The 144179-nt window shown below is 36.3% G+C and overlaps 2 protein-coding genes and 1 long non-coding RNA gene across 5 annotated transcripts; 1 reads left to right on the top strand and 2 right to left on the bottom strand.

Moving 5' to 3' along the window:
- Nucleotides 1-58694: 58694 nt before the first annotated feature.
- Nucleotides 58695-109200, bottom strand: bcl11ab (BCL11 transcription factor A b). Its single transcript, NM_001100951.1, has 3 exons — nucleotides 108872-109200; nucleotides 101310-101645; nucleotides 58695-60634 (listed from the first exon to the last, which is right to left on the bottom strand). Exons 1-3 carry the CDS (start codon nucleotides 108924-108926, stop codon nucleotides 58695-58697), a joined length of 2331 nt encoding a protein of 776 aa, NP_001094421.1. The 5' UTR covers nucleotides 108927-109200.
- On the bottom strand, nucleotides 94550-99155 carry LOC147843349 (uncharacterized). The gene is made up of 3 exons (XR_015493168.1): nucleotides 97185-99155; nucleotides 96708-96809; nucleotides 94550-96199 (listed from the first exon to the last, which is right to left on the bottom strand). It is a non-coding gene; the product is annotated as an uncharacterized LOC147843349 (long non-coding RNA).
- Nucleotides 109201-112332: 3132 nt separating the features above from the next.
- On the top strand, nucleotides 112333-143972 carry cep170ab (centrosomal protein 170Ab). Of its 3 annotated transcripts, none has more exons than XM_087256503.1 (19): nucleotides 112333-112402; nucleotides 117687-117844; nucleotides 119603-119692; nucleotides 119787-119865; nucleotides 120078-120136; nucleotides 122369-122522; nucleotides 122603-122725; nucleotides 124363-124821; nucleotides 127208-127593; nucleotides 127697-127825; nucleotides 127933-128068; nucleotides 128154-129521; nucleotides 129600-129843; nucleotides 131765-131870; nucleotides 132244-132381; nucleotides 132760-132848; nucleotides 133654-133747; nucleotides 136561-136612; nucleotides 140859-143972. In XM_087256503.1, the coding sequence occupies exons 2-19, from the start codon at nucleotides 117740-117742 to the stop codon at nucleotides 141095-141097; spliced, it is 4050 nt and encodes a 1349-aa protein (XP_087112629.1). In that variant the 5' UTR covers nucleotides 112333-112402; nucleotides 117687-117739; the 3' UTR covers nucleotides 141098-143972. The 3 variants fall into 3 exon arrangements, with proteins under 3 accessions (XP_087112629.1, XP_087112628.1, XP_087112627.1); XM_087256502.1 differs by having other exon boundaries at nucleotides 124363-124827; XM_087256501.1 differs by having other exon boundaries at nucleotides 119787-119868; nucleotides 120081-120136; nucleotides 124363-124827.
- The last annotated feature ends 207 nt before the right edge of the window (nucleotides 143973-144179 follow it).

Raw genomic sequence — 144179 nt, 5'->3', positions numbered from 1 at the left:
ATCGTACAATTTCGTACGACTGAATTCATATGAATTAGCCACTAAACTGACGTAAAACGTAAAATACTTATGTTTCCTCATGAGATCAGGCTGGTTAAAACACATATGAACGACTCATTCTTGAAAAAAGGCAAAAGAGCTGTGTGCACATTTGAATAATGTCGGGCTGTAAACGGGTTCAGGCTTTTAAAAAGCTGAAATCAGTATGTACTTGGTCAGGCTCGGACCCTATCAGGCCTAACTTTTATGGCTGGAGTACAGCTCTAATACATCCTTGTATTTTTTTTAAGGTTTACTCTTGATGAAGTCAGACAGTGTGTGTCTAGAGATGGGAACCGACCAGCTCACCTCCATTAAATGTTATTTACTGGTGAACTTCAAATTTGCCGTGGGTCATGTAGTCAGGACCACTGCGTGTCCTCTCACGAGGCTGAACAAAACTAAAGAGAGCATTTTAAAGTTTAATGGCAGCGGTGCCGCCTTTAGCTTCCCCTCTCACAGGACTGAGCCCTTTGTTCTTCCAAACATTCTCCAATCAATAACATGGAGCGGACCCAGACATCTTTATTCCACGGAAGCTTAGAGAGCGCAGAGGCCCCCTTTCTTCCTCTCAGCGTGTTGCAGAGCGGAGCAATGTTTGGGCTTTCTTCTGCTAATCTCATCCCATTCACACGGAGGCTTTATCTGAAGAGTCTGTCAGGCTGCAAAACCTCTGACTCCCATAACACACCTTTCTGTTTGGACTTCAGATTAGGACACCTAAAGTGCACATAAACTCTTTATGATTTATAAATGTGCTGACAAATAAATACAGTTAAAGCCCTGCTGAATTATTAGCCCTCCTGTATATTTTTTCCCAATTTTTGTTTAACAGAAAGAAGATTTTTCCAACACAAGTTTTAATAACACATTTCCATTAACTGAATTCTTTTATCTTAGCCAAGATGACAGTAAATAATATTCGACAAGAATTTTTTCTTTTTCTGGATTGCTTTATAAAACTGTCGGTTGTGTTTAGGGAAGTGGGTGGATGGGTCAATTGGGAAAAAAAAAAGTAGCTCCTGGGACGTATTTGGTGTTCTCCAAAAAAATATATAGCGATACGTTTTCAGAATGAGCCTGGGTTAGTTAATTAGGTATGTTAGGGTAATTAGGTAAAATCACTGTTTAACAGTGGTTTAGTCCGTAGAAAATAGAAATAAATATCTTGCTCAAGAGGACTAAGCAATTTTAATTAAATGTCTTTTAGTCTAGCCAAAATAAAGCAAAGACTTTCTCCAGAAGAAAAAACACTATAGGAAACACTGTGAAAAATTCCTTACTCTGTTAAACTGAGGACAATACTATGGGAGTGTAACATAGCTTGGTTTCGACATGTTCATATGTCAATATATTTAAATGGTAACTTTTCTGTTCTTCTTTTACTGTAAACTACTATTGAAAAAAGATAACCTAAACATGGCATGATCTATACTAACCAGCTTTATTCAAGTCAAATTAAGCTAAATGAAGTTGAATGGATAGTAAATCACCCAAAAATGAAGATTTACTCACTCTCATGTGGTTCTATATGGAGACCCTAAAGCAGGGGTGTCCAAACTCACTCCTGGAGGGTCAGTGTCCTGCAGATTTTAGCTCCAGCTTGCTTCAACACACCTGCAAGGATGTTTCTAGAAAGCCTAGTAAGAGCTTGATTAGCTAGCCCAGGTGTGTCTAATTGGGGTTGGAACTAAACTTTGCAGGACACCGGACCTCCAGGATTCAGTCTGGACATCTCTGCCCTAAAGGGACATTAGCAACAATAAAACATCAAGACGTATTGTGGGAACAGATTTCCAAACTCGGTAACACTTTATTTTGATGGTCCATTTGAGTATTTAGTAGACCGTCTGCTGAATATCTGTTGATACTGCAGCTAAACAGACATTTAACTGACTATAAGAAACTTTGCAAGTACATGTCAACTTACACTAACCCTATCCACAACCTAACAGTCTACTTATCTCATGACAGTTAATTGGCATGTAGATGCAATGTCACTTAAAATTCAACAAATGGACCATCAAAATAACGTGACCTCAAATGTTAAACCAGAGATGCCCAAACTAGGGCCAACGGTGGCGAATTGTTACCTTTAATTTGGCCCTCTGTCCCATCTAAAAAGAGAGAGGAAAAATTAAGAGGATGGTGTTTAGAGACTGTAATTACTAATTAAATGTTTTTGTTTCTATATTTTATTGCTAAGCTGCAAAATAACTAACTGAAATTAAAATTTTCAATTAAAATGTTGTAAATAAATTCTTTTTTTTTTTTTTTAATGCTTGTACGGTCACTCGACGGGCAGAGGACAAATGCAGAGACACCAGTGAGCAAATGAAGGCAAAGCCAGATTCTGCTTGACTAGTGTTTTCAGCATTAAACTCCACTTTTAAAAAGTTATGTTTTTTTATTGTAATAAAATGATGCTTTAAAATGACACTGCTTCAGTTAATACAATTTAAAAGAATGTTTAAAAATAAATTGAAAGCATTAATGAAATAAATTAAAGATTGCAACTTTAACTTTCGGCCCATGGCCCTTTATATGAAAACGTTTGAAACGTTTAAACAAAAGAGATGCAATTTTGAAGAATGTTAGTAAAAACACTATAGTACTCATATAGTACTCACTATAGTACTCATACTCATACTCATTTTCATTTACATTATTAAGAGCATATGTTGTGTTCAACAGAAGAATGTCAGATAAGTTTGGAACAAGTGTAGGGTGAATAATCAATCTTTCCCTTTTAAAAATTCTCTGAATTTTACTGTAGTTATAAAATCATGAATATCAATACAGCAAACAATTATATTCAATTCAGCTTTATTTGTATAGCGCTTTTACAATGTAGATTGTGTCAAAGCAGCTTCACATAAATGGTCATAGTAACTGGAACAGTGTAGTTCAGTTTTTAGTGTTTAAGTTCAGTTTAGTTCAGTTTAGCTCAGTTCAGTGTGATTTAATCATAACATAAACACATCCCAATGTGTAATTCTAGACCATGTTGGTCATTTATTTTGCAGAAGTGGGTTTTCTAATAAAAAAAATCATTGAATCATTTAAAGATTTTAACTACTTGTAAATGTATTGCCATTATCTCTGCGCATACAAACATTCACATTCATATGCAGTTTACCATTTTTACCCAATGCCAAACTCAAACCTCTGGCCTTGATTATGATACACTTATTATTACTTAAGAAAGAAAAGAAAAATCCTTAGATTCAAAGTAAAGGATTTGCAACGGAGATGCTCTCATTGTGGATTCCTCCGGACGGGCTCCCACAGACGGGTCCTCCGTGTCTTTGTGTCTGGGTTGGTGCATGAATAGGGGCTTAGACATGGCCTGAAGCCCTGCACCTTTTCTCTGCATTGATGGGGAATACATTATTCATCTGCTTTAAGACTCATCAGACGGGTGTAAGCTCTGACCATGCCGCGCTCTCTAGGCCACGGACACAATAGGCCCTCCATCTAACCCGTACTCATTCACTCGCTCCCTCACTCATTCACACTCGGCCTTTCTCTATTCGACCCATCACCCAGCCGAGATGAAAGTGGACTTTCCCATTATTGATTATTCGACCGAGCTTTCCTGGCATGGCATTATTGGCGGGTGAGCTCGTGGTTAATGAGATTTTAGTCGAAGGTTTGGCATGGGCTAATTGTTTTGAATGTGGTCGCACTTTTTTGAGAGCTTCGCGTCGTGTGTGATTACATGAGAACAATAATTAATGAATGCTTTTGTTAAACTGCTGATGCACAGATGTCACTGCATAAACGGCTACAAGTGAACATGAAATCAAAAATTAACCCCTGTTACTTTAATCAATGTTCCAGGTCTTGTGTAGTTTTTATTCTTCTATATGTTATACTGTTCAAATATGTAAAGGAATTTTAATGGTTCAATGTTTTAGCTTTTGTTTATGGATCACTAGTGACTATGTTTACATGCACATCAGTAATTGAATTATTTGCCTTAATCTGATTAAGACAATAATATGATTAAGGTGTTTATTTTAATGTGGATGCTGGACAAGGGAGTGCAGATCCAAATGCAGGGTTTATTAGCAGGATGGTCAGGCAAGCAATGGTCAACACAGGGGCAAACAGGTGTATACAGGAAATCCAGAGTTGTGGTCGATAATACAGGCAGATGGTCAAAAAGGCAGGCAGCTGGCAACGTAAGCAAAAACTAACAAGGCTAGGGTCAAAAATACAGCAGGACAAGGCAAGGAAACCATCTCATAATGTTACTAAATAGATAATCAATACTTAGCCACAATGTGTGTTTGTACCTCGCTTAAATGATCTAAGATGATTTGGCAGATCCTGGATCTTTAAATCTTGATAACTGATCTCTGGCTAATTTGGTTCTTCAAACAAGTTCGTGAATCAGATTAGAATGTCTGGATAAACTGATCTGAGATCGCTGCGTGTGTTGTGAAGGACAGATCTATCGATCTTCGAAATCATGATCAGCCCTGCAACGATTGGCTGACGGCACAGCAGCATAATGACATCATCTGATTAACATTCAATTATCCATATGAGCAAAATTACATCAAATTAGCAGTAAACGGTTTGTTGAATATGACACGCAATAACCTTCCACATTTGTTGTGAGCTGCAGGCTTTACACTTTTATTTGTCAAGTGTATTCATCATGTATTTCAATGCAAATCAGTGTATTTAGTTCTACATTTAGAAAAGATTTTCTTTATAATAGTAGCCGTTTTTTTAATCGGTGTAAAGAATAACTGGTTGTTTACAAAAGCATTTTGATATTGGTAAAGGCGTCTGCAACTTTTGTGAAGCATCAAATCACTGGAATATTAACCATCAAAACATGTTTATGACTGCATAAAAGTATTATTGCTTAAAAAGAAAAAAAAAAGTCACATATTTTGCATTTCTATTATACACAATTTGTACTAAAGCGATCCAAAAAGTACATATCAATAAGTTTTCTCTTTCCACCACCAGGTGGCAGTCTTTGTACTTTCATTTCAAGGGTGCAGATTGCATAGGTTTCATTAATATGTATACCTTTATTTATATTATTAATAACTATAACTAGTAATATATATATATATATATATATATATATATATATATATATATATATATATATATATATATATATATATTATAGTTAACATTTTTTTACCATTTTCCCAAGTGTAACTAGTACTGTAAGAATATATCAGAATTCGGAACATACTTTCTGTATTATCTTTGCTCGAACTGAGCCGATCTAATCCTGTTTATATGAATTGAACCTGCTCTTGATCAGGTTTGACCTAGCAAAACTGTTGCTATGACAACAACTCTCGGATTAGCTTTGAAGAACGAAACGATCCTGGATTGTGTCAAATCGTCAATAACCAAATCCAGCTAACTTAGTAATCCACGTACGAAGAACAGACCCCTAGTAATCAGTCTTAGAGTAGCTTTAGCTGTGTCTGTTTGCAACCATGGAGATCTAGGCCAGGTGTGTGAGCGGTGCATGACTGGATCTTGTAGTCCATTTAAATGGCGGATTTGTAGTTCTATGCAATACCTTGTTTACACCCACGATTTGCAAAGGCTTGATAGCTGGTGATCATGACATTTGTAGTAGTTGCTGTTTGAATGTTTCTTTCATGATTACATCAATTAATGTCATTGCATCATCACACCATCCACGTTTCCTCCGAAGTTTTATGTCATTTCTAGTCTTTAATTTAATTGTGTCGATTTTAACTGCAGGTTGACACTTTCACTTTCACTCAGGAACATTTCCTGAGCCCACACTTGTGATAGTAATGTTGCAGTCTCAAGCTGTTTCCATCCAAAAATGCTCATTAAATGTATGCACAAAACTGGATTATCATATAAAAGACGTGTGCAAATAAAGCAGCGTTTCCATTCAACATGTCAAAGAGAACTAAATTGATACTTGATTAATTGGCACTAAATATCAACAGTAAAAACAGAATTTGCTGTGGTAGGAGAAGCTGCGTGAACCTTTTCTTTATTTAAAAAATTACTTGCACCTTGGAAGACAATGTGGACATGCAATGAACGCGTGGTGGTATTTGAAGAGGTGATACACTAAGCACAGATACTCACTAACACAGAAACGGTGATGGCATTTTAGAATGACCAAAGCAACATGTCAGATGTTTTAGTGTGCTCCGCCCGCTGATTTATCCATTCACACACATTTTTTTTATCATTACATGATCTCTAATAACAAAATCACATGACAATGCACATACTGGAATTTGTTTGGTAAAAGTGTTTCCATATTAGTTTATATGCATCTTTCCTTATGTAATAAAAAGTTAATCCAACTCATTTATGTGTAAGTTTTTTTTTAGGTGATTTTTAAAATTGATGCACATCTTGGCATTTCCATTGACTTTGTGCATATCTACAAAGCACATAAAAATAGGTGGATGGAAACATCGCTACTAGGAAAGTAACGATTCACAATGAGTTGAAAACCGATTAAAATATGTGATGATTCAAACCGGCCGAAATATTAATCGAATCACGATACATTTGAACAGAAGGCAGGGCTGTGTTTACAGGCACAAACTCTTTACCTGCACATCAGTGATGAGCAAGTGGGGTAGCAGAGTAAAATGAGAGCAGTGAGACACGCCAGACAAAACACAAACTGTGAGCAAATAGTGCAAAAAGCGGTTTACTTATGCTATAGTAGAACAACAAATATGATGCACAAACTTTCAGCATAATCAGCTTTTTTTTATGCCAGTGGCCAGTCCCCTGGATCAGACAGGGCTTTTGATCACCTCTGTACACACTGCTCTCTAGTGTAGGAAAGGCTTTCCTCTCCACGCCAGCCATTTCAGTCCTCAGTGAAAGTTTTTTCATCAGTACGGGACAATGTAAAAGGCCAAAAAGACCACAGCTTATGCCAGAAAATGCTGATATTTCTTTTAAATGAACAGCATAGTCACAATTTTAGTTTGTTCATATTAATGAGCATTCTTTGTTTATTTATTTATTGAAATATAAATACAATTTCGCAAAAAAAAAAAATATATTAAATAAAAAACAAATAAATAAAAATTGCAATGTATACAAAGAAAATGAAAGGGCTTGTCACCTTAAATTGGTTTCTAATAATTTTGTAATAGAGAAAACGTGACTGGATCATGAACTGAGATTAGTATTGTGAATTATATCGAATTGAGAGTGAGATGAATCATTAATTGCTTGATAGATTAATAGCTAACAGTTTCTGAGGCATATTAAAAGACATTATGCTAGAAACTCCGACACTTGATTTTTAATTACTTTTTGTTTTTCAATATTTTTGCAAAGCTTTTTTGAGAAACTGGAGACACTCTTACAAAAGCACATGAATTATCAAACTCAATAATACCAGCAAAATAACAGAATTGAACTCGGGGGTATAAATACACAAGACACGATAAAACTGAATACATACAGGGGTGTGACACAGGTGAAACTAATAAAACTAAGAAATAGCGGAAAACTGAACAAAGGAATCACATGACATTAACACAAGCACATGGCAAATCACATGACACGAATACATGGAAAACAATCCAAAGAAAACACTAGAATCGGGACAACAGTCAGCGTCAACAAAGATCCCACATTTATTTCTACCGACTGTCAGTGATGATCAGCAGAAAAATGAGACCTCTTCAATATCTCTGTAATTTAAAAAGACAGCATTGAGATTCAGTGCAAACTTAGTTTCTGTGGTTTGCAAATTGAGTTTTTCGCCTAAATATCCTGCTTGAATTTTTTCCTCCTGGAGAATCTCACAAAGGATTCAGAAGAGACCACTGCAATGGTTCATAAAAACCAGAGTCTGCAACTTGTCTTTGTCTATTTAAGAAGGCTTAGCAGACACATACAAGACATCCAAGTTAATACCTTAATTCTAACTTAGAATTACAACCAAATATCCTTTGCTTGATAAGCTTTAAAAAAAAAATACATGAGCAATTTACAGTTGAAGTCAGATGTATCCTGAGCCGATTCTGGGACGGTCATGGAGGATAAAGTAAAATTTAACCACACTGAACTGAACTAAACTGAACTTCAACTCTGAAAAGTGGACTGAGACACTTTCATTTTACTAGAACTTCTATGTTAAGCTGCTTTGACACAACCTACATGGTAAAAGCGCTAAAGAAATTCTAGCCAAAATAAAAAAATCAAGAGTTTCTCCAGAAGAAAAAAAACTTTAGGAAATACTGTGAACAATTCACAGGAAGGCTAATTATTGACTAATTATTGACTTTTATACATTTTTATTGCGTTTATACAACAGTTCAACAGCACAATCGTGTATATAAATAAGAAAATCAAACACAGAGAGCCTAAATCTCCTTTTTATTAGGAACTACTTTTATCTGCCATTCATTTACATCTGCAGCTGATGTCAAAACAGCAGAAGCCGTTAATAATTCACCAACTTCACTTAGAGCTAGTGTTTGAATGATTCGCTGTCTAAAGTGATGACAAAACTGCAGATTTTTTTCAATTTAAGATTATAAGGCTGAACGTGACATGAAATGCCATCCATCTACAGAGATATCTTCTTACAGTGTTACAGTCTATAGTATTTCTCTGTTGCAATCGGGATATCACAATAATTAACCCTGAAAAAAGCAGACTGCTGTTGTGTTTGCGATAAGGAAAAACGCTTAACATGTGTGGACTTTGCTTATTTCAATCTGCCAACACAACACACATTCCTGATATGCGTGAAAATCGGTATAAATACAGCACTACGATATACAAAAAGAGACATTATAACCATCATCTAACTAGATCAAACCGTCTTTGATCTACACTATGACCGTCGACGAGATCTTTCCGAAGTTGTAAATATTTCAAAATAGGCAATATTCTTGTAAATAAACGGCATAGTCGCAATCTAAACATCTACATTCTTGACTAAAAAAGCCTCAAAAGTATATTTTGCTGTCTAACAACAGTAATATTTGTCAAACTGTAGTGTCTGTTTGTTGCTGGCTGTATGTGGGCGGAGTAATACACAAAGGGTAAAGAGGCTGTATGGATGCTGATATTACCTAAATTTAACATGACTATCAACCAATCAGATTCGAGAACCAGACAGAACTGTTGTATACACACACACACACACACACACACACACTTTTGTAAGCAGATACTTCAATATGCAAAAACATTAACACATATTTTGATGGTGGATCTACAGTATGCATTAGACATTGTATTGTAAATATAAATTATGGTGCTTGCCTTTTTACTTTGCTTTTTTGGCAATGGGATTCAGTAAATTGGCAATGAAGATGCTGCTCGTGGCTGTAAGTGGTTTTTGGCGATGTGAAGAATGAAACAGGTCTCTGTATCTCAGGTCAGAGGAGTTTCTGGATTACTTAATGGTGTTGTGATTACTTATTGTGCTGGGCTGTTAGGAAATAGAAGCTCTGCCTCCGTAAAAGCTTTCCAGGTGTCATTATGGCGCTCTGATTGAATACAGTGGATAGATGTTTGGGACCTTGTTGGGACACTGTATGTTTCATGCTGTGCACTTTATATTGTCAAGGGAAACAGCCCAAGCTAATCCAAAAGACTTAACCCTGCTGTAACTGGTGGCTGCCTACATGCCTCTTCTACCACAAGTTCCACCAAAAATCTCTTTTACCACAACATTTGATGTTAAAAACTTTAGTGACATTTAGACTTTGGCCATTTTTATTGGACTTAGACTTTTGGAAAAAAATTTCTTCTAAAATGAGCATTTTTCTCAGTCTTCTTTGTTTATTTTCAGTTATTTTACATTAAAAATACAATGACAATAACCTATTCTTTGCTTTCATGTTGTTGACGCTAAATTCAGACCCTACCATCCCAATGTCTCAGCAGAATTTGAGGCTCATCATATCAGGCATTGTTTTTCAATCTTCTATTGTCCAATTTTCTTGAGTCTGCAAATTGTAGCCTCAGTTTCCTGCTCTTAGCTGACAGGAGTGGCACCCAGTGTGGTAGTTTGCTGCTGTAGCCCATACGCCCCAAGGTTCAACTTGTGCGTTCAGAGATGCTCTTCTGCAGACCTCGGTTGTAACGATTGCTTATTTAAGTTACTGTTGCCTTTCCATCAGCTGAAACCAGTTTGGCCATTCTCCTCTGACCTCAGGCATCAACAAGACATCTGCGCCCACAAAACAGCCACTCACTGGATAATTTCTCTTTATCGGACCATTCTCTGTAAACCCTAGAGATGGTTGTGCGTGAAAATCCCAGTAGATCAGCAGTTTCTGAAATACTCAGACCAGCCAGTCTGGCACCAACAACCATGCCACATTCACTTAAATCACCCTTCTTACCCGTTCTGATGCTCAGTTTGAACTGCAGATGATCGTCTTCCCATGTCTACATGCCTAAATGCATTGAGTTGCTGCCATGTTATTGGCTGATTAGAAATTTGCATTAAAGAGCAGTTGGACAGTTGTACCTAATACTCTGTGTATATACATAGTTCACAAGACAAAAAAAATAAAAATAAAAAAAAAATCTACAAAAGTTGGTGAACCCTTGGTTCATGACTATAATCCACACTCATCTGTTGGTTTGTGATGGTTGTGCATGTTAAACTGACTGCTGTTCTTAAGATAAATCCTGCACATCTTTCATTTTCTTCAGTTTTCCAGAATCATTAACAGTTTTGAAACATTTCCATGTTTCCAGATCCATAATTTTAGACTGAGGAAAATTGAGGGACTCAAAAAAAAAACTATTAAAAAAGGTTTAAATGATTAGTGATGCTATGGAAATAACACAAAGTTTTAATAGCCGGGGTGAAAACTTTAAAAACATGAAGAATTCCATTTGTTTTTATTATTTGTAAAAAAAATAAAAATAAAAAATCCTGGAATACACACAATTCCTTTATGTTGTCCCAACACAATTCAATTAAGTTAACTTAATCGATAAAAAAAAAATATTTACTTAAATTACAATTAAGTTGTCCCTAAAAAAGTTTTGAATTGTGTTGCATCAACTTATTTTAAATAAGTAGTTTAAACAAGCAACAAAAGTAATCATCACAGTTCATCTTGATCTTCAAATGACTAAAGTTTTCAAATTCTAAATGCCTTATTTTTACTGTAATTGCAACTGTTTTATTATCAAATTTTCAACCCAATAGTTTTTTCCCCTTATTTTCGATTTTCTTGGTTGTTTGAGTGAGTGAAACCATTTACAGACTAACTTAACCACCAAACAAACAAATCTAACTGACACTAAATGTGCAAAAAAATTAAATGACCAAAAACCAGTTTGGCATCTTGCTTCAAAGTAAGCATAACTTTCCTCCTCAATTAAGCAAACAAGTAACAAAGATAGTAAAGCTTTCTGGCTAAATGTGATTTGAATTTCGATTGCGCAATTGATTCTTGCCCTCACACTGTTTTCTCCCTTTATTAGAGCTCTGGATCAAAGGCTCTCATTAGCGTTAGCCGCTCGCAGCACTGTTAGCCTCCCAGGATTGCAACAAAGGTCTTTTTTTCAGGCCCAGGTTGTGCAGAAGAAAGAGTCGGTGATTTCTGAGCTAAGTTCACATCAAACACTCGAGGGTCCGGGTGGAGAGATGAAAGAATCTGCTGCAACCTGGAAGATCAGCACAATGTGCCAAACTGCCAGTTACGGCACACCCAAGGCAGACTCAACTGTCTCTGCAGAAAAACAGTTACAGAGGCTGAAGTTTGAGACTCTCATCTATATTGTAAAGCATATTATGCAGAGCCTTACGGATTCAACTTTGACAAAATTCTCGTATCTAATCGTAGAGGTGTAATTACATGCGTGGAATGTTACAGATTATGGCTTGTTTTGCATAAATAAATCAAAAGTAGAGCTGCACAATTAACCAGATTGTGATATTTCAACATAACCTCACTCTGAAAACGTAACACTATATACATTCCTGGAGATTGCGAATTATGTAGCCAGTATGCTTGCATTTTGTGTTTAAGTTGAACACTATGGGGCGGTATGAAGGTATTCCTTTTTGCACTAGCAGCTGACCACTTACCTCCCTGTGGATGGCTTTCCTGCTGTTACCAGTTTGTCACGTAGCTCGCCATGTATGTTGGCGGACATGAGATGTGGAGAGGAGTTGACCACGACGACAGGGTTCAAGTCCAATAAAGAATGGTTCCAGAAAGAAAAACAGAAGCCAAAAAATAAAATAAACAAGTAAATAACAGGGTGAGAATGTGGTCAAATCTGAAAACGTGGTAAAAACCAAGCAGGGGCTTTTCTTTTTCTGCTTTGGTAAACACTGTCGGTTAGATTTAGGGAACTTGGTGGGCGCTGGTCAATCTGTGATTTGAAAACACTATTGGTTGGGCTTAGGCAAGGAAGAGGATGGGCCAGTGGATCGGACAGTCAGTCAGTCGACCGCAGCCTCTGGTAGATTTACGTGGGAACAGCAGGCCCGAAAGTCACTCACGAGAGAAATTTGAGATCTGAAAAAGCAAACACAGTGGCCTCTGGTGGATTCGCTAAAACAAAAACTGCAAAAAAAATTTTATCTCCTGGGACGTATTTGGCGTTCTCCAGAAATGTATATAGTGTATTTTATTTTACTTGAATATGCATTAAATAAGAAACAATGCAGTTTGGTTTACTACACACAATCTGACACATACATGATGTTAATAGTATTCTGCCATCTTATTTTATGCACTGAAAAAAAAATTAACAGTTATGAATTGCATTATGGGACTATGATTTCTGCTCTGATGAATTTTAATGTTAAAAATATAACTCTTTGCAGTTGCAAACTGACTTTTGTTGGTATTTTTTTAGTTTTAAATAATATACATATATTGTCTTAGAAAGTAAGTAGGTAAAAAAATCTGAAAAATAACTGGCAATATATGCAATCCAGTTTCAGTATGGATACGTACTGTGTATGTTTCTGGAGAGCATCAAATACGTTCCAGGAGCTAGCTTTTTTTGCTGTTTTAGTTTTCGCGAATCCACCAGAGGCCGCTGTGTATGCTTTTTCAGATCTAAAATTTAAAATAAAATAAATTAATTAACTAAAAACAAACTTACTACAGGCTGCTTTCAATCTGACTAACTAAATAACTTTCTGACCGATTCATTGACCCACCCTCCTCCCCTAAACCCAAACGACAGTTTTAAAAAGCAATCCAGAAAAAGAAAAGCCCTCACCTGATTTTTACCACATTTTCAAATATTACCATGTTCTCACCCTGTTATTTACTTGTTTATTAAATAGTTTGGCTTCTGTTTTTGTCTAAATCATTTTCTGGAACCGTTCTTTGCCAGATTCAAACTCTCTGTCGTCATGATCAGCTCTTTGCGTCTCAGGTCTACGGATGTACATGGCGAGCTACTGAACCAACTGGTTACAGCCGGAAATCTGTCCATATGGAGGTAAGCGGTCAGCTGGTAAGCGCGAAAAGGAACGCAATCATACCGCCCCTTAGCATTTTTTTTTAATGACGAAATGCAGCCATACATACTTCTGGCTATATAATTCACGATCCCCAAAAATGTATACAGGGCTACATTTTCAGAATGAGCCTATGTTGAATTTATTTCCAAGCTTGTGTACAGTAATTCACACTTTAACATTTACACATAAACACTAATACAGGCTGTATATCACATTTAACTTAAAAATGTCAATAAAGTTCAACATTATTAATCTAAAAAATTGTTGGAGGACAGATCAAGGTCCCACAATGGAATTTAAAGGTGTGAAAAACATGAACTAGGATAAACTCTAGTAGTTATCCTTTTTTTTACATGCATGAACTTTATTTTCAGAGCTGATCTATACACACATCAAAACTCACAGAGGCTTCAGGACAACCCTTCAAAATAAAAGTCCAGATTTATTTTAGTTTACTGCTAAATTTGTGGAAAATGTATTAAACTTTATTTCATTTTCTAACAATTCTTCATCGTTATTGCTTAAATGTTGTATAAGTCAATTAAGTGGACATTCTATTTAATTACTAAAATGTATTCATCAGTCCATAAAAATTGCAAACACTAAAAAATCTCAATTTTAAAACAAAAAATTTTCCCAGTACTTGGTTGCGGCTGGAAGAGCATCCCCTGCTTGAAACATATGCTGTAATGGTTGGTGGTTTATTCCACTGTGGGGACTCCTGATAAATAAAGGGACTAAGCCGAAGGAAAATGTATGAATGAATAAAATAGAACAAAAAACAAAAAAACATTCCTAATTAAGGACAAATAAATGTAATTTGAGGGCAAAAAGAGATTTCATAGGTCCCATCATTTGATTTATTGCATCAAGCAGACAAAATATGATCCATCTGAAAAAAAGTATAACCCAGAAATGAACGCGCCACCGATTAAACACTTACCTCTGCTCTGCGACTCAGCCATTTGCTCTCCTTATGAATTATTGAGAGACAGCAGCTTTTGATGAGCTCCAGTAGATTTTCATAGTGTTAATAAGGCTTTTTCCTCAGCGGTGCCTGCGAGCGTGCTTAGATTAATGCCACCTCAACCTGCTATTGAATCCATTTGGAGGTGGAGCGACTAATTTGATTTGATACCGTTTTAATAAAGTTTTTCAGTGATTTGAGAGATTGTTTCAGGCTATCTATGTAATTTTACAGTTATTACAGCCACTTATAGGGGAGCTTTGATAGCAGCATTTGGCCCTGCAGTGTTCTGAATACATTACCCGACTGACAGAATGAGAGACAATCATGGCCAAAGACACTCGGCAGATGCTACATTTTGCAAATTACACATGCTAATGGAAGCGGTTGTTTTTGTGTGCTTCTTCCTGTGTGTGACATGTTTCTGAGGGAAACAGGATGCTGCACCATGAAATGGATGCTTTTACTTATTGTGGGGGTAATATATTTTACTCAGTAATATCCTGATTTTATCTGTAAAAACGAGGAGTAAAAGTCAATTGTCCTTGCAATATTTGAAATTATTCCATTGCTCTGCTTACACAATTTGTTAATTTTGTTGACAAAATGGTAACATTTTTAAAAGGTACTTTTTTTCTTAATCAGTGAGAGGGCCAATGAAATAAAGTATAAGCAACAGGTTAACATTGAATCAGAAAGAGGTAAGCCTGAAAAGAAACATCTGATATACAGCTGGAAAAATAAGTATTGAACACATCATGTTTTTTTCCTGGGAATAATATTTCTAAAGGAGCCGTTGACATGGAATTTAACCAGCTTTTGGTAAAACCCAAACAATACAATCATTATAATAAATGTTCTGTGGGTCTCGTCTATCAAATCTAAGCTTTATTTTGTATTTTCCATCGGATTGAAGTCAGGAGATTGGTTGGGCCATTCCTGCAGCTTTATTTTCTTTCTTTGAAACAATTTTAAAGTTTCTTTGGCTGTGTTTTGGATCATTGTCCTGCTGAAATGTCCACCCTGGTTTCATCTTCATCATCTTGGTGATGTAGACGTTGGACTGAAGCAGCTGATATTCATTTACAACGAGAAAGGGCAGAGGGGTGCTGAAGAACTAGTGAGAAATTTCAGCTGCTGTCTAAGCTTTCACTGCCTTTCTACACCTTTCTTACTTCATGTGTTCAATACTTTTTCCCTGCATCATTGTATTTTATTATACGTAACCTAATTTGTAAAATAATTAGTTTTGTTTTCTTTGCACATATGAATTTGTTTGGTTATTACCAACATTCGGTGAAGATTTGAAGTCAACAGCACCTTTAGAAATTTGTTTTCTGAGAAAAATTGTGACGTGTTCAATACATATTTCCCCCACTGTATGGGAAATGTTTCATATTGAAAATGTTTAGCAACTAATGTAGGGAGTCTTCCCCCTAATTCCACCATTGTAATATTAATATAAGCTTTAATGTATGCGTTTCAGGTTCCTATCTGAAAGTAACAAGACAATAAACATCTTGCATTTCCAAAAGCTAATCTTTTCAATTTTATTCTTTATACTATACTAAATTATACTATACTGCACACTCAGAGATAAAGGTACGCAAGCTTTCGCTGCGGTGGTACCTTGTTAAAAGGTACAAATTTATACCCAAAAGGTCCATATTAATACCTCACGGATACATATTAGTAACTAAAAAGTACAAAGTGTTCCTCTTAAAATTTGTAGGTACTAATATATACTTTTGAAGTACCAATATGGACCCTTCAAGTACAAATGTGTACCTTTTGAAAAGGTACCACCCCAGTGACAGCTCGTGTACCTTTATTTCTGAGTGTATACTATACTATACTATACTATACTATACTATATACAAAAACATATATATGATATAAAAAATGATCTAGTGCTTAACTTTTACTTTTATTTACTTAGAAGATGTTTTTTTTTTTTCATTTTTACAAATGAGGATAAATAAAGCACTTCAAATCATCAGAGAGTAGCAGTATATACAGTCAAGCTTGGAATTATTCATCCCACAGGGGTGGGATTAATTTCGAGCTTGACTGTAAATGCTATAACAAGTTTTTTGGTGACTCGTTGTAGTGTTCTGCTGGATTTTAATACATTCATTTATTTAATTATTTTTGTTATTTATGTATTTATTTATTTTTGTTATTTATTTATTAATTAATTCATCTTTGTTATTTATTAATTCATTAATTCATTTATTTATTTGTCGTTAATTTAATTTAATTTAATTTAATTTAATTTAATTTAATTTATTTTATTTTATTTTATTTTATTTTATTTTATTTTATTTTATTTTTATATATAACAAAATGTTATATCATCATTGCTTTTTCAGTGCTTTTCAGACATATTATGACCTAATAATGCTTCTACCAAATAGCACATGATTGGTAAACCTTGTACTAGCAATGTAAGTGTTGTGAAATGTGCAAGAAGTTGTATTTTATCACATGACCTTAACATGCATAAACACATATTTACAACGAGTTCTGGTTAGAATATTCTGTAGAGGAAAATGCTTTTGCGATCTAAAACACATGTTGTTTGCAACCATTTTAATACCAGTTAGATATTTTCTGAGAAAAAAATGTTGCCAAGCACGGTTTCATTTATTTTATTATTATTATTATTATTATTATTATTATTATTATTATTATTAGGTGAATTAATAAAAAGTAAGTGCTAGATACAAAACTGGTCTTTTTGTTTGTTATAGTGGCTAAAGAGCTATTTAACATTATTATTTTTAAGCAACCCTGAACAAGAATCGATTAATTTTTCATAATAAAGCCACAGACAGATATGCATTATGCAAATAGGGTGCATTTTGATGGTATTGACTTTAACTCATCTTGTGTTTTTTTGCTATTTTGTTTTTAAAACGTGAACCAATCTCCATCTTAATTTTTATATTAATATGTGTGACTGCATTATTTAGCGAGTTGCTAATTAGGCTCAGCAGTAATTAGCAAGACATTAACATTTGTGGAGCTGTGAAGCGCTGAGCTGAGCTTTTGCCGTCAGTTTGTGTGTGTGTGTGTGTGTGTGTGTGTGTGTGTTTTTTCAGCGAGAATCTGGACATCACAGGGTCATGAAGCCCAATGCAGTTGAACAAACCCCAAATCCCTGCAGGCACATTAATAGCGTTAGCTTCCTCTCCAAAGCAAGCCTGCGTTACCTATTAATATAGTCAACACCATGACATTTTTACATTGCAGATTGAAGCTATGCTTTCCGTGTCTTAGAATGCATTATAAAGACATTTATAATTGAAGAAAAAGGTCAATTCAAAAACACAGGTATTCAAAATTATGCCAATACAAGGGATAGTTCACCGAAACTGTTTTACTCAGCCTCAAGTGGTTAAAAACCTTTATGAGTTTCTTTCTTCTGCTGAATAGAAAGGAATATTAAAAAAAAATGCCATAGACTTCCATAGTAGGAGAAACAAATACTATGGTAATCAGAGGTTACTGTTTTAAGTTAATTGACATTGATTCGATTTCATTCAATCAATTAGCATTTTAATGTGTTTTTTATGTCATTTTGGCATCAAGGTGCCTGCTGGGTTTGCAAATGAAAGATTTGAGAATTGCAAAACCAAAAGCCAAATTTGCTTTGAGTATTTCTTTGTTGTTGTGTAAACACACTGTAAAAATGTCTGCGATTTCAATGGTCAAAACTGTCAAAAGGCTATGGTAAAATCCATAATCGGTTTACATGTACGCCACGTTGTGTTGCCAAAACAAGTGGAAGAAGAAGAATTGCTTGGAGACACGGGTCTTCAGTGTTGCGTTTTTAAATGTGCTGCAACAAAGTTTTTGTTTCCATTTCCCGCTATGAGAGCGCAGCTGGACTCACGTGTGGATATTATTAGAGATGAGTTATTAAAACTATTATGTTGAGAAATGTGTTGAAGAAATCATCTCTGCGTTAAACAGAAATTGGGAAAAAAACTAAACGGGGGCTGATAATTCTGACTTCAACTGTATATATATTGAAATATATTTTTATTTTATTTGTTTAATTTATTTTTGTAGCGGGTGCTGTGCCCCAGTAGAGCTTTATGTCTAGCACTGCCCCTGGTTGGGTGAATTACATTGAGCATCTTTTGTATATGCTTCTTCCCTTCTCTTTGTCAGAAAAGGTTGCTTGTGATGAGCATCTGTTCCTCTATCTACTTTTAAAAATTGGTGTAGGTCAAATAGAAATATCTTTTACATTCCTACCTTATTCTTGGTGGTAAAATTCTGGTAACCACTACTGCATGGCTTCAGAAGACTTGAAATATTTAATTTCCAAGTTAAATTCAGCCAGTGTTTCTCAACCATGTTCCTGGAGGACCATCAGCTTTACATATTTGCATAGTCTCCTTAAACAAACACACCTGATTCAGAAAGACCTGTAATGGGTGTGAAAGACAAAGGAGACATTCAAAACATGTAGTGTTGGTGGTCCTCCAGAAACGTGGTTGAGAAACACTGATTTAAGCTACAACCCCAAATTGGGATAGTAAAAAAAAAAAAATGTTGGAAATGCAAAGTAAAAAAGAAAAAAGTGATTTCTAAATTTACTTTGACTTGTATTTCATTGCAGACAATACAACTTTATTGTATGTGTTCCTCATGATTTGTATAGTTTTTTCCCAAAATAAACGCGTATTTAAATTTTGGTTCTTGCAACATATTTAAAAAAAAAAGGTAGAAAAGTAAAGCATTTACCACTTTGTAATGTTGTCACTCCTTTTTACAACACTTTTAGGGACTGAAGACACCAAGTGATGAAGTGTTTGGAGTGTAATTTTGTTCTATTCTTCCTAAAATCTTAAGGTGGGCAACCGTACGGGCTCTTCATTGTTGCATTTTGTGCTTCAAAATGCACCACACATTCTCTATTGGAGATCAGGTCTGCAGGCAGGCCAGTCAAGTACCTGTATCATCTTCCTTCAAAGCCAGGACTTTGTTCAAATATTCATGGATGTCCCTGAAAAAAAAGTCAGAAAAGAGTCAATTGAAGGTAAAAATGTTTAGATTAATGATATATATATATATATATATATATATATATATATATATATATATATATATATATATATATATATATATATATATATATAATTATTATTATTATTTTTATGGTCATTATTGTTGTTATTATTAGTATATTGTACATATTGTGCTCCAAAATTTTTATTACTTTTTAGCATTAATGCTGCCATCATGGAAGTACAAGTTACCTTTGCCAAGTGCACTGACACAACTTGTTGCTGGTAACAGTCTGGACGATCCTTCTCGTCGTTGCTCCAAAACACACAGCATACATTACTCCAAAAATAAAATGAATACATATCCTAGATGCCTCTGAGCCCAGAGAAGTCGACGGCGCTTCTGGACACTGTTAACATAGGGCTTCCTTTTGGCAGAGTACACATTTAACTGGCTTTTGTTGCTACGTATTGTTGTACTTGACAAAAGTTTGCCAACCTATCTGACATCAAAGCAGTTTACATACACTGACGGATACAAAGTTTAGTGTATGTATTTAAAACTTTGAACCGAATATTTCAGATGAATAAAACATTTCTTATAATACAGTATAAAAAATAGTTCTTTTGTTTTAGTGGTCAAAAGAACATCAATTTGTGGATGTCAAATGGACGTTAAGGTTATGACATTCAATCGATTTACATTTCTGACTTGTTTTTGATGTCGTTTTGACATCAGGGTGCCCACTACTTCCACATTTGGTTCACTACATCTACATTTGGAACCACTGATGGCAATATTCATTCATTCATTCATTCATTTTCTTTTCGTCTTAAACCTTTTATTAATCCGTGGTTACCACGGCAGAATGAACCGCCAACTAATCCAGCATATGTTTTACGCAGCGGATGCCCTTCCAGCTGCGGCTCATCTTTGGGAAACTGATGGCTATAAAGATCCTTTATTTTTTAATAGTGTGTTTTTAATGGTGCTATAATGAATAACGACCCATAGTTTGGATGAGCAATCTTTTTTTTTTTAAATGAACTAACTCCTAAAAACAAACACCCTGAGAATTGAATGTGTGTAAAAAGAAATCGCATTTGCAATTGATTACAGTTACACTGCCATCCATATTCATTACACATTTCACACATTAGTTCAAAAAGAGGCATTTCCACGCATTAGTCTTGTTTACATTTCTGAGCGTTTGCGTGCATGAAATGAAGCCGCTTTCTAACCCGCGGACTCTCGCTTTGTTTTCTTATTGCGGGTTTGAGGTCAAGAGTCACAATGTAGAACAATTATTGAGGTCACAGTTCATCGCTTTACAAGAGCTGAGTGAAAACAGAGGTCTTTCAACTCGCACAACGCGGGGAATAATTATTCGAGCTGCTGTTTTAGCAGAAGCCGATACTCAGTGAAACGTTCTCTCAATTTACAATCTGGAAGAGGGACTCAAATGAGGGAGCGCATACATTTCACAGCATCTCTATCGATTAATTATGGAAATAGGTATGCCTTGCTTTACTTCTGCTGGATGTGGAGCAGAAGCCTGGCGTGTCAAAGAGTCAAAGGTTTGCTGGGGAGTCAAGCAGGTCCGCTGAGATGTCCCTCCAAGTTCACTTTTCCTCAAGGCATGAATCAATGACCAGATGAGCTTTCACTTTGATTATTAGATCTTCCGCAGGAGCAGTTAAATTTACGGACAATATTCAGACGTTTCAACGTTTCGCATTGGATTTTCGGCCTTGGGTGACCTATGGCGCCGTATATATGAGTATTACGTCATATCGCATGTATCTGCGCTAAACTGAAGTAGTTCAAACTCTTCACGCGTGTCCCTAGTGTGTAAAATGCTAATTTGTGAGTACATGCTAATGCTGCTTCAATTAATTGCGATAGATAAAGCAATTTAGGAAGCCCTAAGGAGTCACAAAATGAGCCATATTACTCTTCATCGTTCCTCGCACCTCTGTCCTTAAAGATTTGCCTTCTCTTTGTTTTCAGATCTCCCATATTACAGCAGTGTGTTGAAAATGAATGTAAATTATGCAAATGCGACCTGTGTGTTAACGTTAGCATTTTACAACTAAATGAATAACTATAAAATATGTATTATTTGGTCCATCTCTGCACAATTACAGATGAAACACTGTAAAACTGGCGCATGAAGAATATTGACTAAGAAATTGCTAGTACGTTTCAGAAACCTAAATAAAGTGAAAAATATATATGCACTCACCGGCCACTCTATTAGGTACACCTTACTAGTACCCGGTAGGACCCCGTTTTTCCTTCAGAACTGCCTTAATCTGAGATTTTGGTTCATATTGACATGATAGCATCACACAGTTGCTGCAGATTTGTCAGCTGCACATCCATAGAGTGAATCTCCAGTTCCACCACATCCCAAAGATGCTTTATTAGATTGAGCTCTGGTGATTGTGGAGGCCATTTTATCTTAATATCAATCCTTTTGCCCTAATTTTGTACACTCAAATGGCTTTTGCTGCTTGTTCAAACTGCTTATTTAAATTCAATTAAAACAACACAATTCTTGTTTTTGGCGGGAACAACTTAATTTGTTTTACGTTCAAACCACTTAAATTTGTACAAAACAGTAAGTTAAGGTTTGTATTTGACGATATGAAGGAATCGTGTTGAAACCAGCAATTATTACAGTGTATCATGAGCGACTGGCAACTGAAAAAACGTCAATAAGAGAAAATGTCAGCATTGTAATTTTAAACTGTAAGTTGTAACTTTAGTAAATTTGACATGAGATGCAAAACATAATTTTATAAAATATACAGTTAGTATAGTCTTCTGTAGACATATTTTTATTGCAACATTTCATTTTACATGAATAAAAGATCTGAAAAAACCTCAAGCCTTGTTATTTATGCTCTTTAGCATTGCTGATTTATTGTTTTAGTTTTTTTTTTACTATTAATAGAATTGTTTTGTTTTTTATATATTTGACATTTTGTTGTGTGTTTTATAATAATTAGTTTTATTTTATTTTATTGTTGTTTTAGGATATAAAAGCAGGCTTTTTTAATCATTAATGGAATTAAAAAATACTTTTATATGCTAAATGGAAAAAAATATTAGCCATTTTGTTTTGTGTTTGATCATATTGCTTTTATTTTATTTTATTTTATTTTAATTTATAGTTGTTTTAGCACAAAGTTAAGCTTTTTTATTATTAATGGGACTTTAATAAAAATACTTTAATATTTTAAATTTTTTAAATATTTGACATTTTGTTGTGTTTAATTTAATTTATTCTTGTTTTAGCACATAACGTTAAGCTTTTGGAATTATTCATGGACTTGTTTAAAATACTTTTATATTTTAAATGTAAAAAATATTGGCATTTTATTGCCAATAAATGTTTTATAATTGCCAATAAATGTGTTTTATCATATTGCTTTAATTTAATTTTTTTTACATTTTATTTAATTTTTTATTATTTTCTTTTCTTTTTCTCTTTTTTTTAACTTTATTTTATTTTATAGTTTTTTTATTATTAATGATTTTTAAATTACTTTCATATTTTAATAAAAATGAGATTTTATCATATTTAATTTAATTTATTTACAGTTGTTCTAGCACATAAAGTTAAGCTTTTTTATTATTAATGGGATTTTGAAAAATACTTTTATATTTTACATTTTTAAATATTTGGCATTTTATTGTGCGTTTAATTTAATTTAGCTTATTGTTGTTTTAGCACATAATGTTAAGATTTTTTAATTATTAATATTTTTTTAATACTTTTATATTTTAAATGTAATTTTTTTGGCATTTATTTTGTGTGTTTTATTATATTGCTTTAATTTGATTTAATGCTGTTTGTTTTGTTTGTAAATTTGTTTTGTTTTCTTTTACTTTATTTTAGGTTCATTTTATAGTTGTTTTAGCCCATAAAGTTAAGTTTTTTATTATTAATGATTTTTAAAATAATTTAATATTTTAAATAAAAACAATTACATTTTGTTGTGTGTTTTATCAAATAAAATTAAATTAAGTTAAACCAAACTAAATTATGATAAATTAAATTAAAATAAAATAAATTTTGTTTAATTTAATTTAAGCACATACAAGTTAAACAATGACAATTTTTTTCTTTCCAAATATACGAAGAAAACTGTAAATTTTATTTTGTAAATAAAATATAAATTGTAATTGTACATATAAATATGAATTTTATTTCATTCAGTTAATTTTTTATTAAACCAAAATAGCACTACTCAGAACTGCAAAGTGAATTATAGACAAACAGGTCTTAAAGAGTATATTTCACTGTGTCTTCTGTTTGTTTTCCCTAAGAGATTCACTAGAGATGCTGCTTCGTCTGCAGTCCACGCTCTTTCCTTGAGCCGCTACTGGATACAAACTTTATGCACGAGGGAGCGCAGGGTTGATGGGGTATTAGGGTCATGTCAGCCCTGGATTATGGGGGGATTTTGCCTTTATAAACATTCTCTACCTCTAATTTAACTGCACCTTTTGGGATCTTATAGACACAGAGAAATGTAAGAAACAGATGTGTGTTTTGCAAGAGTATGAGAACGAAGGATCACAGCACCTGAATCTCATCAGCTGGAGGAAACATAAAGCTGTCAGAGCCATTTTAATTATTTTGATATAGGTCAGGTTTGGTTCTTTAATATTGTAATGTAATAAGACCTTTTCGGCTTAGACTGCTTGAATGAACATGTTTAGAAATGCAGTTTATATTACTTTTAAAGCCAACACCAACTCGAAAATGATCTTCTCTGCTCCATCAAAAAAAAAAAAAAAAAAAAAAAAAACACGGCACAAGCACAAAGCATTATTCATGAAATGTTGTATTTCTATGAATGTTTCAGATGTTTTAGTTTATTGTTTTTAAACATTCAGTAAAGTATTAAAAGTGCAGCTCAATGCAAAATGGTATATTGTTCTCTTAATATTTGACATTAAAGACATTAAATTGTATTTTTATTTATTTACAATTTATTTATTTATTTATTTATTTATTTAATGTTTTAATTAATTTAATTTATTTAAATTGGTTTATTTTATATATTTATTTATTTATTATTCAATTTTACTACTTATTTAATTATTTTTATTTATTTATTTACTTATTTATTTATTTTACTTTTCTTTTATTATTTATTTATTTATTTATTTATTTTTATGTGTTTATTTAATTTAATTTACTTTTACTTTTACTTTTATTTTTATTTTATGTTATTTTATTTTTAATTTTTTATTATTTATTTTTTATTTTAATTTAATTACTTTTTTTACTTTATTTTACATTATTTTTTTCAATTGTTTGTATTTCATCTTTATTTATTTATGCATTTTTATTTTATTTATTTTTATTGAACTATTATTTATTCTTTTATCTGTTTTTATTTATTTTTTATTTATTTGTGTTACGAATAAAGCTATAACATATCATCAAAAAAACATAGATTAATTAGATTTTGCCTGTATATGATTTTGTTCTGTTAAAGTGCAGGTATAGGGATTGACTCATTTGTTATTTTTTATTTTATGAACCACCTTAAGCTAAAAAAAACTACAAGAAATAATACTATAAAAAGTATATAAATAAACAGAATACAAATAAACTATTGAAAAATATATATAAGTAAGAAAAAAGAAAAAATGAAAAAAAGAAAATCACAATAAACTACAATGAAAATATACTTTTTTTTATTTTGAAACTATAACTAATAACAACAACTATTACATTAAATTAAATGTAACAATGAAAAGGAAAACTGAATAGTATTTGTAGCAACTTACTCCTGAAATCTTTATTTATTTGACCAAAAACAAGCACCAACAAATGACACTTAAAGAACAGGACTTTAATTTCTGCTCCTACAAATTTTGATCATAAAAAATGTAATAAAATGACTTTTATTAGTAAATTTGAAGTAATATAGTGTCTGTGTTGGTCTCATATATATATATATATATATATATATATATATATATATATATATATATATATATATATATAATTTCTAAGGTGTTTTCCAGTGTTGGGTTGCGGCTGGATGGGCATCCGCTGCGTGAAACATAAGCTGGATAAGTTGGCGGTTCATTCCACTGTGGCGACCCCTGATTAATAAAGGGACTAAGCCGAAAAGAAAATAAATGAATGAATATTTATCTTAAGTTTCAGCTTGAGCCTCTATTCATAGACATTATGTGAATATAAATTTCGGACGAACTAATTGTGAACTCCTTTCAATCATTTTTTCCACTATGTGTTTGGCAATGAGGCAAGACTTCATCTGTCTGAAATGAGAGTGATGCTGGAGGCTTTCTGTCCAATAAAAGAGCAGGAAGAACACAGAGCATAGCAATTGACAGCTCTGCAAAGGAACTTAGGGGCGACTCCTTTGAGCTCTCAGCCAGAACTGGGTCAGAGTTCAAAAGGATCCGCTCTCTGCTGGATCATTAGCAGCAACATCCAGAAAAACGGCCAGGGCTTCTTCCACTCCTTCCGCTCAACCCTGCGCTTCGGAGCACGAGTGAGATTGAAGGGAAAGGAGCAGAAATTAATAAGGTCTGATGTACCAAGAGTTAGATGTGTTAGATTTTTGCCTGACTGTACTTTGCCGTGTTTATTTGAACTTCGCTATTGGTGCATGTTTCTTTCATGCTACAAGAAACAGTCGGAGATCATTGTTTTAATAGCACATGTTTAACACTGCCTCGCAAATGTTTAGGGAGCAACAGTTTGGAAGGAGATCACGGACTTTTTGATGAGAAGAAGAGGATATTGCACAGAATAACAGGATTTTTTATGCGAACATTTGGGAACATATGCTCCGTTTGAGCATGTGCAAAAACACAGACATCTATGCGCAATAGAAAGTTCCAAGGGACTTACTAGACTATCCAAGGAGCATGTGCAGGACAAAATATTTGAAGTGCCGTGGGGGGGGGGGGGGGTGGGGGGGGGGTGTTTGTTGATGGTTTTTGTCACGGGGGCACTTTAGATCATTTTGGAAGGGCACTTTCTATCTTTCTAAGGCCACATTCGTACCTGTCAACCCTCCCGTTTTTCCTAGGATTCTCCCATATTTTAGAGTTCTATTCCGCTATCATCCCGTAAAGGTTGCCCTATTTCTCCCTTTTTTCAATCTTTCTGTCAAGGGTGGCAATAAACATTAATGAGCCGATCGTTGCTCTAGCAACCCATACTGCCGATCCACCAGGGGACGCCCTTTGCTCTTTAATGTGAGTCTGTTCTGTGCTTTCATTTTATTTAGACATAAACACTTTGAAAATGGTGAGATTCCCTCTCCTTTTCTTTACAGGTGCCGTCACCGTCAAATAGACGCTGTTTACCTAACGGATTCTGAACACGCGATTTGAAGCGGAACGAAAGTCTGTGGTTTGGCTGCGTGTTTGAACAGACATATACACATAATTAATAATAATAACATCTAAAGATGTCGATCTTGTTTTTTTTTTTTTTTTTTAAACACAACTAATTTTGTTCTAAATGAGCACAAACAGTTAAGAAAGCTTTCATTATAACGTTTGATGTGTGCATTTTTAAAGTGACACCTCTGTTTTTTAATGTAATCAAATAAAAAATCCAATTTAACAAAATTCATTGGTTGCTTTTTAATCAGAACATGTAAGTTATCCAGTGAAGAAAAGATAAATGAGATTTGATGACTTGATTTTATTTCTTTATAAGAGCTATTCTTTTAATTAGCTGAACTGTTTGTTAATTTATTTGCCATGAATGTCACAACAATTTTAGCTTACCCAATTCACCTATGGCACATGTCTTTGGACTGTGGGGGAAACCGCAGCACCCAGCGGAAACTCAGGCGAACACAGGGAGAACATGCAACATGCGCACGCGACGTGTCTGAGGAGAGACGCGGTGGGGAGGGGTGAGAATAGTGCGCGACGATGCCTATTTGAGGACCGGGAGGGAGACGCGAGATTACCGGGAGATCATCACTCGTTTGCGGGCATCCGGAGACTCGCGACCCACTCATAATTCTCTCTTCATATAGCCGTAAGCCTATTACATATCCATAAAACACTGTGATATAACCGCGCTCGGATCGGATCGCTTTCTCACTGCAATCGAACCACTCCAGGGTTCGTTTCAATCAAGCCGAGACCACCTCATTCAAGCGATCTCTGAGCGATTACTTTGGCGCGGAACAGAGCGCGATTGCCCTGTTCACATATGCCAAACGAACCGCGCTACCTGGGCAAACAAGATACGTTCCGAAACAAAAGTGTATGTGTGAAAGCACCCTAAGAGAAACACATTTAGTAAAACAACAGGACTTTCAAACAACATGCCCATTAGTATAAGCTGGTTTGAAATATTCACTTTCACTCATGTAAAATCTCATTTTAAAGCAAGCGATGTGTGTCTATAGTGTGAACGTGAATGTTCTGCAGTCTCCCTGGTGTGTTTGTTTAGCCTGATGGGCTCATCCTCTGGAGGAAGCTGGATCACTTCACAGTCTACACCACCATCAATGATCCATTTAATCTCGTCTCTCACAGCTAAACCAACAGCGTTTTCAATTCAGCAACCATCTCTGAGCAGAGGAGCTTCAAATCATGTAATCCAGTATAGCTGGACTCTTCATCTGACAGATGTGAACTATTAAATGTTTACCGAACTGGGGGCAGGAGGACAGGACCTAAGCCTGCACAATAGTTTTTTCATAATTTAGCATCTAAAACTGTTTAATATGGACTCCTAAATGGCAGGTGAGTGTTTAAAATTGTTAAACAAGTCAGTTTTAAACATGTCATTTATACAAAGTGATGCCAGAAACATAAAAAAGCAGACTAAAAAGGATAAATAAACCACAAATAAAATTCTGTCATCAATTAATCATCATTGACTTGTTCCAAAACTGTTTGTTTTTAAAATCGCAAGAGAAGATATTTTGAAGAATGTTTGCAATGGATAACCATTGACATAACAAATACAGGTCACACTTTATTTTGATGGTCCGTTTGGTGAATTTAAGTTACATTGTATCTACATGCCAACTAATTCTTATTACATTACTGTTAGGTTGGGATTAGAGTTAGGTTAAGTTGACATGTATTTCCAAAGTTTCTTATAGTCAGTTAAATGTCTGCTGAAGAAGCAGTATCAGCAGATATTAAGCAGACATGGTTATTCAAATGGACCATCAAAATAAAGTGTTACCCAAATACAAAGTAAATGGTTACCGGTTTCCAGCATTCTTCAAATGATCTTTTTTTGTGTGTGTCCAACAGAGAAAAGAAACTCAAATTGGTTTGCAACAAGTCAAGAACGAGTGAATTATGGCAGAACTTTCATTTTTAGGTGAACTATCCCTTTAAATAGATCATTTAAATAACATTTTACTTATTTTAATGGAAGTCATCCTGGCCTCTGTCCATCATGGCCTCCTAACCCTCCCTGTATCATAATTAGCTTCATAACTCTGTCTCCTCTCCACCAATCAGCTGGTGTGTGGTGTGCGGTCAGATGCAAAATGGCTGCCGTCACGTCATCCAGGTGGATGCTGCGCACTGGTGGTGGATGAGGAGATTCCCCCATATGTGTAAAGCGCTTTGAGTGCACAAAAAAGTGCTATATAAATGTAAGGAATTATTTTTATTATTATATATGTACATCACATATCCCAAATTCAAAAAAGTGCCACCCAATAGCCTGTCTGAGTATTTGTCAGGGGTGTTTTGTCCTTATGTTCATCAGATCCTGTTTCACAGATATAATATTCTGATATACATGCAATTTTTTTCTAATTGTTTACATTTACAGCCAGAACCAACCTTATTATTTAACTTTGTGTGTATATTTTACAGTTGATATGAAATAGAACTTCCTTGCTATGATGGCAGGCTTTTGGTGTACGCACTTTATGTCTGTTCACCAAGAACAAAATAAAAAAAGTTTTAGGAGTTAAACTGACGAAGCTTTAAATAGATTCTCATGTTTGTTTGTTGATGCTGGAGTATCAGAGACATTAGCTGTAATGACTCCAGCTTCTTCCATTAATATCAACCCAGGCTCATTCTAAAAATGTACTGCTATATTTCTGAAGAGTGGCAAACACGTCCCAGGAGCTATGTTTTTTTTTGCAGTTTTTGGCCGCTGTGTATGCTTTTTGGGATCTCAAATTTCTCTTGCGAGTGCCATTCCAACAGAGGCCGCTGACGACTGACTAACTGACCAATCACCTTACCCACCCTCCTCCATCCTTAAACCCAAACAATAGTGTTTTAAAAAGCACAGATTGACCCATCCACCCACTTCCCTAAACCTAACCGACAGTGTTAAAAAGCAATTCTAAAAAGAAAATCCCTCACCTGATTTTTACCACGTTCTCACCCTGTTATTTACTTGTTTATTTTATTTCTTCTCTTCTGTTTTTGTCATACCCGCTTTCTGGAACTGTTCTTCACCAGACTCGAAACCCGTCGTCGTGGTCAACTTGTCTCTGCATCTCAAGTCCGCCGATGTACATGGCGAGTTACTGGACAAATTGGTAACAGCGGGAAAGCCGTCCATACGTAGGTAAGTGGTCAGCTAGTAGGCATGAAAAAGACAGATGTGTACAGAGGGCTACGTTTTTAGAATAAGCCTATGTTGCGTATTTTACCAGTGATATGAAATAAAACTTCCCTAATATGATGGCAGGCTTTCTTTGTACACACTTTGTTTCTGTTCGCCCAGAAAAAAAGAAAAAACAAAGGGTTTTAGGGTTTAAACTGACAAAGCTTTAAATACATTCTCATGTTTGTTTGTTGTTGCTGGAGTATCAGAGACATTAGCTGTAATGACTCCGCCTTTTTCTGTAAAAATGTGCGTAGAGCAGCAGGTCATTTGCATTTACAGAAACACGTGTAAAATATATTATCTTATATATTATTACTTATAAGGGGTGGCGCGCAGGCGCAGAGGGTATCACTGTCACCTCACAGCTAGAAAGTCGCTGATTTGAGCCTTGGCTGGGTCAGTTGGCATTTCTGTGTGGAGTTTGCATGTACTTTCCATGTCCGAGTGAGTTTCCTCCGGGTGCTCTGGTTTCACCCACAAGTCCAAAAACATGCGCTATAGGTGAATTGGATAAACTAAATTGTCTATAGAGTATGTGTGTGAATGAGAGTGTATGGGTGTTTCCTAGTGATGGATTTAGCTGGAAGGGCATCCGCTGTGTAAAACATATTCTGGATAAGTTGGCGGTTCATTCCGCTGTGGCGACCCCTAATTCATAAAGGGACCAAGTCGAAAAGAAAATGAATAAACTAATGAATTACTATTTATTATATATTAAAAGTATTTCCTGAAGCTTTAAGCCTGGTTTATACTTCTGTGTCAAGTGATCGATGTGACTCACCTTGCATGCAATGCGCGTAGCTGTGCATTCATACTCCTGCGCGCAGTTTTGGTTGCTCTGCAATAACACTTCCGAAACGCTAGTTGGCAGTGAGGTGTTTATGTTCCTCTGGGTCGAGTTTCTTTGCTGGTGTTTTGTTTTTTTCTGAATGCTTCCTTAATGTACAAGTGGTTCAAACTCGTTCATTTTGAGGTGGGAACAGTTGGACGTTCAACAACTTGAACCATGAGGTAAACCAGAGCTTGCACTATGCATCGTTGCGACGTGCAGTTACAGCTGTGCGTCAGCGATGCCGACGGCCACAGCGAAGGCTATGTTTCCAAGCGTAGGCCCCACAGTAGCATACGCTTGCGATTGACGCAGAAGTATAAATCAGCCTTTACAGAAACTTTTTGGGGACACCTTTAACTTTTTTATGCGATTGTTTATTCAAATTAATAATTATTTTATATTGTACATGTAAAAAAAGTACAAAATGTAATGTTTTATTAATAGAGTTTACTAGAAAGAGCATTTTATTTATGTCTCCAAAGCTTAGAAACTGTAGAAAGTGTCATACTGTATAACATCTGTAAATATGACACACATGCACAAGATAAGATAAAGAATGAGAGAAAAAATGACAGATAATTACAAGAGCATACAAAGCCACACACATATAAAACAAGAAGCCACATTATTTGCCTAAGCAGTTCCAGACCACTTCAGAAGTTCAGAGCTTACTAATGCCAGCCTAAAAAAAAAAAGTGTGTGTGGGGGGGCGGCTTTTGAGTCTGAATTCTTTCCAGAAGTGCCTGTCTGGTGTCCTTGGCTGAGATCCAGCACGCTTTGCTCCGGGTCAGTCTGGATTACAGAGGACAATATTAACGTAATCCTGAACATATCAAAGTTGTTTTTGTGTCCATGCATCTATGCAAAGATCTCATCGTAAACAATAATGGAACATCAATGCTAATATATAATTTATCTATACCCCACTGAAAAACCAGTGAACGTATACTTCAGTTCTATATATTGTTTGCAGATTTCCAACATCAGCTCATTCTGAAAACGTAGCCCTATATACATTTCTGGAGATCGCAAATTATGTAGCCAGAAGTACGCATGGCTGCATTTCATCTTTAAAACCAACACTGTTCCTTTTCGCGATTACTAGCTGACCACTTACCAAGATATCCTTAAAACTAGCAGACTGAAAGTAACTTTAACTTTTTTATTTTAATTTCATGGGACATTTAGTATTTTCCCTGAAACCAAACAGGAAATTTAAGGGTGTATGTTGTCATTACGACACAGGACACATTCCATGGCTTAAAAGTACATTCTATAAAGTATCAATGTGAGTAGTGTGAATGGAACTTGTACTACATCTGCCATTTTGTCATGATCATGTGACTTACCCACATCAGTTGCATCACTTCACTCCCATTCATCAATTCTCTCGTGGTGCATCCTAGGATAGCGTAGCATGGATCGGACGCGTACTTCACAATTTCGTCGGAAGTAGTAGGTCATTCGGGTACTTCTCCCATACTGTGTTTCGAATTCTACAGTATAAAAAAAAAAATCTGTAATTTTATGGTTTATTTCCGGCAGTTGGGGTGCCGGAAAAAACTGTAAAATTACGGCCTTTAATTAAGGAAATTTACAGTAAAACAACGGACATTTAATTACAGAAATCTACTCAAATTAAAATTTCTGTAATTCATTCTCTGGAATTTTACAGTAAATTATTGTAATTTAAAGGCTGTTATCTTATGGTTTTTTCCAGCATCACAGTTGCTGGAAATAAACCGTAAAATTATGGATTTTTTTGAAAGTATACATACTCCTCGGCTCACATAGTGTTTTTAGCATACTATTTAGTACGGAAGTATGCGATTTTGGATGCAGCCCAGGTCTCTAGTTAAAATAGCTTGTTTTGTCTTGACTTGAGCACTCTTCGAAACATTAGGGATAATAGAAGTATGTGTCAGCAAAATATGTTACACTGTTCTACTGTTTTTTTGCTAATTTAATGAAAAAAAATTGTCTTAAATAAATAGTATGATAAAACTAAATAAAACACCTTTTTAATGACATTTTATAACTGTTATTTCTATCTCTGACCTGCCTGAAAATTTACGTTTGATAAGATTCTTCTCTCGAAGACATCTACATGCTAATATGAAGTCACAGTCTCAGCGACATCTGCTGATAGATGGAATTTTGCCATAAATTGGTGATTTCTGTTTTTTTTTTATTTTTTATATTTATCAGCTTAAATTACTATTGTGCACTGTTCTCTCATCCCGGGAGGCGGTGAGCCCGGGTGCGAGGTCCCTTTCATCGCTGTTTGCAGCTTTAATTGGCTATTATAATTAATTATTAGTTGCCACACCCATTTTAACTATCCGCTTGTTAAGTGTGCTTAAGCAGCTTCCGGGTCCAAACGTTATTTAAAACTCTGTGGGAACACAACAAATGGGGATAATAAACGTTTACAAAGCGATGTAATACTTTCGAAAATAACAATTGCAATATGTATATATATATATATATATATATATATATATATATATATATATATATATATATATATATATATATATATATATATATGTGTGTGTGTGTGTGTGTGTGTGTGTGTGTGTGTGTGTGTGTGTGTGTGTACAGGGATTGACATTAACTTTTTTGATCACCAGCCATTGTGGATAGTAGATTTACAACATTACTAGCCATTCGCCATTTCCACCAGCCACAATTTTGTTGTTTGGAAATATATATTTTACATGCATGAATTTGACTTTGACATGCTAAAATTACTTGATTTAGATGTTGTGTTGTTCACATGCCTCCTCATTTATTTCACTTTTTGTGTGTGTTGTGTATACACTGTGCATGAGCAAATGGGTTGTGTCGCAATGCAATTAGTTTTTATTTCACATGACTTTTTTAGGGCTCAAAATTAAGAATTCACCAAATTTATCTGACCATACCAAAAAGAAATAATAATTTCTTTGCCACAAATTTTAAATGTGTAAAAACATGCAAAATATAGCTGCACATGTACTTTTTATTCAACAAAACTTTTTTTTATTTTTTTAGTAGACGTTTAAGAAGATCTGTTGTCATGTATCTAAAATATGTACAGTAATCTGTCCTGGCTTAGGGTCCAAGATCAGCAGTGACCACGCACAAATGGGGAGTTAATCTCCTATTAAAGCAACAATATTGTAAAGGATGATAAATAAACTATTTATAGTTTAATTATCATCCTGTACAAATAACATTGCTTTTAATATATTAACAAAAATAACTGTAAGCAAAAGAAGGCAGGTAAAACATACTGTGTGTGATAATAAAAGTATGATCACGTGCACACAGTTAATGTTAGGCCTGTTAGGCGCCACGCAAAAGGTACAAGCAATAATTCCGATTAGAACAATAATGTGGAGAATATTGATCTTGTGTTGAGCCCAAAGAGCCTTTCATCTAAAAAAAAAAAAAAGTGTGTTCCTTTAGTGACATCGCTTTGACTCACACGCTGAAAATGCCAGATGTGAAACAAGAAACTGAGAATTTGATCTTGACACTGTCAATCAATATTGACCGCTCTCCTACGTAAAGTTGCAGTCGGTCTGAAAACCGTTCCAATTGGTCCACCGATTTTATGTTGTTAAATTGAAAAAAAAAGGACTGTGTGTGTTTATATCACCCCAATAAGACAGTCTATACACTATATATACACACATGTCTGTCCAAACAGCTTACAAGTCGATTTTTCACCATAGGTGAATGTAAAGCCCTGTATATGCCTAATATCAGATGGCCATAATTTATTTTTTATAAATTGTTAAAATATTGTTTATTTTCCTTCGGCTTATACCCTTTATTCATCAGGGATCGCCACAGCGGAATGAACCGCCAACTTATCCAGCATACATTTTACACAGAAACGCTAACTGACCCAGTTGAGCTCGAACCATTGACCATCTTGCCTAGCGGCTTGCCTAGCAGTGCTAACCACTGAGCCAAAATTTGTAAAAAAAATGGTGCAGCATGTCCAGAGAATGATGTGTACACCATGATTTTATATAAAATTCACTTTATTGTGTGATATGACTAAAAAGTGGTCATAAAGGAATATTTTCTAAAAACAAATGAGTAGCGCCTTGGACCCGGAAACAGTACTCCATACGTCACCGATCTGTCACGACTTAACAAGCGGATTAGTTCTGGAGCAGATCTTAAATATAATGTGCTTAACTTAATTAAGAAATATCTCTTTCATATTTTGATGCATCTGACCAAACGTTTCCTGCAACTATAGTCTCTCAGTGTGAACCATTGGGTTGCAGACCTGGAGAATCCACACAGAGTTTATGACATTTACATCATGCGATGTGAGCATAAAGCAGAACAACATGTTTTATGTTTTCATAGCGTACCCCATGCGGATCAGCAAAGCCATGGGTTAATAAGGACAGGTGTGCACATGTGTGTGTGTTTTAGAGATCTACAAAGATACATTTTTTCTTTCTCCAGACACATCTGACCTCTGCATCTCCCTGAACAGCTTTACATGCAGACAAATGCTACACTCCAGTCCCAGAGGATTATCTATATATGTGTGTGTGTGTGGCCAAAGGACAGCTTCTTCAGGAAGACCTATCATCTTCTCAACACATACAGTAAAAGCATCTAATATTTCTCATTTCCCAGAAGAGTGTGATGCTGTAAAATAGTCATAAAAGGGAGATTGAATGCTGGACTGCACACACACACACACACACATACAGAGCGCTGCTGATTGCGGCTGTCAGTGGACAAAGGTGTCAACAGCACTATCAATCATTTCCAGGAGTTCTCAGTTGGTTTCTCTGTCTGTCGGCCTTTCTGCTTTCTGGTTATCGTTTTATTACTTGCCATTTATATTTTATCAGTGGTGGTAAACGCTGTCTCTCTTCTTCTTATCTTCCGCTGTGAGCTGAGCTGACCATGGTCTTCTGAGGACAGAGGAGAAGTCAGAAAACAGGAAGAAGCAACCTTAACAACAACTGGGGATTCAGGAAAATCGAACATGTGAATGTATGACAAATATACTGTATACTTTTTTGGGGAGGGGGGTTATGTCTAGAAAACACAAGGCTATAGAGATTGAGCTGTTGGTGAGATTTTACTACTCTTACAAAAGGGAATAGTTGGTAAAAAGTTGGTATATGTATTATATTATTAGCCCTTCTGAGTTATAAGTGCCCAAGTTTTTTTCCCTCAATTTCTATTTAACTTTAAGAGTTTTTCTATTGAGAGATTTTTTTTTTTACATTTCTAAACATAATAATTTTAATAACTCATTTCTAATCACTGATTTCTTTTGTCTTTGCAATGATGACAGTACATAATATTTTAGATACATAGCTATTTTTTCAAGATACTAGTATTTAGCCTAAAGGACACCTATTTTACACCTTTTATAAGATGTTAGATAAGCCTTAAGTTTTTCCAGAATGTGTCTGGTAGGTTTCAGCTTAAAATACCCATCAGGTTATTTATTATAGCCTTCATAATCTGCTTATAAAAGATGATTTTAATCATAGGTGCCATATGAAGTGACATGTAAATGCTTAATTAGGTTAATTCGGCAAATAATGGTAATTTAAATATAAAATAAGGGTTTGTTGTCAAACAACATTGTTAAAAGAGGCTAATAATTTTGACCTTAAAATGTTTTTTAAAAAATCAAAAGTGCTTTATTCTAGCCAAAAAAAAGAACTTCTACAGAAGAAAAAATATTATAGGAAATACCTGTGAAAAATTCCTTGCTCTGTTAAACATCATTTGGGAAATATTTGGAAAAGAAATACCCAAATATATCAAAATTCCTAATTAAAACTGTAATATATGTATTTTAAATGACTTCTATTCACTACTATAACTAATTATTTAGCAACACGGTGTCTTAATGCTTAGTGCTGTCGCCTCTCAGCAAGAAGTTTGCTGGTTTGAGTCCCGGCTGGGCCAGTTGGCATTTCTGTGTTGGCGTGGGTTTCCTCTGGGTGCTCTGATTTCCCCCACAGTCCAAAGACATGCAATTCAGGTGAATTGAATAAACTAAATTAGCGTGTATGTGTATGTGTATGTGCGTGAGTGTGTATGGATGTTTCCCAATACTGGGTTGCAGCTGGAAAGGCATCTGCTGCAAAAAAAAGAAGTTCATTCCAAATAGGTCTCGCTGCAGCCCGGAGACCACGAAGTGGGAGGGATTACACCGCAAGTAGGTTGGGTGACCTCCAAGTTGGAGGGACCTAAACCACAAGTAGGTTGATGTTAATAAAACACATCAGGTTACTGTGAGGTTGGGTTTAGGGTTGAGGTAGGTTTAGACATTTATAAAGCACAATATTGGACTCAGTGTCATGTACAAGATATTGAATAAATAAAACCTCCAGGTTTGTACTGCCCACTTGGACTTCGAGTCTCACCCACTTGGCGCTGGGTCCGATCTCCGTTTATACCCTTTTCATTCATTCCTCAGTGGCAACCCCTGAAGAATAAAGAGACTAAGTCGAAGAAAAATTAATGAATGAAGAATTTTTCGTTTAAAAGGACAATATATATTACAATTAACAGTTAATTGCAGTTAGATAACATAGTATTATTATGCTAAAAATATTTGAACATCTCAATGTGGACATAAACCGCATCCAAATAAAAGTATTTACATTTTTTTCTCCAGACCTTTAAGTGATTTCTGCATGTATTTTTTCATACATCGTTTTTCCATTCTGCAAATTGATTCAATGAAAGAACTATTGACGCACACACACTTAACACATACAACACACACACACAAAAATCAATGACATCCACAATTATTGAATTTGGTCAGTGTAAACCCCCCTGTCTTTTTCTCCTTCCTGCACAGAGTCTTGTGGGTCAAAGAAGCCAGGACGGGACAGAGAAAGCGAGGGGGTGGGACAAAGACCTTGGCCTTGTGGTGTGACCCCGGCATGGGGGCCCCCCGTCTGGGCCTTTGGCTCTGTCTGACACCCCCTCAGATTGTCTGTGAAAGCCGGATCCCTCATTATAATCCGGGTGTCTATGAATGCTGAGGGTGAGGGGCATTGAAGACCTACCAAAACGCGGCCCGGGTATACGACAGCTATTGATCAATGGCTGACACACACATGCTGAAGTCTGAAATGGGTAGGTAAGCATGTGTGTGTGTGTGTGTGTGTGTGTGTGTGTGTGTGTTGGGGGATGGAGATGCTTGATGCGCTCAGACAGTCCGACTCAAAAGGAATTCCAGATCGATTGAGGCTTGTTTCTCTCCTGCTGGGCAATGCGCCTTTCAATATTGTGTGGATTTTAAGAAAAGCCTGGCCTGGGGGGGATGTGATTGGCTGGGTTATCAGTGGGTCAATATTTTATTTCGTGGTAAGGTCAGCATCAGTCTTCTGAAAACAACAAGACGTGAGGACATCTATCCATCCATCTGTCTGTCCGTCCATCCGTCCTTGTTTTTCAATCCATTTCTTCAACTATCCAAACATATTTTTCACACATTCCTATACATTTTCTATCTATCTATCTCTCCATCCATCCATCCGTTCATCCTTCCATCCATCCATTAATTTGTACATCCATCCATCCATCCATCCATCCATCCATCCATCCATCCATCCATCCATCCATCCATCCATCCATCCATCCATCCATCCATCCATCCATCCATCCATCTATCTATCTATCTATCTATCTATCTATCTATCTATCTATCTATCTATCTATCTATCTATCTATCTATCTATCTATCTATCCATCCATTCATTCATCCATCCATTCATCCATCCATCAGTCTATCCGATCTGTCCATTCGTCTATCCATCCATCCATTTTTCCTTTCGTCTATCTATCTATCTGTTGGTTGGTCTGTCCGTCAGTCCATCCATCCGTCAGTCTGTCCATCTATCCATCCATATATCCATCCATCCATTCATCCATCTCTCCATCATCATCCATTCCTCCATCCATCCATATTTTTCCTACATTCAAATACATTTTCATCAATCCATCCATCCTTAAATTTATCTATCTTTTCGAATTTCAGTATTGTAATTATTATTATTATTATTATATATATATATATATATATATATTTTTAATGGGGTTGGTAAGATTCTAATAAAAGCTGCGTTTATTATATCAAACATGCTGTTAAAAGCGTAGCATATTTAACTCCTGAAATACAGTGCTGAATTTTTTTTGTCATGTTTTATCAATATAAGCTTTAGTTTTGAGAATAATCATTCATTCATTCATTTTCTTGTCGGCTTAGTCCCTTTATTAATCCGGGGTCGCCACAGCGGAATGAACCGCCAACTTATCCAGCAAGTTTTTACTCAGAGGATGCCCTTCCAGCTGCAACCCATCTCTGGGAAATTTAAGAATAATAATTTAAATTTAATAAGAATAATTATTATAATTTAAAAAACCTTTAATTAAACATGACTCTGGACCACAACACCGGTCACAAGACTACATTTTGGGAAATTGAGATAAATATATATATATATATATATATATATATATATATATATATATATATATATATATATATATATATATATATATATATATATATATTATCTGAAAGATGAATAAATAAGTGTTCTTATAAGGACAATATATGGCCAAAAAAATTGAAAATCTGGAATCCAAGAGAGTTCAAAAATATACAAAATATTGAGGAAAAAAAGTATTAAAAGTTTTTCTGTTGAATTCCTCAGGGATGCATATTGCAACTCAAAAATTACATTTTGGAAAAATAATGGTGGGAAATTTACAAAATGTCTTCATGGAAGGGAATATGTTCATGATGGATAGCTTTAACTCATGCAATGTGTTTTCAGCTATTCCCTCATATATACCTGTAGAACATAATACCTATACACTATTTATATCATTGCTATTTACATGAAAACAATAGACATTTATACAGTTTAAACTTAAATAGCAAGGTAAATGTGTGTGTGTGTGTGTGTGTGTGTGTGTGTGTGTGTGTGTGCGTAGAAGGCGAAACCCAGGCCACAGCAGGGGAACGGGAAAAGACCTGGTTCATAGTTCACGATCCCTGAGCTTTCACAAACACGCACACACACACACTCGCACACACCCTTCCCCTCTGGCCTCGTCTGGTCAGAAAGGTCAGTGCATGTCTGGGAAAAAGGAATTTTAATAAATTCTCTTTTAAAGGTCACTCTTACGCGGCCACTCTCCACAAACATCCAAGTTCATCAGATGACCACGACACACACAAACACGACACTACTTACATTCAATATGCATTTAAAATAAAAAGCGACAACATTTATAAGAGTGACAACAGGTGAAGCATCTATAACTGATAGATTTATAATTGTACACTTCAATTTGATCATGTTTTCTCTTTAATGTTATTATTTGAAATAAAAGCTGTTTTCTTAACGTGAGATCGCTTCTAGACAGTGAGAGCAGCTTTATAGCAGCTATATGCTTTAAACCTATTGACCCTGTGATTTTGCTGTAGACAGAAGGGGGGTGTTAGCTGGTGTCGGGGGGTTAGGGGGTGGTGGGGTCGTCCAGCTGGGCGTCTTGAACAGTAACCACCAACACATAAACTAAACAACCAATGAACTGTCTGTTTTTGCATTTATATATGTCAAATTAAAGTTGTAAGTTCATTGTGAGATTCTTTTAGTAGTTTATTCATAATGATACTCCATTAAAGTAAATAACACTACTTAATAATAATACTTAAAAAAATTCAAAACAAATTTAGAAGACATCTACTGATTTTTTTTGCAAAAAGTGTGATGAGAACTGCTTCTTTGAATAAAATTCAATTCAAGTCGTTAATAAGGTGTTCTCGGTGGTTGCTAGGTGTTTACCTAAGGCTGATTTATACTTCTGCGTCAAGCACATGCTTATGGTGCAGCACAGCCTTCGTGTGGTTGCATAGCCTTCGCCATGGCTGCGTTTTTTAATTTGCTTGTTTATTTAACAGGGACTATACACTTAAAATTGTTATACAAAGATAACCGATGTTGCGTACATAGGGCATATAGCATAAAGCTTATTTGCAGCCCTCATCCCTGGTTATGCTTTACATTAAAAAAAATAAATAAAATAAACAAACAAGAGAAAAAAAAAATTAAAATCTACCAGTTAAAAGTCTACAATCTTCCCAAAATTAAATCACCTACACCGGTTTATTTTCAAGTAAAAAAACTATCTATTATTATGGATTGTGTTCACAATATTGCGGTTTTGATCAAATGAATGCATTTTTTTATTTTAAAAAAATCCCAGCAAGCATTTTTTGTTTCTAAAAGACGTCTAATAGATGTCTAATAAACGTCTAAATATAGTCGTCTTGGCTAAAACAAAAATAAATTATCAATATAAACTAATAGACGTCTAAGAATAGGCCAAAACTAGACCAGTAATCAAATAAACAGAAATGAACGACTACACATATATAAAATCGGTCTATTTGATGACCAGTCTAGTTGTGGGCTATTCTTAGATATCCATTAGATGTCTATTAAACCCAAAATTGTTTGCTGGGATCTTATATTAGTCATAAAGTAACTGCTAAGCAGAGTTTTATCAATGTATGTGTTTATGTATATTTTCTCAGTATATAAACAAAGCAAACATTGCTTATATTTATAACAATATGACCATATAAGTACATACTTTCAACTTATTTGACTTTCAGTGTCAAATAACAGAGAACAAGCTCCACAGGTCAAACCTAAAGCAGTAAAATATTAATAATAATAATAGCAACAAGATGTTCATTAACAAATAATTAGATTTTTAATAGGTTTTAGTTTTGTTTTGCTAATTTCATTAACAAATCATAAGTATGTAGACAAAAAAGTTCATAACAGTACACATAGGTTAAACGTCTACCATCTTCCCTAAATTAAATCACCTACACTACTTTATATTCAAGTAAAAAACTATCTATTATTATGGATAGTGTTCACAATATTGCGGTTTTGATCAAATGAATGCATTATTTTATTTTTTAAAAATCCCAGCAAGCATTTTTTGTTTCTAAAAGACGTCTAATAGATGTCTAATAAACGTCTAAATATAATCATCTTGGCTAAAACAAAAATAAATTTGGGCTATCAATAAAAATCTAATAGATGTCTAAGAATAGGCCAAAACTAGACCAGTCATCAAATAAATCCATTAACAAATTATGTAATTTTTTTTATGGGTTTCATTTTTGTTTTGCTAAATTTTATTACAAAAATCTTAAGTATAAAGACTGAAAAGTTGACAACAATACACATATGTTAAATATTTACCATCTTCCCTAAATTAAATTGCTTACATACAACTCTTTCTATGAACAAATCATCATATTTGAAGTACAAACCAAAAATTTAAGGGTGTACTTGTTTACAGACTGCTCTGTCCACTCCCATTGTCAGTATAGCCCTGTTAGTGTTTCTCTTTCCCTTTGTTTTATGTCTATTGTCATGTGTCCTCTGCGCGCTAATAAAAGTGTCTCCTTCACAAACACCAGCTGCCACAAAGATGGAACTGTACAAACACACAGACAGAGCTGAAAGCTGCAGACCAATTCATCACCTCAAGTGTCCGTGTGCTTTTGTTGATCCGTCCGCGTGTGGATCTGCATGTTTGCCTAAAAGCGTGTCCTGTGATTTTAGGATTCTCGTTTGTAGTTTTTAAAGCGATGAACCCTTCGCTCAGCCCCTCTTTAAAGAAGCTAAGACAGTTTCATGCTCTCTGCCAACGCTTTCCCCTCCCTGACCGGGATTGTTCCAGATTAGATTAGACATAATATGAATAACCGTAAACCAAAGACCTCTCAGACTGTGAAAGCTATCAAAGGCATATTTTCACTGTCTAATCCTCCTTCTGGCCCCCCTAGCTTTCACCCCCAAACACCCCTTTTTTGTCTATCCAATCAAGCCATTCTCATCCCTCCTGGTGCAGTCTGGGATTATTGGTGCTGTGATGAATTATGCATGAACGCCAGCATCGACTCTCACCCGTTCGCCACAAAGCGTGTGGTTTTCGGGGTGAGGGGGTCACGTCGTAAGAGGGTCAGCCTAAACATCGGTCTCAGGTGGAGTTCAAAACGCGAAAGAGATAAGAAAAAGAGGGTTGAACTTTGGCTCTGTTATTGATAGGGCTGTAAAGCTGGCGCCCTACTGTCTCACCAGAACTGTACACAGACACCCAGGCCAGAGGTCAGCGATAAATGACCCTCTTGTTTTCCGCACGGACAGATATAAGGACCTGCTGCTACTGGATTTGCAGGATCTGCCATCGTAATCTGCCTTCTGGAGGTGCTTTTTTATTCTTTATTGCACCCTATCTGAGATTGTGAAGCAATCAGAAATGCAATTGGTCAAAGATGCTGCTGTTGCTCGAACAATGGTGCATTGTGAAAGAAACACCAAAGCCATTTTTTATTATTAGTTTTATTGGGAACACTTTACAATAACAGTACATGAATAATGATGTATTAATATGTAAACTAAACATTACTTTATTATGCATGAATGATGAGTTAAGGTATGCACTTATCATGAATGAACTTTAACTACAACATGAGTCACATGAGTTCATGTGTAAATAACGACTACCTTAATTACTTGTTAGTACATGATTGTTTTTTAATTAATGTATCGATTACCACATTAGTTTATGCTTAATTTAACCATCATGAACTTGCGATATGTTCATGTATAATTGTTGTGACTTTACTTGGAGGGGCACATCATCATTAACCCATTCTTAACTACTCATGAACTTCTTATGCACATCCAACTAGTGAGTTTACACTGAATAACAATAGAAAGGGTTCTGTCAACATCAACATGAACAGGGGTTCATGAGTAGTTAAGGATAAGTTAATGATGATGTACCCCTCCAAGTAAAGTCATGACAAAACTATACATTAACAGCTCATGAGTTCATGTTGGCTACATTTGGCTTAAACTTAAATGTTAATTAATACATTAATTAACAAACAATCATGTACTAACAAGTAATTAAGGTAGACGTTATTTATAGATGCACTCATGTGACTCATGTTGTAGTTAAAGTTAATTCATGATTAGTGCATACCTTAACTCATCATTAATTCATAATAAAGTAATGTTTAGTTTACATATTTATACATCATTATTTATGTACTGTTATTGTAAAGTGTTACCATTTTATTTAGTCGTGGGCCATTATCGGCGTTTATATGCTGCGTTGACACGAGACTCTTAACAAGCGATAAAATTATATATATATCACTGTTAATCTATTCTCAAAGTTGGGTTGGGAGCTGGGTCTATTCTACGCAAGCTATGATGACTTTCACCTTGATATTTTAACACAGATGTATACCTAACCGAATTGCACTGTAGGGGGCGAGAACGAGTCTTCGAACCTGTGTGTATTCCCAGCACGATCTCACAGCAATTTGTAGCTTTTTGATTTAGTGGCTAATTCGTATGAATTCGTATAATATATTTTGCTCATCACCCAATGATGGTTGGGTTTAGGGGTGGGCTTGGGTGCCACACCTCCTTTTTAAAATCGTACATTTTCACACGACTCAACTGGTATGAATTCATACGAATAAGCCACTAAACTGACAAAACGTAAAATACTTACGTTTCCTTGTGAGATCAGGCTGGTATTCCTACTGTGAAATTACCACATCAAACGTGACGTGCTAACATGGATGCAGTTCACTAGAGTGAATCTGATTAATGTTAGCTCCACATCTATCAGGCACCTGCAGAGTTTATGCTTTCGAGTAAAACATATACAAATAAAATGCACTGGGTGCTTTTTAAAATGAATAACGGTGAATGAAAGTCAAACCCGTGAGCGACTGACAAAAAAGTGCCCTTCTGATTCAAATCAGCAGGATGCCCTTCTGGATCTTTCACTAACTTCGAAGACACTTCTGACTAAGCTTACATGGACATCAGCAATCTAGTTATTTGTCTTAATAGACAATAATATAATTATGGTGTTTACGTGAAGTGCTTTCATGAAAGAGTTTCCTGTAATTTTTAGGTGATTTTAACAACAGTTCGGCAGTTCCACATTCACTCATGAACATTTCATTCATGCCCTCGTGACAAACTGTGGAATTAGATGCAAACAAGGAGTAAGGACTGCTGAGAGTGTTATGGAATTTAATAATGCACCCCCAACTTACGCATTTCATGTGTGTGTGTGTGTGGTCCTTTACTGACAGCCGTGTGTGTGGATCTTGTTGGAAAATATGGTGAAAAGTCCTACATGACAGTAATAGTTTGATTGTGGTGTTTACTTCAACAGTGCCACTAATATCTGTATACTCCACATGTCGTAATTCCATTTCTGTTCAGTTCAGTTATGACTTTACTCGGATTAAGGTGATCAAAAACCGTTGTTTCAAGTTTATGTAGGCCTGCAGCAAAAAAAAAAAAAAAAAAAAAAAACACTGAATAAACAGTTAGTTAACACAAGTACATCTTATTTAACATCATTTATTTTCATCTCTAATTATCATAGTAGAACAGTTTCTCAAACAGTTTGTGATGCATTTTGGAAACAGGAGATGAGCCCCTGGTCTTGTGCGCCACCTGGCTTGAGAAACCCATTCTCAAAGATGTACTTTTAGTAATTATTCGGGTAGCACACATATTCCTTCGGCAGATCTCAAATGAGCAATTTTAATCTAGATTAATCTAGATGAATTCCAAGATTACAGTGAGATTAATCTAGATTAAAAAAATTAATCTGTGCCCACCTATAGTTTTATTACAACAAGAGTGTACAACATTAAGCCAAAAAAACTAAATCTAAAAGGCAACCCAGGCTCATTATTGATACCCCTGTCTACATTTCTGGACAGCGTGAAATACGTCCCAGGAGGTACATTTGTACACTGTAAAACCCAACAGTCAACTTTATCAAATGAAATGAGTGTAGTTAACTCAATTGAATGAAAGTTGATCATACTTATTTGAAACTTATTTCAACTTAAATGGATTAGCTTCACAGTACTCATGTAGATTAGTTTTTGAACTCAAATGGTTTGTAGCAATCGATTTCCTTAATCGATTTGAGTTGCCTTAACTTATTGAGATTACAGGTGGTTTGAGTTCTCTTCATTTATTGGGTTTTACTGTGCTAAAATTGCTTTGTTTACTCAAATGGAGTAAGTTCACAGTGCTCATCAGGATTAGCTTTTAAACTTTTGAGTAGAAGAGAATGAGAAGGAAAAGAGAAAATATAGAGAAGAGAAAGAGGAGGTGAATAAGAAGTAAAGAGAAGAAGAAAGATGAAGAGAAGGATTGGAGAGAAAAAAGAAAAGAAAAGGAAAAGATAAGAGAAGTAAAGAGTAAAAATAATAATGAAGAGAAGGGGAAGGAGAAAGGAAGAGAAAGAGGAGAAGAGAATAAGAAAGAAAAAGTAAAGATGAAGAGAGAGAAGAGGGAGAAGAAAAGGTGAAGGACAAGAGAAGAAGAGAAAGATAAAGAGAAGAAAAGGGGAAGGAAAAGAGAAAGAAAAGGAGAGGAAAGGAAAATGACAAGAAGAAGAGAAGAAAATGAGAAGGAAAAGAGGAGAAATATAAAGAGAAGATAAAGATTATGAGAAGTGGAAGGAGAGGAGAAGAGGGAGAAGAGAAGAAGAGAAAGATAGGAAGAACATAAGAAGGAAAAGAGAAGAGAAAGATGAAGATGGAGAAGAGAAAGAGCAGGTGAAGGAGAAGCGAAGAGCAGAGGAAGAAAAGAAAGAGAAAGGAGAAGAGAAAGAAGAAATTGAGAAAGAAAGGAGATGAGAAAGATTAAGTGAAGGTGAAGAAAAAGATAAAGTGAGGGGGAGGAAGAAAAAAAAAAGAATGACGAAGAGAAGAAAAAGAGAGAAGAAAATAATAAGAAAAAAACGATAAGATAAAGAGAAGAGGGAGAAGAGAAGGTGAAGGAGAAGGAAAAGAAAAGGAGAGAAAAGAAAATGAGAAGAATAATTGAAGAGAAAGATGAAGAGAAGAATTAGAGAAGAGATGGGAAAGAGAAAGAAAAGGAGAAGAGAAGAGAAGAAGAGAAGAAGAGAAGAGAAAGATGATGAGAAGCGGAAGGAGAAGAGACGAGGGAAAAGAGAAAAAGAAGGAAAAGAAAATGAAGGAGAAAAAAGAAGAAAAGAAAATGAAAAGAAGAAAAGAGAAGAAGAGAAAGATGAAGAGAAGTGAAAGGAGAAGAGAACGAGAAGCGAAAGACCAAAGGGAGAAGAAAAAAAGGAGAAGAGAAGAAAATGAGAAAGACAAGGGAGATGAGAAAGAGGTGGAGAAGAAAAGAAGAGAAAGACGAAAAGAGGACAAGATGAGAAGAGAAGCGAAGAGCCGAGGGAGAAAAGAAAGAAAAAGGGAAGCAGAAAAGAAAGATGAAGAGAAGAGGAAGGAGAAGAGAAGAGAAAAAAAGGAGAAGAGAAGAGAAGAGAAGAGAAGAGAAGAGAAGAGAAGAGAAGAGAAGAGAAGAGAAGAGAAGAGAAGAGTAGATGCCGGAGGGGGAAGGGTGTTTTTGGGGCCCTCCTCAGACAGACATGAAGGCCTCCTGGACGTTTCCTTTCTGCTGGACGGCCCCAACAAAGGTGCTCAGTCATGTGAAACTTAATCTTGAGCCCCCCAAAAAGTCACCTTTGACCTTTCTCTGGCTTCACCCAAGGAGAAGGGGCCAGGATCGCAGGCACTGGAGAAAGGTCACGTCCCCCCAGACTCTGCCTGAGCACACGTGTGCGGACATATGTGTGTGTGTGTGTGTGTGAGCTCTTGTTTGTGAAAAAGTGGGAGCGCCTCTTTTACAGAGTACTTTTTTTTTCATCCCAGACAAAACACAGACCCCCGTCTAATCCAGTGGTCCTCAACTTCTGTCTGGGCAAACAAGAAAAGCACCTCGGCCAAGTGATAATTCTGTGTGTTCGGGAGATCTTAAGGGGACGAGACTCCTGGAATCAAAAGGGTAAGCAGCTGCAACCAAGTCCAACCTTAATACTTGAGAAAAACAGATACTGTACACACACACACACACACACACACACACACACACAGGATTAACCTCATAGAGCTCTGGGACGGGGGCTCCCCTGTCATCGATGCAAAGCCCTGTGGAGTATAAACACTGAGGCAAGACAGAACAGAGAGCAGGGCGTTCAAAAGAGTCACACACTGGCTCTGCTCCAAAACAGGTCTCTGTGTCTACTGTCTAAGATGTACATTGACTTCTAAGGGTGTGTTTGTTTCATTTGGGCCCTGGTATTAAGATACTGTACATTTTGGTTGATTGGATCACACACAGATGATAAAAATACTTTAGAGGCTACACCTAGGCTGCGTCTAAAGTCGCTTGCTCCTCGAGTAGGTCCTACATTTGAAATTGAATTTACTATCCGATCGTAAAAGCACGTTCTATATACCATGAATGCGAGTATGAAAGGAACTCGGATGTACTACAACTGCCATTAGTCATTATCACATGACCCACTCATGTCAGTTGCGTTGCTTTACTCCCAATCATGAATTCTCTCGCGTTGCATTATGGGAAATTATAGCAGCCATCGGATCTGCACTTTGAAGTCATCTGGAAACGTTTTGCTTACTGTATTCCGTATACTATAAATTTGGTCATATTATTTGGCTCAGATACTGTTTTTAGCATACTATATAGTATTTTGGACACGGCGGTAGCGTTTTAACCTATACCCTTAGGTACCATTTACACCAATGCATTTTAGTTTTTAAAACTGCTTTTAAAAGGTTCCATGAAGTGATTTGAAATATGCAGTTTTACTGTAATCTCAACCGAAACACGAAGAGAGGGTGGGACATAAAATAGCTCCTCCTCTTTTTTAAAAACAGCCAATAGCGTTTTGTTTTATCACCACTCTACCAGTGGGAGCGATTGAGCTCAGGTGCATCAAACAAAAAGCAATTGAGAATCGTCTTGAAGGGGGCGGGGCTTGTCAGATACCAGAGAGCATTTGATTGCTTATGATTGGATGAGAAACTTTAGCTTGACATGAATGACATGAAGCAAAATCGTTACTCCAAATAGACGGAAGTGACAAACTACAAGCTGAGGTGACATGAAAAAAATTGTTGCTCCATATAGGTGGAAGGGACCAACTACAAGCACAGTGCACAGTTTGACACTGGTTTGGTGCAAACTAGCTTATAGATATCTTGAAGAGGTGGTCCAAAGTATACTTTTAAGGCTTGGTTGTGTTTATAAAATGCAAAGCAACGTGTGCTCAAGCTTCATTAGTAGAAAATCACGTTGTTTTTTCATATAACCTACTTTGATTATAAACAGCTACTCAGCTAAAATGAAAACCACTGTCATATTTCCTCTGAAGACCCGCCCTCAAGAGGCTCTGATTGGTCAGCTAACATAGTGTTCTGTGATTCGCAGATCAGCTCCACATTACCAAGAAGCATCTCTGTTATAACATTACTGCACCTCTGGCCACGCCCCTATACTGCGTGAGGTGTATGTGTGTAACCTGAAGGGTTTATGCATCATTAATCTGGACATATTTTTTGTAGTCCCCAAATTTTGCTTGCTGTAGGCTTTGCTAAGCTAACTCTCTAAAAGCCAATCTCTTCCTTTGCATTGACCTTTGGGCGTCTTAGATTCAGAGATGTTGTTTATGTTCACACAACTACATTAAACATCAACTAAAGATTAAAATATAATATCGCAGTGGACCACTCTTTTAAAAACGAACTGACATCTAAAATACTTTATTTTAATTTCATGGGACCTTTACAAAACAAAAACGATCCACGTCTTCACTGGCGTTCATCTACTTGCATTAATCTACTAGCAACAAGCATTTCTGAAATATATCCGTTCACACTATATCACTGAAGCCTGCCTGACTCCACCATGTTTTTAGATTTTACCACATTTTCATTCATTTTCTTGTCAGCTTAGTCCCTTTATTAATCCGGGGTCACCACAGCGGAATGAACCGCCATCTTATCCAGCAAGTTTTTACGCAGCGGATGCCCTTCCAGCCGCAACCCATCTCTGGGAAACATCCACACACACATTCTCACACACACAAACACACACTACGGCCAATTGAGTCTACCTAATTTACCTGTACCGCATGTCTTTGGACTGTGGGGGAAACCGGAGCACCCGGAGGAAACCCATGCGAAGGCAGGGAGATAATGCAAACTCCACACAGAAACGCCAACTGAGCCGAGGTTCGAACCAGCAACCCAGCAACCGTCTTGCTGTGAGGTGACAGCACTACCTACTGTGCCACTGCCTCGTCCCTTTTACCGCATTTTCACCGTGGTTTTTACTTGTTTTTGTCTTCCCTGCTTTCTGAAACCGTTCTTTGCCAGACTCAAACCCTGTCATCATGGTCAACTCCTCTCTGCGTGTTAAATCCTCCAACATACACAATGAGCGACTGGTCAAACTGGTAACAGTGGAAAAGCCGTCCACACAGAGGTAAGCGGTCAGCTAGTAAAAGCGAAAAGGAACGCCGTCATACTGCCATGTAGTGTTCGTTTTAAAGACGAGTTCCTCTGGCTACATCAGTCTCAAATAAATGTATATATGGCTACGTTTTTAGAATGAGCCTACGTTGCAATGTATACCCATGCAGCTAACAATTTTACGTTCTAAAAACGTTCCCTTAACATCGCCATTAAGTTATATAACATTCTTTTTGGGATGCTTGTAGAATGTCCAGTATTATTACACAATGTATTAACAGTGACGTTTTGATTATAATAACATTGTTCAAAATGTCCAGTCTTATCTTATATTATATTAATGGGTCGGTGGCTCAGTGGTTACACTGTGGCTACAATTCACCTATAGAGCATGTCTTTAGACTGTATGGGAAACCAGAGCATCCGGAGGAATCCCATGCCAACACTGGAAGAACTACATAGAAACGTCTATTTGCTTAGCCGAGACTCGAACCAGCAACCTTCTTGCTGTGAGGTGACAGTGCTAACCACTGAGCCACCCCTAAATCTACAGATTTTGTACGGAATTCTGTGCGTAAAACATCAACCAGCCCTGCTTAAAGTCTACTTGTTTGAAAACTTTGCTTCTCCAGGTTCCTTTATTAGAAAGGTATATTCACAAAAAAGCCATTCTTTTGTGAGGGAAATTGACAGATCTTCCCTGAGAGCCTGAAAATATATTCTTTAGGGAGGGAGAGAGGCAGAGGGCAGAGGTCAGGACCTGCTCTGGGAAAAGTATGCAGGCTATGCGCGCTCTGTTTGGGCCCAGGATCCCTGTGACCCGCCATTGTTCACCCTTTGACATTGAACTTGGAAGAGGGGAGCAAGAGCCGGCTGGACTCTTAAGCCCCGTAAAACACAGACGCACAAACATGCCTCAACCCACAGCGCCCATCCCCAAGTCTTAAGGGCTTTTATCTCAACTGTCAACAGTTTAAAAAGCTGGATCCTTTTCTAAGGCTGGACTTTAATCACCTCTAGGTCAGTAAACATAAAGAGCTGAAGCAAGGGCAGAGCGATAGATAAAGAGACAGGGAGAGAGAGAGATTACTTTGTCACGTCGGTGTCAGTCCACAAAGGAAAAGCAAAGAGTGCAAAAATGAATGAAAAAAAAAAAAAAGCGGCTGTTAAAGTTATAAAACAGACAGCCAAATGACCACACAAAAGCCCGAGACAAAAGATAAAGCTAGCAACTTCCGTCTTTTCGTCTGGTTCTCCAAAGCAAACACACCTGGTGTTAATACTCATGTGTACACATCCACACATATACGCGGGCAGTGGTGGAGGATAAAGAAAACAGAACTCTTTAGCACATAGCTTCACCAAAATGTTAGTTAATTTTTTCAGAATTATCGATATTAAAAACATCAATATTTTTTTCAGTAAATGACCCTTTTCCTGTTTATTTACAGTTAAAAATATTAAACATACAAAATATTTGTTTTATTTTGGTAATAATAATGCTATTTAATACCATACCATATTGTTTCATTCATTTACCTTAAGCTTAGTCCTATTTATTAGAACGCACCACGGTGGAATTAACCACCAACTATTCCGGCATATGTGATACGCAGGTGCCTTTACAGCCGCAACCCAATACTGGGAAACATATTGTTTCAGTCTCATTATATTAATGATCCCAAACCATTATTTTAAACATTATTCAAGAGTTCACACTTAAATAATGCTTGACTATTTTAACAGGTTTGGCATACTGTCCCGGGAGAGAACCCAGAGCTCGGAGATAGAAAAGCCCTTCTCGAGAGCTTCCAAAAAATAGACCACCAACCGCTCCAGTATGTATGTATTAGGTGCTTAGGTGACTTTAACTTGTGTTACATGTCTTTAGACTGTTGGAGGAAACCGGAGTACCCGGGGAAAACCCACACGAATAGGGTGGGAATGTGGTCAAATCTGAAAACGTAGTAAAAATCAGGCTTCCCTGAGGGCTTTTCTTTTTCTGTATGGCTTTTCAAAACACTGTCAGTTGGGTTTAGGAAAGTGGGTGGGCGCTGGTCAATCGGTGCTTTTTACAATACTATTGGTTGGGTTTAGGGAAGGGGGTGGATGGTGGTATCTGTCGGTCATTTGGTCAGTCAGTAAGTCAGTCTGGTGAATTTACAAGATAACAGCAGGCGCAAATGGCACTAGCAAGCAACCTTATGAAGCTGCAGGCCCAAATGTGTCTAGAAAGTGCTGGTCTTGAACGTGCAGTTGCAAGATGTCCTCGCTGCAGTCTGTAACCATGATGTTGTACTGAACCAGGTGGACATTGTATCGCCCACTAAGGTAATGTCCATGCTACTGTGACGGTTGGATTTAGGGTAGGGTGAGGTGTAGGCGATCGTCCATTGTTAAGTGAACCTGCAGTGGCGCTGTCTGAGAAAACGATAGGTCTAAAAAGTGCTGGTGTGAGCGTGCAGGTCTGAACATGCAGTTGGGTCTCCGGGCCTGCAGCTTCACCCTACTCCTCACAGTCGCGAATATAAAAACTGCAACAAAAAAAACATAGCTCCTGGGATGTATTTGCTGCTCTCTAGAAATATATACAGGGGTACATAATAGAATGAGCCTAGGTTCTTCCATGCACGTTATATTAATGCAATCTAGCAGGGTTTTTTCCATCATTACAAGAATGTTCCAAAAACATTCTATTACTAATGTTATGTGTTAACATTTGCACAACTTTTATGGAATGTGACAGAATGTTTCTTGTGTAATACATTTTGAGAAATTGACATTTTTCTTGTTTATTTACAGTTAAAAAATATTAAACATACAACAGTTTTTAGTAATAAAATGCTATTTAAAACGTTTTCATTTTTCAGTCTTGTTATATTAATGTTCTCAAAACATTATTGAAAATGTCATTAGAACATTACATCCACGTTATATGAATGTAAAAGGGTTTTTCCAGCATTACAGGAATGTTCCAAAAACATTATTGTACTCATGTTACGTGCTAACATTTGCACAACTTATAAGGAATGTCACAGAATGTTCTGAGAACGTTCCCTGTGTAGCACATTTTGAAGAAATTGTCGTTTTTCCTGTTTATTTACATTTTTTCAAACAGTTAGTCAGAACGTTTTCATAATGTTTCAGTCTCGTTATTTTCATGTTCCCAGACCTTTAATTAAAACAAACAAAAATTTAAAATGTTGTAGTTGAAGTGCAATTATATAACTACAATATTAATAAATCTGAACAAGTAAAATATTAATGTTAAAAAATATTTAAACATATCTGAAAATATCTCTATATAAAATCCTTAAAAAAGAGTGCAGAATTAAACAAAACAAGTAACAAATGTTTCCTGATAAAATGTGTTGCAATCCTTTTTGTTAGATTTATCATTTTAATTAGTGCTGTCAAACAATTAATTACGATTAATCACATACAAAATAAAAGGTCATATTTACAAAATATATTTGTGCGTAATGTGTATATTTTTGTTTTGACTATTTTGTATAAAATATTTGTTTTATATATATATATATATATATATACACAAATATCATATACAGTAGAAGTCAGAATTATTAGCCCCCCTTGAATCTTCTTTCTTTTTTAAATATTTCCCCAAATGATGTTTAACAGAGCAAGGCAGTTTTCACAGTATCTGTGATAATATTTTTTCAATTGAAGAAAGTCTTATTTGTTTTATTTTAGCTAGAATGAAAGCAGTTTTTAATTTTTAACAAAACATTTTAAGGTCCAAATTAATAGCCCCTTTAAGCTATATATTTTTTTTCGATAGTCTACAGAACAAACCATTGGTATACAATAACTTGTGGCTGGGCCGGTAGCCATTTCTGTGTGGAGTTTGCATGTTCTACCCGTGTTGGCCGAGTGCTCCGGTTTCCCCCACAGGTCCAAAGACATGCGCTATAGGTAAAGGTAAATTGTAGTTACAAAACACCAACAAGGGTGGCTAAAATATCAACGTCAATATAAACAGCCCTGGGGGTAAGTGAGTAAACCTGTATATAGTATGTAAATACAAACCTTTATCTCGAATGCAATTAGTCACATTTAATCACTTGACAGCACTATTCTTAATACAAAACTGTCAATTGAATTTTGTACGGTAACGGTAAATGACCCATTAAGTAAAAATAAATAAATGAAACAAATTAGTTTTGTGTATATCCAAATGTTGTAAAACCATAGTTAGTAAGAAAAGAAAAACAAATAACATTCATTAATTAAAAGTCCAAGTAACAGTTCAGTTTGTGAAATGGGTCATTTTTTTATGCACTGATTCTGGGCAAAAATTCACAGAATTAATTCAGCTTGGATAGACATTTTGAATGAGTTGAGAGTACCACAATTTAATACTAGCAGCTAAAAGCTAAATCTACTTAGCTGAACTATTTAATAAAGACACATGCAAGAAGGAAGCTGAACAAATGGCAGACCGCTCCGATTCTGTGTAAATCTGCAGCAGGTCAGTGGATGTTGTTTACCATGATGAATCTAGACAGTAATGAAACAAACGAGACGAACCGCACAGTTGTATTTCAAAATGCATTTTAAATGTATTTATTGACTCTCGATTCATTGCATATGACATCCATTCTTTCAAAGATGACTGGAATGTTTCAGGTTTGCAGGGGGGAGACAAGGACAGTTGAAAATAAAGAGGGAAACCCACTAACTATGAAACTTTTACTGCATATCCAAAGGCCAGAGATCATAAAACCACCTGTTCCTCATCATCGTGTTATTTCAAAGAGGATTGCGTTAAAAGACCATTGTATAGCCTTTTATCGTCGTCCTAACACTCCTCACATAGCTTTTTTTTGTTTCTCTTTTTCTTATAAACTCAGTTTTCACACATTAAACGATTCACACTATATTATCCTGCCAAGTTAAGGGGAAAACCAAAAAATGGTGGCAGCATGCTGAGCTCGACTACAGTTTTTTTATGTAACTTTAAAGTGAACAAGGAACAGTCTGGAATTCTAGTCTCTATATAAATACTATCTCGACTACTCTTGATGAACAGTTAAATCCAGATCATCTCTACACACTGACATGGCAAACTCAAGTGTGTCACAATAGCTTCTGACAGACCGTAAGCCCTAGAAAATGTCAAATGAACTCCTAATCTCATTATAATGCATCCTGAAGAACTGCCAAAGGAGGAAAAAAAAAGGAAAAATGTACATAACGTTTAGTATTTACATAGTACATTGTAAGTAACCCACCACGAAATGAACATGAGCGGCAGAAAACGAAACGAAAATGGAACACTTTAAATTAATTTCCTGTTAAAAACACCAAAGTATTACGAAAAAAGAAACCCCAACACATTTAATTATTAATGAAAAAGTACAATAAAAAATGGCTGTGTAAGCAGCGGGATTGGAGTATATTCACTGAGATAAACATACACTGTTTCGATTTAAAGTCTAGCTTTTAAATGAACAGTCATTTTTATTTATAAGCTTTTTATATTTATTATAAGCTTCTTTTTTTTCGCTGACCGAGAATTCTAGGCTATCTCTGTTTCACATAATATGCTGACACCTCATCATGTTGTTGGTATGAGAGGAAAATCTCTAGTAAACAGGAAAAACAATTGAACAGTGCAGGTTTTTTTTACTTTGTGCCATTGGAGAGCGGTTTTGTTTTATACTCAACCACCTGCCCGTAGATTAGCAGGACAGATACAGAGCTTTAGGCTGAGTGGCAAGTGCTATTCATAAAATTCACTATGGGATAATGTAGAGAATAAAAAGTCTGAATGTCATCTCGACGGGCACAAAATATGTGAACATGGCTAAGTGCTTCGCTAATAAACGGGGGTATATACAGTACATAGCTTTAGAAACTGAAGAGTGTTGGATAAAGGAATATGTTGTGAAAGTATATCACGAGCAAGTGATCTGTAAAGCAGTGGTCCTCAACCATCGGTCCGTGGATCAAATGGTACCGGGCCGCACAAGAAGTCATTAATTACTTGCGTTTTATTTAATATCTGAGTCTGAACGATCTTTTATTTTGAAAAAATCTTTTATTTTGAAAAATGACTGTATTCTCTCGCTTTCATCTCGGTCACGTAGGCGCCAAAATGTTCCCCCAAGCAGCAAAATGAGTAAGAAACAGACGTCTTAGGAAAGTTTCTTTGCTAAGGGGAAAAGGCCCAGTGAAGGACCCATGAACTGCCAAGAAATGGATCTGCAACCCACTTGTCAACAAATCAGGTGAATCCACCATGTCTGTGCAAGATCAACTGCTGCAGATTGCAAATGACAGCAACCTTTTAGGGGCCGTTCACATATCGCTTTTCTAGAGTTCTAGCTCTGTGCAACTCTCACATGGTCGCCCCCTGAAGCTAAGCAGGGCTGTGCATGATCAGTACCTTGGCGACCACATGGGAAAGCTAAGTTGCTGCCGGAAGTGATGTTAGTGAGGCCAGCAGGGGGCATACAACCACCGGGCAGTGTGGGTCCTAACACCCCTGTATATTGAAAGAGACTCTGTATTGCGCAGTGATGTTAAACTGAGATCCTAAAGTTGTTAAAAATCTTAGGATGTCTTTTGAAAAGTGTAGGGGTTTAACCCCAGCATCCTGGCCAAATTTGCCATCTGGCCTCCTAACAATGCCCATATCATAATTGGCTTCATCACTGTCTCCTCTCCACCAATCAGCTGGTCTGTGGTGTGGAGTATGGCACGATATGGCTGCCGTCGCGTCATCCAGGTGGATGAGGAGATTCCTCCCAATGTGTAAAGCACTTTGAGTGTCCAGATATGTGCCATCTAAATGTAAGTAATTATTATTATTATTATTATTATTATTATTATTATTATTATTATTATAAGTTTGTGTAAGTTCATTATTTTCCAATGGAGGTGCGAGGCTTGCACTTACGCCCTCCAGATGCACACAGTTGAATGAATTCTGGGAGCGCACGGCAAATCTTGTCACGTGATCAGCTGACCGATCAGCTTTAGCTTGTATGGAATATACTCATTTCAGGCAACTAATTATCTCAGACAAGCACAGAACACCCAAACACTGCAGTGCTCTTAGAAAACGGTTGATATTTGCCTGGCAACCTACGAACCACCGCCCCACCTGGTGTGCGGTAAAATTGTCAAGTGTTGACCAGCACACCGTGATAAAATGGTTAGGGACCACTGCTGTAAAGTATTCAGACTTTCATCCAGGAATTTGTAAATGTCCTCATAATGCGTTCCTGCATTGCTCCATCAAACCTGGTCTCGCTAAACTACTTCTATTTCTATAGCCAATCTGAGCTTAGTTCAAAATTTCAAAAAGGATTTTCAATCCAGCTTATTCAGGGATTATTTATTAAAAATGACCCTGTCGAGAAATTAATTTGATTAAAAAAAAATGGACGTATTTACATAATATGCGTTTTTGTCCCATGCACCAAATAGAAATTAATCAGTATAGTCCAATAAGTGGGCTGTCTACTGAGTAAAACACATTTTCAGGGTGACTATATATATATATTTATAAAAACAAAAATCTTCATAAAAAAACCCATAGACCCTAAGTTTAAAGAAAACTTACTAATATACCTGTTTGTTTGATATCAAAACACAAGGTAAAATCTCACAAAGCCAAAAGGCAAACTTAAAGGAACACAACATGTTATGCTAGTAAATGATATACACAAGAACATACACTGGATTCCTGCATTTAGTGAATTCACGATAGGTACTTGATGCAAGAACCTCATTTTGCATTGAACAATATCCCCAGGCTTATGGCAAACGGCAGAAACCACAGATGCTTTAAACACCCAAGGCACTCTTTTTCACAAGCAACAATAAAAATTCAAACGTTTTTAGTATTTTAGTAAAATGTTACCATTCAAACGTTCACTGGTAACCCTAAAGTTTGTCTATATCCCTAACGAACAGTGTAAAACCCCAGTGTGAATGTAGGTAGTCAAAAGATTACAGGCTTAAATGATACAATACGACTAGGTATGATATGTAAAAATTAACCGCTTGCAGCATGAAATGTTCTGTTCGATAAAAGACAGTAACAACAGCAATACCGCTAATCAATCAAGCTAACACATGCCAACCAGTAAGAAAAGGAGTACAAAACATTAAGTTATTGCACATTCGAAAGGGCTCAGAGTCTTGCGTAAATTTCGACAAATTTTCGGCTAGTATCCTCATCTGACGCTGTGCTTTAAATATTGTGTTCTGCGTAAGACATCATCAAATTTACTCCGATTTAATTTCGATGCTCAATGGCCGATCGTTGTGCCATTTTTTCATGTGCTTCTCCAGAGTGCTGTAGACGCTGAAAGGCATGTGGCATATCTCACATTTGTAAACGTCCTTGCCTGTCTGTCCATGCGTCTTCATGTGCCGTGTTAGCTTACTGCTTTGAGCACAGGCGTAGCTACAAAGCTCACATTTATACGGCCTTTCGCCAGTATGGCTGCGGCGATGCACTGTCAAGTTGCTGCAGTTTTTGAAGACCTTGCCACAAAACTCACATGTGTCACTACGGCGGCCATCCTTGGAGCTGGGGCGACCACTGGGAAGGTGGGGTGTACTGGCTCTGCTTCCCGTGCCGCTACGCCCAGAGGCTGTGCCTCCATCCAGCTCCCCAGGAGGAGTGGAGAACCTGAGACTTCCATTCTCCGAGGAGTGCTCTGAAGAGGTGGCGAAAGGTGATTGTCTTGAGTCCCCAAAGTTGAGGATAGGATCCTTGAGCTGGCGCGAAGCGGCATATCCAGCCAGCCATTGTGAGTACACATTTTCTGAATTGGGAATTGTAGGAGTTGGAAGATCAAGGTCTTTTTCCACCTTGATTCGCTTAGTTAGAGGACTGTCAGAACCTGGACTTCCAGCGAGAAGTTTTCTTGAGAGGTCATCATTTGAGTAGGACGCCGACCCATTAACGATGTGTCCGTACCCTTCGTTGACTTGAGAAGACTCTTTTGGGGAACTGTCACCAAATGTCTCGTGAGCTGATCTGTGGTGGTCGCCTCGTTTGTAATGTTTGAGCGCTTCTCGGTAGTCCTGAATTCCCTCCACATTTTTGTTGTGTCGTTGTCTATTGTTCTCGTGATGACGTGCACCTTCTAGGCTCAAGCTAAAGTTTATATCATTCCTTTCACCAGCCTCACTTTCATTCTCCTCCTCCTCCTCTTCTTCTTCTTCATCTTCCTCCTCCTCTTCCTCCTCTTCATCCTCCTCCTCTTCTTCCTCTTCTTCATCTTCCTCTTGTCCATTTTCAGGGATCATGCCATTGTTCTCGATTTTAAACTTTGCAACCACTGATTTAAGAGCATTGGTGGCACTGCTTGGCAAATCACTCGTTCCTGGCTCAGGTGAACTCGCAGTTGAAAGGCCATCGTCTGATTTGGAGGTAGTGGAGGAGGATTTGTGCCGATGGGTCTTCATGTGGCGCTTCAACTTGCTGGCCTGCGTGCAGGCATGGTTGCAAAGGTGGCACTTGTAAGGTTTCTCTCCGGTATGACTACGCCTATGGACAATTAAGTTGCTCTGGAACTTAAAGGACTTCCCACAGAACTCGCAGGATTTTGCTTTTGCAGTTGGCAGGGTGGGTGTTTGCTGTGTAGGTGTTGAACGGGGACCAGAAGGAGAATGAGATGCCCCTGGCTGGAATGGCTGCAGCAGCCTTTGCATAGGGCTGGGCCTGTTGGGCGACATGGGTGGAGAAGAGCCAGCAGAGTTGCCTGCCAGTTCCCGTAGTCGTCTCGAGAAGTCCATAGATGGGGAGTCCAAGGGTACCGAATTAAGACGCAGTACCCTGTCAAAGGCGCTTGGGTGGTGGGGGGCCAAAGCCAGATCGTCTGGGCTCATATGATGCCGAGGTGGGGGACTAAAGAGTGGAGGCGTCCTGGGATATCGACCTTCTCTAGGAACAGAGGAGCCATCTCTGTTGGCTATCCTCATCAGGCTATAAGGACTACTGTCTCCTAGATGGGCTGCATGTATAGGTGGCTGAGAGGCACAGTCACCACCCATGCCTGGAGCAGAGGCCACACGGGGAGTTAATGGGCTTCCAGGTTCGCTTTCCAGGTATATTCGGAAACCATGAGTATTCTGGGCATGCTGTAGCAGGAACCAAGCAGTGCTGAAGGGCTGCTTACAGGTTGTGCAAGTGTAGCTGCTGGGCTCATCTTTTTCTGCAAAACAAAACAAAAGGAGAAGGTCAGTTGTCTATTTAGGAACTAGCAAGTCAGACAAATTTTTCAGCAAATTTATTGCAGGAAAATAACTTGTTTAGGTGCTTGTTCTGTCCTTGCCTCTATATTATTTCTCATGCTGCTAAAACCACACTCAAACTTTGAGCTGTACCTCTACTAACTTTAAATCATAGTTCACCCAAAAGTGAAATTTCTATGGAAGTCGAAGATTAGATGCTTCCAACATTTTTCTAAATGAATTATTTTGTGTTCTACAGGAATAAAAAGAAACTCAGACCGGTTTACAACAAGTGAAGGGTGAGTAAATGATAACATGCATTTCAGTTTTGGTTGAGCTATTGCTCTTTAACAGTTAATAATAAATCAATGTGCTTATAAGTTATTGAAGTTATTTTTCATACAGTTATGTTCTTGCTTTGATATCTTGGCATGGCATGCTAAATCACAAATGCAAATGCTAAATTCAACCTGCTGAAAATGCAAGTAAGGTTGTTCAGTTTCTGCATGAGCATCACTTCATATGTCAACAGCCTCGCCTGTCTCTGAGATATCTGACACAAAGGCCAGAGCGAACAAAAAACCTGTACCCAATCAAAACACTTTTTTTTACTGCATAAGAGATGCAGGGGGGAGGCTGGTAAATTATGGATCATTACAATCTGCAAAAATTACAGTTAATTGCTGCCACCTGTGTAGGGTTTGACCTCCTCAGGAGATTTTCCGTCATAAAAAGGCCACTCTCTTTGCCTGCCTGTTCTCATGCTTATTCCAATAAAATCATATACCATTATGAGTCATACAAAGAGGCCTGTGCTTATATTCGAGGATTTTAAAATGCATGTTTCTATAAGACACAATAAAAAACAAATGTAAAAATAATATTTATCATTGCATTTCAATTTCAGAAATGAAATAAGCTAATATGTTAATTCTAGCTGTTTAATGGCTTCGAAAAGTGTACTGTATACACAAGCAAACACAGACACCACAAACATTTCCTATCTTTTGGAAATTTTGGTGAGGATCCAACCTCACATATTATTATTTTTCAGTTTTTTTGGTTTTGTTGATGTAAAGTGCAACTACATTAGCAGCAGATAACACAAAAAAATAGTAAAATTAAGATACATTTTTGAAAATCCATTGGTGCTCCAAAATACACTGTGAAAAAGAAATACAGGGCATGAAGGTGGTAGAAATTATACTCAAGTTTGAATCAAGCAATCAAACCAAGTGTGAAAACAGCCTAAAATAAGGGAAGTGTTCTCTATAGACGTATAATCATCCTGCGTCGCTGACATTTAAAACACCCACCTCACCAACAGCAGCTATTACTCGGTGGCCTTGTCTGAGAGGACGACTTATTGATTACTTTCAACCTTGTTTCTTTCAGCACATAGCCGACAATCACATTTTCTTTAGCGATATGCTAAAAAGTGGGGGAGGGGGGAGTTATATTGGAGAGCAATTTGCGGGCATATGTCCATCCAGATCGTGAGAAGAGGACAGAAAAGCATCATTGTGTGTCTGATTGGAACACCATCAAAATATCTATGAGGGCAAACCAAACATTTATGGGCATTTCAATTGGTTTGATGTAGGATTGAATAATTCCATTCATACTAAACAACAAGCCTTGATACAGTTCCACTTTTTCGTCACTTTCTGGACAAAAAAGCTATTTGACCAATACCAATTTTTAAGGATAAAGTATTTAGGACATGTTTTATTACTCAACAAGTCTTAAGTGTGAACAATTCCATCTTTAACCTTTTTACTACTGAGGTACATGTGACATTGACTAGGCTATGTTTACACAACAATGGTGTAGTCAAGTCAGTGGCACGACACTGGTGTGTATGTACTCCAGAATTTGCTATGTGTGTATGATGTGTATCTGCTGTTGGTTGTAATATTAAGTAAATCTTTATCACTTTGCGAATAAAGCTTTAGCAACAACATGACAACATACTCTGCCATTGTTGCGTTTTTTTCGCACTTGCTTTAAATCTACACTTCTCTAAATACATTTCATGAATGTGGATGACATGATCATTTTCAATGACTCGTTTTCAGGACACGAAACCAGTGGCGTTTTCCGAATGTATGCATTTCCAGTCCCAATATCGCATGGGTGTGTAAACAAACAGGCAAAAAGAGTTTTTTGTATAGAAATATTACAAGTTTGGATGATAATGTTGTTTAAATGGCTTATAAAATCCATCTGTTTTTGAACAAAACTGCCACAGCAGCAAGTCATTATTATACCAATATATAGTTTCATATCAAGCTCATTTGCAGCTGCAAATCGTAACGTTTTGATTTAGTGGTTAAAGCCGTGGTCACACTGGACCTTTCGCCCCATAAACTTCCTTTCATATGCATGCAAATGCAACAGACCGGAAATGAAAACTTGTATGACAAGTTCGTATTGTTTTGATTTAGTGGCTAAAGCCGTGGTCACATTGGAGTTTTCGCCCCATAGACTTCCATTCATACGCAGGTAAATGCATCAGACCGGAAATGAAAACTCGAATGACAAGTTTTGTAAAGTTTTGATTTAATGGAAATTACCGCAGTCATACTGGATTTTTCCCCCATAGACTAAAATTCATATGCACACAAATTCGTCAGACCAAAAACAAAATGTTTCGCAGTTCGCTGAATTGCAAAATTCAAAACATGACCTCGTTGTACAGAAATGTAAAATATGGACCAATCGCTCACTTTTTTAAATGTCTAATCATCTTGTTTAATCCTTTTCATAGCGTAGTACAGCAGGATTTCCCTTGTTCAAACTCTAGTGTGACTGCGGCAAAATTCGTATTCATTTGTACGATCTCATTCGTACCTTTAAGTACAAGCTGCTCCTCCTCCATTAAAGAATAGGGTGTATGGGTGAGGTTTGAAGATGCACCTTTTTAAAAGTATGTTTACATTATTATTTTACTTTTCTGACAATATGTAAAATAGTTATGTTTCGTCTCCTGACTGATCAGGCAATTTTTTTCAGCTACATATAAAAATACATAGAAATTTGATCTTATTACTCGATTGAATGGCCGTTATCAGTGGTTATCAGCTGATAGATATGGGCCAGCAGGGGCCTTCTGCGCCTACTGGTAGTTATCATCCACTACTAATTCATGGAGAATTTAATAAATAATATAAATAAATCTTGTTAACTTCTGTCTGAAGCCATATGCGATTTATAGCTGATTAACCATGTGAATGGATGATAAGTCTTCTGAGCCTACCATTAGGGAAAGAAGGCCCCTACTGGCCCATATCTATCAGCTGATAACCACTGATAATGCCCATTCATTCATTCATTCATTCATTCATTTTCTTGTTGGCTTAGTCCCTTTATTAATCCGGGGTCGCCACAGCGGAATGAACCGCCAACTCATCCAGCAAGTTTTTACGCAGCGCATGCCCTTCCAGCTGCAACCCATCTCTGGGAAATATCCACACACACACTCACTACGGACAATTTAGACTACCCAACTCACCTGTACTGCATGTCTTTGGACTGTGGAGGAAACCGGAGCACCCAGAGGAAACCCACGTGAAGGCAGGGAGAACATGCAAACTCCACACAGAAATGCCAACTGAGCCGAGGTTCGAACCAGTAACCCAGCGACCTTCTTGCTGTGAGGCGACAGCACAACCTACTGTGCCACTGCCTCGCCCCTAATGCCCATTCAATCATATCTTGTCACGCCTGAACCTAAGACCAACACATGCAAGTCACTACATATGCCCTCGGTCCATTTAACTAAATACACACATGAAACCAAAGACATGAAGTGTGTACTTAAAGGGCCAACATCAGATCGTTTGACACCATAAAAACACATTCAAGGTTTACCACGCACTACGCATAATTCACCAGCAAATAATTACACTTCACTCAAGCATCTGTGCCCCTCACACCTGACCCTAGTTTAATCTAGACATGATTATTCCCATATTCAAGTCAATGTAATGAAAAGCTCCAAATGCCATATGGATACTCCAGGGATGAGGTGAGAAAATCATGCTTGGCTACAACAAAGCAGCTGGTAATATTTTTGCCAGTGCAAGTAAATGTGTTTAATTTCCAGTGTGTTCAATCCCAGCACTGGACACCCTGCCCCCCTGCGCATATTGAAAGTGTCTGAGAGGGTGAGGAGGGTCGCCATCTTGAAACAGGGCCTCTCATAGAGTGCCTAGCAATGGGTCAGCAGTCACCTTATCAACGCACATTAAAGAGGAGGACAGACAAAAAGGAGTGGACCAGACGGAGAGGTGAAGGGGAAGGCGGTTTAAAGCCCACAGACGGGTGGAGGCATCGACTGGGGGAGGTGACCGTCTGAGAAAAAGAAAGATGTGGCCATTGGGGAAGATGAACTGGTCTAGTCTGCACAGGGCAGAGGTGGACGTTTTGTTAGCTCACGAGACCGTCCCGCAGACAGAGCAAACACCGAGGGGGAAACGAGATTCAGACAGTTTGACTCCAGCAAACATCTACAAACAATAATCCAGGTTTTAGGAAAAACTTTGCAGGGTTGTGGCTCCTAAAATCTAATTGGATGAGCCACTTTTAAAGCTGTTTTAATAGTAAACACAACTTTATAACTAATAGCATTTAACAATCCCATGAAATTAAAATCGTTTTCTTTTTTGTTAATATAAGTATTGTTAGTTTTTAAGGTGTCTGAAAGGTAGTGCACTTCAAAACAGAGACAAAATTCAGGTTTAAATGATACAAAACTGATATGAGCATGCAAAGCTTGCAGTTTAACACTTCCGTCTATATGGAGTAACGATTTTTCTTCACGTCATTTGGAGCTACAGTTTCTCCTCAAATCATAACCAATCAAATGCTCTCTAGTATGCAACATGCCCTGCCCCCTTCAAGACACCTCATTTGCTTTTCATTTGATGCACTTGAGCTCAATCTCTCACTGGCAGAGCGGTGATAAACAAAATGCTATTATCTGTTTTTTTTAAAGGGGAGGAGCTACACTATGTCCCACCCATTCCATGTTTTGATGAGATAACGTCAAAAATCGAGTAAAAATGCATATTTCAAAGCATTCTAAATAAACGTTGAGTTATTTATTTAAGCCAATGGTTGAGTTAAAAATATTTGCTGCTTTGTTGGGTTACAACAGTCAACTGATTTAACAGATGCAGAACAGCTGTATTGTTATGGGTGCATAATGTAATGCGTAAAAATTTTCACATTATAACGTTTATTTAAGCTCTAAGTTGTTTTAATGTAAAAAGTTGTACTAAATTAAATCATTTTGTTAAAAGAAGGTTTGGTTCAAATTTTTTTATTTATTTTTTGGCCAAGTTTACATTACCAGTCCATAACCTTTTTCCTCAGGCACAAGTGTAGAGAAAATAGTCATTTGGTCTCATCAGTAATTCATTGAGAGGGTGGTATGGCAAACAGATCTGCAGGTCACTAACGTTAATTTGGCCGAATAACAGCATTTATCACTGGGTGACAAAATGTTGTAATACGCTTGAAAAATTAAGTAAATAATAATTAATAAATACAAATTATTTAATAAAACAATTTTTTTTTTTTTTTTACCACATCGGTGTCCTTCCCTCACTGCAAAGACTAGTGCTTCCAGTTTTTTCTGCAACCATGATGAGTGCACATCCTGAATGCTTAAAAGCCGGTAATTGGCCTATAGTATATATTCTCCTTCCAATAATAATAAAAAAAGGTAATGTCTATGTGTATATGTTCAATGAAGTGTATTAAATGTATGTGTTGTTCTCGGATTAGATTTTATTAGAATAGATTCAACTTTATTTTCATTACACATGTGCAAGTACGAGGCAACGAAATGCAGTTTAGGTCTAACCAGAAGTATAATAGCAGCAAGTTCAGGATATAGGTATAAGTTATAAAGTGCAATTATAGAAAAACTATGGGTAATAATTACAGAGATGTTTTTTGTCTTAACCAAACACCATCAGGATGACCAAAAGTCTGTTCTGTCAATGGCCTAACTGCACATTAAACATTAGATACTTGCTGTTTTCATTGACACTTCATGCTAAGTCTTTACAAAACACTTAATCATGTAACGCATGGTCTTGGTTGGTATTTAGATCAGTTATTAAAAAGAGTTTCCAAAAGTCCATTAACACAGCTGGCCTTTAGCACTGGTAAACAGTCTACAATGAGGCGTCCAGTACAGCGTTAAACTTCATCACAGTGCCAACATTTCCACACTGCTCGACAAAGATTATTTCAAGTCATCCTGTCTCTTTCTTTGCATTCTCCTTATCCATGAGACCACAGACTACAGGCTTAAATGGCCATGTGATAGTCGGGCGTAGTGAGAGGACTCATTCAGAAACCCTCCCTCAGGCAGAGCTCTGGAACTGGGACCAGTACAAAAAGACCAGTGTTCCCAATTCACATTACAGCCACGGGGTCAATATTTAAGGCTTCCCATCTGGCGCATCCAGGGCACAAGTGATGCAGTAAATCAGGCTAGAGTTAAATTGTTGGATATCTGGACTTAAGAGAACTAATGAAGTTATTTATAGTTGAATTTACCCAAATTGAGCCTTGCATTATCAACTTAACAAAAATTTAATTTACTTTATTTATAACCTAAATGCTAATTGACACATTTTTTGTATGGAGACCAATTCATATCAATTGCTTATAAGTACTAATAAACTGAAAAATATAAAAGCTAATAAGTACATATTGATGCCTATATTTGTGTAGTTATTAATAGTAAATAGTAAGTGTTTCCAATTCTAAAGTGTTACTGTTTGATCTGGAACTGAAGTTAGCAGGCATAAATATCATTTAACTACCCTTTTTACTATTACTAAGCAGCAAATTGGGCAAATTGTGTAGTTATTAGTAGTTAATAATGAATGTTTACCATATTTAAAGTGCTACTGGTTAATCTGGAACTGTTAGCAGGCTATGCTATAATTTATAACTACCCTTTTAACTATTAATAAGCAGCAAATTGGGCAAATTGTGTAGTTATTAATACTAAATAGTATGTGTTTCCAATTCTAAAGTGTTACTGGTTGATCTGAAACTGAAATTAGCAGGTTAAGCTATCATTTAACTACCATTTTAACTGTTAATAAGCAGCAAATCAGGCAAATTGTGTAGTTATTAATAGTAAATAATGAGTTTTCCCCATACTAAAGTGTTACTGGTTAATCTGGAACTGATTTTGACAGGCTAAACTATCTTTTAACTATCCTTTTAACTTTTAATAAGCAGCAAATTAGACAAATTGTGTAGTTATTAATAGTTATAATGAGTGTCACCGTACTAAAGTGTTACTGGTTAATCTGGAACTGAAGTTAGCAGGGTAAGCTACCATAACTACCATTTTAACTATTAATAAGCAGCAAATTAGACAAATTGTGTAGTTATTACTAGTAAATAATAAGTGTTCACCCTACTGAAGTGTTACCGGTCGATCTGGTACTGAAGTTAGCAGGCTAAGCTACCATAAATGGCTACATCATGTTAGCATAGCCAACGTTAACATTAGCTACAGGAGATGACATTTTGAAAAAGGAGGGCGGTGAAAGACAAACCAGCTGTTTCACTCAAGCAGACACGGTATTACTATTATTCCAACTTTAACTCAAATATAACGTTGCTAGCACACGCCGAACAACCTTAAACATACATTTACCATCAATAACCTTCTATAAGATGGATGCACTGATCACTTAACTAAGACAGGGCCCAATTCATCAAGCAGGATTCCAGCTCTCTGCTTTGCTGCTTAATTGGATGCATATGTTCTGGTATGCTAGCAGATGGAAGAGTTCTGCTAGCTGCCACTGCTTTAGCATCAGCGAGGAGACGGGTAAAAAATAACCAGTAAATTCTAAAATCAAAGCCTTGTCCCAACTATGTTCCACAGTTTGTTGCTATCCTCGTTTTTTTCAGATAAAAGCAGAGAGATATGAAAAACAATTACATGACGGATTGTAACCAACCTGAACATACTACAAAATATACCTCTTTTAAGCTGGATTTTTAGTATTTTTAATATACATATAAACTTTTTTTTTTTTTTTTGATAAAGCAAGAACAAAAGTGTATCCCTAAATCTAACTTTCATTGGGAGAATAAACAGATCACGGTCACACTTTACAATAAGGTTCATGAGTTAATGTTAATTAATGCATTTACTAAGATGAACAAACAATAAACAATACATCTACTACTGTATTTGTTGATGTTAGTAAACGTTAGTTAATGAAAATACAGTAGTTCATTGTTAGTTCGTGTTAACTCGTGGTGCATTAACTAATGTTAACAAGCATGGACTTGGATGTTAATAATGCATTAGTAAATGTTCAATAATGATTAATAAATGCTATACATGTGTTGTTCATGATTAGTTCACGTTAGTAAATGCATTAACTAATAAACCTTATTGTAAAGTGTTACCCAGATCACACACAATAGTACAAACTATCAAAATTCACATAAATTAAAGTAAAATGGGGCTTTATGAGTTTGAAGACTAGAACATGGTGTCTTAGTTCATATCCAACCTTCATTTTAGTCACTGATAGTATGTCCTTAGACCACTCGCTGAACATCTGATGCATAAAGCACATCAAATGGGAAACATATGAGTATCAAAGTCATCAATGCAGTCTGCAGGATTTCCAGGAGACGCGTGTCTTGTTCTTTAACAGTCCACCATGAAACAGATGCCAATGCACTCAGGTTCCATTTAGACTAGTGTGCTTTTGTTTTAAAATGGTGTTTTAGAATGAAAACACTCCTTGTTGGCATTTTAATTGCGTTTCAGAAATGTCCACACTCACTATACAACCTAAAAAGCCTGATACATGGTCATTTACACTCAATGAGCATGCGTTAGCATCCATATTTCCAATCTACCAGTTGTACAATGGTCATATGTGAAGGACTTGATGAATCAGAGATAAATAGACCAATCAGAGAGTGATTGTGGATAGCCATGCCTCTGCTTATAAAGTTTAGATTTCAGTTCATCTATACTGAAACAGAACTGAAGTGTTCATTCATTTTTTTTTTCAATTTAGTCCCTTATTTTTCAGGGGTCGCCAAAGCAGAATGAACCACCAACTGTTTTATCATATGTTTTTATGCAGTGGGAGCCCTTTCAGCTGCAACCCAGTACTGGGAAACACCCATACACGCATTCTCTCTCACACACACACTCATACACTACGGCCAATTAGTTTACACAATTCACTTTTACCACGTCTATGGATTGTGGCCACCCAGGGGAAACCCACGTGAACACAAAAAAAAAAAAGCCAACTGGCCCAGCCGGCACTCGAACCAGTGACCTTATTGCTGTGAGACAACAATGCTAACCACCAAACTCAAGTATTTCCAGACTAAAACAGGGTCTGTAAATTTTTTAAAATGCTATGTTTTTGTAAATTGAAGATCCTGGAGTAGTGTAAATGCCAGCCATAAACTAAACGTATGCATTTTAAAAGTGAATAAGTTTAGAAATAAATATAATAAAATAAATAATGCATAAATAAAATACATAATTTTATAAGTGTAAATGACACCTCACAGAAGAGGTTGTGATTAAAATTGTGTTAAAACAGACGTTCACACCTGAGAGTTACAGGAACTCAGTCATGAGAACTAGCTACAAGGCAAAAACGCTGCATTTGACAACAACCAAATCTGCAGAATGGAGGCCTTTATAATCGAAGCTGTGTGTTGTGTGTTATAACAGAAGTGGGCTGCAAATATTATTTATGTGTTTACAACAGCAAAATAGAGAAGTAAATTTGATTTGACAACCTTTAGTGCTACATATCATCGACGCTGAGAAAAATAACAAAACACAGGCGACAAAGCACACAGGTAAGTATCTACTGGAGAGGTGGCGATACAGATAGTAAAGGCCCCGGTAACACTTTATTCTCATGGTAGACTGTCTGTTTAATATCTGTTGATACTGCTCCTACAGACATTTAACTGACTATAAGAAACTTTGCATGTCAACTTGCACTAACCCTAACCCCAACCTAACAGTCTACTTATAATCTAATGAGAATAAGTTGGCATGTAGATGCAATGTAACTTACATTCAACAAACGGACCATCAACATAACGTGCGACCAAGGCCCCATCTGATTGGTAAAATACTTGGCACATGAGATTAATTTAATTGATTGCACTTGATTGCACTAGATATGCTATTATCACGTCTAAATATTGTGCAGCACTAGTGGGAGTACTGGACTACAAAAGACTAATATCCAAATAACACTTGAAATTACATGTATTTTAAATCAAAGTCAAGTTAAGGACCCCCTTGAAAATAAGATGGGGGCTATCCCATTTAACAAATTCAAAATTCACAAGTTGATTAGTTTTTTTTCTATGGGTAATCTAATCAACTCCAAGAATGTAGGTTAAAGTTGTCATTAAAAGATTGAGTTGGATGGCAGGAGAATCACATCTGTCACATAGCTCAATCAAAATGACAGCATATTAATTAACCCAGCAACAGGTAAATCACTATTTTAACAACCCACAGCTCACAGGAATTTCAGGCAGAGCTGGAATGTTACCTGTGCGCTCTTGCCAGAAACCTGTCTGGAGCCCCGCAGATCTCAGCTCTTATACAGTACATACTTTCGAAAGACTGTAAGGGGTTAAAGGTCACAGAGAGGGAGCTGTTTTCACCAGGTCTTCTTGCTGATGTATAAACGAATGTCAACAACATTTTTAAACCTCGAAAAGTACAGGGTGAACCAGTTGTCTGCATGAGAAGGGGAGTGTTTTCATCTGCGTGTGTGGTCACGTAGAAGCCCTTCGACAGCCGTGAATGAGCTCAGAAGATGTTAAATCAAATGCACAAAAGCTTCCTTTTTTTTGGCCACAGAGCAAGAGGCACCGAATTTACTGAGGGGGAAATAAGTATTGAGCACGTCACCATTTGGTGGTGGTGCTGCTGACTTGAAAATCTCACTGGATGTTTGCAACAATCAAAGAAATCCATATATGCAAAGAGAACAAAACTAATTAGTTTACAAGTGAAGTTGTGTGTAATAAAACGAAAAGTGTAGAACATATGAAGAAAGGAAGGTGTAGAAAGGCAGTGAAAGCCTGGACAGCAGCTGAAATCTGGAAGTAGTTATTTAGCAACCTTCTATCCTTTGTCATTGTAAATTAATATCCAATGCTTCAGTCCAACATCTACATTAGCAGGATGATAAAGATGAAACCAAGGTAGGGTTGTCACGATATTGGAATTCAATACCAATCGGTGCTGAAATTTTAAAAACGTACATTTCCCGCGAGCATTTGAGCGCTGTTGAAATGACTGTGATTGGTCGTGAAGGTCATCAGTTCACCAAACTCATCGCTGTTTACTGAGTGTAACCACAGAAAAAGGGACAATGAAGCATTTCAAAGTCATGTCGATCAGCTGGTTTGTCTTTAAACTATAACATATGAGCAAACCACAGCCAATCACAGTCTTTTCTGTTGAGCATGTGAACATAATGCCTTATCAGTGCTGTTTAAGAATGTGCTCAACAGCGCTTAAATGTTCATGGGAAATTGACATTTTTAATACTGATTGGTATTGAATTCCAATATCGTGGCAATCCTAAACCAAGGTGGACATTTCAGCAAGACAATGATCCAAAACACAGCCAAGAAAACTCTCAAATGCTTTCAGAGAAAGAAAATTAAGCTGTAGAATGGCCCAGCCAATCACCTGACTTGAATCCAATAGAAACCTAAGCAATGAATGTGACCTTTATTCTCCATAAAGATGCATCTTTAAGTTGCCATCACCAAAAAAGCCTTTTATTCATTCAGTCATTTTCTTTTCGGCTTAATTCCTTAATTAATTTGGGGTCGCCACAGCAGAAGGAACCGCCAACTTATCCAGCATATTTTTGACGCAACAGATGTCCTTCCAGCTGCAACCCATCTCTGAGAAACACCCATACACACTTATTTACACACATACACTGTGGACAATTTAAGTCCCTAAAGCCTTTTATATAAAGTAGTAAATACATTTCAGTTGTTCGGTGCTTTCTCAAATGTCATTCCTTTGTTATTGAACAACTTATATGTCCTTTTTTTGGTTTTGTTTTATTTTAATGCTTGGGTTGTTACCAAAATCTGGTTCAATTCCATGTCAACAGCTCCTTTGGAAATATCATTCAGTACTTGTGTTCAATATTTATTTCCCCCACTGTAGTTTTGAGACACTTGTGCAGTTCACTAAAGTAGAGTGACTGAGTGAAATGTTATAGAAACAACAAGCAAAAGAAAGGGGTACTAAAGGAGAGCTTTGGCCTTCTGGTGACAGCAGGATTTATACACAGGCAGCTGTAGGACAGCACACCATCTCTAGCTACACACTAGAAGAGACCTTAAATTCAGACATTCCAGAGGGGCGCTGGCAAGACCGTACACATACACGGCCCCGCAGAGGTCAAGGGTTACAACTCTGTGAGTGGTGGAGCCAAGCGGAAGAGTATCTGACGGAGAGGCACAACAAATGCTCATCAGCTTGTTGGCTTCTCCAGGAAAACCACAACATAATAGACACTGCACTTGTGTTTGTGTTTGCTTTGAGGTTATTATGCTAAAATATCTCAAAAACCGAGCAGATATACACAATTTAAATATAACTTGTCTTATTCTTGCAAAAAAAAATAAATAAATAGACAAAAAATTGTTAATAATTTATCTTTCACATCAAATCAAAATGCTTTTTTTTGTCCAATCAAATGCTTGACATGCTCAACATTGAGCTACAACAATAATAACAGCAATTTATAATTCACACATATATGTAAATGTTGTACATTTGTCAGGCTTTGTCCTAACTTCCTCTTTCAGTAGAAAATAAGTCAACATAAGTGCCTGTAAAGCCATTCCGTAGTGTAATTAAATTATTTATATGTATATATATATATATATATATATATATATATATATATATATATATATATATATATATATATATATATATATATACATTTATACAATATATACAGAAGGCATTCTTAATTATGTTGGTATTGCCATAGGTTTGTGTGCAAGAACCATGGTAATACCATATTATCTTCCTCCCATTGTTCAAAAACGTGCAACTTAAGTTAATTGACTAATCCAAATTGGCACCATAGACATGCACCTATCTGTTCATTAGCTACAGAGGAGAAGATTTTCCTGAGCTTAAACTCCTCTCTCACCTTGCAAATGGGAGGAAGCCCTGGGGTCGAGGATCTTATGAGCTCAGGGCTCTCTCCCGGGATAACATGCCAAACAAGCTTTAACTCTATAATTTGAACTCTATGTCTGTCTGTCTGTCTGTCTGTCTGTCTATTTATCTATCTATCTCTATATATTATATGAAATCCAAAGGCCTATAGATTATGCTTATTTTACCAAAATAAAATATGATCATGCCTCCTCCTCCATCTTGCTCAACAATGTTCATGTCTGCTGACTGGGCTGGCAAATCCTGAAGCACCTTGACTTTTTTGCTTTTAGGAACTGTGGATGTGGATGTGGAGGCTAAACTATGAAAAGGAGCGCTATCCTGCTGATGAATTTGCCCTCTCCTGTGTTTTATTAAGTAATGGGCAGCACAAATGTCTTGATACCTCAGGCTGAAACTGAATGTAACTCCAAACCATAATTCCAATAGGTCTTCTGCAGTATTTCTATTTGTGATGACTGGGATGCAGTTCAACAGATTATTTATCTGGAAAAAATTATGTTAAATTAAGTTTTTCATATTAATTTGTTGTTGACATATTTTTAGTCATATTAAAACTCCCCTGGAAATTTTCTTGAGCTTTGTTAAGAATCACTCCTTTATGTTTCGCATTTATCTCCAAGCATTATGTCAAAGTATACTACAGTATTAGTATTACCATATGATGCCATCAGTATACTGTTGAACTATTATAAATAGTTTATGATTGAGATGGATTTCAGCACCAGGCGATCTCAAAGTCAGACCCAACAAAACAAAATGAATTGCTAAAACAATTTCTTAAGCACTTGTCAAAATGTGAATCCCCCTTAAACAACTAGATTTCTCATAAACTGACTTGCTTAGCAAAATACTTTACCACATGTGTACTCACAAGAAGACCTCCGCCTCTTCATACATGACAGGAAAATACTGAGGAGTCTCTACACCACAACGAGGGCATCTGTCCTCTCAGTGTGACGGGCCTCTGGGTTTATACGTGTCTTTGTGTGTGTGACAGAGTCTCTGTGTGTGTCTGTCTGCGATAGTTCCCTCTGACAGGCTTGGAGGGCAGGGGTTCACGGAAAAGGGCAAGGGACAGAGGAGATGATCCATTCACATCCAGACCATCAATACATGACAAGAGCAACGAGTGCAGGGGGGGATCAAAGTTTAGATTTGCTTTCTAAATGGACCGGTCCTATTAAACGGCTCATAAAAATGATGACAGGTCGCTAGACTCAATGGTTCATAGCAGGGTTGGGGGAAAGTTACTTTTAAAAGTAATGCCTTACTAATGACTGAGCCATATTGGTATGATCAAGTTCACTCCCTTCTCCATCTTATTGTCCCTTTTTTATTCATTCATTCATTCGTTTTCCTTCGGCTTAGTCCTTTTATTTATCAGGGGTCGCCACAGCAGAATAACCCACCAACTTATCCAGCATATGTTTTACGCAGTGGATGCTTTCCAGCTGCAACCCAGCACTGAAAAACACCTGTGCACTCTCACATTCACACACATGCACTACAGCTAATTTAATTTACCCAATTCAACTATAGCACAGTCTTTAGACTGTGGGGGAAACCTGAGCACCCGGAGGAAACCCACACGAACACGAAGAGAACATGCAAACTCCACACAGAAAAATTAACTGGCCCAGCTGGGACTCAAACCAGCGACCTTTTTTTTATCCAAAAAATTGTAATTATTAATTACTCACCTTCATTTTGTTCTAATCTCTTCTTCGTTTATCTTTGGAACAAAAATGACAATATTTTAGGTTAAATCTGAGACCTCTCTCATCCTCTATTGACAGCAAGAGTCCCCAGACATTTAAAGTATAGAAGAAGAACCAAAAACATTCCATGTGAATCTTAATAACACTTTAGTGCATTAAATTACCTTATTTTGAAAGTGTCTTCTGCATTTGATTAGGGTGAGTGTTTACTACAGGAAATACGATGGTTGTGTGTTTCGCTGCTGACTCTAATCGCAATATATCATTGTAGGAAAGTAGTAAATGCACATTCTGTACTAAATCCGCTCTCTGATGGCCTGATGAGGAAGAGAGGACACTGGCAAAGTTGTTTTTACAGGTTTTTTTTTTTTTTTTTTTTTGCAGAAAAGTGTTCTTGGAATGCAATGTTTCACATGCAAAGTTTTGACAATGTTTTTGGCTCCTTTTCCGAACATCTCAGGACCATTGCTGTCTATGGAGGATGCCAGAGCTGTGGGATTTCATCTAAAATATCTTAATTTATGTTCCAAAGATGAAAGAAAGATCTCTGGGGGTTGAATTAAATGAGCGTGAGTAATTCATAAATGAATTTTCATTTTTGGGTGAACTAATCCTTTAACATGTAATCAATTACTTTACTAGTTACAAGGGCTGTGCAATTAATCGAAATCAAATCGCAATCGCGAGGCTGCGATATGAAATGTACAGTTGAAGTCAGAAGTATTAGCCCCCCCTTTGAATTTTTTTTTCTTTTTTAAATATTTCCCAAATGATGGTTAACAGAACAAAGAAATGTTCACAGTATGTCTGATAATATTTTTTCTTCTGGATAAACTCTTATTTGTTTTATTTCGGCTAGAATAAAAGCAGTTTAAATTTTTTTAAACACCATTTTAAGATCAGAATTATTAGTACTTTTAAGCTATATATTTTTTTCGATAGTCTACAGAACAAACCACCGTTATACAATGACTTTCCTAATTACCCTAACCTGCCTAGTTAACCTTATTAATTTAGTTTAGCCTTTAAATGTCACTTTAAGCTGTATAGAAGTGTCTTGAAAAAGTCTAATCAAATATTTTGTTACTGTTATCATGGCAAAGATAAAAAAATAAATAAATAAAAAATGAGTTATTATAAATGGGTTATTAAAACTATTATGTTCAGAAATGTGTTGAAAAAAAATCTTCTCGCCACTAAACAGAAATTAGGGAAAAAAAAAATAAACAAGGGGGCTAATAAATTTGACTTTAGAACTCTAACGCCTTGAACGAATGTGACTGGTTGTGAAAGTCTTACTAGCCAATTGAGTGAGCACACTTTTGTTCTGCCCAATCACAGTTGTGCAACAGAACTATGCAGAATGCCCAAAATTAAAAAAACAAACAAACAAACAAACAGACAAACAGGAAAGAGCAGATGAGTGGGATAATGGCACTTGCCGCTTCAGAAGCACTAATAGACTAAAAAATATCAAAGAAAAACAGAACATCAGTAATATGGGAATATTTGGATTTCAAAGTCAAATAAAAGTACTGCCAGTGCCACTCAATCTAGTAGCAAGCAACAACAAATACAATTTCAGAGTTGTTTCAGCCATGTTAGTTTGCTGAAAGTTCTGTGTTCTATAATTTTATATTATATTATTTATACAATATTATTTCTGGTTTTTATAATAAGTTACACTCTCTCTAATTTGAGTTCAACTTGTTAACAGAAAGGTAAGGTCATTTTATTTGTGTTCCTGCTTGCTTTAGAAAAAAATTAGTGTTTCATTTCTAAATATTTTTAAATAAATTTGAATAAATTTTGAAGTAAGATAATGTCTTTTCAGCTCCTTTTTTAACTAACACTCACTTCATTTTAGCAGTAAGAAGCTACAGATTATTATTCTGAAGCTTGACAATCAAATTAAATCGCAAGTCAAATCGAAATCGCAATATCTGTCAAAAACAAAATAATGCTATTAGATATTTTCCTCAAATCGCACAGCCCTACGAGTTACTTGAAAAATGTAATCTGATCACATAACTCACACTACTTGTGTAATAATGCATTACCCCCAACACTGGTCACAATTCCACTGTAGTTCAGCAAACCAACATTATATGCACATAAAGTGTAATGATCTATGCACGTCAACGCATTTATACCGTACCGCTAAATGGGATGACAGATTTTCACGGCGATGGAAGCGTGTAACACTGTCCGTCTGGTTTTCACACACAAGCATTGTTTCAACCTTCTCATCAAACCCTCTTTCTTGCTGTAAACATCAGTAGACACGCTTTCACATGCAAACTCAACACGCCACTTAAACTGTCATGGGCCTTTATGTTCAGTCGGTAAGAAGCTGAATGGAAGCTTTGTGACGGTTTCATGCCTGCATTCTACAAGTGCTCAATTTGTTACAGCCGTAATGTCAGCACGGTGTGTTCCTCAAATGCAAGAGAGGCAAACAAACTCCAGAAAGAGGAACAGTGGATAAGAAAAAAAACTGAGACAAGGGACTCTAAGATGAGAGGTATAATGAATGAACGAAAGAAAGAGAGAGACAAAGAGACTCTGAGAAGAGCAGGACAGGCTGATACAGAAAGAAATACATCGATGGACAGATAAGTGCTGAAGCAAATTAACCTCTTTAATTGGAGCTGCGCTCTCTCTGAGCTCAAAGATTGTTTCGGGCCGCTGACAGCTGACGGGGTGAGACGCTACAGGCCCGTGATGGGACATCTGCTCCCTGGCTAGACAGATAGCACTTCTGGACACTGTATTTTGTTTGTCAGGGCTAATGAATGAAGAGAAAGCCAGAATGAAGAGAAAGGGATTAAACCACAGACTAAACATAATTAGACATGTAAAACATGAAAGGAGATATTTTAATGAATGTTCATGCTACTGTTTTTCAGTCAATTTTATGGATTATTTCTTAAATATTTTATATATATATGGAGAGTTTTGTATTACTTAACCGACGTATTCTCATTATCTGCAAATCTGAAGACACATTTTCAATGTTTATAGATAGATAAATGCTAGTTATATATATATATATATATATATATATATATATATATATATATATATATATATATATATATATATATATATTTATATTAGGGGTTGCACCGACTAGTCGACTTTAATGCTTTAATGCCATGATGCTTTTTGACTGACGTCGACTAGTCATCACGTGTTTTTGGACCTGAACTACATGCATAGCAGCTTTACACACAAAGGTGGTTCACTGAATGAAACAGCCCTTTGATTATTTTAAGTAATTTTAAAATGTAATTTTTATTATGTCAGCGTCAAAGATTCACGTAAACTTTGAGTGAACTTTAAATCATCAAACAAAAGCCAATTAGATCGCTCTATGCAAATACCCTAAAGCATATGCTAACCAATCACGTTTACACAACCCTAGAAAAGTAATGTAATTGGCTGTTGTCCTCTTTGAAGCGTAAACGCAGACATATTTTGTGAATAAACCATGAAGTGCGCAAAAATTGTAAACTGCGCAGTCACATGTGACAAACATTACAGCATGTGTAAACATCATCCCCGGTGAAGATGTGCAGCGTGGAGCCAGTAAACACGAAAAACGGCCAATTGTTGCAGGATTATTATCGAGCACTATCATAGCAGTAAAGTGTATGTCTGAGCAAGTCTCTGACAGTGTAATATGGCTTAACGTTATTAGTCTTTGTCTTTCGTGCACTATGTTATGAATAACTTCACATGAATCTGTGTGCTGAGGATGTATGCATTACTTCTACACTAAAATATCTGTTATTCTTACATTCTTACTAGAATGTGCAGTGATTAATGTGTTGACTGCATTTATTTAGCAGTAAAATTAGCCTGGGTGCTAATGCATTATTTACAAAATGAAATTGTTGACAGTGCATTTGTTTTGCACTAAAATTAGTCATTAGTAATGTTGTGTTGGTTTTGCAACATGTTATGAGCTGTCAAACCGCATGTGGATAAATTTCCTGCAAATAGATTGCAATTTGAGGTATGTTGCAAAACATCTGCATGTTTGTGTTTTATTGATGATATCACCAGCGACTAGTCGACATCTACTCTACTTTGATAACATAAAAGTTGAATTACAAAAATCTAAAGTCGTTCAACCCCTAATATATATATCTATATATATATATATATATATATATATATATATATATATATATATATATATATATATATATATATATATATATATACAAATACAGTTGAAGTCAGAATTATTAGCGCCCCTGTTTATTTTTTTCCCCAATTTCTGTTTAACAGAGAGAAGGTTTCTTTAACATGTTTCTAAACATAATAGTTTTGATAACTCATCTCTCATAACTGATTTATTTTATCTTAGCCATGATGACAGTAAATAATATTTGACTGGATATTTTTCAATACACTTTTATGCAGCTTAAAGTGCCATTAAAGGCTTAACTAGGTTAATTAGGTTAACTAGGCAGGTTAGGGTAATTAGGCAAGTTATTGTATAACCATGGTTTGCTCTATAGACTATCAGGAAAAAAAGAGCCTATAGGGGTAGGGGCTAATAATTTTGTCCTTAAAATGGTGTTGAAAAAAAATGTAAAACTGCTTTAATTCTAGCCGAACTAAAACAAATAAGACTTTCTCCAGAAGAAAAAATATTATCAGACATACTCAGAAAATTTCCTTGCTTTGTTAAACATCATCTGGGAAATATTTAAAAAAGAAAATAAAAATTCAAAGGGAGGCTAATAATTCTTACTTCAACTGTGTGTATATATATATATATATTTCTTTCTTTCTTTATTTTTGCTTTTTACTGTAAACATGTACCTAATGTCACTGACTTTTGCCATGAGTTACACCAAACCTGTCATTATACGTTTAATAGCAAAATCCTTTAATTGAATCTATTCATTATTCTGCTTGTTCTGGTGCTTTTCTTTCATATTTGGTCACTGTAAGGAAAGTGGTTCATAGTAAGGAAAGAGCATGACCTCCATTTGAACATTCTTCCCATAAAGTACCTTAGTGTTTAATGAAAAAAGGAGTTGTAGAATGGCTCAGAGTAAGTAAATTACAACAGGTTGTTTTCTTATCTTTAGCTGAACTTTAACATAAGCTCAAAGGTCAAGACTTGTATGTATGTGCCTTCAAGAGCAAAACTCAACAAATCAAGGACACGGTTGCTTTTTGTCTCAATGATTTCAGTCAAAAGTAATTCTGTAGTTGCATTTCTGCCAGAGAGCAGTGAAAGGTCAAACTATTTCCCCACTGTAGTGGCTGTTTCCTGAACTCCTCAGAATCGAGGATGAAGTCAATGGACGAGGAGAGCACGTCTGAGCGACCCCCACCTTAACGTGGATGGCCTTGGCTAGTTTAACCCACACTTTATCAAAAATAAATCAGATCTCATATAAACAGAGATGTGGAAAAACTGAAACTATTCATAGACGGCGGTGAATGTATAGGCGGCGCTTTCTACATTCAGCGGCGATATTGATAGGTCGTATACGGCTCAAGTATTCACTTACCAAACAAAGCTACAGAGCACCATCTGGAAGTTGTGGCCCACTTTGTGAGGTCGGAGAGGTGGTATGGCACACATATACACAGACATAATGAAGAATGTGAAAAAGAGACGTCAACAGAAAGATGGAGAAAACAGATAGATCGAAAAAACAGAGCAACGTAGACTATCACACTTACACACACACATAGACATACCCAGCGGAATCAAGCACAAAGACGCACAAATTCACAGTGAGAAACCGTGACACTCCGAGACCCCTGCTGTGTGTGAGAGCCCCCTCAAAAATCTGCATAAATACATATGCAAATGTGCGGGTCAACTGATAGACAAGTGAAGAGCATGCAAAGGAACATATTTATCCATCTCTATGCCAAACAGATATTTTCACACATGTGCGATTTTCAGACTTCAAATGAGCTTGTCTGTGTTGCGTTTATCTTCATAACAATAATTCATTATTTTGAAACCCATCATTTTTACATCACAATGTATATCTCTCAACTGTCCACCTTGTCATTGTATGGCACATTCATAAACGGTTTATTCAGGTATGTATGCGTATGCATGTGTTTTCTAAATTGTCTTCAACAGAGGCATGCAAGTGAAGCCAACCGGTTTAAACCAGTCAAGAAGTCAGCGCCTCTCTTTGCCTTCGGCCAAAAAAACAACAACAAACCTAGTGGCATTTGATATACAGGCGGCAGGTATGAGGGCTGCATATGTGTGTGCGAGCTTGACGTCCAGTCAGATTTAAAAGACCTGGAGCTCAGCCAAGTTGATCTAGAAATGGACAGCCACCATCAGGGTGAGAGGACAGCCCTTCCCCCTCAGGCAGTTCTCGACTTGACCCTCCGTTAACCTAAAGAACACATGCTCGGCTAGCACTGAGCCACTTTCTCTTCTTTTACCTCATTCTCGCTCTCTTTAAAGACATTTTTGGCTTAAAAATACGAATGAAAACCTGTATGACATGATCTGTATGTAGGGCTGGGCTGATAAACAATATTATATCAAATCGCATTGTTAATAGGCTCTGGACTTTTTGACTCTGTTTTGATCTAAGAGCTAATCACACAGCAGAAATGTGCGACAATGGGAATCTAAAAGTGTGTTGATATTAGAGATGTACTGAATTTTCAGCCACCGAAGGTTTATCTTTTGATAATATGTGGCATTTAATGGCCTCTCTAAGTTTTGTGGCTTCAGTCATTGTTGGGGTACTCTTTTAAATATGTAAACATTAACAACTTATATCGAAATATATATCCGTACCGTTCAATATGAAAAAATAATTATCGAGCCCGACCTGTATGTTTCTTTATAAAAGGAGATATTTACTGCAGAATGTTGACGCTGTGGTGAACAACGAGCATGCAATGAAAGCAAAGTGGCCATGGTGTGTCTTTTCCATACGCAGTTATCATATTGATAGTTCAATATTTGTATGGTGCATTTTGCTACAGTATATTTGGAGGAGGTTACCACTTATTGTTAATATATGTGTAAGAGAGCAGCGGGAACATTCTTAAAAACATCTATATTTGCATTTGATTGACAAAAATCAGTGTAAAGTTTGGAAAGGCGAGTAATAAATATTGACATTCATATGGACAATTTTTAAATACCTGTTTTGATTTTGGTTTTCATCTGGTATGGAAACGAATGGTGAGAATATTAATCAAACCCTCTATATATTTGATTTACTGAAGAAACTGAAGAGGCTGAAGGGATGTCACGCACATTGATAGTTTATATGGACTGCTTTTCAAGAGTTCACACTTAGCTGATGATTGGTAATAAGCTAGTTTGGCATGCTGTCCAGAGAGAGAGACCTGAGCTCTTGTGATCCTCGAGCCCAGGGCTCTCTTCCGTTTGTTGGGCAAGAGGGGAGCTTGAGCTCAGGTAGATCTCGAGAACCCCACTCCTGCTGCCTAAGGATTTCTATGAGGGTTTGTTGCTGGTGGAATTTGACTATGGTGCTGATTTGGTGTAGTCAATTTACTTATATCTCTTGTTTTGGACTGTGGGAGGAAACCGGAGGACCCGGGGAAAACCCACGCGAGCACGGGGAGAACATGAACTCCAGACAGAAATGCCAACTGGGATCTGAACCGGAAGCATTCTTGCTGTGAGGCAACAGTGCTAGCCACTGAGCCGCTGTGCTGCCATATGGAGGAAAAAGAGGAGGATAGGGGGTGGAAGAGGGGATTCTTCAAGACAAAGATGACTAAAGGTAAGATGCTTTGGTTATTTATCCTCAGTTAGGAATCGTGTGATTGGTGGTTCGTACGTTAGCTTCACTCGGAGCCAGCCGTGTCAATCATAAGTACATGATCCTCTCGAAATTAGTTTATAAATAAATTTCACTTATGTTATCTGTATGATGCTTCTTAAGGTTTTAATCATCATCCACACTTAATGTATGAGTGTGGATGACACTTACTGTAACGGTCTCCTCACTGGCCTTCCCAAAAAGACAGTCAGACAGTTGCAGCTCATCCAGAATGCTGCAGCCAGGATTCTGACCAGAACCAGGAAATCAGAGCACATCACAGGTCTCTGCACTGCCTCCCAGTAACATTCAGAATAGATTTTAAAGTATTATCACTTGTCTATAAATCACTAAATGGCCTAGGACCTCAATACATTACAGATATGCTCACTGAATGCAAACCTAACAGATCACTCAGATCTTTAGGATCAAATAAACTAGAAATTCCAAGAGTCCAGTCAAAGCAGGGTGAATCTGCCTTCAGCCACTATGCCCCCTGCTGCTGGAATCAGCTTCCAGAAATGATCAGATGTGCTCCAACATTAGGCACATTCAAATCAAGACTGAAAACACATCTGTTTAGCTGTGCCTTTACTGAATGAGCACTGTGCTACGTCCGACATTTTGCACTATGCATTGCATTATGTTTTTCCTTTTCATTCTTTTATAACCTATTTTAACTCATATTAATCTGTTTTTGTGTGTTTTAATCATTTTTATTGTCTGTTCTTTATGTTCTTAAACTTTTATTTTTTTCTGTTCTTTATGTTCTTTTTTATTCTTGTTTCTGTAAAGCACTTTGAATTGCCACTGTGTATGAAATGTGCTATATAAATAAACTTGCCTTGCCTATGAACAAGAGCAGCATGAACATTGATTAAAAGTTCTTTTTTTTTCATGTTTTATGAAAGAAAATCAATCAGACCAGTTTGGAAGAACATCTGGGTCTATAAAAGCAAACTTATCATATTAATAATTCACATTAATGAATGTCCGTGGTGCTCTTTTAGGGTTTTGGTCACCCAATGCTTACAATGTATGGACGAGAGCAGCCTGAAAATTAAATCATCTATATTTCTATTGCACTGAATAATAGAATTTAGATTAAATTGGAAGGACATGCACATGAGTAACATACTATGATATTGACAACTTCTATATACTGTTTTACAGTCTCTATTGGTTATCATAAACTTAGATTATAAGAAAAAAAGCAATGCAAACAGTCATAAAAGCATTAATATGTTTACACGAAATTATTAAACTAAGAAGAATTTCATGGGACATGCACAGGGAGGAACACTAAACTTCTATATTTGTGTTTTGCCTATAAAATTCGGTCTAATTTGCAAGGACATGCTGTAAAATTGTAAATGATGATGTCCCATTTAACTCTTTGTCGACCAACTTTCTCTTTCCACCTGTCTGTATTCATGACTTGTTTTGGTCACAGTTTTGTTTCTCTCCATTCCTGTCTCCATCCTTCTAAAGCTCTTCAGCAAGCGAGACATAGATCATTCCAGCGTCTTCCCCCCTGCTCTATTCAAGATAAACAAAGTGCCTCAAGTTCAGGCCCCACCCCGGGACCCTTAAACAAAGCCATCTATCATGCTGTCTGGCCCGACCTGTTTGGCCACAGCCAGGGCTGCTTCAGCCTTCGAGCCCCCACCCTGAGCACAATCCCCCCATTGTGTGCCCACCGGCCTCCCTGCCGGCCTCTTCTCACACCCCATGACACAGACACAGGGTTAAGTCAGGCTCCGGAGGAGAGCCAGCACCTGTGATGGGGCAGATAAAGGTATCGCCAGCTGCAGTGCATCACACGTGAAAATAAAACACAGGTGCTGATTTCTTGAATGTACGGTGAGCACTAAAAAATCACACAAGATTAACAGTGAAGGGATGAACTTAGTGAAGTAACTAAGGAACACTTTTTGATAATAGGCTCATTTTACAGCTCCCCTACAGTTAAACAGCTGTGTTTTACCATTTTTGTATTCATTCAGCCAATTAGCTGTTCTGGCGGAAGCACTTTTAGCTTAGCTTAGCATAGATCATTGAATCAGATTAGACCATTAGCATGTCACTCAAAAAATTACCAAAAGACAGAGAGGTTTGATGGATTTTCTATTACATTATAGTTTTTAGTAGTAATAATAATAATAATAAAATATATTATTAATAATAATAATAAATCATTCTATATATTATAATAATATATAATTTAATTGTAATGTAACTGTCTCTGCTGCAGGCATGGTACAGCAGCAAAGTCCCTTGATTAATATACCAGAATAAGAGAATAGATGTTATTACATGATGAAACTACAGAAATGTCCAACTTTATATAGAAAAACTACCAAAACCCTTTGATCATTTTTGAGCTAGATGCTAATCGTCTAATCCGATTCAATGATCTATGCTAAGCTAAGCTAATGCTGCTCTCGCTAGACCCAGAGACTGGCTGAGTGGATTAAGAAATGATAACACTCAACTCTAGGGGAGCTTCTTAGGTGGGCAAATATCTTGATTAAAGCAGATTTGTCATTTTTCAGGTATCCATCAACCAGTGTTTAAACTATTTTTGGCAATCAGAGATGAAGTTGACTCAAAAGCCAAAGGGATGAAATCAAACTTGTACTGTTTACATCTACATACTTGCATTTACATTCAGTATAGGGTGCTTACATCTCAATTCAAATGCTGTAGTTGTGCAATTCAACCCAAGTGAATGTATTACGGTTGAATTTGAAAGGCGAAATCATGACCGAATGTACACATAAAAGATTTATCATGTCACACATCAAATTCAATCTCCTTCGGGTCGCTAATGTTTTAAAAACACTAAATAATCCATCATGAGGCATCATGTAGCACTAATCCAACTGCATTCTGTTTGCAGCGATCAATCATTTATGACTTGGCTCACGGCTGCTATGCTGGAATCGAGTAGACGTTTGTTTACAGTTAATGCAATGTTCATTGTTTGCGGTGAAATTTGTTATAAATGATTCTCAAAATCGTTTTAACGGCGATGCACCACTGTTCTGCTCTGTTTATTTCTCCAGCGACTCAGTTCATCTTCGCCTGCCGCATATCAACCGAATGAACTCATAATGGGCTAATCAAATATGCAAAATAATTGGCAATTACCTAGAGGGACTAATGGTCATTAGAATTTACAACAAGGTAATGAACTCAAGTCTGCGTGTACCATGCATATTCATAAAGCAATCAAGGCTTTGAAGATTAAAGAAGTGCTTCAAATTCAAATGAGCCACAGAATATTATCAGTGAGATTCAGAGAGAGAGAAAGAGAGCATGTTTCCCAAGATAAAAGACTAAACATTTTGTTACATTCCACTTCAGTGCTTCTATTGCAGCAAAAGAGCAAAATTAAATACTCCAGCTCAAAGAATCGAATGAATTAATCTGCCACTTTACCCAATACGTGCATTGTGCTGTACAGAGTCTTTGCATATTATCAAATGATTATTCGCCCTCCTATGCGTCGTCGGTAGCCACTTTCAATGCTCCAAAGACTGAAGAGCAGCGCTGTATCTTCAGAGATGGCAAAAGTACACACATACTAGACTCAAGTAGAAGTACAGATACCCATGTTTAAAATGACTCTAGTAAAAAATACTGACTACACTTTTGTACTCAAGTAAAAGTCAAGAAGTATGACCTGAAATAAGTATTTAAGAAAAATTAAATTACTACAACCTGTTTTAGTTTCACGGTGGTAACTACACAAACATGATGTACACATCTATATTAAATAACTTGCATTTTTAATTTTTATTTGTTGAAATTCTGTTTCCAATTTTCAGCTGCAAACTAGCCAACCAGCGTTACTACAATACAGCAACACTGCTCAATAAGTTGCCATGTCATAACCTGGATACAGGGCCGGCGCATCCATAGAGGCGACCTAGAACACAGATAAGCCTAGGGTATCAGAATAGAGAGGGCGGTATCCCCGACACTAGCCTCACCTCTCGCACCCTCAGTTATATCTCAGCTATATCCGCGTATAGGGGGCCGTTCGCGACACTACCCTTACCATCCGCCGCCTTTGCCACGTCTAGGGCGGCAAAAAAGAGAGGGCGGCATCCCCGACACTACCCTCACCTCTCGCGCCCTCAGTTATATCTCAGTTATATCTGCGTCTAGGGCGGCAGACCGTCCTTTGCCTAGAGTGGCAGTTCAGCTTGCTCCGGCCCTGCCTGGATACATAACTATACGGCTGGTAAGAACAACAGCTGCAAAATTCATTCGTATATTCTAAAAAGTTATTCTTCTGCCTATAGTGTATTTATAACTACTAAATGTCTTAAATTTGAAACTTCAGTTTGTCCAAAACATATATATTATTTATTTTCATCAAATACAAAACTGAATGTGTTTGACTACAAATACATGTTTGCATTATTTTGTTTGTTTTCAGAGTAATATACAGTTGAAGTCAGAATTATTAGCCCCCCTTTGATTTGTTTTTCTTTTTTTTAATATTTCCCAAATGATGTTTCACAGAGCAAGGAAATTTTCACAGTATGTCTGATTATGTTTTTTTCTTTTGGAGAAAGTCTTATTTGTTTTATTTCTGCTAGAATAAAAACAGTTTTTATTTTTTAAACACAATTTTAAGGACAAAATTATTAGCCCCTTTAAGCTACTGTATATTATTTTTCTATAGTCTACAGAACAAACCATCATTATACAATAACTTGCCTAATTACCCTAACCTGCCTAGGTAACTTAATAACCTAGTTAAGCCTTTAAATGTCACTTTAAGCTGTATAGAAATGTCTTGAAAAATATCTAGTCAAATATTATTTACTTTCATCATGGCAAAGATAAAATAAATCAGTTATTATAAATGAGTTATTAAAACTATTATGTTTAGAAATGTGCTGAAAAAATATTTTCTCTGTTAAACAGAAATTGGGGAAAAATAAACAGGGGGGCTAATAATTCTGACTTCAACTGTATATTTTTACATTTTTTATACATTTTTGCATCATCTTTTTTTAACTTGATAAATTCCTGATCCAATGCATATTTTTATTCATAAACCCCCCAGTATAAATACTTTTAATGTTTTAAAATATTCATCTAACAATCAATTTATATGAACACTACAGTGTATATAATATGCATGTTAAAACTGTAAAACAGTATAAATTATGTACTAGGAAATATGAACTTGTTGAAAACTAAGGAAATAAAGCTCATTGCATAACGTGTTTATAGGTGTTTAAATGCTTTAGTACTAACTGTACAAACATGGACAAATAAGCATATGATTAATTTTTTAGCGGTATTAGATTGAAAGATCTAAGATGTACAGTTCACCATGGTCGGAAGTGGACAAAAGACTTTAACCCCATTTTAATGCCAGATTTAAATAGGAATGCGTCTCTTGTTTCACCTGTCATTCGATCGACCAAAACGCTTCTTATTACCCGATATAAACATGACTACATCGCGGACTCCCCCTGTCCCATCCACGTTAGCTATTCCCATGGTAAGCTTAAATAAACAAGCGATGGTGCGCGATCAGTGGTCGAAAAAGCCGTGCACTGCAGATATTTGTGTAAAAATGTAAGAAGTTAAAGTAAAAAGTTGTCAAAAAGTACATTTGGAGTAAAGTACTAATACCAGGAAAATCTACTTAAGTACAATAACGAAGTATTTGTACTTCATTACTTCCCATCTCTGAGTATCTTTAGTGATGCGCACTCACTTTACTCCTCGCATTATAAATTCATTTCATTTTACAATCCAGCAAAAACAACAGATGTTGTTCGACTCCAGTGCAACTAAATGACCCAAAAGGAATCCAGTTTGCATGCAAAAGTGTGAATAAAGAATTAAAAATAAAATGGAAAGGAAAAAATACACACAAACGCACACATTCAGGAAACCATGACCCTAGACACAGACAGTGAGGGGCCTCATGGGTCTTTATCTCATTCTATAGAACACAGATAAGACACACCAGCTGCAGACCACACACACACGCACACACACATATATATTGAGTCAATCATATTATAACACCTTGCCCTGGAAATACCCACAATTAACACAAGAACATTTAATCTCCAAATTAGCTTTACATCAACTGTGTGGGTGAAGTCTTTTCCTTTAGGGGATATAAATGCCAAATAGATGATTAGAAGAGCACATTTAGCCAATTCCCATAACCATTTTCTTGACAATGTTAATTTTTTATGGCTTAATACCCATGCTTGATACTTTTTGCCAAAGCTAAAGCCAAATCCAAGCTAGTACAGTACAAATCATTTACTGCATATCACATATCGCCTGCAATGTATCAACAAAAGGCTGCAAACAATTTTGTATTCCCAGGGCACGACACAAGCCACAAACACGCACACAAACAAACACTCATACACACAGGTGAGTCAAAAAATCATATGTCCCTGACAGATCTGATGATTGCAAATCTTCATACTGAAGGGGAGTGGGTAAATGTGTTTTTATGTTGTCTGCAAGCCCTGCTACGCAAAGACAGATGGATCTACAGTGTACAGTATTTCAGCTATATTAAGGACAGGTTTAAGCAGCTTTCAAGAACTTTCCAGAGGCATTTTCAGACCTTTCCAGCACTTTACATATTAACATACATATTCATTATCACATTATATCAGATGCTAATTTTTACTTAGTTCTACAGTATAGTATAGTACCATACAGTACAGTACAGTACAGTACAGTATAGTATAGTATAGTATAGTATAGTATAGCACAGCACAGTACAGTACAGTACAGTATAGTATAGTATAGTATAGTATAGCACAGTATAGTATAGTATAGTATAGTATAGCACAGTACAGTACAGTACAGTACAGTATAGTATAGCACAGTGCAGTACAGTATAGTATAGTATAGCACAGTACAGTATAGTATAGTATAGTATAGCACAGTACAGTATAGTATAGTATAGTATAGCACAGCACAGTACAGTACAGTATAGTATAGTATAGTATAGTATAGCACAGTATAGTATAGTATAGTATAGCACAGTACAGTACAGTACAGTATAGTATAGTATAGTATAGTATAGTATAGTATAGCACAGTGCAGTACAGTACAGTATAGTATAGTATAGCACAGTACAGTATAGTATAGTATAGTATAGTATAGTATAGTATAGTATAGTATAGTATAGCACAGTGCAGTACAGTACAGTATAGTATAGTATAGTATAGTATAGCACAGTACAGTACAGTACAGTATAGTATAGTATAGTACAGTATAGTATAGTATAGTATAGTATAGTATAGTATAGTATAGTATAGTATAGTATTCTAAAAACAGTTTTGAACATTTTGATGGCATGTTTGCCCCAAGCTCCAAATTGAATTACTGTCATTTATTCTACTAACCCTCCTGTTATCATTGGGGTCAATTTGACCTTATTTAATGTTAATTGTATGTCCATATATATTTGACTTTTTTGCTTCAAATTGAAGCAAATGACTTGCTTGAGTGACTTTTTCAAATGAATGGGGAAAACTTGTTAAACTTAAAATTAGCATGATATTATTTTTTAATGTCCTCTACACATTTTGCCACATGGGTGTTCTTTGGGGTCAATTTTGGGGTCAAAGAAATAAGGCAGGGCAGACAACAATACAGGATGTATGAGACAAGTGGGTCCAGTGATTTCTTTAGAATCCAGGCCTCCACATCCCTGTTGATGAATGTCTGGTTCCTTTTTGTGGCCACTGTCCCTTTAGACAATATATGCCCAGCAAACCATGTTTGTTTTTCTTGGTGTCAAATTGACCCATACATAACTGTGTTTCAGTCCTTGCTAAAAGAAATTGTCCTTCTTTTCATATGTTATAAATAACAAAAATCTATACCAATAAAAAGTTCAAAATTAGTTTTTCAGCGATATTTTAGAGTATTGTTAAGTAGTCACCAGACAAAAAAAAAAATCATATTCTGGCATCTCAAATAAGTAATCTTTCATATTAAATGTCATTTTTTTTGGCTTAGTCTCTGATTTATCAGGGGTCCCCATAGTGGAATAAACCGCCAACTATTCCAACATACGCTTTGAGCAGCGGATGCCCTTCCAGCCACAACCCAGTACTGGGAAACACCCCTACACTATTGCATTCACACACACTCATACACTACAACCAATTTAGTTCATCCAATTTATCTATAGTGCATGTGTTTGGACTGTGGGGAAGTTTGGAGCAGCCAGAGGAAACCCACGCCAACACAGGCAGAACATGCAAACCCCACACAGAAATGCCAACTGACCTTGGGACTTAAACCTGCAACCTTCCTGCTGTAATGCAAGTGCTAACCGCTGAGCCACAATGCCTCTCATATTTAATTTATACTTATTTTAATTTAAAAAAGGGGCAGATAAAAAAAGATACTCCAGGCACATGCACAGACTCCAGAGTTTTTATTTTAGGCAAAAGCAAAGTGATTTATTTTATTTAAATATTTCATTATTAATAACTATTTATTAAGTAAAATAATTATGAAAACCAACAAACTAAGCACTTTTAAAATCTTGAAAACTCTAGATTTAAATTTTTCCAGTACCCATACAAGCCCTAATGATTTATATTAACATAACTGGAAAATGTGTACACTGTAAAATAATAATAATAATAATAATTTTACAGAAAATATCTCTAAATTTTTTACTGATATAAATTTTTTATATCATCTAAATGTTTTTGTCATTTCAAATTATGTTCAAAACATAGTAAAATGACAAACAATCTCTCTAAATTAACAGTTTGACTTTCATTTTAGGTACTTTATCATTAAGGACAAATTACTGACATTTTTGTTTTTTATACAGGGAAATTACAGTATTATTTATTTTTCTGTTATTTTAAATTATATTTAAAAGTCTGTAAAAATTACAAACAATATCTGTAAATTAACAACTTGACTGTTATTTTATGTAATATAAAATTAATGACTAATTACAGCAATTTGTCTGTTTTATACAATAAAATTGCCATATAATTTACAGTTTTTTCCTATTTTTCTGAAGTACATTTAAAATTACGTAAAATTAAAGTAATAAATTGTAATTACTTGCTCTGTAAAAAAAAAATCATAATCATAAAAAATCATTTTACGATTTTTTTTACAATGTACATTTTATGTGCTGTATCTTTTTTAACCATTGTTTTACAAACGATTTTTTCAATTTATTTAAATACCTTTGTACTTTTTAGAAGAACTATTGGCAACACTTTAGCTTAAGTAAAAATTCTCACTATTAACTGGCGGCTTATTACCCTGCCTATATCCAAAATATTGAATATTCATTAGTACTCATGCACAAATTCGGTATGATGCTATTCTACATCCCTAATGCCTCTACTATTAATTAGCATCAAACTATGAGTTTACTGAGGCAAAAGTCATTGTTAATGATATTTAATAGCAAGAATTGTACTTGAAAATAAAGTTTTGCTGAAATATTATTACATGTCCTCCAATTATTCCTCAGTCAGCTTTGAGGTCACAAACCTTCATGCAAAATAATAACAATAACACAAGTTGTATGTATGTCGCTCTGCGGGACACTTCTGTTAGTGCTCAAAAGGCCATGTCAGCTACTAAAATAAAACAACTTCACCACAATACATGCTCTCATCTGCTCTGCGTCAATGTAACAATGTCCTAACCTAAACCTAATTAAATAAGCAGCAAATTAGGAGTTTGTTGAGGCAAAAGTCATAGTAAATGGTTTAATATTAGCAAGAACTGTCCTTCAGTCAGCTTTATGAGGTCATAAATCCTCATGCAAAATAGTAATAGTAACACAAATAGTATGCATGTTGCACTGCAGGACACTGCAGTTAATACTCAAAATGTCATGTCAGCTACGAATATATAAACTTCACCACAATACATCCTGCCATCTACTCTGTGTCAATGTCCTAACAATGTCCTAACCTAAACCTAAATACTACCTTACTATTAATAAGCAGCAAATTAGGAGTTTATTGAGGCCAAAAAAAAAATCATGCTAACGGTTTATTAATAGCAAGAATTGTACTTTAAAGCTAAGTGTGAGCGAAATATTATTACATGTCCTCCAATTATCGTTCAATCTGGTTTATGAGGTCATAAACCCTCATGCAAAATAATAATATAAACACAAATAGTATGCATGTCGCCCTGCAGGACACTGCTGTTAGTGCTCAAAATGCCATGTCAGCTACAACAAATATATTAACTTCACCACAATACTGCTCTCATATGCACTGTGCCAACGTCCTGCCATATGCCGGCTGAAAGGGAACCCCTTGGCAGCGTCTGCCAAGTCAAATGCTCTGTCATGTTGTGTCAAGAGAGACTGAGCAAACCACACACAAGCTCTTGCACCAAATCTTAAAAAAAATTTTCCACCTTCTGTATCATCTGTATTTTGTGTAGCATCAAATTAACGCAAAATATCAACTCAATTTTGTCTTAAAGGGTTAGTTCACCAAAAATGGAATATTCTGTCACTTGTTATTTGCTACTTGTTCCAAAACAGAACTGTTTTTATTTCTTTCTTCATTGAACACAAAAGAAGATATTTTGAAGAAAGCTGAAAACCTGTAACCATTGACTTCTATTTGTTTTTTTACTCTACAAAAGTCAATGGTTGCATGCTTTCAGCTTTCTTCAAATATCTCTGTTAGTGTTCAACATAAGAAAAGATAGCTATTGAGGCTTGCAGCCACTTGACGACAAGAAAATAGTAAAAAATATGTACTAAACTAAGACTTTTGAGTTTGGGAATTTTGAGTTGATATTAAAATCTCAGACAAATGTGAGCAAGATTTGAAACATTACTTGTGTTTCTATCTACTGTATACCTTTTATGTATGCTTTGGCATATCACATAAAAAAGGATAGAAAGGACAAGATGTGCATAAAATGTGTCTAAAAATATGGTAGAACGCATTTATCAAGTCCTTGATGCACAATAAATAACTCATGATTCATGCATGCACACCATTTTAAATATTTGTTTGTCTTTTTTTTTTTTTTTTTTTTGCAACCAGGAAAACCACTGTAGCTTTATTATTTCCCTACAATAACAATTTGTTCTTCTGTCTTTTCAGTCTTCTTTCTTTCTATCTTCTATGAGAATATTTTGAAAAAAACTTAAAACCTGTAACCATTGACTTCCATTTGTTTTTCACTCTATGAAAGTCAATGGTTGCCTGCTTTCTTGGAAATATATCTAGTGTTCAACAGAAGAAAGAAAGTCATAAAGGTTTGCAACCACTTGAGGATGAGTAAAGAACAACATCTGTGTTTTTTATGTCAGAAGAAAAGTAGATGTCTTCAATACAACATGTTACTCTCTTTGTTTAAATCCTTGCTTTCTAAGACAAACATTAAGCTATTGAGAATAATTTGTCATTTCTGATTTTCTTTTTTTTTTTATCAAAAGCCTGTAAAGCTCTTCAGTGATGGTGCACTATTGGGGATCCCCACACTTCCTTCCCCCCGTTCCACTTGCTCTCTTCCAGCTAATGATGCATAACTCTCTCTGGTTAACAGAACGGTGGATCAGTGCCAAAGACATCAACACACCAATGCCAAAAACACCAGCAGACACCAGAGAACATAGAAAAAAGAGTCCATTTCATCTGAGTTTAGCAGTTACACTCAGTTAACCTGCGATGCAAATATGATTCGCACAATAAAATGTAATAGCTTACTCATCATCAAAGCTTTTCTCCTTTTATCTATATAGCCTCCTATGTGGACTAGGAGATGGTACATCACTTATTAAAGACATAGTTCACCCAAACTGAAAGTTCTGTCCCTTTTACTTCTTCCAAACCTGTTTGAGTTTCTTTTTTTATTTTGGACGCAAAAAAAGATATTTTGAAGATAGTTGGAAACCTGTAACCACTGACTTCCATAGTATTTGTTTGTCCTACTATTGAAATCAGCGATTACATGTTTTCAGCTTTCTTTAAAATATCTTCCTTAGTGTTTGACATAATAAAAATTTGGAACCAATGAGGGTGAGTGAATGTGAGTAACATTTTTAGGTGAACTACAAACCTTTAAACAACAATATGTGACTACTGCTTTTCCATTTATTTTGGACTTCTGGTTTGGGGAACTTCCATTCAAAGGAACTGAAACACTTCAATAATGAGACGTTATAAATCATCATGCATAGTTAAAATTCAGTTAGAAGTACGCTTGTGGTATTCTTTATTTTTATACAATCAAAATAAATAAAGATGTTTGCTGCTTGTTTAAACTACTTAGTGAAAATGAACTGAAACAACACAATACCTGAGCTTTTCTTTGGGACAACTTAATTGTTTTATGTTCAATCTACTTATATTTGTAAAAACAATTACGTTTTAACAATCTATTTGTGTTGGGACAAGATAAATGTGGTTTTAAAGCTAATTTCTTTCTTCTGTTGAAGACAAAATAAAATATTTTGAAGAATGTTGATTGCTGGAATCAACTTTCAGACTTCAAAAAAGTGACATGACTAAAAGTCATAACCAAAAACATTACTCAGTTTTCAAACACATATTTTACAAGTTAAGCATAGTTTAACTTAATATTTTAGTCAGTTTTAGTCAAGTTGAGATTTAACAAAAAAATGACGGCCGCAAGAATTTCTTAAAGTGCATTGTAGAAATTGAAATTACTAAGAAATCAATGCTTGAAAGCAACCAGCATTATTACTGGGGAACACGGGAAGAATGTGTAAACTGCACTTAAATGTCAGCTGGTTTGATAAGGTCTAGAACCGGTGACGTTCTTGCTGTGAGAATAGTGCTAACCACTGGGCCACCGTGCCACCCATCTAGGAAGGAGGAGGAGTAGGAGTGAAAGGGGGGGATTCAAAATGAAGATGGCTGTTATATGGAACTTACTCTTATTTATAGTGGCTTAGGAATTGTCTGTATCACAACTAACACTTGTTTTGATTTTTGGGGTTATTCTTAATCTGCTGGAAGTAATTTGTTAATTTGTGTCCAGTTGTTTTCACTGATTGTTTACAGTAAAAAGGGACAGTTTACCCAAAAAGTAAAATTATTCAACCATTTACTCATCCTTTGCTTGTTTAAAACCTAGTTTCTTTCTTCTTTTGAACACAAAAAAAAATGTATATTGAATAATGCTGGTTGCTTTCAAGCATTGATTCCATAGTCATTTTAATTACTACAATGCAATGTAAAGAAATTCTTGCTGCCTTCATTTTTGTGTTGAATCAAATTTAACTTTTGTTGCCATGTCAACTTATATGAATTAAAAATATTAAATTAAACTTAGCGGCAAGGCAGTGGCGCACTAGGTAGTGCTGTCGCCTCACAGCAAGAAGGTCGCTGAGTCACTGGTTCGAACCTCGGCTCAGTTGGCGTTTCTGTGTAGAGTTCGCATGTTCTCCCTGCCTTCGCGTGGGTTTCCTCCGGTTTCCCCCACAGTCCAAAGACATGCGGTACAGGTGAATTGGGTAGGCTAAATTGTCTGTAGTGTGTGAGTGTGTGTGGATGTTTCCCAGAGATGGGTTGCGGCTGGAAGGGCATTCGCTGAGTAAAAACTTGCTGTATAAGTTGGTGGTTCATTCCGCTGTGGCGACCCCGGATTAATAAAGAGACTAAGCCGACAAGAAAATGAATGAATGAATGAATGAAAATTAAACTTAGCACAACTTAAAGTATGTAGTTGAAACCTGATTATGAGTTCCAGAATATTTGTAGTCTTGACTTTTTGTGAATCATTTGTTTACAGTGTGAAAGTTGGTCCCAGCCATCAATATTCTTCTAAATATGTTCTTTTGTGTTCAACAGATGAGTCATTTTAATTTTTGGGTGTACTGTCCCTTTAATAGGGGTTGCTTGGGTTTGATTCTCGCAAAGCTTCATGAGGCTTTGCAATATCATGGCTTCACATGGATGTACTTAAGAAAATAACCCCAGAGAGATAGCAGATAAGGGGGCAGGGGATGGAGGTCTGCAGAAGGGGGTTATTGCCTGAGCTCATCGTCTGGCCGCTCGGGGGCATTCAGACTTGAATTAAATGGGGGTGTGATGGGGTGTTTTTAAGAAAGGGGGGGTAGGTATTAAAAGCTGCTGTGTCCACATGCATATCTTAAATTGTTTATCATGCAAATTTCTCCAAGCGTGAACCTTTAATGGATTCACCATTTACAGCCGATACAGAATTCCATCTGTTGTGACGGACATCTGCTTGCAGGACGCGACAGATCACGCGTGTGCTTCACATGTAACGGCGAAAGCGTGTGACCTGTCTGGACTTGTACGGGAAAATGTTGTACATGGTGAGAAATAGTGCTATAGGCAGGGATGGGCAGTATTTATGACACAAGTATTTCAAATATGTGTTGTAAATACAAAATAGTATTTTGTAATTTGTATTTGATAGGGATGATAAAAATGGCTTCATATTTTGTATCAAAATACTTGAGTGTCGTGTATTTTTGCAGTTTTTAAATACTGTAAAATACTTTGTAGGAAGTCTACATGGTGACTATATAAAAATGCGGCCTCTGATTTGTGCTTTCTCTGTTATTTGCCTAGGCTTAAGATCAGAACAGAAAACTATTTTATATTGAAGACGGTGGATAATGCATAGAGTATGGAAAGAAAATTATGCATCACATACTCTCAGAAAAAATTGTAAAATGTTGTACCAAAGAAGGTACAAACCCTTGTCACTGGGGCAGTACCTTTTTATGGAACAGAATTGCACCTTACGACAAAGAAACACAGTTGTACCGTTGAGTTTTTACCTTTAGGGACCTGATTTGTTTTATGGGAAACCAAAATGTCCCTTTGATTTTTAAAACCTGCAGATACAATATTATACCGTCATTAAAAGTACAAATCTGATCCATAAAGGCACCACTATAGTGACAAGACACTTTGTACCTTAACAGTGTCAAATGTGTTCCTTTAAGAACTGTTTAAAAGCGTTTCGCTTTATCCAAAATGCGTCAATTTATTTTCAGTAAATATGAAACATCAAATATATTTTAAAACCATGTTTTTAAAAACATTTAATTGTGTGTAAATGCACATTTTCCTTTACAATAAAGAATAAAAAAATACTTTAACATAAATCAAAAGATCTATCATTTACATTTAGTCATTTAGCAGACGCTTTTATCCAAAGCGACTTACAAATGAGGACAAGGAAACAATTTACACAACTATAAGAGCAACAATGAATAAGTGCGATAGGCAAGTTTCAGGTCTGTAAAGTCTAAGAACTTATCTTTTTTTTGGGTACAGTTACTGGTATATCTAGAGAGGCAATTGCAGATTAGGAAGTGAAGTGGAGACTAAATAGTTGAGTTTTTAGTCGTTTCTTGAAAACAGCGAGTGACTCTGCCATTCTGATGCAGTTAGGGAGTTCATTCCACCAACTGGGCAGATTGAACGAGAGCGTTCAGGAAAGTGATTTCTTCCCTCTTTGGGATGGAACCACGAGGCGACGTTCTTTCACAGAACGCAAGTTTCTGGAGGGCACATAAATCTGCAGAAGTGAGAGCAGATAAGAAGGAGCAAAGCCAGAAGTCGCTTTGTAGGCAAACATCAGAGCTTAGAATTTGATGCGAGCAGCAACTGGCAGCCAGTGCAAACGGATGAGCAGCGGAGTGACATGTGCTCTTTTAGGTTCATTAAAGACCACTCGTGCTGCTGCGTTCTGGAGCAGCTGAAGAGGCTTGATAGAGTTACCTGGAAGCCCTGCTAGTAGAGATCACAACACTTTTCACAAACATGTTACGAAACACATTCTCCAATGTACAATATAAAACTTTTTTTCTCCAATTTTCACACGATACCTTTGTAATCATTTAATTTAATTATTTTAAAATAGAAACAGAGTTATGCAAAAGTATTGTAATGAGATATGCACAATGTTTGATGAGCTTTACAATACTAAAATGCACACGTTGCATATGCGGGACCATTGCCAGCTCACGTGTGTAGTGTAAAGCAAACACCAAAAGGTGCGGATATCAATAATGAAAATGTATTCATCAGAAAATGCTTACCAAATGATTATTAAAAATGCCTTAAATCTTTAGTTTACAATATATATAGTTTTGTTTTACCAATTATTTTGTATTATAGAACTTAATACTTAATGTTTATGAGTTTCTTTAAACATGCTTTAAAATGATGATTCATGTTTTAATATGAAAATTATTCATAAAGCACTTTGCCTGTTCAGTAATATTTATTTTCATAGATATTGTAATAAAGAAGGAGTTGTCCAACATTGATGTATTTTTATGAGAACAATTGTGTATCTTCATTTCAGTTGTACCATAAAAGAACAGTATCATAAAAGATCTTTTCTGTACCATATAAGGTACAACTTTTACAAAGGTACAAAACTGTTCCTTAAGAAACATTATTTGTACCACCGTGTATCTTTTTTTCTGAGAGCGTAGCAGGGATATTGTAAATGCATAACTGCAACATAAAATCATAATATGTTTTTCCTCGCTGTGGTTAACGCAAAAAAGTCACTCTTTCATAATGGACCCTTTTCATAACCCTGCTATAAGGCGTTTCTTGGTTATTGGCATCTTAAATACTTGAAAGTTTTTAATAGTTATATATTTTTTTAAAAGTATTAACATTTATATGTATTTATGAATGTAGTATCTTTGCTTCAAATTACAAAAAAAAAATTACCGCTTGTGCGAGGCATTTTTATTGCAGCGTCTACATGGCAGGAGAGTAAATTTGACGTTATTCTCTCCTCTGGCTGCCGTCTCACACAATTTGTTTCTTTTTTTCTTTATAACATCATCATGGAGTTTTTCTTTAATTATTTCAGCAAATAAGATTGTACAAATACAAATATTTGTTGTATTCTCTCATTCAATATGTTTTCCCAACAACGATGACTTCTCCTACTGAGAAACCCGGAAATGTAAAAAGGGTCTGTAATGAAAATGACTACAATCCGTAATAATCTCCGACAGGTCTTATCTCACACAATATTTACTACTTAATTTAAATTACATTTTTTAACCCAACTCTTGAATTTGTCCATATTTAACCTACACTCAAAAAATTACATTTGCTGTTCGTTCTTATTTAAAATGAGCTGAAACAACACAATTCTTAGCAGATTTTTTGGGACAACTTAATTGTTTAATGTTTAATCCACTTACGTTAGCAAAACCGATTAAGTTAGCGGCGACACGAAGGAACTCTGTTAAGACAACCCAGGATTTTTTTAATAGTACACGAATATATTATAATATAATCACAATTCAAACTAAAAGATTTGTCTGGGACAAGTTGAAACAGCATCACAACGGAAACCCGACAAAAAGAATTAGCATCCTAGCAGGGAAACTGTAAATCTATAACTGCAACATAATATCATAATGCATGCTGCATGTTTTTCCTTGCTGTGGCTAACGCAAAAAGAATCACTCTTTCATAATTATGAAAATGACTACAATCTGTAAAAATCTGCGGCAGGTCTTTTCTCAGACAGCTGAAAATGATTTTCTAGTCTTCTTTTTTTACGCTCTGCAGCTATATATTTACTGGAGTGAGATACGACCTTGTGAAAACCACACTAAACGCAGCAACATCTGTGGAAAAACCACATGAGAGAACTGAGAAAATGCCCATTCATAGTGACAGCGAGGACACTATTTTCATCACAGAAAGTGGAAGGCTGTAAAAAAAAAAACGTCAGCAGGAACATGGTATTCATCAGGGCCTTCCAATTAGAAGTTTAGCCTCTCATACACAAGCATCTGTTACTCTACCTGATAAATTCTCCTGCTTGGGCCGTAATCCATGTGGCGTGGAGGCTAAACGCTCCTCTCCGTGGGGCGAAACTTGAACCGCCACCTCCACTGGGATGCAGGCTCGCCGCAGGCCTGCGGGGGGAGGCGATGGTGGCAGGTCTGAACTTTTGTCCATGCATAGGCGCCCTTGACACTGCCTGCGTTTGTGCTCAATGAACACCAGGATGTCGGCCAAAGGAAACCTGGAGCGGCACTGACCACAGGTGAGGAGGTCCTGGTCCCCTTTAGGGGTGGATGGTTCTGATCCGGGATTGCTTTCCCCGTCCTCTGGGATATCTGCCGTCACGGGCTCGGCTACAGTAGGAGAAATGCAGAAAATAGGTGTGAGAGATGATATGGTGAAACCTGATAATGACTTTATAAGTGCTAATTACACATGTAGCATAAGTGATAATTATATTCCAGTCCATTTGAATGGAAATGTGTTGCAGAGGTGTTACATGGCATGGGTTGATGACAGGACATTTCAATCGACATGACAATTCCACTCAAAACTTTAATTATTGAAGACTTCCATTCAAGATCATGTGACTGAAGCCCCCTGAGAAGCTCATAACATGCACTTGATATTTAACTTTTGGGCAATTTTTATCATACAAGTATTACAAATATGCATTTTCAATACAAAATAGTATTTTGTAATTTTTATTTGATAGATTTTATAAAAATGGGTTAATATTCATTAATTTATTGATTTGTTTTAAACTCTTTTCCAGGGCCGGGTCGTGGGGGCAGCAGTCTTAGGAGAGAACCCCAGACTTCCCTCTCCCCAGACACTTCATTCAGCTCCTACAGGGGATCCGGAGGGGTTCCCAGGCCAGATGAGAGACATAGTCCCTCCAGCTTGTCCTGGGTTTTCCCAGAGGCCTCCTCCCAGTGGGACATGTCTGGAACACCTCCCTTGGTAGGTGTACAGATGCCTAAGCCACTTCAGCTGACTTCTCTCGATGTGGAAGAGCAGCGGCTCTACTCCGAGCTCCTCCCGGGTGACAGAAGGAAACTCATTTCGGCCTCTTGTATGCAAGATTTTGTCCTTTCGATCATGAACTAAAGCTCATGACTATAGGTGAAAGTAGAAACGTAAATTGACCTGTAAATCAAAAGCTTTGCCTTTCGACTCAGCTCCTTCTTTCTTACCACAACGGATCGGTACATCAACTGCATTACTGCTGCCGCTGCACCAATCAACCTGTCAATCTCACGTTATATCCTTCCCTCACTCGTGAACAAAACCCCAAGATACTTGAACTCCTCCATCAGGGCTAATTTTGGAGATGGCAAACCACCTTTTTCCGGTGGAGCACCATGGCCTCGGACTTGGAGGTGCTGATTCTCATCCCAGCTTTTTCACACAGCAAATCGCCCAAGAGCATGCTGAAGGTCCATGTTCGATGAAGCCAACAGAACAACATCGTCTACGAATAACAGAGATAAGATCCTATGGTCCCGGACCCCCTCCAGCCCAAGGCTGCACTTTGAAATTCTGTCCATAAAAATTATGAACAGAATTGGTGACAAAGGGCAGCACTGCTGAAGCTCAACATCCACTGGAAACAAGTTTGACTTATTGGCAGCAGTGCGAACCAAACTCCTACTCTGTTCATACAGGGATGAGACAGGCCTTAACAGAGCGCCTCTGACCCTAAACTCCCAGAGCACCATCCACAGAATGCCACGGGGGACACAGTCAAAGGCCTTCTCCAAGTCTAGAAAACACATGTGGACTGGTTGGGCATACTCCTATGGGCCCTCAAGCACCCTGGTGAGGGTATAGAGCTGATCTAGTGTACCACGGCCTGGACGAAAACCAAATTGCTCCTCCCGAATCCTAGGTTCAACCATGGGCCGGTAATATTTTCTATCAAAATACTTAAGTATCTTTGTATTTTTAAAAGACTGTAAAATACTTTGAAGAAGTCTGACATAAAAATGCGGCCTCAGATGAATGCTATCTCATTTATTTGCCTAGGCTTGAGATCAGAACAGAAAATTGATTAAGAAGGTGGTCAATGCTTGGAGTATGGATGGAAGTTATGTACACATAAAGAAAATAATAGACAAATGGCATGGGTATATTTTAGAGTAAATCAACTGGCTCAAGTAAATCAACAATCATTCTCAGTCTCAAATGCAGATGAACTTTAGAATAATAAAACACCTAAAGATGGCGTACTGGTGTTCACTAAGGGGGTAAACTGAGACTCTTTCAGTTAAAGAAGAACTGATTAAATCTTGGAAGAATTAGTCAAGTGAACATATAATTGTAGTTTTGGATTAATTGCTGATCTAGATGCCAAGAAAACAAGGCAAAACACTGTTGCTGTCAAACATTGTTTACTTCAGTGAGTCAGTTTAGTGGTGAAGAGATTGATCAAATATGCCTGTTGATGAAATGTTTGCAAAAAAATGTTATACTCCCATGTAAAAGTATTTTATAGTATTATCAAAATACAAAATACAGAATTTATTTGGATACTTGTTGCGGCTGCTGTATTTTGTAATTTATTGTAAAACTAAGGTGTTTAATATTTTATTTTAAAATACATTTCAAAGTATTTTTGTCCATCCCTGGGAATCCCAATAAAATAGTTATGTTTTGTTGTACTTTGATGAGCCACCTCTGTTTATTGGAAACATTATGAAGAAAAAAATATATTATTAATAATTTTATATAAAATAAATAGCATTATATAACGACAAATTAAAAATAAATCTCAAAAATGAACATCAAGTGAAGATAAATTTCTCTCATGCTATTAAGAGTTCATTTTCCTTTGGCTTAGTCCCTTTATTCATCAAGGGTCGCGCCAGCAGAATGAACCACCAACTTATCCAGCACATGTTTTACACAGCAAATGCCCTCAGGTGCAACCCAGTACTGGGAATCACCCACAAACACTCATTTACACACATGGCCACTCTAAAGCCAGGGTAGCACGCAACAATTGGGGGCTCGTCCGGGATATAAACCTGGGATCTTTTGCACCAAAAGTGAGAATCTACCCCTAGACAGGGCCTCCCTGGCTAACAATACCTCATGTCTTTAGAATGGGGAAAGCCGGAGCACCCAGAGGAAACCCCGGCGAACACAGGGAGAACATGCAAACTCCACACAGAAATGCCAACTGGCCCAGCTGGGACTCGAACCAGCGACCTTCTTACTGTGAGGCAACAGTTTTAACCACTTAGCCACCTCGTAACCTTATATTATATTAAGAGTTGTTTTTTTAATGTTTTCTATGTCACACCATGCAACATATTTAAGGTACAATTAAGAAAAATGTTTCGAAACAACTGTAAAAAATGCTAAAATTAGTGACCTCTTTTATTTTTTCAAACATCAGACTTCAGATTAGATAATTTTTTTTTTTTCTTCAAAAAAATTGTGTTTTACACACACACTCACAAAATCACTGCCTATTTATCATCTACAAATGTGTAGTCAGGTGTCACATGGGTGTAAAATGAATACATTTATTGGTGATATTCATATATGCATCAGCACAGCAATCCCACCATTAATATGCACTACTGAAACGCTGACACTTCTGTCAGAGGAATCCTGACAATCAATCAATGAAAGGAAGATTCAGAGAAGATGAGAAACCAAAGACGGCTAGAAAAAAAAAAAAAACAGTGGTTGCCCAGTAATGGTATAAAGAGGAGGGGGTTGTTCGCTTTAGTTGCATGACCCTGTTCATTATCCTGCCAATCTCACGTCTTAATGAACCCAACACCTCTGAGAATCAAAAAATAGATTCTAATTTGACTTCGAGATGATTGGAACCCATTTAGTTAAAAGTGCTGGAATCCTCTGAACCGAGGTTAGCTATTGAGGGGAGTATGTGGGGTAGTTCCCTGAAGACAGCCAGAACATATGAAAGAGCAATCAAAACCTTATCGTGCGTCTAAATTGTTGCCATCAGTGCTAGGTTAACCCTAATTCTGTGTCAGGTCAGGTGGGACAAAAGGTGGGGGCAACAATATGAGCTTCTCAGTGAAAAAAACATCATTATAATTGATCCTCTGTAATGTTTCTTTTCTTTCAAGACACAACTTGGATTGAAATGTGCACTGTAAATGGCACTGGGCACTGTAAAAAAAATATGTGATAAATTAGTCAAGTTCATTTTAACTTATTATCCTAAGTTAATCATGCTCTAACTTAATTTTATAAGATACGTAGGCTGTTTTAAGTCAGTTTAACATAATATAAGTTCAATAGACTCATGGGGTTAATTTGATTCAGCTTAAAAATTTAAGGCAACTAGGATTGTTTTACAGTGCAGGCGATTTTTATTATTATTATTTTAAAAAACTATTTAATAAACTATTATGGATATTTTAAGATCTCATGATGTAATATTGCTAATTTATCAACATATTAAATTACCATAAAGACATATAGGTCAATGATTTTGTTAAATTATTCCAAAAATGCTTAACATTGAGTATTAAATGCAAGAATAGTATCTGAATAGCTTGTAGTTAGTTATTAGTTTAATTTCCACTATTAACTACTGGCTTATTACGTTCGTATTATAAGACATTGGCTCTTTATAGTGCATATAGAGTAGGATCTTGTTCTACCTCCCTAATCTTACACTGTAAAAAATATATGAACAATTAGTCATGACAGCATATGTTTTTACTTTATTATAACTTATTAAACTGAGTTAATGTGTTTTAACTTGATTTTAGACATTACGCAAGCTGTTTTAAGTCAGTTTAACATAATATAAGTACAATAGACTCATAAAGTTAATTTGATTTAGTTAAAAATTTTAAGGCAATCAGGATTTTTTACAGTGCAAGGGATTTTTTTTATTATTTGAAAACAAATCAATAAACTATAATGGATACTTTAAGATGTCATAATGTAATATTGCTTATTTATCAACATATTAAATTACCATAAAGGCATACAGGTCAATGGTGTTGTTAAATTATTCCAAAAATGCTTAACATTGAGTATTAAATGCAAGAATAGTGACTGAATAGCTTGTAGTTAGTTTAATTTCCACTATTAACTACAAGCTTATTCCTATATTATTAAGATATTGGCTCTTTATTAGCACATATAGAGTAGGATCTTATTGTAAAACCCTAATTCTACTCAATATCTAACCATAGTTAAAAATGTGTATTTTATTGCGCTAAAAGTTGAGCAAAAATGCTTGACATTGAGTATTAATTGCAAGAAAAGCTTCTGAATAGCTTGTATAGTTATTAGTTTAATTTCCACTATTAACTACTGGCTTATTACTTTCTTATTAAGATATTGGCTCTTTATTAGTGCATATAGAGTATGATCTTATTCTACATCCCTAATCCTAACCAATACTTAACCATAATTAAAAATTAGTATGTTATTGAGCTAAAGGTTCAGTAAAAATGCTTAATATTGAGTATTAAATGCAAGAATAGTATCTGAATGGCTAGTTAGTAGTTAATTTCCACTATTAACTACCTGCTTATTATTTTATTATTAAGATTTTAGCTCTTTATTAGCACATATAAAGTAGGATCTTATTCTATTCAATACTTAACCATGCTTATAAATTAGTATTTCAATGAGCTAAAAGCTACAATTAATAGCAATAATTGTACCTTAAAATAAAACGAACTGTACTGAACTGTATTAATACGAATTGAAATGTGTGCTTGGCAAACAGGTGATTTTTCTTAGTATTTAGAAAACTATTTATTAAACTAATAAGGATACTTTAAGATGATATAACCTGATGTAATATTGTCATTTTATTATTGTTTTAAATTACTATAAATACATATATGTCAATAGCTTAAATTAAAGTATTCCAAAATTGTATAACATTGAGTAATAAATGCAAGAATAGTATCGGAATGGCTAGTTAGCAGTTAACTTCCACTATTAACTACCTGCTTATTACTTTATTATTAGGATAGTGGCTCTTTAATAGCACATAAAAAGTAGTATCAGCACATATAAAGTATGATCTTATTCTACATCCCTAATTCCACCCAATACTTAACCCTAGATATAAATTAGTATTTTATTGACCTAAAAGCTTCAGTTAATAGCAATATTTGTACCTTACAATAAAATAAACTGTACAATCAATATTAATTAAAATGTACGCTGGGTAAACAGGTGACTTTTTATTATTTAAAAAACTATTCAATAAACTATTATGGATACTTGAAGATAACAAAACCTGATACAATATTGCTTATTTATCAACATGTTAAATAACCATGAGGACAAACAGGTCAGTGATGTAGTTAAATTATTCCAACAATGCTTAACATCGAGTATTAAATGCAAGAATAGTATCTGAATAGCTAGTAGTTAGTAGTTAAGTTCCACTATTTACTACTGGTCTGTTACTTAATTATTAAGATATTGGCTCTTTATTAGCAAATATAAAGTAGGATCGTAATGTACATCCCTAATCCTACCCAATACTTAACCATAGTTATAAATAAGTATTTTATTGAGCTAAAAGTTTCATTAATAGCGAGATTTGTACCTTTAAATAAAGTGTGGCCAACAAAAGAATACCATATTTTAAAACTGTACTTTCAATAGCATATCTAAGAGCACAGGGTATCTGTCTCAATATAGATCAGCAACACAGTTCTCCTTTTTTATCATCTCTGACATACTTTGTCATTGACCCACATGTCCTCCAAAGCAATGTTTACATAAGCAACACTGTGAATGTATACAGGACTGAACAAATGGGCGAAGGCTGGGGCTGAGAGACCAAGTTCAAGTTCATCCAGCAGTGTCTCTCATCCCAAACGGACATTCGTTTGTCATTTTTCTGCCCTCTAGCGGATACACATCACAACTTCGTATCGGAAAACAAGCACAAAAAATAAAATATGATAAAATACAGGTATTAAAGTGAAAGCTAAGCGTAACAATCACATCGGTATGAAGTTCGTGGAGGTTTTCTCATTCATAATAAATGTTGTATTTGTAAATACAAAAATTAGAAGCTGCACTTGAGGTGCGTGGAGAGGTACTCCGGGGATTTAAACCGGTTTGACAAAAGACCTCAGTTTTATGTGCAAAATAATATTAAAAAAATGTTTCACTAAAGAGAAAACCTTATATCACTGAATAATAGCTTGATATTTGTCTTTCAAGAAAGTTATGAGAATGAAAACACTTTCAAAATTAACATTTGCATTTGTTTCTGTTTCTGAAAAAACTGAATAAGCATACATCTCATAAAAGTTAATAATCATCATACGCAAAGAAATGCATTCTTTAATATTCATTATTACAAGCTTCAGCTTTTAAAAAACCTCAAGGGAGTGTGAACGCAGATTACTTCAAACTGCTTACAAATTACGTCTGATTTATGCATTTATATATACACACACACAAACACACATATGCGTAATGCGTAATCAACCTTCGCGCGTAACATTAAAACGCGCTTCGTTCCAAAACACGAGACGCACTTCACAAGACGCACTTGAGCAATCCAGACAGACAGAAAAAGCAGAACTTTCCGGTAACTTACGCGAAAACTCCCGTTTGCTTAAGTGCTGGGGTTTGCCCTGCTTGCGGCGAGACATGTTGGACTCGGTCTCAGCTGGGCTCACATTGGGAAGCGCCAGAGTCTTCAGGGTGTCCAGAGTAAAAATCTTCTTCAGCGATGCATCGGGTATCCCACATGAATTATAGAGAATAGTACAGAAAAGACGCTTGTACTGGCGAAAAGACGCTTGTGTTGGGCTTCATGGCTTCTTGGAGGAGAATGCAAGACAGGAATGGAAAGTAAGCGAAGCCCCCTGAGCTGCTGCAAGTTCAAGTGCGGACGTGACGTGCCAGCGAACTTGACCGTCCAGAGAGGTAGATGATGGACATGGATCTGCTGAACACGGGCGAGAGCAGGACGGCTGCGAGTGGGAGGGGGAGAGACTCGTAAAAACCAATGATGGGCTGCATGTGAACCATGGACCCCAGCAGCCAATGGGCAGAGAGAGAGAGAGAGAGAGAGAGAGAGAGAGAGAGAGAGAGAGAGAGAGAGAGAGAGAGAGAGAGAGAGAGAGGCGTCCGTATTGAATGCAGGAACCAAACACATGAATGCATGAAGGAGGTCAAATTGACCATTTTTAGATTCAGTGATGTTGTTTTTTCCTAGAAATTAAATAAATGTGTTACATTAATATCACAAAATGTTTTACATTTATGGTACTGCCCAACAATACATATTGGTATTGTGCGTTTATGTAAAACATTTATTCTGTCTGGATTTTATTATTATTTATTTATTTATTTATTTATTTATTTATTTTATTATTATTATTTTGCAAATATCAGTAAATAAATATGTTTTTTCTTAATAAAAAGTTATCACTGTATTCCAAAAACACTGGGTTAAAAACTACCCAAATTGGGTTGTTTTCAGCCCAATGCTGGAATATATAAAACAGAATGCATTAGGGGTTAAATTGATCAAAGTATTTGGGTTCTTCATTTTAAGCCAATAGAACATAATAGGTACTTTTCAATTTTTCATTTTATTTATTTTTATTTTTTTGCAAATGTCAATTTCTAATATGTTTTTAATAATAAAAGTTGTCACTGGACTCTAAAAACACTGGGTTAAAGTTACCCAAATTGGGTTGTTTTAAGTCTAACTGCTGGGAAATATATAAAACAGATTGCATTAGGGGTAAATTAATCAAAGTAGTTGGGTTCTTCATTTTAAGCCAGCAAATACAGTTAAAGTCAGAATTATAAGCCCACCTCAATTACTAGACCCTCTGAAGTTTTTTTTTAAACACATTTCTAATTAAAATAGTTTTAATAACTCATCTCTAATAACTGATTTACTTTACCTTTGGCATGATGACAGTAAATAATATTTGACTAGATATTTTTTAAGACTCTTCTTTGGAGCTTAAAGTGACATTTAAAGGCTTAACTAGGTTAATTAGGTTGACTAGGCAGGTTAGGGTAATTAGGCAAGTTAAAATGGTTTGTTCTTTAGACTATTGGAAAAAAATAGCCTATAGGGGCTAACAATTTTGTCCTTAAAATACTGTTTAAAAAATTAAAAACTGCTTTTATTCTCGTCGAAATAAAAAAATAAGATTTTCTTATTATCAGACATACTGTGAAAATGTCCTTGCTCTGTCAAACATAAATTGGGAAATATTTAAAAAAGAAAAAAAATCAAAGGGGGGTAATGATTCTGACTTCAACTGTGTGTGTTTTTTCCTACTCAAAATTTATTATATTTACTCTAATAACAGGTTAACGCTATTTTAAAAATGGGTTGTTATTATTATTATTATTATTATTATTATTATTATTATTATTGCAAATGTCAATACATAAACATTATTTTTAATAGAAAAGTTGCCACTGGACACTAAAACACTGGGGTAAAACTTACTCAAATGGGGTTGTTTAATTAGCATGCTAATCAGAAAACTCAAACTGCATTTTGGATCATGATATTTTTTTGAAGTCAGAAATTCCAGACTAGTGCTAAGCAGGCATGATCAAGTAATGTAACCTATTAACAAACAACATAAACGGACATAAAGAGGACAGAATCCTAACAACATATTTTGTGAGCATTTAAAACTGGGGGTCAATGTTATTCGATCTTGTTTGAGTAGATGCACTTAAGAGAAAAGTAGACAAACTGATTTTTAAGTTGTATTGCGTAGCATTTACATTGTTTTGCTGTACTTTGAAAGGAAATTTAAATAAAACAACTCTGTGTTTATTTTAATGCTCTTAAAAAGATGAGTGGAGTAAACTGACACTACTTAAAATCATTAAGTGCATATAACTTATAATACATATTAGAACAACTCTTATCTTTTAAGTAGAGCTCCCTCAAGTTTTTAAGTATATATTATTTAAAATTTTTAGGGCAACTAGTTTCCTCTTATTTTTTAAATAAACTCAACTTATACAGGCTTAGAGTGTTAGGAAAATTAATTACCATTACATGCAGATGTCAACATAAAACCTTAAAGTTACAAACACTAACTAACTAAATAAATTAATTAATAAATACGTAATTAATAAATAAAATGCAATAATCCATGACAAATCAAATAAATAAAGATTGATGCTGAAAAAAATGTCCCATATAGGAATAAAATACACAGTGATAAACAAAACAAACAAAAAAATCTGCTTTTTCCCTGAACTTATGACCAAGCATGTGAACAATATATAAATATAAATATGCATGCATTCCGATATTGAAAAGGTTTATTGTTGACAGTTCTTTGGGGGGGAAATCTCGACTGTCACGTACAACTTCGCCATCTAGTGTTCAGTGTACTATCATGTTGTTCATTTAATAGGTGGCCAACAGCTGGGGTTTACAGAAATCCTGATTATAGTTACATGAAAAAGGATAGTTTAAAAAGTCTGTCATACTTACCCTTCACTTTTTCTGTTTCATCTGTTCGAACACAAAAGACACTGATATCCATTGACATCAATAATATTAGTTTTTCCTGCTTTGGATGTCAATAGTTACAGATTTCCAGCGTTCTTCAGAATATCTTCTTCGGTGTTCAACTGAAGAAAGAAATTTGTAAAGATTTGGAAACACCCGAGTGAGTAAAAGATTAAGCCTTTGGATGAACTGCTTCATCGATATAGGGCTTATAACCAAATAAACATTCAAGACATATTAATTTACATTTATTCAGCATTTAGGAGTAAGAATAGGCTACACTGAAAAAATGATTCATTGGATTTGTTTAATTTTTTAAAGGTAAGTGGTTGCAAACTATATTTATAAAATAAAATAAATAAAATAAATAAAATAAATAAAATAAATTAGATAAATTAATAAATCTGTAAATTAGATACAAATTAGCGCAAGCATGTGATAAAAATAATGCTGCTGACCACAGGGAGCGCTTGTCATCTTGTTCTTTCTTGACACCGCAGCGCCACCGTGCGTCAAGACGCGCAGCTGCACCTCAGACTGGGCTGGGCAGAGCGCGCCGCTCCGAGCACAAGAGCGCACGGATGTCATTTATGGAATAAACATACTGGGATTTATTAGGTAAGTGATGCGTCCTATTTTCACAAAAACAGACAGATTTTGACTCGTTTTTAATTTTAGCAGCAAACATTTCGCTTGATGGAAATTGGTAATTAGCTGTCATGAGCTCTACATGCTACCGATCCGGCCTATTACGGACTGGAGGTCTGTGACAGGGCATGATACGTGATGAAAACAGAAGCACGGTTATTAGAAAAATATTTAGGCCTTTGTATGCGTCGATTTTCAGGTTTTCTCCTCTTGAGCAAAATATTGCGTACTGTGAGTAAATGCGCATCGTTATGCCTTTAAAACAGCTATCAGAATATGCGAAGGGTGTAGAGTGAGCGACTGTCTCTCAGAATAAACATCAGATCTGTCATTACCGGTGAAGAACAAGGCCAGTGCTTGAAGGCAGAGGCGGAGACTGACGCTCCGCTCACACGCAAATGATGCGTTGCTTAGATGATGATGATGATGATGATGCATATTCACTCAGCATGTGTGATTATAACCTAAATATTCCAGCTCAGATAAAAAAAAACATGCTACATTTACCTAAAAGAAAATTAGCCGTAAATGAAGCTTATATACGAATGGAATTTTGCATTAAATGAGATCGGAACATCTCGCGTTATATCGACGTGAATTTGGTCGATCGACGTTTGTAAATGCATTGCTTATTGATATAATTTATGCATCATGTTCTTGTCAGGATCCCTGATATTTATTGCCTTTCTTGTGGATTTTGCTTCTGTCATTCTGAGTCTCTTTCTGTACACTCTCAGAAATAAAGGAGAGCTGGTGGTACCTTTTCAATAGGTACACATTTGTACTTAAATGATCTATATTGGTACCTCAAAAGTATATATTAGTACCTAAAGCATTTAGGAGGTACAATTTTGTACATTTTAGGTACTAATATATATCCCTGATGTAATAATATGGACTTTTTAAGTGCAAATGTGTACCTTTTGAAAAGGTACCACCCTAGTGACAGCTCTCCTACCTTTCTTTCTGAGAATGTACTGTTAAAATTCAGAATCAAAGAGCTGGCTAAAATAAAGTATAGCCTCATTTAGTACAGAGCTGAACAAGAATTATGTTAAGGCACAGGATGTCAACAACTTCGTGGGGATGTTGGATTTTGTTTGGAAATGAAAATCAGATTGACATCAGAACCCAACGTAATGTCTAACCTAAAATCAACCAAATATCAATGTCTAGCATGTTACACCTTGACATTGTGTGGACGTTACCACTATGACATCTAATCAGATGTTGAATTTTGGTCACTTTCCAACACAATCTAAAATTAACCAAATATCAATGTAATTTGACGTCGTTATTGGACGTCAAAGTAACGTTGTCCTTAGACCCTGACTAGACATTGAAGTTTGGTCACCTAACGTCATGATCTAAATCTAACCTAATATTAACTTCTTATGATGTTGTGTACCTGCTGGGAATCAATCAGCCGATTAATCAATCGATCTGTCAATCAATCAATCAATCAATCACAGGTATATTTCCAAAAGTAGGTATTTACCCTGGTTCTAAATTAAGTTAATATAGAATATCTTCAAAACTTTAACTGAAGTAGTATTTCAAACTAGCTAGCATGTAAGCTATGTCAGATGATAATTAAAGGCTTAGTTCACCCCCCAAAAAAAGAAAAGAAAATTCTGTTATTAATTACTCACCCTCTGGTCGTTCCGAACCCTGAGATCTTTGCTCATCTTCTGAGCGCATAGATATTATAGATGAAATATGAGAGATTTCTGATCCTCCATGTACAGCAACGGTCCTGACACGTTCAAAGTCCAGAAGAGAAACCAAAAACATTGTCAACGCACTCAGCAGTTCAACTGTTATCACACAAAGCTCCAAGAACCCAGTTAAACCAAAGAAATTGGTCTGATGAACAAATTCCAAGAGTCACAATTAAATAAAGCTACATTTAATGAAGAAAATAGTTTGCCGTTTCATCAGCTTCAACACTCGCAAAGAGTACAGTCTGAAATCAACAACAATTACACTCTAGAAGGTCACTGACTACGTCATAAGTCTAGGTAGGAAGATCCTGCTTGGTCGAAACATAGATAAACGTAAGCAATCTCACCACATAGACGCAATAACTGAAGTATATCTTCACGATTATTTAGGCGACAGCAGGCAGAGGTCAGACAAAGCAGGTCATCCAGAAGGCTATTTGGAGAGAAGATGACCAGACGTGACGCATAGTCATTTGAACACACACATAGCAGAAGTGTTGGTACTTTAAAGTTGACTTACACTGTAGCAGGCTTCTTATCAGAATAGTGAAATAAGCACAGTCTACTACAACAGACTCACAGCAGAATCACTTTATTTCTGAAAAAATACAGAAAACCAACATAGGCTCAATCTCAAAACGTACCTCTATATACATTTCTGGAGATCACAAATTAAGTAGCCAAGAGAACATATGGCTGCATTCCGTCTTTAAAATGCTACGGGGCAGTAAGACACGTTCCTTTTCACGCTTATCAGCTGACCACTTACCTCCATGTGGACGGCTTTAGAGCCAAAAAATAAAATAAAAAAGTAAAAAGCAGGGTGAGAACGTGATAAAATCTGAAAACGGGGTAAAAATCAGGCTGCCACGTGGGCTTTTCTTTTTCTGGATTGCTTTTGAAAACACTGTTGGTTGGGTTTGGAGAAGTGGGTGGGCTTCAGTGCTTTTGAAATCAGTGCTTTTGAAATCACTATTAGTTTTGTTTAGGGAAGGAGGAGGGTGTGTCAGTCAGTCAGTCGACAGCAGCCTCTGATGGATTTGCGAAAACAAAAACTGCAACAAAAAAAAAGAAAAAGAAAAAGAAAAAAAAGAAAAGAAAAAAAAACGTAGTTCCTGGGATGTATTTGGTGCTCTCCAGAAATGTACAGAGGGGTATGTTTTCAGAATGAACCTGAGTTGCAGAAAACAGCAGAGAGGCACATTTTCATTACAGTTCTACTCATTCAGGAAAAGTCCATAAGACAATTATTACTCATTAGGTAACGATGAACTTTATTCCATAATCAAATTAACTTTAGAGAGTAAATATTTAAATAATATTACTTTCATCTAAATTCTACAGGTGTCCAGGGACAGGCTTTAAAATGGTTTACGTCATATTAACCGACCACTGTCAGTAAATAAAAATGGCCAATTGCAAAAGTCAGGCCAGTGAAGCATGGAGTGTCTCAATGATCAGTTTTAAGTCCTTTGCTATTCATTAAATACATGCTGCCCTGGGAGACATTAGAAGGCACAGGATCAGTTTTCACTGCTGTGCAGATGATACTCAATTATACATTTCAACAAAACCTGATGAGATATTCAAACTGTCTAAGCTAACTGAGTGTATTACAGATGTAAAAGACTGGATGACAAACTATTTTCTTTTATCAATTTCACACTGTGCAGAAATCTGATATATGACAATATATGCAAATTACATATATCAAATATAGGTAATATTTAAATTTCACATTTATAAAATATATGTTATATATAGAACTTACACTGTATTTCAAAACGTAACAAAAATTGCTGCTTATATATTTGTATTTACAAATTATTGGAATTATAAATATGTACACATACAGTATATTCAAATATATTAGCTGTAATTTTAGGTATGTGTTCATATATAAATAAATATGAACATGCATATAATTTTATAGAATGTATTTGAACATATACTGTACAGCAGGGGTCACTAATCTTGTTCCTTGAAGTCAGGTGCCCTGCAGGGTTTAGCTCCAACTTGCCTCAACACACCTGCCTGAGTGTTTCAAGTATACCTAGTAAGACCTTGATTAGCTTGTTCAGGTGTGTTTGATTAGGGTTAAAGCTAAAATCTGCAGGACACTGGCCCTCCAGGAACAAGTTTGGTGGTCCTTGCTGTACAGTATGTACATAACTGTAAAAACAAAGGCTGGAAAAATATATGAAAGAAACCCTTTTTGCAATATTGCACAATAGATTGCATATATCAAATGTGGGTGTGTGAAATTGTTTATTGCGTAATTTGCATATATTTACATGTATCATTTTTTATATGGGACGCAAGCTGACAAATATTTTGAATTTGTTTTCAGCATCTTGTGCCACAAGTTTCATTCTGAAGAGCACTTCAATGCACAAATTTTCCCTCACAATTGTGAACTAACAGCATTAGCACATGTTTGAGCTCGAATCCATGCATTCATCATTATGCCACAGGATTTCTTTGGTAGTTGTAAATAACATGAATATAATTTTCAGGTAATAATTCTGTTTGATTTGCATTACCTATTTTTTTTTTATCAATGTTCTACCAAATTTGAAAAAAAGTGAGTACAGTACATTAGAGGCTAATGTTTATTTTGGGTGAACTATCCCTTTGGTGTAGTGAACAGCTTTAAAATATTGAAAGTATTAAAGAAGAGGCCCTGATTCCATCCTTTTAGAGTGAAAAGAGGTTCATTGTTTAAGTTGTTAAAGGAGAGTCAGCTGCTTGTCTGCTGCTGAGTAACAGATTTCATTAGGAATGGAGGAATTTGCTTCCACAAAATTATATTATTCCCCTTAAGTCACCATGAAACCGAAATGAGAAGCAGGTACAGAGTTATAAAAATCCACATGGGAAGGGTTTTTTTAAAATTAGGAAATAATAAAGATACTACAAACAAAAACATTTGCTGAGTATTTTACATTGTAAGGCTTGACTGTCAGGCAAACTCGTTCCTGTGTCATCAATCTGGCAGCCTGCATGTGTGTCCAGTCATCAGAGTGCGGGCTAGATAAAAAAAAACCTCTTTATTATTGTGAATTTTTACTGCAATATCTAGTTCAACCACTAGGAGTCTATCCTACACCACCTTTAAGACTAAGCTTAATCAATATATTTACAAAAATTCTGTCATCATTTACGCACTCTTCTGAGTTATTTTCTTCTGTTGAACTCAAAATATTTTAAAAGAAAGATGAAAACCTGTAACCATTGACTTCCATAATATATATATACAGTATATTTTTCTACTCATTCATTCATTCATTCATTCATTCATTTTCTGTGCGGCTTAGTCTCTTTATTAATTTGGGGTCAGAGTGAACCGCCAATTTATCCAGCACGTTTTTTGCGCAGTCAATGGTTACAGATTTTTAGCTTTTTTTTAATTATCTTCTTTTGTGTTCAACAGAAAAAAAAGATTGGAACCACTTGGGGGAAAGTGAATAGTTGCTATTTTTTTATTCTTTTTTCTTTCTATCCTTTCAATGCATCCAACCTCTCAACAGAATGGCCTAGAGAGAGACATCAGGAGCAAAAGAGGAGGCCTGGTTCAGTCAAGATGAGTTTGACATCCTGGTTCTTGGTGAGTGGAGGGGGAATAAGGCACCGCCTTCCCAGAGAAATGATCTTCGTGGGACGGGATGACTGTGAGCTTATGCTCCAGGTAACTCAATCACTGTTACACATACGTACACAAGAATGTAGCAGAATGTCATCGTCCATTTAAGTTTATAGTCAGTACTTACTGGATCTATAACTATATAGTACAATGAAAAAAGATTCAATGGATTTACTAAATATTTTAAGGTCAGTGGTTGTAAACACTGTTTATGGGCTAATTAAGTTGAACATGACAAAATGTAATTTGTTAGTTTAAATTCAGCCCATATGAATAGTTTGCAACCACTCAAAAAAGTTAGGTAAATCCAATAATTTTTTTTTCAGTCTATGCTTATTGTATTTGTCACTTTCCACAACTTTATGTCACCAAATGATTTTTCATTAAAGGAACAAGCTCCACGTTTTTGGAAATAGTTTAATTTTACAGCTACCCCAGAGTTTTAGCATTCTTAAATCATTCAGCCAGACCTCCGGGCCTAGCAGGAGCACTTTTAGCTTAACTTAGCATATTGTTGATCAGGGGTGTCCAAACATGGTCCTGGAGGGCCGGTGTCCTGCATAGTTTAGCTCCAACTTCCCTCAACACACCCCGCTGGAAGTTTCTAGTATACTTTGAAAGAGCTTGATTAGCTGGTTCTGGTGTGTTGAATCAGAGTTGGAATTAAAATATGCAGGACACCTCCCTCCAGGACCGAGTTTGGACAACTCTGTGTAGATCATTAAATCGGATTAGACCATTAGCATATTAGAGGGGTACGTTTTCAGAATGAGCCTGGGTTGAAAAACGTGTAATAATCAAGGAAAGTTGCTGCTGTTTGTTTGCAGCTTTTACATGTACAATGATATTGAAAAATGATCCTATTTCCAAAAAAAATGGTGTATTCCTTTAAGAGCTTTTAAGTTATGAAACACAATATTAACATGCCATAAACGTAGCCAAATGTTTTTTTTTGCTTACCAAATCAAGCTTGTTACGAGAAGGATTTTTCTTTAATTTATAGAAAAGTTGGTTGAAAAATTTAATTAAGCAATCCAGTTGAAGTCAAAATTAGTAAACCCCCTGAATTATTAGCTCCCCTGTTTACCCCCCCCCCCCCATTTCTGTTTAACTTAGAGAAGATTTTTTCAACACATTTCTAAACATAATAATTTTAATAACGTATTTCTATTAACTGATTTATGTTATCTTTGCCATGATGACAGTAAATAATATTTCACTAGATATTTTTCAAGACACCTCAACACAGCTTAAAGTGACATTTAAAGGCTTAACTAGGTTAATTAGGTTTACTAGTCAGAATACGGTAATTAGGCAAGTTATTGTATAACGATAGCTTGTTCTGTAGATTATCAAAAAAAAGTATAGCTTAAAGGGGCTAATCGTTTTGACCTTAAAATGTTTTTAAAAAAAATTAAAAACTACTTTTACTCTAACTGAAATAAAACAAATAAGACTTTCTCCAGAAGGAAAAAAAATATTATTAGACATGCTGTGAATATTTCCTTGCACTGTTAAACATCATTTGGGAACTATTTAAAAAAAAGAAAAAAATTTAAAAGGGGGACTAATAATTCTGACTTCAACTAATAAATATAACAGATACTGCATTGCCTAAAATACTTATATTTTCAGAGTTTCTGGCCATATTTACATGTATTATTATATTTCTTATTAACTCTATTTGTGTGAAGTGCCATGCAGAAGTTTTTTAAAAATTCAAAGACTGTGTCATCTTTCCACATATCTATTTAACATCAGATCACTGGTCCCACTTTACCATTAACTTCTCTCATATTCCAGTCTCGCAGTGTAGACAAACAGCATGCTGTCATCAACTATGAAGAAGCTACAGATGAACATAAAGTTAAAGACCTGGGGAGTCTGAACGGGGTGAGAAATGTACCTGTTTACAATAGAGACTATATTTTTTATTGTAATAATGAAAAGGTTATGGTGGCGGCTGACCTCTTTTTCTCTCCTGTAGACATTTGTCAATGATGTTCGCATCCTGGAACAGCAGTACATTACTCTGAAAATGGGGGACAAGCTGCGGTTCGGCTATGATATCCTTTGAGCTGATAAATAAATCACTTTTTTTTTATTTATTTATTTTTTGTTTTGGTTCACTTTTGTTGGTTTGTACAAACTAAAAATAGCATATTAGCCACGTGTACAATCTAAAAGACCAAAATGTGTTGTTTTTTATTGTGAATAGTCCAAATATATCTATGCATTTTTAAGTCTCTGTATATTGTTTTTCTTTAACCTATCTTACATACCAACCTGTTTACCGTTTTACGTGGAGAGCTACATGTTCCAGAGGAAGCGCTGAAGGTAAATATATATATACATATCAAATGTTGAATGTATATATTGCAAGTGTGCCGCAAGCCTGCGTTTGAGTGAAGGTCTCGGCCGTTAGATCGCCCCCTGGGGGCTGGCTGCAGTACAAGTCATAAAGCCCGCCTCCTCCGTGTTAATGAAGGAAACTTGAGCCCAAATAAAAAAAAATATTACACTTGCAATAAAATGTCCCGAAAGATAGTTCTGGTGGATTAAGGCACTGGTTATTGTGCTGAAATAGGTGCAGATCTTCATTTTTGTAAACAGTTTGTTTTTAGCAGTAATTTAATGCTGGGCGTGTCATCGTGATTGACAGCTGTGATTGACAGTTTCTCAAAGCGCGGCGTCTGAGCTTCGGCAGGAGACTGAAGTGTTTTTATTCGATTTCTGTGTTATTTTACCATGACAAAATGAGTTCAGCAGTAAACTATAGTTTCTGACATACATGATCTGGTGGAACACTGTTTATTCGCTAAGGTCAGGGCTTTTTTCGGGCTTTATTAGTTTGCTGATACACGCCTAACCACCCAGATAGCAAAACACAGTTCCGGCTAGATTCTCGCCTGCCGGAGACTTATCTCTTAGAGCTCAGACTGACTAATGTTACCTCTGCTGGACCTACTCCGGATGCCTGGACTCACTACCCAATTCCAGCCCAAGTCAATCGAGCCAGATGCGGCGGCCGAGCGAGCAGGCGCTGCCGCATGCGAGCCGGAATCAGTCCGCGACGCCGCGAGTAGGTGATGCGCTGCGGCCCGGAGCTGGCGCGATTGAATATATAAAACCCTCATATTTGTTAACGTTATTACATCCATCTGTGTTGATATGACAGCAAACGCATGCTGAGCAGTTCGGGGGGCGTGGTTGATTTTACATAAAGCGTTTGATTGGAAGCTCGACTCCGCTCATTTTCGCGGCTCCTCCTCTGGCTCCATCAGACAGTCCTTCTGCGCATGTCTGGCTCCAATTTCAGCAGTCTTTTGCGACAGTTTGTGCCCGTCAAGCAGGCGTCTTGCCCTCAAGGCGTTCAATGGGAAAAGGGGCTGTCGCGTCGTCCATATTTTTTACAGTCATTGATATATTGTGTCAAATATGTTATATTAAGATATAGAATAATAAATTATTATTTATTAAGAATATGAATAATAAATCCAAAGAAAGAAGAATTTTCAGAGCTGTTTAACTTTATTCTATAGCTATTTTATTTTATTTTATTTTACTGGGCGTCATGGTGGCGCAGTGGGTAGCACGATCGCCTCACAGCAAGAAGATCGCTGGTTCGAGTCTGGGCTGGGTCAGTTCTGTATGGAGTTTGCATGTTTGCGTGGGTTTGCTCCAGGTGCTCTGGTTTCCCCCACAGTCCAAAAACATGCGCTATAGGTAGGCCCACGCAGAATCTGCGTGCGCAGATTTTCCATAGATTTCTGCAGATTTTTAGCCCATCATTAATTCTGTTTAATTACTTGAGTAAATGTGTAAATCTATATTTATTTAGTTTTTATTCAGTAATTTATTACTTTTTATTTCATATATTAAGGCTTTAGTTATGATACTTTGCTCAATACACCCAAAATAATTCCGCAGAAATCCGCAGATATTTACCAAAATTATCTGCAGAAAGAGCAAAAAACGTCCACAGATTCTGTCTGGACCTGGCTATAGGTGAATTGTGTAAGCTAAATTAGCCGTATTGTATGTGTGTGAATGTATGGTTGTTTCCCAGTGTTGGGTTGTGGCTGGAAGAGCATCCACTGCGTAAAACATATGCTGGATAAGTTGGCAGTTCGTTACGCTGTGGCGACCCCTGATTAATAAAGGGACTAAGCCGAAAAGAAAATTGTTTAATTTAATCTAATTTTATTTATTTATTTTTATTTTATTTTAGTTTATTAGGATAATAAAGGCTGATATCAAAATACATATTTTTCACATGTAGGGATGCATTAAATATATCAAAATGCTGCTTTTTTAAGTTTTGTGTTAAAAAGTAAAAAAAAATTTAATTGTTAAAAAGTAAAAAATTGTTTTCAAAAATATTTAGTAACAACTTTGATAAAAACAAAAATGTTTTTTATCAAATAAATTGAGCAAAGGTGCTTCGAAAAGACTTAATTCAAACATTGTTAATTTATATTTGATCAATATCACTGAAAACTACAGTATTGGACTATAGTATATAATAGTTTTCTCTCTTGAATTTCCTACACTCACCTTCATGGACAGCATGAAAAGTACACCAGCCAGCTTCAGCTCACCAAGAAGCCTTCGCCATCAGGAGAAACCACCAAAAGTCCAGAAGTCAAAGGAGCAGAAGGAGGAAAAGAGACTGAGGTTAGACCATCAGAACCAGCACCAAAGACAGAAGAGAAGGTGTCAGGTGAGCATAAGGATTTAAACAAATTTAATAAGTGTCAAATGTAACTTACCAAACTCAAAAGAATATCAAACTTTCATTAGGGGACATAGCTGTGCTCCACAGAGGAACCCCGCTTTACGGACAGCCATCTTGGTGGGGTGATGGAGATGCAGATGATGAAAATTCTATTAAACACGATGCAAAGCAAGCTAGATGTGAAGCAGGTAAGACATTGAGCACATTTTTGTTAGTGATAAAGTACATCGAGGAGGTTGATATCGTGAAATACATCCCGACAGGCTTATCTGTTGTATAAGACTAACGTTAAAGGATATTATTCTACAAAAACCACCATCCTTGATGTACTTTATCCTGCCTTTTACACAGCTACTTGCCACAAAACAAACAGTTACATACAAAACATTGTTCAGAGCTGTAATCGTTTATTAATTTTTAAATTGAACACAAAGCTGATAGAAGCAACTAACATGCGCATTATTCAGTCACAATATGGACCCAAACAGTCAAAAAAAGCAACGAAAACCGTCGAGTGAAGCTGAGGGAGCATACAAGAACCTGCACATTTTCAGTCACAAGATGGCGCCAAACCGCCAAACCCGCTGCATGATAGATAAACAGATACTTGGCTTGCATCATCAAGGCTGCAACCAGATACTATTAATACATATAAATTTGGATATTAAATATGTGGATGTGAATGTATTCAATAACATATCTTGGAATGTTGTGACTGACCAATCAAAATTAAGTTTTTTTTTCCACAGCTGTGTAATAAATGCACATAACTCATGTTATTAATGAAATAAAATGTTGTTCTGGTTTACATGCAAAAAAATAACGTGACTTTGAAGATACACCAAGACAAGAAAGTTTACAATAATTTATTGATCAATTTATTTTGGTATTGATTTCGACAATAAATATTTTACCTTAAATATATCATTCATTCATTTTCTTTTCGACTTAGTCCCTTTATTAATCTGGGGTCGCCACAGCGGAATGAACCACCAACTTATCTAGCATATGTTTTACGCAGCTGCTGCGATGCTCTTCCAGCTGCAACCCATCACTGGGAAACACATACACACTCATACACTACGCTCAATTTTAGCACAGCCAATTTACCTGTACCACATGTCTTTGGACTTGTGGGGAAAACCAGAGCACTCAGAGGAAACCCATGCAAACTCCACATAGAAATGCCAACTGACCCAGCCGAGGCTCTAACCAGCAACCTTCTGGCTACGGGGCGAACGTGCTTACCACTGCGCCGCCGCATCGCCCACCCTAAAAATAAATTGTTTGTTGTTATTTTGTTATTCAGTGGTTAGCACTGTAATCTCACAACAAGTTACTGGTTTGCATCTCCCCATGTTGGAGTGGGTTTCCCCCACAGTCCAAAGACATGCGCTAGGTGAATTGGATTAACTAAATTGGCTGTGGTGTATGAGTAAGTGTCTGAATGAGAGAGTGTATGGGTGTTTCCCAGTTGGGCTGGAAGGGCATACGCTGCGTAAAACATATGCTGGAATAGCTGGCGGTTCATTCCGCTGTGGCGACCCCTGATAAATAAAGGACAAAGCCAAAGAAAAAAAAAATCTTCTTTTTCTTCTTCTTATTATTATTATTTTGGCCAGACTATATGGGATTGGATGTTGTGGGTATGTGCCATTAACTAATCTAGTGAAAATGAAAGGAACATCTTATCGCAAATTTAACATAACCTAATCATAATATTGTCTTATTCGAAATAATGTAAACATTTAGATTACTGATCTCCATGTAGATTTACCCTTTGTGGTCAACTTCAATAGTCTGCTCGTGATATGTCTTCACTCAGGCCGTAAAGAAACAGCTACAAAGTCGCAGATGGGACCAGAAACCACACAGAATTTGGGAACCCAGGAACCAAGTTACTTTGAGATCCCCAGTAAAGAGACTCCTCCAGTAGGGGAAGAAACAAGAGAAAGTCTACAAGCAAGCTCAGAAGCAGTTTTGACAACCCCGGCGCTGGAAGGTGGCACTCACGGACATGCCTCCTTCACTATTGAGTTTGACACAGCGGCTTCAGGGAAGGGAAACAAAGTTTCGAAGAGTAACCAAGACCTTCGCCCGCGGCCCAAAAGAGGGGCCGGGGAGGAGCTGAGTGCCTTGCAGGCTGCCATGGTGGCAGCGGAGGTAAAGGTGGCAGACTGGCTGGCACAGAATGAACTGCCAATAGCCCGCTCTGAATCTGTTGCTGAGGAGGATGGAGACAGCGTGAAGAGTGATGTGCCGGTTCAGCTGAGGAGCCTCAGAGGTAAAGGTGAAGGAGTTACTGATCTATTTGTGTAATGCAGCTGAAGCAGAAAAACAAAGATTAATTGGTGATTTTGAAAAATTACTTTTTTTTGTATTCTTGTGGATTTTCGAGAAAATGTGGTCAAGGCCAAAATTATTCATACCTCTGGCAAATTCTGACTCAAAATTTTTGTTCAAATGTAAATAAAGGCTGAGAATTATTTTTTTTTTTTTAACAATTATGCCTCTTGTACATCGGCTTATTATCTTTTGGGAAAAGTCTGCATCATTCCCAATCAAAAAACCCCTGCTGGTTGAATAAACGTAACTTTAGGTCACAATTTAGCACGGGTATGAATAATTTCTATACTATATATACACTGTCGGTCAAAAGTTTGGGGTCAGTAGGATCATTAAATGTTTTTAAATAAGCTTCTCCTGCTCACCAAGCCTGCATTTATTTAATCCAAAATACAGTAGAAGCTGTAAAATTGTGAAATGTTATTGCACTATAAAATAACTGTTCAAAAGTATTTTATAATTTAATTTAATAATTTACTCCAGTGATTTTAAAGATGAATTTTCAGCTTCATTACTCCAGTCTTCAGTCACATGATCCTTAAGAAATCCCTATTAACTTTTATTATTATTATTATTATTATTATTATTATTATTATTATTATTATTATTATTATTATTATTATTATTATTATTATTATTATTATTATTATTATCATCATCATCATCATCATCATCATTATTATTATTATTGTTATTATTATTATTATATTATTATTAATGGTAATAGTAATAAAAGCAATAATGACTGGAGTAATTTCATCTTAAAGTAAATACAATAAGAAAGCAGTTATATAAAATTGTAATAAATATTTAACAATTTAACATTTTTTTTTTACATTTAATAAATGCCTCCTTGATGAAGAGAATACTTTTCTTAAAAAAAATAAAAATAAAAAAAACATGAAGAAACTGACCCCAAACTTTTGACTGGTAGTGTTAGTGTTTACTGTACATTAAATGTAAATTTTCATAAAAATCCACACAAATACATTAAATAATTTATCTTTTTATAAAATAAAAAAGAACGAAAATACATAAATGACAGCCAAACACTGTAAAAAGTTAAAAAAAAAAAAAAAGATATGTGTGCATGTGTACATTTATACAGTATACAGTTGAAGTCAGAATTATTAGCCCCCCTTTTCTTTTCTTTTTTTCTTTTTCTTTTTTAAATATTTCCCAAATGATGTTTAACAGAGCAAGGAAATTTTCACAGTATGTCTGATAGTATTTTTTCTTCAGGATAAATTTCTATTTGTTTTATTTCAGCTTTCACTTTTTTAAACACCATTTTATGGTCAAAATTATTAGCCCCTTTAAGCTATACTGTATTTTTTTGATAGTCTACAGAACAAACCATAGTTAAACAGTGACTTGCCTCATTTAGATTATGATTAGCAGCTTAAATTTTGTTAATTTTTGTACATTTTTGTATCTTATTTATACGGCCTGGTCTTTTTAGCTTTCTGCTGGACATTTTCTATGCAATTTGGTTACATTTTCTTCCACAATCTCTTGTGGTGACAAAACCCAAAAACACGTTTGCATGTGCCACGTTAGTAAAAACACTATTAGGATACAAATATTTCACTAACAAGTACTTTTATATAGTGACTTTTATAGTGACAGCATTTTCCAAAACTTTGAATCGTTTGAACGAACCACTTTGCAAAATAAAATAAAATATACCAGTATTCAAAACATCACAAAATGTGGACACCTGCTGGTCAAAACTAAGTAACTACACCAAAAACTAGTTTTACAAACCCAATGCTAACGTTTTTTTTTTAAGCATAATCGATTAAATGCAATAATATAACATTCTAATCCCATTAATTATTAAGTGTTTGCTTAATATTAATTCGATTTATTAGAACTTGTGTTATTTGTTCTATGGCTAAGCTAAATCTGTGAGGTAAGTGACTATTAGGCTACAGCAACTACAATAATTCCTTTTAAATAGTGCAAATCTTAATAAAAGTCTGCAATTCATAAACCATGTCTACACGTTTACCAGCTAGATTCATGGTTTGATAGAGATCGCACAGGGCTTTGTAGTTTGTATTTTGTTTTTCCTTGATAATAAAAACTGCATGCTGCATTTACTTGTGTTATCTTTGACTAATATTTAAATTTGTTTGATGATCTGAAACATTAAGGTGTGACAAACAAGTCAAAAAATGAGAAATCAGTAAAGGGGCAAATACTTTTTCACACAACTGTATTTTTAATAAACGTTAAGCAAGTCTTTGACCTATAAAAGATGGAATGCCTTTTAAATGTCACGGGCTCTACTCCTTAATGTTTGTCCCATTCTTTCTCAGGCAGTAAGCATGAGGATGGCACACAGAGTGACACAGAGAATGCACTGGGAGAGCAACTCAGTAGCCGCAGGACATTTCTGCAGGAGCGCTACAAAGGAAGGCAGGCCGTGCAGAGGACAGAAGGCCCTGTCTGTGGGAGGGAGGATCTCTTCCAGTACAAACCATCATCTGCAGCTAGAAAGATGGCACCAATAGGGGGGGAAGTTAGCAAAAAATCTAGCCGTTCTTCACCACAGAAGACCAACGTGCCTAGAGAGCAAAGCACTGGGTCTCAAGAGACTCCGAATAGAGGGCATATAGATGACCAAAGCGACAGAGGGACCTACACCATCGAGCTGGAAAATGGCAGTGCTGAGGTGGAAGAGGCCAGGCGTATGATTGATAAGGTAAACCTGCAGAAGCATAAGATTTAGTTGTTGTTTGTGTGTATGTGTGATACAGAAAATTGTTAGATCTGGATGTGCAGATGATCAATCTGATTGGGTTTAGGTTTTTGGTGTGGAAGATAACCAAGCACTGACAAAGCTGCGTTTTCCAAAACACCAGAAAGATAGAGGAACCATATGTCCAAGATCTGGAGCCATGGAAACCAGACAAACTGGCTATGTTGGTGCAGAGGTATTGTTTATCAGCATAAATTGCTATATATACAATGAATATCCATTATGTACAAAAGTTTCCAAACTGTACCAATCATTTACTTCAGTCAATTTCCCTTTTAAAAGGCACTACCAGATGACTTGGTTGTAGTTGGTGGTCCAAGGTGGGTCTCACAGTGGGCTAGTCTAGCTGCAAGTCATATACGAACTGACCCTGAGGGGTCCGGAGCTGAACCCACCATGCTTTCCACAGATGAAAAAGGTTAAAGGGTTTGCAAATTTCTCAAGTTTGGTTTTGTAAAGTAGTTTTATTTTGACCATTTTTTGTTTGTTTGTTTCAACGGCAGAAACAAAAGCATCTGAAAGGAAGAGAAGGACACTACCGCAGCTCCCTTCTGAAGATTCTACTATGGATCCACTGGCTCCTGAGGTCACACAGAGACAGTTTGGGCAAACAGCTTCTTCATCGGAGAAACAGGATCTAGAACTTCAGGAGAAAGTAGATCAGCTAAATAGAATTTCTAAGACAGGACCAAGAGTTTCAGCAATGGCTTGCACAGAAAAAGATCGGTCTAAAGTGAGCAAGCCAACTCCACCTAGAATACAGAATAAAGTTGGTCAAACAAGAGCTCAAGCTGGTCAGATCGAGAAAAAACAAGAAGATGGGAGACGGAAAAAAGGAGATGAAGACAAAGAGAAGACAGGGAAGCCATTACTAAGGCAAGAGAGCTTTACAGTGGAACGGCCAAGTGCTAATGTCCCCCTAGAGCTCATTCCTTGCATTGATGGGCCTGGTGCCTCAACTCAACCTAGGGAAATGGGAGTCATCAGTGAGGTCATTGATGCTTCCACAATGCAGAAAGACTCAGAGGCTGTGGCTGCTTTTCTGGAAACCACTTTATCAGACCTAGCAGATCCCCCAAGCTACTCCCTGGAGGGGTCTGCCTCACCCGAATCAGACATTGATACAACAAGTACAGTCAGCCAAGCTGGGGGAGAAGGAGGTCGTAAGACAGCCCAAAAGAAGCGATTAGCTGGACGTGAAACAACAAATAAAAACGCCGGTGCTACAGAAAGGAAGGGCAAAGCTCAGCCCTCTGGTTCTGCTGGTTCCAGAGCTTGGACATCTCTTGACCTGACAGATGATGACTTGAGCTCTTCCCTTGCCCAGGATGCTACTTCAGTAAAGCGACCCCAGGGTAGGGGTCAAAATATCAGCTCTAAGGCTGAGCAAACAAGTGGCAAGACCAAAGGACCAAAGACAAGTGTAACTCCTGCAGCCCCCACCTCTAAACCAACAACACTTCCCCGCCCTCGACCGACACGGGCTTCCATTCTTCGGCGGGCACGATTAGGTGAAACTTCTGAAACTGATCTTGCTGATGTTGATCGAATGTCTGTTGCATCAGAAGCATCTACTGCCAGCTCTGCATCAAGACCTTCAGCTGGACGCAGGACCCTCTCTCGGATTGAAGCTCTTGCTCAGCCAAGAAGACCAAGAGTGTGCTCTCCTTCAGCTCGGAGTGACTCAGAGGCAACATCAGGCAAGATCAGGGGCTTTGCCCCACGTCCTGCCCCTGAGAGCGCACTTCGGCTTGGTCTCCGCTCTACTGGAGTCTCGACAACTGCAGCAGTCCCCAGAGCGAGAGCTAACAGTGCTTCCAAATTGCCTGATAAATGTCCTGGTACTCTCCATGTTCAAAGTACACCTGCAGGTCAGAACCTTGAGAAAGATAGTACTAGAAAAGATAATTCTCTGAAAATATTTCCACTTAAATGTTTTTGTGTTGTAGCTGGGGGAAGGTGGCGCCGGGTGCCGATTGAATATGCTTCTACCTCAGAAGATGAGTATGGCTCCAATCGACACCCCTCTCACCACACACGCCCACGCCCAATGGCTCCACGGGTGACCCAGCTGGGTGGTTCAGCCCCTGCAACACCCAGCCCTGGAGGCATGTCCATGTTACGACACCAGTCAAGCAGAGAGCAGGATGATTACATGAGAGACTGGACTGCCCACAGTGAGGAGATTGCCAGGTAATGGCTAACAGTTGTGGTTGGGCATAATTAGATGCTGATTAGATGCTCAATAAACATTTTTGGCTATTATCAGTAATTGTGCTATTTAATTAATTTTTTTTATTTAATAAAGAGAGTCAGCTCGAAATGGGTGGGACTTGAGCACCTGTGGGGTGTACAAACTACTTTGGGCTCTTGATTGATCTATGTCTTGTACATGACACATTTTGTGTTTTTTAACATTTAAACCTACCCTAACCCAAACTTTACTGTAACCTATTTTGTTTATTAACATATACATATAACATCAACCCCATCCCTAAACCTACCCCTTACGGTAACATATTGTGTTATGTAACCCTAAACATAAAACCTACTCCTAATGCTAAATTAACCTATTGTGTTTTGTTAATGTCTACAACTACCAACCCTAAACCTACCTAACCTATTAAGTTTCAACATCTACACCAACCCTAAATCTGCCTCTTACAGTTTTTATTAAAGTGTAAATCTTTCTCAACCCTAAACCTACTCCATAAAGTAACCTCTTATGTTTTATTAACATCACCCCCTACCCCAACCCTAAACTTGCCTGTAATCCTAACCTATTGTGTTTTATTAACGTCTACACCTAACCCAACCTAAACCTACCCCTTATGCCGAGTTCAGACTGCATGATTTTAACCCTGATTTTAACTCGCCAACAGGTTTTGAGAAAAAGCAGACAAATGTCTGAAATCACAGGCAAATCGGTGCTTACGTGAGTGACAACTACACAGTATGAACTATCAAGGATGCGATATGAGAGAATCGTTGATGAGTCGCAGATACTCGTGAGATATTTGGCATGTTAAATATCTGGAGCTTTCGGCGGTTCAAATCATGGTGTGTGAAATGTTTTCTAATTGTAAATAACATCAGCGGTCACCTACAGCCAATGAGAAGGCAGCATTCACTAGTACGGGTACCTGCAGGCCAGCGGGAGGTTTCGGCAGAAGTTAAAAGCACTCATTATTAGTTTATTTGTACTCAAGAGTCAAGAAATGGAAAATTTGGCAGGAACACCTGTGTCTGTTTGACGTGTTATCTGATCAATATCTTAATCAGGTCGAAAAGTAAAAAAAAAGTTGAGGAGAGATTGTTAATTCTCTTCAAAACCAGGTGAGCAACACAAATTTCGAAAGCCAGAGCCTTCTTTTTCCATTAGTAACAAAGATATACGACGTCGTTTGGACAAAGTTGTCTGTGATTCTTCCTATTGTAAACTCATGCAGTGTGAACTCTCCTGACACCGATCCATCCTACAGTGTAAGCATCACCGACATAACGCTAACTCAGATAGTCATGCAGTGTGAAAACATCCATGACACGACTACTTTGAAAATCATGCAGTCTGAACTCGGCATTACAGTTATGCAAAAACAATTATAGTTTTTAAAGAGTGTCACAAAATTGACATTATTTTGATGTGCTGCATCATACCCAGTAGCCACAGCTGTATGTCATCTAGCCTTAAACCAGTCAACTTGCAGCTTCCACTTGGAGGACCCCAGGCTGCAGTGACACATACTGATACATTTTTGTGGAAACAATATAAATTTTATGATTTTGTAGCCAATTTATTGAAAAATACATTTGATTTGATTTTTTTTTTTACAAATTATTAAGTACTGAAAAAAATTAATTTTGCATTCTTAATGACTAGTTTTGAACTGTAGTGTTTGTTGGAGCAACTCCAGCCCAATCAGACTCAAACTAATAGCTATAACCTTGTGGTCAGTGCTCCGGCATATGGTGCAGCAGCACTGCAGGTCTTTTCTCAGTCCTGTTCTCTTTCCTCCTCTTCAGTTGCCACAAATAGCTTCATCATCTTTAGCGACGCTACTGTCTATCACAGCTTGTGCCTTAAAAAGTCTCACTGTTTGTTCCTTTGTTCCAGAATCAGTCAAGACCTGGCTAAAGATCTGGCAATGTTAGCGCGTGAAATCCATGATGTTGCTGGCGAGATTGATTCCGTTAGTCCTTCCTCCGCTCCCTCGGCTTCAGTAAGCAGATAGCTACATCATTACCAGAGCCATAGGTGTCTTTTATATTTATATGACCATTTAAATTTTGGGTGCCTGTAAAGATTTATATCAATGCATATCGACGAGTCTATAAAGGACTTTTGCACACCGTGCATTGTTCACAGAATAAATTCAATAGTTAATTAAAAGTATGCAGGCATTTTGACTTTTTGATATTATGAATTTGCGCCATTATTGTGAGAATATTAGATACAATTAGAATATTGTACAAACTGTATGAGGATATGCTGCATAATGCTGCATTTTTAGAGATATGCTGGAAGTTTTTCCATAAAGAACTAAATATTAGTGAATCTTGTGTATTCAGTGATCCTCTTTCTGCCTGCCTCAGGTTGAGGACCGTGTGTTTGAGGATGTTCTGGGTAGCGCTCCAGAGATCAGTGGCAGAGGAGTGGAACTTAGGCCTCGTGGTGCCATCAGCAGTCAAGATCCCCGTGCCATCCGTCGTAGGACCTGGAGCAGAGATGAGGTGAATCTTCTTACTATTGGCAGATAGTCTCATAGCTTTTCCATCCTGTTTGTTTGTATTTATAATTACACACTAACCAGACAATTCTATTAGGGACCTTAACCTTGTCAATGTGCCTAAATCCATTAAATTGCTGCAATTTAATTGGCTGATTAAATAACTATTCTTATCAAAGCTGTACCTATTAAAGTGGCCAGTAAGTGTATATTACCGGAAGTTCCGATTTATTTGTGTACCACTAGGAGGCGCGGAAAATTTTTTGGTTCTGTTTTAACAGAAAAACAGTGTGTTGACCCGTGTCTCTGAATGCATCTCATTTCATACAGTGACAGGCTGCATAACAAAAAGTGTCGCTCTCCGCATATTCTGCATTCACAGGGTGTTCTGGACAGTTTGTTGTTGGCATCAGTCTCACAGCTCTCAGCAAAAATCAAACAGGCAGTGGAAAAGACAGCCAACAAAATCAGGTACACTGCCCTTGCCCCTGTCTGATAGAAATTGTGCATTGCTTTAATTGCATAAATGCAACGTGCAAAACAAGGGGTTGGGGTAAGGGGTGGAATTGGGATTGGGCCTTAGTCATGGGTCTTAAAAACACATTCGAATGAAAGTTTTTCACTCTATTGGGGTTAAACTGTGATTCTTGGTTATTAAAATCACAACTCAACATACTGCGATGTGACTATTGCAGATTAGCACATTACAATGTAATATGTAATATTTTGTGTGGCCTAATGAAAAGTAGTTTCTAATAATCTACAGTCTATAAAAATTTTAAAATATTATATTATACACATTTTATTGTTTGTAACCATTTGTAACATCGAATAACATCATTTGTATTATGTTACTTTTAGTTGGTGTAACAGTGTTTTGAGCTGACATCAATTGAAATGGACAAAACAACTGAGTATTGAAATTTGTATTTTATTGTATTTTCATTTATGGAGGCCTTATGAACAGGGGAAATGTGCTTCTGTATTCTCTTCTAAAACTTTTAACATAATTCAGATCTGAGGGGGTTAACCTGTTAATTTAATCATTCATTACTGTCATAAATTATAAAGTTATACTGTAATTTTCTTTATATTTGTCATCTATCATTTGTTTTTGATTAGTTTTTTTTTCATCTTGATTTTCATCTTAAATTTGTATTTGTAAGGATGATCCTTGAACATCTCTGACCTTAAATTGATATGCTTTTTAATACAACATTCAGTTCTGGAAGGTCTTTTTGGAAGGCTGTATTTTGATTTATTACTGCTCACGCAGAATTTTATTCAAAGACAAGGACCGAAAGTGGGAGGAAATTGAAAGTAAACTGCGGGCAGAAAACGAGGTGCTTCTCCTCAAGACTTCTAATCAGGTGAGAAGGGAATATTTTTCAGCAGAAGACGCTCAGAATGACGATCTGCAGTAGAATATTCATGTAATTTATCAATTATTTTCAAGGTTTTCATTGTATAAATTAATAAAAGTAGTACAATCAATGAATAAATAATGAAAATTCAATCAAAATAGTTATATTCTTTATTAAAAACATAAAAAGAATAGCACAGATTAAAACATAGATAAATGCATCTTAAATCTGCCATAAAATAAAAATCTGGATATATCTAGGCATAGCTAAGCAATAAGAGTTCAGTAGATGGAAATTACACATCATGAATCTCACACACCATTGTTTTCTCATTCTCATGAGTGTAAAATCCCAGTGAAAATCAAGTCACTCTTAACAAAACACTGACTTTTATAATGCAATGCCTCAGGCTGCATTTGATTGGGCATAACGTTTCCTAGTGAGAGTACAACAATATTTTACTCTCAAATTGATCGATGTTTATATAAGGTTTTGGCACTCTTGTTTTGAAAAAAGTAACTTTTAGGACTTCGTCTTTAAGCTCTCCGTTGACATATTAAATATGGTTATTTATTTTAGAGTTCATCATGCTGTGTGTGTATGTGTGTGTGAGGCACTGAGCTGGCAGTATAAGAGCAGAGCTTATTAATATTCACGACCTTTCCAAAAATGGTCGAACTAAACTACATCCTGAAGTAAACAATAATTATTTATATTATTTCTTAAATTACCCATTAGATTGCATTTTATTGACGTTGACCCCTACCTCAACCTTAAACCCACCTCTTACGTCAGCATAATAATAGTAACTATTGTTTTACATTGTCGCAGAAATAATTCTATGTTGATGTGTATATCCACAGTTGTATTCCTTCTAGACTTTATGTTTATTTGAGATAATAAATGAGCATGTAAAATTTTTGTGCTTACCTAAACCACATACTATATAGATATCAGAAAATGTATTCAATTGATGCTGCATATGGCGCCTTTATGTGAATAAACATAAAACATTTGCACATTTCTTTGAAAGAAACTGATTGTTTATTCAGTTTCAGTGAAGTAATCCTGATGTTTTGGTAGACTTAAGAGTTCATACATCACAGATGCCTCAACTTAAGATCTCTCAGTTTAATTAGACTGAGCTTTTGACTCATGGTTTGTCAGGCTCGAGTCGTATCACCTCTGCTTACTGACAGGCCAGTAAATCTACCTCTGTAATGCCGGCTGGCCTGAACTGAACTCGTGAAACTTGTGAAATGAAAAAGCTGTTGAGCAGTATAAGAGCACAAACAACCACAACATCCGAGTGCTGACAGGAAATTAAATTGAACTCTCTCAGGTAACACTGCTATTTTACATAATGAGTTTACCTTGAACCCGAACATTCAACAGCAAATTTATTTTAAAGATACGCTCCACTTCTTTTTGGGAGTAAGGTCTTTTTACAACTCACCTAAGTTAAACAGTTGAGTTTTACCACTTTTAAATGTATTCAGCCAATTTTTCGGGTCTGGAGCACTTTTAGCTTAGTTTAGCATAGATCATTGAATCAGATAAGACCATTAGCTTATTACTTTGAAATGACCAGAGTGATGGTAATTTACTTTAAAGCCCAACTTTTCTGTAGTTATGATGTGTAATAAGGCAGATGGAAAATCAAAAGTTATTTTCAAAGTCGATAAGGTTAAGAACTTTTAGCTTAGCTTAGCATAGATCATTGAATCAGATTAGACTATTAGAATATCACTTTAAAATGGCCAAAGATTAATGATAATTTACTTCTCTAAAGCTTGACTCGTCTGTAGTTACGGTGTGTACTAAGACCGATGGAAAACGTTGTTATTTTCTAAGTCATTATGGGTAGGAACTTTTAGCGTAGCTTAGTATTGATCAATGGATAAGATTAGATCATTAGCTTATTGCTTTAAAACGAAGCGTAATGATAAATTACTTATTTAAAGATCGACTTTTCTGTAGTTACGTTGTGTACAAAGGCATACGGAAATGAAAAGTTATTTTCTAAGTCGACATGGGTAGGAACTTTTAGCTTAGCTTAGCTTAGCTTAGCACAGATCATTGAACCAGCCTGGTTTAAGCTGGACATAGCTGGTTTTGGCTGGGCTCCCAGCCTGCTAGGCTGGTCTAGCTGGTTTTAGCTGGTCATCTCCCAGCCTAACCAGCTAAGACCAGGCTGGAAATGGCTGGAAACCAGCCTGGAAGTGGCCAAAACCCCTCTAAAACCAGCCTGGTTGACCAGCCAAAACCAGCCAACCAGCCTAGGCTGGTTTAAGCTGGATTTTTCAGCAGGGTAGCATATCACTTTTGAATGACCAAAGAGTAATGATAATTTTCCTATCTAAAGCTTGACTTTCTGTAGTTACATTGCGTACTAAGACTGATGGAAAATGAAAAGTTGCAATTTTCTAAGTCAATATGGGTAGGAACTTTTAGCATAGCTTAGCATAGATCATTGAATCAGAATAGACCATTAGCTTATCACTTTAAAATGACCAAAGAGTAATGATAATTTACTTATCTAAAGCTTTACTCTTCTGTAGTTACATTGCTACTAAGACCGACGGAAAATTAAAAGTTGCTATTTTCTAAGTTAATATGGGTAGGTACTTTTAGCATAGTGTAGCATAAATTGCTGAATTAGATTAGCCCTTTAGCATCTAGATAAAATTTTTTTACAGAGTTTCGTTAACTTTCCTATTTAAAGCATGACTTAATTTCTCATTAAATTAACTGTAAAGGTCATTTCTAAGTTTTGGCACTTTTTATTCATTTTTTTTTTTTCATTTGATCACCCTCAGGAGATTTCCTCCATACTACAGAATCTGAAGAGAGTGGAGCGACAGCTGCTCGGTAAGCAGAACTGAGATATTCTTGACTGTTGTTATGGATTTAATGTTTGCTTTGCAACATGCAGCATTTTAATGCAACTTTTTGAACTAGCATGAAGTGGATTTATTATTATCTTTATTTATTTTTAAAGTGCAAGCTTTAAAGCATGGATATGTGTGATGTTCAGATTTAGTGTGTGGTGCCCAGTTTTTCTTTGTGACCGTTTACAAAGTCTGAGTTGCCTGGTGCTTTAAAATCTGTTCAGTTTTTAAAAGTCGTGCCACTTGTTCCAGTTTTGAGAATATCACCATTACCAAGCCAAAAAGTTTCTGAACATTTCAAACCTGTTTAACAATTTAATACTTTTAATACGCTAGCTTGGGTTTTTGGAAGAAGTCTCATACTCATCAAGACTGCATTTATTTAAAGTAAACACAATAATAATGTGAAATATTATTTGAACAATATAATAAATTTGAATATATTAAAAAACAATGTTTTTTCCTGTGAGAGTGAAACTGAATAAATCTTTAAAAGTCCTTGGTGTCAACATGATCCTTCGGAAATCATAATTTATTCATTGTTTTCAGTGTTAACCGTATTTCAAAGTTCAGAATTAACATTATGAATGTCTTTGACGTCTCTTTTTATCAAGTTAAAGCATCCTTGCTAAATAAATATAGAATTTTATTTTAAAACAAAGTTACTGACCATAAAGATCAGAAGAGTAGTCTAAATATGTATGTGTTTAGTGGGCGTTTGTCTTTTTTTTTTATAAATATAGTCAGTGGTTGGCGCAGTAGGTAGTGCTGTCGCCTCACAGCAAGAAGGTCGCTGGTTCGAGCCTCCGCTGGGTCAGTTGGCGTTTCTGTGTGGAGTTTGCATGTTCTCCCTGCGTTCGCGTGGGTTTCCTCCGGGTGCTCCGGTTTCTCCCACAGTCCAAAGACATGTGGTACAGGGTAACTGGGTAGGCTAAATTGTCAGTAGTGTATGAGAGTGAATGAGTGTATGTGGATGTTTCCCAAAGATGGGTTGCGGCTGGAAGGGCATGCGCTGCGTGAAAAAAAATGTGCTGGATAAGTTGGTGGTTCATTCCGCTGTGGCGACCCCGGATTAATAAAGGGACTAAGCCGAAAAGAAAATGAATGAATGAATATAGTCAGTTTACTGTGAAAATTTGTAGTTGTTTTGGTCTTTTTTCTCCCTTTGTTCATGTTTTTTGTATTTTTTTATTAAATTATTTAAAGACCTGAGAAGAACTACTATTCAAAAATGATTCAAGATACTCTGTGACTTTAAAATTTATGATGTTATTTGACTCTTTAAAAAAAAACACAATGTTCTCTACAGTATTACTGTCCTGCAAGGTCTCTGGAGTATAAATCCAAGGGTTTATTGCTTGTTTGTTAATTGACTGAATGATTGATTTCCATTAGTTGACTTGGTGGCTGGGATGTATAGTATTGACGAAAAATATCTCATTTGTTTTTTTGGGATTTATTTTCATACAGCAATTAATCAACATTTTGCAGACAGTCATATCTTAATAGCCGATGCCTTAAATTATTTCTGCAAATGTTTAATTTAAAATCCCTCATTATTTAAGATAAATAATTATCTAAATATTGTAAGTCTATGGGGATAAAAGTGCAGTGTGACTGCAGCTTAAAGCATGCGGCCACAATGTAAACACAGAGCCACGTGCTTAGACAACACCAACATAAACAGACGCAAGACACGAGCATACGATAAATGAAAACACCTAACGTGCACTCACACATGTGAAATGCACGTTTCATCTCAGTGCCAACCGAAACCAACTAGACTGAGACGCTGAGAATGAAACAGCGCAACGCCGACAGAACAAACACAAACACGAGTACAAAAGTGCGCGTCCTACACTCCGAACGCCCGCATCAAGAGGGAGTGCGTATGGCCTTTGCTCGCTCACGACAGCACTCAAACAGAGACACACAATGACAGAGAAGGAGTGCTGACCCAAGAAAACTCGAGCCGAGCACAACATACATGACAAGACAGAACTAGTGTCTTGACTCTGCCACCAAAACAAGAATTTACAAGACCGGAGTGGCAGAACCCTGACATCTACACCTTTATGAATGTCAAGATATTCTGCAGAATGGAAAATGAAGCTAGGATCAAAATATACCACGTCAATGGCTGTTTTTTTTTTCCAGCATTTTTTAATATATCATCCTTTGTGTTCAACAGAAACCCAAACAGGTTTGAAACAAGTGGAGAATGAGTAAATTTTGACAGAATTTTGGGTGAACTATCTCTTTAGCATCTGAAAACATGGAAAATGATACACTGACCTCCTCATGTTCTGCATATAAATGCTCTAAATCTGTGGTTCTCAAACTGTGGTACGTGTACCACTAGTGGTGCGCGGGCTTACTTCTACACTCTCAGAAATAAAGGTTTGCGAGCTGTCACTAGTGTGGTACCTTTTTAAAAGATACACATTTGTACCTAAAAGGTCCATATTAATACCTTAGGTACATTTTAGTACCTAAAAAGTACAAAAGTGTTCCTCTTAAAATTTTTAGGTACTATTATGAACCCTTAAAGGTAATAATATGGACCTTTTAGGTACAAATCTGTACCTTTTAAAAAGTCTTGTCTTAGTCCTATCAAAATAGCAAACACTGAACATCTTTCTATATTTAGGCTGCTTTATTTATTTATTTATTTATTTAAGACTACTTATTTGTACTAAATGTTTGTGCTTTCATTTTAGTTGTCTTTTACTTCTTCAATTCTATTTTCCAAAACGAATCCTCTTTGCACTTAAAAAGTTTACAATAAAGCGAGTTAACATATTTAAATGATTAATGAAGGAATTATAATGCTTTGACTTATTGTTTAATATTATTTACAAGCACAGTAGCATATTTAAAGCTGCTGTATGGGCTATCTCTGTCCGTTCGCATCCCGTCCCTTTGCGCCCCCTGGCGGCTCATTCGCAAACTGCGGTCATACACTAAAAACAGAGCGGCACCTATTTCAAACGGCGGCGCTGCGGCGTTAATAGCCACTTTGAACTCTCACCTACTGTACCACCCCAGTGACAGCTCGCGTACCTTTTTTTCTAAGAGTGTAGTAGTACGCAGAGAAATCAAATTGGTCAAATGTACATACATATATTTAAAACGATGATAACAAAAATATGATGACATAAAGCGGTCACACTTTACAATAAGGTTCATTAGTTGATGTTAATTAATGCATTTACTAAGATGAACAAACCATGAACAATACATTTACTACTGTATTTGTTCATGTTAGTTAACGTTAGTTAATGAAAATACAGTAGTTCATTGTTAGTTCATGTTAACTCATGGTGCATTAACTAATGTCAACAAGCATGGACTTGGATGTTCATAATGCATTTGTAAATGTTCAGTTATGATTTAAAAATGCTGTACATGTGTTGTTCATGATTAGTTCATGCTAGTAAATGCATTAACTATTGAACCTTATTGTAAAGTGTTACCCATATAGCCCATATTTACAGGTGTTTATACTTTACATTCAAGTGCAGGAGTTTTTTTTTTTTTACTTTTTAAGAACAGTAAACTATCATTTATTACTTTTAAAAGCACATTTCAATTTAAATGTTGACCTTTTTTATTTAATTATTTTTGTTTAACCTGTAAGCACAGTTCAGGATTAATGTTCAAAAAGTTTAAATGTTTAAAGTAGCTGAGAATAATATTCTTAATAATAGGAATTAATCTGCCTCATTTTTGAATTGTACAGAGCTTTACTGGGCTTACTACGCTACTGTATTTCAATACTGCTCAATATGGTGGTAGTTGGAGAGACAGTTTTTATTCTGAGGTGGTACTTGATGAAAAAAGTTTGAGAACCACTGCTGTAAATGATAATATTCTTATTTTGAAGACACATTACCAGTACTAGTGTAACGGAGGCCAGCTAGTAAGTTATTTGCAGGTAAACCTCACTCCTCTGACCTCTAAAGGAGCTCTAGCGATAGACACTAGAGGCCATGGTCTTTAGCCTCCTTGTTACAGACTCCCTTGCGGAAGGTCGCAGGTTCAATACCAGCTTGGAGCGGGTTGAGTGGGGTAGGACCGGCGGATTTACACTAGCATAAAAATGAGCACTTAAAACGTGAGATAAACATGTCAATTAATGGCATATCCGTTTTGGTAATTTTTTTCTGAAGATAGTTTTGTATTTTGTACTGTATTTTATAATGTATTTTTCTTTTAATTGGCAGTTATTGATATCATGGTGGACCCTGATGGCACATTGGACGCTCTGAGCAATCTGGGTTTGACCAGTCCACTTATGGCTGAAAACAGAGTTAGTCCGGGCTCACAAGGTCCAGCTGGCAACCAGGCGGCAGAAGCATCGGCCAGTATAACCGCATTGCCTTCTGCATATTCAGAGGTCGCAGAACGAGATCTTGGCTTGCAGGAGCGGAGCAAAGAGCAGAACACTGTCCATCAAAACTGATTTACTCCCAACAGTTTACACAGACATCCTGCACGGGATTCCTGAAGCCAAGTGAACAGGACTTTTATGTGAATAATGTGAGGTATGCTGTAAAACTTCCTATATGGCATTGCATTTAAACACAGTACGTATATCCATGGACATATTTTCAGTAATTAAAGAAAATATTTTGAAATATCAATCAACTGTAACACCCTGCAGTCATAAGCATTAATTATTGTGAGAGTTTGTCTTTATAATCACCAGTACTGTAGATATGCCTGGAAAAAGACATTGAGCACATGACTTTTGATCGGGAAGTCAAGTTTGAAAGACATAAGATGTGATTTCTTGCTGTGTATCATCAAGTGTAGAGCCAAACTAATTGCATAATGTACAGGGTTCAAAATAAAAGGGGTAGTTCACCAAAATATGAATATTTCACCATCATGTACTCACCTTTCAATGGTCACAAACCTGTCTGATATTATAAAGAATGATGGAAACCAGTACCCGTTGACATCCATTGTAGGGAAAACAAACACTATGGAAGTCACTGGTTTCCAACATTTTTTAAAATATCTTCTTTTGTGTTACAAATGAAAGATGAGAGAATTTATACTTAATTAGGTGAGCTATCCCTTTAACACTCTCTAGTTCGCTGGTATTTCAAATCGGAATGGCAACATAATATGCAACATAGGCTCATTCTAAAAATGTAGGCCTTTATATATTTCTGGAGATTGCAAATTATGTAGCCAGAGGTATGTATGGCTGCATTTCTTCTTTGAAATGAACGCTACAGGGCGGTATGAAGCTGTTCCTTTGCGCACTTACCAGCTGACTGCTTACTGTCCTATGGATGGCTTTTCCACTATTACTGGTTTGTCCAGTGACTTGCCACATACGTCAGTGGACTTGAGATGCAAAGCCGAGATGACAGCGATGACAAGGTTCAAGTCCGGTGAAGAACGGTTCCAGAAAGCAGGTAAAACTAAAACAGAAGCCAAAAATATTAAATAAACATGTAAATAACAGGGTGAGAATGTAGTAAAATTTAGGTGGCCATAAGGGCTTGTTGTTTTCTGTATTGCTTTTGAAAACACTGTCAATTTGATTTAGGGAAGTGGGTCGGTCAATCTACGATTTTGAAAACACTATTGGTTGGGTCAGTGACGGATTTCGTCATGGGCAATGTGGACATTTTGCTAGGTGCATCCCCACCTTTAACATTTAGGTTTTTAAACCCCCACCCACAGCCCCCTCGACACTCCCCTCTCTACCACCACCACCACCCCCCGCTCATCACTTTCATCCACAAAAATGTGGTGCGAACATCCGTGTCTTGCTAGGGGCGCCATGGAGACACATCCCCCCTGCTCTTCATTTTAGTCCGCAAAAGGGCGGTACAAATGTCAGCATCTTGCTAGGGGCAGCATGGAGATACCACCCCCCTCCGCTCTTCACTTTTATCCGCGACAACAACATCCACAACCCCTCGCTCTTCACTTTCATCCAGTTTTGTACAGTTAAGTTTGCGCTGCTACTGGATTGGGTGTAGAGAAGGAGAACGTTGGGTCAGCCGATCAGTCAGTCGACAGCAGCCTCTGGTGCATTTACGTAAGAACAGCAGGCATGAATGACATTCGCAGAAGAAATTTGAGATCTCAAAAAGCGTACACAGCGGCCTCTGGTGGATTCGCCAAAACAAAAACTGCAAAAAACGTAGCTCCTGGGACATATTGTGCGCTCTCCAGAAATATATATAGGGGTACATAATCAGAATGAGCCTGGCTTGATAATATGTTTGTTTTTTTTACATTAAATACATTACAACATGTCTGACAACTTTTACCTCAGTACGAGAGTTTTCTATCATAAGTTTATCTGGGATGCATAGAGTTGTTTTCGTTTTCCAAAACTCCATGTGGAGACACATATGTGGAATATTTCTCATGTTAAAGCACCAAAATTAGATCAGCAAAAAATAAATAAAATGGCACAATTTTGTTTGACTGGAATATGCAATGACTACATATCTAAATATTCCCATATTGTTTAGGAGTTTAGGGATTGACCGCACGATATCAGCCTGATTTTGACGCACGTCATGATTTTGCCAAGTACGATGCGATTCTGGATTAACATCTATGTTGATCCTGGAACATCATTTTTTGTTTAAAAATGTAATCCATACCTATTCCCTACCTCTAAACCCAACCATAACTGTAAAATATTTCCAAAATCAGAGGGAAATAATAGTTGGATAACAATCATCTAGAGGTGCATAAACCTAACCGTAAGCCTTAACTTAACATAACATAACTTAACATAAACTGTAAACATATCCCTCAATTTTGATTGGTCGATTGGAATGTTGTTCCAGGATCAACAAAGATGATAATCCAGGAACATGTCTCATAATTATGATCATCGAGACACAAGAATAATATTGTCAGTGTTGGGTAGTGTTTTTTTTTTTATTAAACAGTCCCCCAAGCTCATGGGAGTCATAAAAAATATTCATTCTTTTTACACTGCACCATGATTTTATATTCTATACTGTACATTGTTTCTGTTAAGTCGCAAGACTTTTGTCTAAGCAAAGTCAGACCTTACTGTCCTAATTAAATAATTAAAAATCAAGGTATGATCAAATTTTACTTTGGTAAATAAGTGTAATCTAGAGGCCTTTGCCTTTCATATAAGCCACTTCTGATACCAAATGATCAACTGGTAGTCAAGTTATTATTTGTTGTTCCTAAAACAAGGATAGGTGACAAGACTATTTGTCAGGTAGTGTATGAATGAATATTAAAAAAAAATTTTTTCATCTACTATGTGATTTTGAATTAAATTAATGTGTCCTTTCCCCATTCCTTTCTTTGAAGAAAAATCTAACTGATCCTGAAGCTTTAAACAGTAAAGTCTAAAATAAAAATAATACTTCATAATTAGTAACATTGTCAGTTGTATTTTGCTAGTGAGATCTCTGATTTTACTTTTTTTTTTATTATAGACCCTGTTTGCAAAGCAGTGAACCAAAAAAGTAAATATTTGAAATATATATATATATATATATATATATATATATATATATATA

This window comes from Danio rerio, chromosome 6 (genome assembly GCF_052040795.2).
Source record: "Danio rerio strain M-AB ecotype USA chromosome 6, GRCz13ab, whole genome shotgun sequence".
In the NCBI taxonomy this organism is placed as follows: Eukaryota; Metazoa; Chordata; class Actinopteri; order Cypriniformes; family Danionidae; genus Danio; species Danio rerio.
Note: the sequence above shows the minus strand (reverse complement) of the source record. Positions and strands in the feature narration are given on the sequence as shown.

Bases quoted from the DNA above. Each gene is read 5' to 3' on its own strand.
- bcl11ab (NM_001100951.1), bottom strand. From the start codon at position 108,926: ATGTCTCGCCGCAAGCAGGGCAAACCCCAGCACTTAAGCAAACGGGAG. The intron at 101,646-108,871 runs GTAAGTTACCGG...CTCCTACTGTAG, and splicing joins AAGCAAACGGGAGTTTTCGC to CCGAGCCCGTGACGGCAGAT. The intron at 60,635-101,309 runs GTAGAGTAACAG...TTTGTTTTGCAG, and splicing joins CAAGCAGGAGAATTTATCAG to AAAAAGATGAGCCCAGCAGC.
- cep170ab (XM_087256502.1), top strand. From the start codon at position 117,740: ATGAGTTTGACATCCTGGTTCTTGGTGAGTGGAGGGGGAATAAGGCAC. The intron at 117,845-119,602 runs GTAACTCAATCA...CTCATATTCCAG, and splicing joins ACTGTGAGCTTATGCTCCAG to TCTCGCAGTGTAGACAAACA. The intron at 136,613-140,858 runs GTAAGCAGAACT...TTTAATTGGCAG, and splicing joins AGTGGAGCGACAGCTGCTCG to TTATTGATATCATGGTGGAC.